This window comes from Solanum verrucosum, unplaced genomic scaffold (assembly GCF_900185275.1).
Source record: "Solanum verrucosum unplaced genomic scaffold, falcon-dt-bn FXZP01000047.1, whole genome shotgun sequence".
Taxonomy (NCBI): Eukaryota; Viridiplantae; Streptophyta; class Magnoliopsida; order Solanales; family Solanaceae; genus Solanum; species Solanum verrucosum.
Window position 1 is genome coordinate 1,450,887 of NW_026020155.1, and position 123,403 is coordinate 1,574,289.

The 123,403-nt window shown below is 31.3% G+C and overlaps 6 protein-coding genes across 7 annotated transcripts; 3 read left to right on the plus strand and 3 right to left on the minus strand.

The window, feature by feature from the left end:
* The first annotated feature begins 10,073 nt into the window (after nucleotides 1–10,073).
* Nucleotides 10,074–11,212, plus strand: LOC125828274 (uncharacterized). The gene is made up of 3 exons (XM_049507588.1): nucleotides 10,074–10,395; nucleotides 10,630–10,680; nucleotides 10,776–11,212. Exons 1-3 carry the CDS (start codon nucleotides 10,074–10,076, stop codon nucleotides 11,210–11,212), a joined length of 810 nt encoding a protein of 269 aa, XP_049363545.1.
* Nucleotides 11,213–15,124: 3,912 nt separating this feature from the next.
* Nucleotides 15,125–18,546, plus strand: LOC125828292 (UMP-CMP kinase). 2 transcript variants are annotated; one of them, XM_049507603.1, is made up of 9 exons: nucleotides 15,125–15,377; nucleotides 15,458–15,520; nucleotides 15,644–15,698; nucleotides 16,780–16,897; nucleotides 16,978–17,134; nucleotides 17,313–17,393; nucleotides 17,495–17,602; nucleotides 17,806–17,870; nucleotides 18,049–18,311. In XM_049507603.1, the coding sequence occupies exons 1-9, from the start codon at nucleotides 15,327–15,329 to the stop codon at nucleotides 18,062–18,064; spliced, it is 714 nt and encodes a 237-aa protein (XP_049363560.1). In that variant the 5' UTR covers nucleotides 15,125–15,326; the 3' UTR covers nucleotides 18,065–18,311. The 2 variants fall into 2 exon arrangements, with proteins under 2 accessions (XP_049363560.1, XP_049363561.1); XM_049507604.1 differs by having other exon boundaries at nucleotides 15,141–15,377; nucleotides 18,052–18,546.
* An 18,240-nt stretch (nucleotides 18,547–36,786) lies between these two features.
* On the minus strand, nucleotides 36,787–40,878 carry LOC125828275 (uroporphyrinogen-III synthase, chloroplastic-like). Its single transcript, XM_049507589.1, has 9 exons — nucleotides 40,866–40,878; nucleotides 40,276–40,362; nucleotides 39,983–40,076; nucleotides 39,543–39,600; nucleotides 39,225–39,310; nucleotides 38,843–38,974; nucleotides 36,986–37,037; nucleotides 36,883–36,892; nucleotides 36,787–36,836 (listed from the first exon to the last, which is right to left on the minus strand). Exons 1-9 carry the CDS (start codon nucleotides 40,876–40,878, stop codon nucleotides 36,787–36,789), a joined length of 582 nt encoding a protein of 193 aa, XP_049363546.1.
* Nucleotides 40,879–69,631: 28,753 nt separating this feature from the next.
* Nucleotides 69,632–70,532, plus strand: LOC125828302 (21 kDa protein-like). Its single transcript, XM_049507614.1, has one exon. The coding sequence runs from the start codon at nucleotides 69,673–69,675 to the stop codon at nucleotides 70,261–70,263; it is 591 nt and encodes a 196-aa protein (XP_049363571.1). The 5' UTR covers nucleotides 69,632–69,672; the 3' UTR covers nucleotides 70,264–70,532.
* Nucleotides 70,533–79,504: 8,972 nt separating this feature from the next.
* LOC125828276 (7-deoxyloganetic acid glucosyltransferase-like) lies at nucleotides 79,505–82,324 on the minus strand. The gene is made up of 2 exons (XM_049507590.1): nucleotides 81,826–82,324; nucleotides 79,505–80,618 (listed from the first exon to the last, which is right to left on the minus strand). Exons 1-2 carry the CDS (start codon nucleotides 82,322–82,324, stop codon nucleotides 79,657–79,659), a joined length of 1,461 nt encoding a protein of 486 aa, XP_049363547.1. The 3' UTR covers nucleotides 79,505–79,656.
* Nucleotides 82,325–88,616: 6,292 nt separating this feature from the next.
* LOC125828277 (pectinesterase inhibitor 4-like) lies at nucleotides 88,617–89,198 on the minus strand. The gene has a single exon (XM_049507592.1). The coding sequence runs from the start codon at nucleotides 89,196–89,198 to the stop codon at nucleotides 88,617–88,619; it is 582 nt and encodes a 193-aa protein (XP_049363549.1).
* Between the last annotated feature and the right edge of the window lie 34,205 nt (nucleotides 89,199–123,403).

Consider the following 123,403-nt stretch of genomic DNA (forward strand, 5'->3'; position numbering starts at 1 on the left):
TTTTTTTCTATAGCCAATTGTGGAGTTTGAATATTTATTAACGTGTCGACCGCTAATGAAACAATTTTTTGTGGTATTATGCAAATAATGACTCCTACAAGGATTGCTTTTACGATCGTTCAAGAGGAGTTGAAACAAGCAAATAATTGAAATGATGATGCACATGTACAAGCTCAAGTTTGGGACTGTGAAGAAGCATAAGCTAAATGATTGGAACCAAGACCAATAAGGACAAGTAATTAACAATTGGGATCAAAATCAATGGAGACAAGTTAACAATTGGGATCAAACAAGCTAAGAATTGGAATGATGACAACACTTTTGCCACAATGAAGAGAAACATAGTCTTCAGCTAGCTTAAATGCACTACAGTACTCCCGTCCCTGTTATGGATGAAATGGAATTATAATTTATTAAGCTTTTGGAGGTTGCATTGAACCACAAAACTCACAGAAAAATTTCTGCACTGGCATGTTATTCATGAATTTTGTGGTTCAACACAACCTTCAAAAAATTTACCCCCTAGCATAACTTTAAGGTTCATTCACTGAAATTGAAAGACAATCAAGATTCATTACTCAAAATTAGACGGTCATTATTTCCTAACATTAAAAGCTAATCAAAACAATTACTCCACATAATAGCTATTTCTATCTTAAAATCTTTACTACCCATACATTGTCATCTATATATATATATATATATTACAAGTTGCACATTTCTGGATGAACACCTTCTAAATTGATCACTTTATTCACTGATAGACTATGAAGGTAGGAATCACTTTCAAGACAACGATTTATCACAATAATATTATTTGTTAGTCATAAGGTTTTACTATTATAATTTCTTTTTAGTATCAATATTGTATTCTTTCTTGACAATTACTCTCTAGACTTTTAACAGATCCACAAATAATTAACATATTTTGTAGCTCTAAAAAGCTAACTTTATTTCTTCACCTGGACAACGTGAAAAATAAATAATGTAAGAGTATGAAAAACAAAACGCTTTATTTTTCACCCTTTCCTAGAAATTTTTCTTTTTGCACAAACTAATACGCTTTTTAAATTTTTTACAAAAGTAGTATAAACGTACTTCATGGTAACATTTTAGGTTATTTTTATTTTAAAAATTCAACTGACAAAAACTGACGGAACTGACGACGTTAAATGAATAAACGTTACTGTAAGTAACGTTTTAGGTGTAAAACGTTACTCCCAATAACGTTTATTGAGAATCCAATCACGTCAACCCTGCAAATGCAGAATCAAATCCTGCAAATGTAAAACGTTACTATGAGTAACGTTTTACACCTAAAACGTTACTATGAGTAACGTTTACTAAGAATCCAATCACGAGTCTTCAACTCCTGCAAAATTAGAATAAGTCAAGTTTATCATATTATGTTAAGTTCTTACTATAGCTTTAAAATTATTTTTCTAATTTATTAATATTATTTTAAAAAATCTCTTAATAATATGATACACTTGACTTATTACCTAATAAAGTTTTGTGAATATTATTTTAACAATGGGCAACACAAGTAAAAGTTTTGTTGAATATTGTTGGAATATGCAAAACATTCCTTAGAGCAACATTTATTTTACAATCACATGTGGTCAGTTTAAAAAATGAAGGAAGACTTTAACAGAGTGTCGTAACTGACAGTCACGTTTTTGAGGTAAAACGTTACTATGAGTAACGTTTTATAGCTAAATTTGCAGGAGTCAAAGGATTCTTACACCTAAAACGTTACTCACAGTAACGTTTTAAATTTGCAGGATTTGATTCTGCATTTGCAGGGTTTACACGTAAAACGTTACTCACAGTAACGTTTATTCATTTAACGTCGTCAGTTCCGTCAGTTTTTGTCCGTTGAATTTTTAAAATAAAAATAACCTAAAACGTTACCATGAAGTACGTTTATACTACTTTTGTAAAAAATTTAAAAAGCGTATTAGTTTGGTGAATTGGTTTTTTAAATAGCTTATTTTGGTCAAAACTTCCCATTAGTAATTCAAACTCATAATCAAATAAAATAAAATAAAATACTTATAATTTGAAACCTTTTATTAGTTTCATTTAATCAGCAAAGCAATTACTAGATTTTTTTTCTTCTTTTGGGCCAAATGGTATAAGAGAGGGGACTTTTGAATAAGATAAGAGGTGGCGAGCTATTGAAATGACTTAACTTGCATGCAATAGATATTGTCCACGTAAAAATATTACCAACTGACAAAACATATCATAATTAGCACGTGAAAGTGTCGAGTCAGTACATCTAAAGGGCAATAAATGAAAAATTTAGAATAAGGTTGAGTATCGATTGATTCGGGCCAATTTTAATTTAAAAAAGTTATCGAATTGATTTATTGATTATCATTTTTAGACCTATTAAATTGTTAAGATATTAATTAATTAATTATTAGTTATTATTGATTTAACCAGTGTTCTAAAAGACTCTGTTGGGACTTGCCTTGGGGCGGAGCTCTAGCAAAACCTCCCGAGACTCAAGTGTGGGGCATAGTTCTATAAGACTTACGCTCCAAGCGTCCGACTGTACGTCCAACGCTCGGGGCTCACCTAACAGATCTTACACAAATTATGTATTAAATTCTTTAGTTAACATTGTTGACTCTCATAATTCTTGAATAAATGAATGTAACTTAATAATTTTTTAATCTATAAAGATAAGAAGATTGATAGTAACACAAATAACAAGTTGTAGTATCACATTTTTACTATTTCGTAACACTGTGAAGGTGATTATATATTACAAAACATTTCTCATAATAATACATAGCGAAATTTATTTTTGCACTTATGATTGATCTTCATGATTTTGTCCTATGACTCAGAATTATCATATTTTATTAAGCTATTTGAAAGTAATTTTATATATATTCATGATGTAGTGATGTTTTTATTATATTACTAGTAAGTTTTTTGATTATTTTCTTTTATGGGGGTAAATTGTATAGTATGATAGAAATATTTTTTTAGAAAAAATTATTCTTTTATTATTAGAAAGTTAAGATGTTAGATTATTTATACTTGTATAATCATGTTAGTTAGAAGTTTCATTTTGGGATAAAGGTCTAAAAAATACCTCAACTTTGGTCGAATTTGTTGTTGCGATACTAAACTTTCATGAGGACCTATTACCTCCCTAGACTATTTAGTACCGTATTTTAAACATATATATTTGTCCACGTGGACATAAAAAATAATGCAAAATTATAAATAGTAATGTGTCCACATGGGCACATATATACCTTTAAAATACACTATTAAATAGTTCATAGGGGTAAAAAATATGATATTAAATAGTCTAGGGAGGTAATAGGTCCTCATGAAAGTTTAGTGTCGCAACAACAAATTCGACCAAAGTTGGGGTATTTTTCAGACCCTTATCCCTTTCATTTTCTATGAGTTTCTTTAATCATGTTTGTAATTGTTTCAAACTAATGATGTATTTTTATAATTTTGTCTTATTATATTAATATACTATATTGTAAATTAAAAATTTTAAGATCCATAATACTTACGCACCACGTCTCAAGGCTTACGCCTCGCCCTATACTAAGTAAAGCACCCTGCCTCATGTCCCCACCTTTTAAAACACTGAATTTAACTATTAAGATTAAACATAAAAAAAAAAAAATCTCTACTGAAAATCATTTATAGATGATTTTAAACGGAATCTAATATATAGAGTGTCAAAAACTATAAAGTAATTTGAACTTGGAAATCAAAATTTCATTAAATTGAATATCATCTACCAATGAGTTAATTTCTCAAAAGGTCATTCAACTTTGAAAAATTATGTACTAAATTCGCTAAATTTTATTTTGTATCAATAAAATCATTCAACTTAGGTTTTTATATCAATAAAATCATCCAACTAAATTTATTATTAAAATAAATTTGACATGGCAAAAATATTTTTTATATCATACTAATTTCACTTTTAAATTTGTCTTTTAAAGATAAAAAATAATAATTAAAAATAAATTAAGCCCTTGCTTTTACTTTATAAAACGTAAAATCAGAGTCGTAATCCAACTTATTGTTACGGACTCTAATTACAACAAATCCATCCAACAAAAATGGATTATTACAGAAAGTCCGCACATTGATGAATTATTTTTTAGTAATTTAACTACTCCTAATTTTTCCTTCTTAAAAATCATAACAAATTACAGTATTTGATTTACATAGATAATAGGATTTTTTTTTTACATAAATAAAATTATTTAGATTAATTATTATTCTTTTTGGGTACTTTTTTAAATTAATTATAATGAAGTATTAATTTTGAAACATTTGTTTATTATTATTTTAATAATGAATATGACATAAAACTATTAATAATAAATTTAGTTGAGTGATTTTATTGATACTAAGTTCTAAGTTGAGTGATTTTATTAATATAAAACAAAGTTTAATGACTTTGCTAAATAATTTCTCAAAGTTGAGTAACCTTTTGAGATATTAACTCTCTGCTAATTTAGGGAAAATGCATAAGTACCCCCAGCCTATGCCCGAAATTCCAGAGACACACCTAACCTTTACTAAGGTCCTATTACCCCCCGGACTTAATTTATCTATAATATTCTACCCCTTTTCGGCCTACGTGGCACTATCCTTGAAAAAAATGTCACATGCATTGGGCCCACAAGATAGTGCCACGTAGGCCAAAAAGGGGTAGAATATTACATATAAAATAAGTTCGAGGGGGTAATAGGACCTTAGTAAAGGTTAGGTGTGTCTCTGGGATTTCGGGTATAGATTGGGGGGCACTTATGCATTTTCCCGCTAATTTAGAATAAGTATTAACAACACTGTGCACACGATATTATGACGGATTAATTGCAAGTAGAAAATAACTAGCAGAACATTTGATACAAGGGGAATTAATTGATTTTGTATTAATTGCACAACCCAAAGTAGTAAAATAAAATGGACGAACCAGATTTATCCTTAGCTATTATTGAATTATCGATTAATTCGTAAAGAGAAAATCTAAATCTTTACGAAACCTATAAATCAATAAAAAAATTATAATCTTTATCAAATCATTAAACTAATTAATAGTATTTTTTTCAATTTGAATTATCAAATTCGATTTGAATTTGAACAACCCTAATCTAGAACGAAAATGGAAAACAAAGGTGCTCATTTACGTAAAGTATGATTTATCAAGTAGTTACGTAAAGTGTGATTTAGGGGTGTTTTTGTTTTGTTCTTAGAGAGGGTATAAATTTTACTATATTATAGAAGAGTCTAGGAATGACTACCAATGTTCCAATAAGATCATTATTAATGTCCAATATATTTATAAAATATATAAGTGGGCCCCATCACCTTCCACTTAAATACTACATATTATATATTATTAATTATTATACTATAAATCACTACTAATATCCAATATATTTATCAAGCTATATAAGTGGGCCCCACCACCTTCCACTTAAATACTAGTACATATTATATATTAATTACTATACTATAAATGACTTAAATACTCCATATTATCTATTACAATAATTAACAATTATTTGACACTTTAAATTCTATCAATGCCATATAAATTAGGATAAAAAACCTAACATATAATATTTAGATATATTTAAAAATAATATAAGTAATACTATACATTAAACAACTTAATTATTTAAAACTTATATAAAAAATTTAATTGACTCTCTAAATTCTATTGGTACCACATAAAATGGATTATATAATAAACATATATTGTTTGAAATTGACGAAAAAGAAACAATAAATTACAATAATTAATAAAAAAATAGTCCACTCCAAAAAATCTATCAATTAACAACATATATTGTTTGAAATTGACGAAAAAGAAACAATAAATTACAATAATTAATAAAAAAATAGTCCACTCCAAAAAATCTATCAATTAACAACATATATTGTTTGAAATTGACGAAAAAGAAACTATAAATTACAATAATTAACAAAATAAATCTCTCGACTCCAACAAATCTATCAATTAATGCCACATAAATTGGGATATGGCAAATAACATATATTATTAAAAAATTAGGTTCAAAATGTACCAAAAAATACAATAATTAACAACTTAATATATTAAAGAGACATATAAAAAAGGGTTAATATTTGAAATTCTGCATTTGCCACATAAATTAGAACAAAGAGAGTAATAAATATTATTTTCAAAATTATGTTAAAAAAAAGTACTACAAATCACAATAGCTAACAATCTAAAATATTTTTAAAATCATATAAAAATTTCAATAACTTCTCAAATTCCATAATATGACATAAATTTAAAAAAAAAGTGTTATAAAGCATAATAAATAGTACAATATTTAAACTACTTTAAAAGTATTATAAATTGTAATAAATAATACAACAATTTAAATTACTTAAAATTTAACGACTTAATTTTTTTTTAAATGTATTAAAATTTTGGTTAATTGTCAAAACTTTACATGTGTCACATAAATTGGGACATGGACAGTCACACATATTTTTTTTAAAAAAATTACATTAAAAGTATTCTATCAATTAACAACATATATTGTTTGAAATTGACGAAAAAGAAACTATAAATTACAATAATTAACAAAATAAATCTCTCGACTCCAACAAATCTATCAATTAATGCCACATAAATTGGGACATGGCAAATAACATATATTATTAAAAAATTAGGTTCAAAATGTACTATAAAATACAATAATTAACAACTTAGTATATTAAAGAGACATATAAAAAATGGTTAATATTTGAAATTCTGCGTGTGCCACATAAATTAGAACAAACAGAGTAATAAATATTATTTTCAAAATTATGTAAAAAAAAAGTACTACAAATCACAATAGCTAACAATTTAAAATATTTTTAAAATCATATAAAAATTTCAATAACTTCTCAAATTCCATAATATAACACTTAAATACTACATATTATATATTAATTACTATACTATAAATGACTTAAATACTCCATATTATCTATTACAATAATTAACAATTATTTGACACTTTAAATTCTATCAATGCCATATAAATTAGGATAAAAAACCTAACATATAATATTTAAATATATTTAAAAATAATATAAGTAATACTATACATTACAATAATTAACAGCTTAATTATTTAAAACTTATATAAAAAATTTAATTGACTCTCTAAATTCTATTGGTATCACATAAAATGGATTATATGATAAACATATATTGTTTGAAATTGACAAAAAAGAAACAATAAATTACAATAATTAATAAAAAAAATAGTCGACGAAATTGACGAAAAACAAATTATAAATTACAATAATTAACAAAATAAATCTCTTGACTCCAACAAATCTATCAATTAATGCCACATAAATTGGGACATGGCAAATAACATATATTATTTAAAAATTAGGTTCAAAATGTACTATAAAATACAATAATTAACAACTTAATATATTAAAGAGACATATAAAAAATGGTTAATATTTGAAATTCTGCGTGTGCCACATAAATTAGAACAAACAGAGTATTAAATATTATTTTCAAAATTATGTTAAAAAAAAGTACTACAAATCACAATAACTAAAAATTTAAAATATTTTTAAAATCATATAAAAATTTCAATAACTTCTCAAATTCCATAATATGACATAAATTAAAATAAAAAATTAATATATATTGGGCCCCGTGCTGGCACGGGGTCCTATATCTAGTATACCATACAAGGTTTGGTCGGAATTTTAGGAAATTTAACTTTCACAATAAAAATTAGCATAAATTAACATATGGTTTTGCTCTTTTTAAAGAAAAAATATTAATAATTCATAAATAAATTACACGAAAAGAATAATCTTGAATTAAACATAGCTCGATACCAACTTAAAACTTTGAAATAGAGAAATCTTGAAATAAGTATATTGGAGTATTTATTTATTAAATAGAGATTTTTTTAATCCAAAAAGATCTAATTTTTTCCAAATGCAATTTATATCATACACAATTTCAATTAAAAATATTGTTCAAACACTAATTAACCGATTAGTCCATCTTCTATATTCATATTAGAAATAATATTTGCAAAATTTTTAGAGATAAGTGTTAAAAACACACATAAACTATTTCTTTTTTTTGAGTTTCATACCTAAATTATTGAGAGTGTGAGTTTTACATCTAAACTATCACTTATTAGTTTGAGAAACACATCTCTCTTTTATAACACTCTAATCAAGGTGAGTGTAATACACTCTCTTTTTTATTTTAAACAAATTATCACATCACACTCCATATGGACAAAATATTCCACCTTGAGAAAAAAATTAAATATTTAATTAGTATTAGTTAAAATTAAAGATGAAAAAATTATTATCCCAAAAAAATATTTTTTTTATAAAATAAAATGTAAAATTGTTTCTTACCCCACTCCATCATTTCCTCTCACCGTACACCTACCCACCCCAATTTTAATTTTTTTTTTTGTTTAAATTTTATAAAAGTATTTAATTTTTTACTTCATCTCCCCTTCCCCTTCAAATACAAATTTAGATATTATTTTATTTTTTTTGAAAAATAATTCTACTCACTCCACCTAACCCTCCGCTTCCAATTCTTTTTCTCGTTTTGTGTTAGATATATACATATCGAAAATATTTTTTACTTGCCGCCGCAATACTTTTTTTAAAATAATTTTTTTTATTTATGTTATATTCGATACACAAGTAGAAAAAATATATGTACATATCTAACACAAAACGGGAATTCTTTTTTTTTAAAATAATATATATATATATATATATATATATTTTTTTTTTTTTTTTTTTTTTTTTTTTTTGGGGAGGGGGGGGGGGGGGGGCAGGAATGAGTGGGTGGTTTGGGGGGGGGGGGTGAAGTATGAGTTTTATAAAAATATTTTATAAATGAATTTTTTTTTTTAAAAAGTACGGGGGATTTTCGGGGGAGGGGTGGGGGAGTTACGGAGTGGAGGTGGTGGAGTGTTGGGTAAGAAAAATAATTAATTTTTTTTAAAGCTATTTTTTGGGGGGTAGTAAAAATTTAATCTTTAATGTTTAATTGATATTAATATTTTATTACTTAATTTTTGTCAAGTGAAATATTTTATTCATGTGGAATGCCACGTGTCAAGGTTTTTTTCAAATAAAAGAGAGAGTGTAATACACACCACTGAGGTGTATTTCTTAAACTAATAAGTGATAGTTTAGATATGAAATTCACACTCTCAGGGGTCGTTTGGTAGAGTGTATTAGGAAAAATAACGCATGCATTAGGTGTGTGTATTAGTAATACCTTGTTTGGTACACTTTTTTACGTCATGTATAACTAATGCAAGCATTAGTTATACACTATATTGTGTATTAAGTTGTGTATTACTAATACCAAGAAATTCTAGGTATTAGTAATACATAGCATTTTAACACTTGCATTATATTATATAATTACAAAAGTACCCTCAAAGCCTTTTAAAAAAACATTTTCCATAGTACTTGCTTCAGAAACCTTTCATCTCTCTGTACTTTGTCAATGGAAATTCAAGATTAGGTTTCTTCTTCCCTTTGCTCAATCGAACATTGTTTGCTCATCTTTACAAGGTTAGTACTCTTATCTTTCATTAAAATCTCTATTTTTCAACATCTCTTTCACAATTTAAGATGAAATTTAGGTTTAGCTTGTTTTTTTAATATGCTTTGAGCTCATCTATTCCACTCTCTATATGGTCGAAAATTAGGAATTTATGCACATAGATACTTATTTAAAAGCTTTATATGTATTCATTCTTATTTTTATGGCAAATATAGGTGTTATTATGGATCTTCAACCATTATCAGGTATTGAATATATTATTCTTGTGGAGATATTGTTTCAGCAAGTTCTTGTTCTCCTTATTTGTCTTTTCATGGCTAGTCATGGTCATTCTCTAAGAAGACGATGTCGAAACAGACGTGAGGTTAGGTATTGTATGACTGTTCGAGTTCCGAAAATCATTTCTCACTTACACTATATCATAAATGATAATGGTAGTGTATGTATCGATAAGTTAAGAATGGATAGAAATGCCTTTCACACTTTAGTTCTCTTAACTAAGGATATTGGAGGTTTGACCGATAGTAAAAGTATGTCAAGCAGCGAAAAATTAGCAATGTTTTTAAATATCTTGGCTCACCATGAGAAAAATAGATCAATCAAGGTTGATTATATTAGATCGGGATGGAGCGTAAGTCAGGTTTTCAATGAATGCTTGAGTGCTATTCTCAAACTAACTCCATTGCTACTTATTAATCCTAAACCAGTACTTGAGGATGAGATTGAAGATCGATGGAAATGGTTTGAGGTAGGTGAAACTGTCGTTTATCATCTTTTAACTTGTATACAAAATATGCAGTTTTAACAGTTTTAGAAAAATATTATATATTTTGAGATAACACTATAATGTATCTTAAAGGGTTGTTTAGGTGCACTAGACGGTACTTACATTCCCATTAGAGTTCCAATCCAACACAAACCAAGATATAGAACAAGAAAATGAGAGATAGCAACTAATGTTTTGGGAGTTTGTGATAGAAATCTCAATTTTACTTATGTGTTACCTGGATGGGAAGGTTCAGCTGCCGATGCTCGTGTATTACGAGATGCTATAGTACGAAGGAATGGTTTGAAAATTCATGAGGGTAGGCCTTATATATGCTTTCAAGTTACATCATAGAAAGAATGGTACTAGTAACTAAATTATATGTTTATATTATAGGTAACTATTATTTGTGTGATGGAGGATATACGAATGGAAAAGGATTTCTTTCACCTTATCGAGGTTATAGATATTGGTTAAAGGATTGGCGAGGCGATAATCCATCGCCTCAATGTAAAGAAGAGCTTTTCAACATGAGGCATGCTAGAGCTCGTAATGTAATTGAAAGGGCATTTGGTTTGTTGAAAGGACGTTGGGGAATTCTTAGAAGTTCTTCATGGTACTCGGTTAAGGTTCATAACAGGATCATTAGTGCTTGCTGCTTGATTCATAATTTCATTCGTAGAGAAATGGAAGTGGATCCCTTAGACATTGATATAGAAGAACATATGAAGTATCAACACGAGAATATTGATGTTATTGAATCGTCGGAGGAGTGGACCACTTGGAGGGATGAGCTGGCTCAATCAATGTGGAATGCAAGATATAACAATTGACATATTGCTACTTGTTAGCTATAGAACCTTTTTGGACTTCATTTGCTCTTTAGAACTGGCCTAGTATAAATTGTTTAACTGCCAAAAACTTCTGTTTTTTTGTGACCTTAATTGCACACCCTTATGTACTCTTCACATTTCTTTTGTTGTATGCTTTAGTTTATAGTGAATCTTATGATATTTGGTTCTTCCTGATTTTTTTGATAATCTGTCGCACAAGTTCTTACAGGCGAAATGAATAGTCAAACATCATCAAATAAGAAATCAAAAAAATCAAGCAACACAACACCTTCAACACGAAGGACATGGATTCCAGAAGAAGAACAAACTCTTTTAGACGGGCTTAAAGAGTTGTGTGCTAATGGTTGGAGAGGTGATAATGGAACCTTTAGACCAGGACACTTGATGGAGTTAGAACGTTATATACACAAATATCATCCTACAAGTGGATTGAAAGGTGAACCACACATCAAAAATAAAATGAGATATTGGAAAAGATGCTATGGAAGTATAGCTTTGTTGAAGACTCGAAGTGGTTTGGGATTTCAATATAGTGATGGAACTATAATAGTTGACGATCCAAAACATTGGATTGACTTTATAAAGGTAATTAATATATTTTTGTTATTTCATATGGTACTTTCCTTATTAGTTCCTTTAATTATTCATAGTTGATGTGCCTTTAAACTAGCGATCAAGTAAATTGTTATCATCACATATATAGTAGCATCTAGCCTCTCTTTAGATCCTTTTACAGTTAATTAATATCATATTGTTCTATTTTATTTTTTAATTTTCTAGATTGATCCACAAGCCAAGAAAATGAATACTAAGAAATGGCCACTATTTGAGGATTGGGAAGAAATATTTGGTAAGGATAGAGCAACAGGAGAGTTCGCTGAAGGGCCGCTAGATGCTACTGAAGAAATTCAAAAGAGTCAAGCTCCACAACATTCTAATGACATGAGTTTGGGATTTCCTATTGATGTTGATCTTGATGATGATGAAGAAGAAGAAGAAAATGCTTACCATAACTCTAAAGTTGGTACTGAAGAAGCTGAAAATGCCACTGGACAAGGTGGATTTGCTACAGCTGAAGATTTCACCGAACCTAGTTCATTTACTAGAGCTGAAAATGTCACTGGACCTAGCGTATTTAATGAAGGAGAAAATGTTGCTGGTTCTGAAAATGAACATGATGGATCCCGAAAAAGTCATAAACAAGGTGAGTATTCTAAAAGATCATCTTCTAATGTTAACGAGAAAGAGAAAAGCAAGAAAAGGAAAAAAATAGTAGAGGATGATAGTGAGACATTTCTTAAGGGTATGATGGAAGTTATGAAAAGCTTTACTGAAAGTCAAGACAAAAGAATTGGTTCCTTGATTGAAAAGATGGGGGATCGTGATCGAGCTGATGTTCGTGGTCAAGTTTATTCTATCCTTGAATCCCCTGTATTTGAGTTGTACACCAAAGAGCAACGTATAAAAGCTGCAATGATTCTCTGTAAAGACGACAAAAAGATGGAATTATTTTTACGTATGGGTGAACATGATTGTCAGACAATGATGTGGATGGCTGTCCATGATAAACTTTGAAGTACGGTGAACTTGTGATATAAGTGGCTACACTAGTTTAGTAATTTTTGCTTGAAATCACTTCGAAGTGTGACAACAATGGCATATTTTGACATCTCCGATTATTAATGTGCGCATGAGCATGTTAAATCTTTTTGTGTAACTAAGTTTTATCAAAATATCTCAACTCTTGTGTCAATGCTAAGTGTAGATGTAATTATATAGTTGTCGTTACAGCTCTTCAAATTCTCGTGTAGCCATTTAATTTTGAGATTCTGAAATGCAATTATATAGCTGCTATGACAGTTCTTTAATCTGTCCTATATTTCTCTGTCTTGTTTCTGTTTTCCTTTGTTAATTTCTCTATGAGTTGATGGTTCATAGCTGCTGTGATGCTCACTGGTATTGAGATCCAGCTAATCATTGATTGGTTGATCCTCTTTTGTTTTTTTCTGTTTTGGGGGAAGGGAGTTACGAGCTCTCTTTTCTTGCCACCTCCTTTCTAAATTTAAGAAAAAAAAGTAAATGATTCTGGCAGTAGCAGCTGGAACATTGCATCAGTGGGACAATTAATATGGTAGATTGTAATGAATAAGGAAACCTTGTGGGTAAAAATGGGTACATGGAATTTATCTTAGAGAGGAAACCTCGATATGGAGTCACAGGGCACCTATTGATAGTAGTTGGTATTGGAGGAAGCTTAATGCAATAAAGGAACAGATACATGGCTGGTATTGCAAGGGAACAAGTTCCTCTACAGGCAACTGCAGAATCATCAACTGGAAGCAGAGGAGTAGTTGCTGGTGCTGGAATGGGGAAGCAGTGTATTTGTTCACCAACAATCCATCCAGGCTCGTTTAGGTGCAGGCATCATCATGCTGATTATAAATGGGTTGTTCCACAAGGAAATAAGCAGAATCACTTTGGTGCTTCTGTCGCCAAGGCTTTATGACAATTCTGCTGTACAAATTCGAATTGTCATTTGTAATTTTTCGTTTTTTAATAAGATGTAGATGATCTTGTTCGTACGTCTCAAATATTTACTATGTCCCAATTTATGTGAAACTATTACGAGTGTTTAGTTACAAAAAGAGATTTGCAATTATTATTTTTGTGATATGTGAATTTAAATGGATAAAAGATGTATGGCAGGGGATAACACAGTGGACAGGCATAACAATGACAAACAATGGGATTAAACAAGTTTTGGAGAGAACAAAAAGGAAGCATTGGAAACAGTTTCAGAAAGAGACATTTGCAGCTATATGTGGGGCATGTACATACAGAGGAGGCAGTAGCTCAGATAAAAAAAGAGATTATAGAGAGAGTACAGTTCTTCAGTAGTTCAAGGAAAGCACAAAAATGTAAACGGTTTATTCGATTACTTAGTAGTTAGTTTTCTTGTTTGTTGGAGGCCTAGTTTCTGATATCAGAAATGGGTACTCTTTATTTGTATTGGTATTTTGTGGTAATGGAAATATTTTACATTTCTAGAGTGTACATGATGGATAAGGAGAGTATCAAGCAATAAAAGTGTAGCTAGGCGTAGTTTGATCTCTTGCAACTGCTTGCGCAGCAAGTTGATGTATTTATGGAATTGAGGTCTTGATAATAATGTGGACTATGATCCTTGGTTATATATTAACAGATAATTGGTTGTTTTTTTGTTTTGATGAAGAGCAGATACTTGGTTATCCATTAGCAGATACTGAATTTTTTCCACGTTTTGTTACCAAAAAAAAAAATTGACCTCATTGATGAAATTCATTTTGGAAATCTACTAATAATGGAGCTGGCATCTTCTTCTTCTTCTTCTTTTTTTAATCTTATTTCAATATAGTAACAACTATTTAATTTTATATTTGAAAAAAAAAAAGAATAGGAGTAAATAATGTTTTAGCAAAAGAACCTTGTTGCAAAGGAAGTGTACAAAGAAATAAAGTGTGAAGGGTATTTTTGTAAACATACATTTTTTTAATAGACATTATGCAAGATTTGTTATTTCTAATACATCAAACCAAACAGTGTATAAGAAATAATGCAGACATAACTAATGCAAGCATTACTAATGCAAGCACTACTAATGCAAGCATTACTAATACACCCTATTTTGCATTATTTGTATACACTCTACCAGACGACCCCTCAATGATTTAGGTATGAAACTCAAAAAAATGAGATAATTTAAGTGTGTTTTAGACATTTATCTCAAAATTTTAAGTATTCTTCAATTTTAAAGTTCTCATTTTATCCTTAATAATATCAAATTATATAAGTTGAAACTATATCATATAAAATGAGACGGAACAGGGGCTAGCCTAAACTCAAATATCTAACTGAAGAAGGGGCAAGTGGAAAGACCCAAACCCGATCTATAAGGAACTAATCGGCCCGGAAAGTGTTGCAGCGTTTATGCGAGTGAACGTGCAGACAGGTATTGTTTATGGGACTCACGCTTTTACACTCACTCGACGTGCTCTAATACAAACGCTCTTTCGCCATTGAAACCCAAATCCAGAAAACGGAACACCGATCAAAGATGTGGAGGCGTTTCACTTCACTCCCTCTATTCTTTTCGCATCTTCAACAGGTAATTTTACTTCACAAATTGATCAAATCTCTTTGGTTTTGCTGCTGCAAATCTCTCAATATTGTTCTCAATTACTCTAGGTGAGAAGAGCTGATGAGCTGAAGATTTGTCAAGCATTTTGTACTGAAATTGTCAAACCGCCGGTTATTCATTCTCTCTCTCTCTCTCTCTCAATATCTTCTATTTGTTTTTTTATCATCACTGAAATGTTTTTTTTTCTACAAAATATTATTGACTACTGTTTTTCTCCCTTTGAATGCATGTAGGTAGAAGGTGAAAGTAATTCCAGAAGAAATAACCCTTTTGTCGCTTTTGTATTGGGTAATTAATTTCACATTTTAGTCCATTAATAACTGTGCACTATTCGGACACTAAAACCTAATCTCCTTTATCTCTTTGAAAATTTGATTAATCTATCTCTCATGTGATCTCAGTTAAATCTATCCTGATTGTAGCTCATCTGAGATAGATATCACTCCAACCTCTTAAGTAGACTGTGCTACTCTTTTGTTGTTGTTTGTTGAAATATTTTATTTTTCTGCTGTTTTTCCGGGGGGGTTTTGGTCCGGGGCAGGGTGAGAGGGGATGTAAAAATACAAGTTTTTTTTTTTTTTTGATAATTTTGACACTGGTTTTCATTTTTGATAATCGTGGTGTTCGGGTCATTGTTGTGCACCTCAACTAATTCCATGTAATTTGCTTTTGTGCACCTCTACTAATTCCCATGGAATTCCTGCCACCTCCTAGCACAAAAGGTACCAGAGTAGGTACCAAGTAATTCTGTCCACCAAGGCTAGGACAGATGACAAGAAATCATCTAGTGTTTTTTGTCTTTGCAGAATTTGACTTTGAGACCTCATGATTCTCAACTAATTCTTATTTAATTATGTATAACATTAAGCAAAAGATAATGAGGTACAAAAGATTTCCTTATGGCGAGGTGGACTTCTTCATGATATTGATTAGGTCACTCTTGTTGGAATGAAGAGAATATGTCTAGAAGTAACATGTCATATTGCTTATTATGTCTGTTGTTGAGCTACCTATGCTCATATCACTTTTTTTGTTTAAACCAGTTTTTAATCCTTAATGTTGCGACATTTTGTCAATCTTGCACATGCTTGTGTGATCAGAAAATTGTCAAGTTTGCTAAAGAGTCTGCCTTCATCTCATTCTTTGCTAGTTTGTAGTGGAAAGTGAATAAACATAGGTTCCTTTGCAGACAACCTATAATATCAGTTTGTTTAATAACTATGAGGGAATTAGTTGATTCTTTCCTTCTTAATGAACAGTTTTCATCTAAAATCACATGATTATACATGAGAATAGACAAAATGACTAGTTATACTAGATTATTTGGGTAAAATATAGAATTACTGAGCAGTTTTTGCTGTCCTTTTAGGAGGTCCTGGTAGTGGTAAAGGCACTCAATGCCTGAAGATTGCTGAAACTTTTGGGTTCGATCACATAGGTGCAGGAGATCTATTGAGGAAAGAGATGCATTCTGACTCTGAGAATGGGTATGAACTCCATGTTTCTCATTGTGGATTTTTAGTTCATTTCCCGAAAAAATTTGTAATATCGTTCAGCCTAAATTCAGTGCCATGATTCAAAAGTTAATGAAGGAAGGAAGTATTGCTCCATCAGAGGTGACTGTCAAGCTGATTAAGAAGGCAATTGAATCAGCTGAAAATCGTAAGTTTCTAATAGATGGTTTCCCAAGAAGTGAAGAGAATAGAGTGGCGTATGAGAGGATTGTAAGTTTCTTTAATTAGATGCTTCTCTTTTCTTATTGTAATGAGCATTATCTATTAAGTTATTCTCTAGGAATGTTTAGTTGTTTAAAAGGAACTTTTGCTAGTTTACCCACTGCACTGTGAATGCAGTGATCCTGTGGTTGATTGTTAAGATTTTGAAGTTCAGATGTGAATGCAGATTGGTGCTGAACCAAACTTTGTGCTTTTCTTTGATTGTCCTGAAGAAGTAATGGTCAAACGAGTATTGAACCGGAATGAGGTGATGTTAATACTTATTAAAAGAAAAAATGAATGCCATATGCTTTTATGTTTTAGTTTCGTTCTGAAGAGGAAAAAGATAACATAACATTTTGTTTTCAGGGGCGAGTTGATGATAATGAACATACAGTCAAGGAGCGCCTAAAAGTATATAAAGCTATAACTCTTCCAGTAGCAAACCACTATGCCAAGAAAGGAAAGCTTTACAAGGTACTCTCTCCGAAGGGTGACAAGTAGTTCAAAACTGTCCAATTTCTGCTCAACGGGCCTTTTTTATTCTCCCCTCGTTTCCCTTTCATATTAAAAAAAAGGTGCAATGAATTTGTCAGTGGTTTTTGTTGACTTATCCTGCTCAGCTGGAACCAAGCTACTTATTGGTGTAGCAGTTTTTATTCATCAACAAATTCTTGCAGGTCGATGGTACTGGAACTCAGGAAGAGATATTTGAACGAGTCCGTCCAATTTTCGCTTCATTGAGGTATATTTTGTGTTCTCCTGCTGCTATGTTGCCAAGTATATATTTGCATCAAGATCATGATTTTTCTGAATTGATCTATTCCTTCTTGCAACTGTGTTTTCTTCCTAATTAGGATATTGCTCTAGCTTGATATCTTCTCTCTTGTAGACATGTTTATGGCTCCATTTTTTCAATTTAGCAGGTTGTCGACATAAATTGATTCCTACAGAAGCAAGTGATAGTAATTAAAGAAGTTGAATTTGCTGTAGAAAAGCACACTAGAATGTAGATCAATTCATGGAAGATAAAGTGAAAAGGCTAATTGCTAGTCCAAGTTTTGCTATTTGTTCCTGCTTTTCTGGTGAAAAATCTAGAGTCAAACTGCCAATCGTGAAGATAAAATCCGCCTCCTCTGTTGCCAATCTTTAGGCAAACCAAACCTACCAACTAATATAGATGATACCTCTCATCCAGCAAGTTTACTGTTTGTCCTTTTCTTTTCCTTTTTGTTGTAATTGTTACACATTACGTTTACTTCTTTCATGCTATAACCAGTATTGCATACACACACGCGACATGCATAAGAATAACAGTGTTCAAATACATTATTTCTGCAGTTGAGAGTCCTGCAAATTGTGATAATTTCATGGAAGACGTTGTAAAATAAAATTACAGGCAATTTTAATGATCTCTGTCCAATCCGGGGCCCATATGTAATGCATTTGAATAAATTGGGGTGGAGGGGGTGGTTCCTGCAACTTGCTTTTTGAAGAATGAACATTTAAGGTAGTCTATGTATGGTATTATGCTGTTATTGGATTTCTAATGTTTAAGCACATTAGACAGTGCTTCACGAGGTAGTGGTAAGGTTTGCATACCATCCCCGTATTTCACTGGAATGTTGTTGTTGTAAGCACATTGGACAGTAAATAACTGTGATCTGATTATGAGAGAAAGTCAGAAATGGCCAATTATATCTGCAGTTCCTTATACGCCATTAGATTATTTAACTGACTTATGATTTGTTCCATCTCATTTCTAAGTGAGTATGTGGAATACCTTAATATCATTATGGAAATGTAACCTTTCACCACCAATTAAATTTGTATAGCATTTCAAGATTATGAAATTTTAGCTGCTATGGGATCAGATAACAAATCTTTATGTATTCTGTATTATATTATCAGCCCAATATAGGAGCTTATAAGTTAAAATACATACAGAAGGATATGTAACAGAGTGTATATGTAGTGTATGACCAAGCAAGATCCACAACAACACCATTGTTGTAGCCCTTATAATCCATAGCTTCGTTTTAGACAGCGGGAAAAGTATACAACTCTTCAGTTTCTCCACACAACTATCCCCATTACAACCAATCCTCACCTCCTTTCCCTCTCTTCTATTCCTCGCGCTATTCTTCACATCCCTCCAATACACTCTAATTGCAATTTATATTTCTCTCTATCTCAACACCAATTATCAGATTATACAAAAGAAAAAAGCCTATGTCTTTCAGATAGTTTAGGATCCAGAAACTCCCCAGCTCAGCAAGCTTACTCAACTGTATAACACACTGTCCGACATAAAATAGTCCATTTTTAATCAGACATTTATTCAGACTCATACCAACAAAATCTGAATCAAACTTGGAACCAACAAACTATTCGATTCACGTCCAATACACCTTTGCCATAACCAAAAAACGAAAAAATTGAATGCTCACCTCTACTAAAAGGTAGCAAAGCATTGATTCAACATCCTAATCTGCAATATGTATAATCATATTATATTTCAATAAATTTCTGTTTATGCTGAAATGTAGTATATATCACGGAGGTTATGGATCTCTATTCCCTTAACAAAGAAACGGATTTTGTAATTGTTACAATGGATAGTTTGGAAGAAGTAAGTTGCATATATGACGTAAAACACTTTTTGAGCTATTTCATAGCATGTAGCAGTGGTAGGATTTCTACAATTTTGGATCGTTAGTAATACTCATTAGTTTACCCCCATCTATTTGAATGATCGGTCTCAACTCAGGAACTCCAACTAATCTCGTCTAGCAGCAACATGGACCACAGTCCGCCTCTCCATGATCAGTCGAAGAAATATCATCAAAGTGCAAAGGCCAAAAGCTAGCCAAGGTTGCCGGCCAGTCCCAAACTCTTTGGCAAGAAAAACAGTCATGTCACAGAGTCCATGGAGTATATCCCAAAATCAGTAGCCAGCGGCCTAACCATCATGAGTACACAGAAATAACTCGCAGTAGACATTAAGACGAACAAAGGTACATCAACATGAGGGTTGTTTTTCTGCAGGATCGAGAGTGGGTGTGTGAAGATGAAGAAGGCCACCATCCCTGGAATATCAAGATCATCAGCATCAGTGGGAGGGCCAATGTTCAGTACCGGAAGAAAACCATGGACTACAAACAGTCCGCCCAGTAGTATAGCGACAACTGTGCAAACAAGCCACGCTGTGTGGCCAAGAGCAGCTATACCCACAGTCAAGAAAAACACTGCGGATACAGCCCAAATCTTCTTCTCAAGATCCATTTTCTTTTCTGAAATGCGTTTGAATTTGGAAACAAGAAAGACAATCAGAACAAGAACTCATATGATGAAAACATGGATTATGATATTGAAATTCAGCTAATAACTACAACAACAATAACAGACCAGTGGAGTCAGACCTTACCCCTACCTTTGTGGGGTAGAGAGGTGGTCAAAGATACACCCTCGACTCAAGAAACTCGTTTTTCAGAACAAGTTTGAAAAACTGCAAAGCTGTGATGAAAATATTGAAGAAATGAAGTACTACCTACAAAATAGTGAGGATAACCAAAGTAAAAGTGGAGCTAATTACTACTCCTACCAGTTTACACTTGAAACCAAAAAAAAACTACAGAAAGCTAAAATTTCAAACCATGGGAAGACTAAACTCTATCTAGCAGAAGATTCTTTATACCATGGGCATTAATTCAATACTCTTTTCATTCCAGTTCATGTTACATTATTTTCTTTCTAGCCACCAAAATGCCTCTTTAATAAGGTGATGGCAACACAAATGTTAGATATATAGTAACTTGTTCAATGAATCCACCTCTATCCTTGAATTCAAGCAAACCACGGTGTTATTAATACATGAATAAGCATGGTTAAACACAAAACTGCCCTGAATACACCAAACCGAACACCGGATAAAAAATAGTCCCAATCATAATATTACTAATCCCAATATGGCTAATGCATGCTATTCTATATACTATTATTATACTTATACAGTATACCAAAAGAGCCGTGCCCTGATTATTTCAAGCCTTCCGAAATTCTGTGTGACTTAACAGAGACTCATGTAAAAGGATGGAGATAAATCAATTTACAACAAGAGTACTGCACCACAATAATGGCCAAAAATTTCATCGGGGAAGAGAAACCAAACAGTTGGGTTTGGCTACAGCAGAATGGGGTTTAAGGGTTTTAGAATTTTGGTATATTTTTTTTTCTACATCAAAACAAGCTAAGAAGTAAGAACAACAAAAATCAAAACTAATATAGAATTATAGATACATACTACTTCTAAACTAACAAAATGGTATCCGACTAAGTGAATTCCGTAAAGAAGGAAAAGCTAAAATCGAGGAAGGTGAACAAGAAAAGTATTAACATATCTCATTCCCAAGAAAATTAGCATGAAGTTGACTAAAGTTTAAAGCAAAAAATATACATAAAAGGCAGAGAAAATGGACCTTCAAGAACTCTTCTTCTTCTTCTCTGTTCGAGCAATTTTCAGGGGAAACTGTTTTAGTGAGCAGAGAAAAGAGGGATTTTGCAGAGGTTTATAGTACGTAAAACGGCCCAACAGAAATAGCTCGTCTCTTTTTTTCTTTTTTTCTTTCCGTGTTTCTGCTTTCCATTTTATGATTCTATTTCTTATCCATTTTTTTCTGCCAATGTTTTAGGTAGGGGTGGACGTAATTTTTTAAAACTTTGGTTCCATTGATTCATTGATTGATTTTCGATTTTAAAAAAGAATCAAATTCGTTCGATTCGATTTTATAAAAATGATTTTTCAAATGAAATAAATTATGATACATAGAGAATTAAAGAGTATAATTAGAGTGAAATCACGATATTTCAAATAATAATCAATCAAGTATTCAAATTATAGTTGACTAATATAATTGTGTACTCTCTTTGGTTCATTTTATTTATCATGTTTTATTTTTCATACTCCTAAACAAAGCACTAACTATAAGGTAATTTGACTAATTTATCGCTCCGATCAATTTGATACTTCCCTTGTTGGTATTACATTCATATCTCTTCATATTTATGAGCAAAGATAAATATAGAAACAATTAATTATACCTCAACTTTTTTAAATGACAATTATTTTACTATATCATATGTATTTTTTATAAGGACAAGTACAATCATGGGGAATACTAATTAATTTCAACACTCACAAGACAGTGTTGAAGAATGAACATTTAAGGTAGTCTACCTATGGTATCATGCTGTTATTGGATTTCTAACATTTAAGCACTTTGGACAGTGCTTCAAGAGATAGTGGTAAGGTCCGTGTAACCATCCCTATATCTCACTTGTGGTATTTCACTGGTATGTTGTTGTTGTAAGCACATTGGACAGTAAATAACTCTGATATTCTTATGAGAGTTGGTCGCAAACTAATTCAGTTCGATGTTTGATACACCCTTTGCTATAACCAAAAACCAAAAACCTGAATGCCCACCCCTACTAAAAAGTAGCAAAGCATTGATTCGACATCCTATGTAAGTAAAACTGTGTTATATTTCAATAATTTTCTGTTCATGCTGAAATGTTAGATATCACAGAAGTTATGGATCTGTAGTCCCTTAACAAAGAAAGAGAACTGGGAATTGATTTTCTAATTGCTACAATGGATAAGTTGGAAGAAGTAAGTTGCATATATAAATGATGTAAAAACACTTTTTGAAGCTATTTCATAGCATGTAGAAGTGGTAGGATTTCTCCAATTTTGTATCGTTAGTAAGTCATAATTCTAATTCATACTCCTACTAATCTCGTCTAGCCCGCATTTCCATGACCACTCGAAGAATTATCATCAAAGCGCTAAGGCCGGAAGCTAGCCAATATGGCCATTGAGTCCCAAACTCTTCATTGGCAAGAAAAACAGTCATGTAAAAGAGTCCATGGAGTAGCCCAAAATCAGTCGCCAGCGGCCTAACCATCATCAGCACACAGAAATAACTCGCAGTAGACATTAAGAGGAACAAAGTTACATGAACGTGAGGGTTGTTTTTCTGCAGGATCAAGAGCGGGGGTGTGAAGATAAAGAAGGTCACCATTCCTGGAAAATCAATAGCACCAGCATCAGGGGGAAGGCCAATGTTCAGTAGCCGAAGAAAACCATGGACTACAAACAGTACACCCAGTAGTATTGCGATAACTGCGCAAACAAGCCACGCTGTGTGGCCAAGAGCAGCTATACCCACATGCAGTCAAGAAAAGCACCGCGAATGCAGCCCAAATCTTCTTCTCAAGATCCATTTTCTTTTCTGAAATGCGTTCAAATTTGGAAACAAGAAAGACAATCAGAACAAGAACTCATATGATGAAAACATGGAATTATAATATTAAAGATAGATCCCAACACAAGAAAATCGTTTTTCAAAACAAGTTTGGAAAAAATGCAATATTGAAGAAATGAAGTACCAACAACAAAATAGTGAAGATAACCAAAGCAAAAGTTACTATATTCTCAAAATATAGTAAATTGTTCAATGAATCCACCTCTAACCTTGAATTCTAGCAAACCACGGTATTATAATACATGAATAAGCATGGTTACAGACAAACCGGACACCATAGTCCCAACATAACTAATCATAATATTACTAATCCCAATATCACTAATACATGCTATTCTATATATTATTCTTATACACAAAACCAAAAGAGCCATGCCCGAAACACATTACAAAAAATATAATCTGATTATTTTAAACCTTTTTAAATTCAATGTGACTTAACAGAGACTAGGATGATTGTACATTAAAAGCAAACGATTTAAGCAAATCAATTTACAACAACAGTATAAGCACCACAATAATGGCCAAAAAGTATATCGGGTAAGAGAAACCAAGCATTTGGGTTTGGCTACAGCAGAATGGGGTTTCAGGGTTTTAGAATTTTGGGGTTTTCCTTTCTTCTGTTTCCTCTTTGATATGTATATTTTTTTTCTACATAAAAACAACAACTACAAAAATCAAAACTAATATATATGCATGCATACATACAACTTCTAAACTAACAAATTGAAATCCAACCAAGTGAATTCCGTAAGGAAGGAAAAACAAAAATCGATGAAGGTGAACAAGAAACGTATTAACATATCCCATTCCCAAGAAAATGAGCATGAAATTGACTAAAGTTTAAAGCAAAAAATATATAAAAGGCAGAGAAAATGGACCTTCGAGAACTTCTCTTCTTCTTCTCTGTTCGAGCAATTTTCAGGGGAAAATGTGTTAGTGAGCAGAGAAAATAGGGGTTTTGCAGAGGTTTTATAGTACGTAAAAGGGCTAATGGAATTACATGCTCTCTCTCTTCTTCTCTTTTTTCCGTGCTTCTGTATTTTTATGATACTATTTCTGTTTTATCCAAAAAAAATAAAAATCTGCCAACGTTTTAGGCAGGGGTCGACGTTCGATTTTTTAGAACTTTGGTTCGATTGATTGATTTTCGATTATGAAAAATTGTTCCCTCGATTCAATTTTCCAAAAATAGTTTCTATAATTGTTCAAATCAAGAAAATTATGATATATAAAGAATTAAAGATTATAATTGAGTAAAATCATGATATTTCAAATAATACACCAATGGTACCTTTTTCACCTCTTTCAATTAATCAAGTATTCAAACTAGAGAGAAATCTTACTAGCGCAATTCATTGGCTATTTGAGCTACTATCTTGTTGGTGAGAGTTCGATTCCCTGCATTGTAATTTCCATCTCATTTCCCTTCTCCTATCCCCAATTTTATTTTATTTTATAAAAAGTATTCAAACTATAGTTGACTATAATGTAATCTTGTACTCTCTTGAGTCTATTTTATTTGACATGTTTTCTTTTGCATACTTCTTAAGAAAAATATTAACCAGAAGATTATTTGACTAATTTATTACTCCGTTCAATTTAATACTTCTTTTGTTTGCATTACATTATCTCTTCATATTTATGATCAAAGTTAAATATATAAACAAACAACTAATTATACCTTGATTTCTTACAATGATAATTATTTTGTATTATCTGTTTTTAGTAAAAACGACAAGTAAAATGATCATATTACAGAATGAGCTCATCTTGGTCACTTGCTTAGCACAACTATGGCCTTGCAGTTGATCAAGTGACCAACATTTTTCACAAGTTCAAGTCGCAGAATCCATCGAAAACAATCGCTAATGGCAATGGTAAATGAATGACGAACCAATTACTTCTCTTATTCTTCTTTCCTTTGTTATTTTCCTCTTCCATTTCTGTTTTTTCTTTGCGTTATGTGTTTCTTTCTGCTAATCAGTTCATATCCTTAGCATTTTCTAACATCTCTATAGCTTGTTTGTAACGTGTTATGTATCTTCTATTACTACTTTCTATTGGTGAATTAATAATTCTTTGGAAGCAAAAAAATTAAAAATAATTTTAAAACTATATATAGATATTGAATTCGAGCAATAAGCTTTAGGTACGTGGCTAATATTCCATATTAATGAGGTTGGTGCATACCAAAAGAATGAAATAGTACTTCTAAAGCTTGTAGGGTATTATAAATATATTAGATATAACTCCCGTCTCTTCGTCCATATATATCTTTATTAATCTTCATATCCATAACTCGTAAGTCGTAGCTAAGTAACAACTCCTTACTCCCCCATGTGCAAATCATGTAACACCGTACCCAAATGATTAATTTGTAGCATCTACATATAGCTCGAAATTAGTACTTGTCTATTTTTGTTATTGTGACTATGATGGTTGATGACCAATAGTTTATAGAGGTCACATGCTAATGTGTCACCAATTTAAGTAGAACTAGGGAAAATGAAGAGAAGGAAAATAGAGAGAAATCGGATCAAAAGTTTAATACTTTTAAATGGATTTATATCTTGTCTCACTTTTCTCTACCAATCTCTTGCTTTTGTAAGAATTTCCTTTAATTTAACAGCATAGTTTTTTTTAATAGTAATAATTAATTTTATCAACCAAATGAAAATATGTACAAAAATCAGGAGACTTGATAACAACTATAAGCGAAAACAATAAGAAGAAGAAGAGAACAACTATAAGCGCCCGGCTCAACCAGTGGCTACATGGATTACCCTGCTAAACATGATAGGTATTTCTTCGTTATTAATCTGAGGTTTCATATCAGGTATGAGTTATCCTGGATACGAAGTTGTGTTTGTTAAGGATCGATTTACCTCAATGTAGAACTTTTCGATGCAAATTCAAATTTAGTCGAGGTCTAATATGGATATCAGACAGAGACAGAGAATGAAAAAAATAAAACTCTCAAGCTGTGTTTGATATGAAGCAAAATATTTCATAGAAAAATAAGTGAATTTCTAATTTATTTTCTTGTATTCGGTATGTACATAAATTTTTTTATCCTAATGTGGATTTTGGAGGTGGGATGAAGATGAGATGTGTTGAATGCAGTGACAATTTAGAAATTTCACCGAAGAAGTGTTGGAAAAATGATTCTAGTATCTCAAAATGAAGTATTCATATTATTGTCTAGTTTCATCTCTTATTTAATAGCATTGAGGGGCTATTAATTCTCCTTTAAATCTAACGTTTATTTCTGACAAATTGAATCATAATCTTTATTGTCATTAACCCTAATTATTAGCCCTTTATTGGCATTTCTCTAAGTCAATTATCCACTAGTCTTGGAGACTATTGCTCTTCAATTTTGAGACGTTTGGTTCTTTAGTTGAACGTTAGAGCTATTTGGTTTGGTCCATTTGGTTGCCTATATAAGCCTCTTTTGATTTACTCTCATGAAATAGAAAAAAGAAGATAATACTTTTACTGTTGTAAATATGTGGATGTCATGAGACCACCACCCTTTTACTGTAGCAACATCACTTTTCCAAGTAATATTTTCCCAATAAAAGAATATGCAATGCAAGATATCAAAGTGGAGTGAAAATAAATATTTACTTCTTCTTTCTACTTTACTTATTCCTTCTCTTTTTCCTCTTGCAATATAAGTTAAACATTTTCTTTATTTATAACACGTCATCAATACGAGACTCTAATTTTCTCCGAATAAGTTTCTATCTCTGGTATAAGACATATGCCTTATATATCTTTAATTATATGTTAGTACTTATTTATCTATTTAATTTTTAGTTAATTAGTTTGATAATCTTTATTTAATATATTTTACTCTATTGTTATTTACGGGGTTATATTAACTCCAGTATATATACAATTTCTTTTAGTTATTCTTATATTAAAGTAATATATATATAAATAAATTGCCACCATAATTTTCGGTTGGATTTTGAGTATATATTACAATAACAAATACACTAAGAAATCAAGAAACTGAAGATTGAACATATTTTTCTTTCTTTTATATTTTAAGGATATTATTAGTTCGTTAAAAAAGGGGAAATTATAGACAAAGCAGAGAGGGACAACTATACTTGAAAAATACCACATTCACTTAAATGAAAAAAAAATAATTAAAATAATGTCCAAAAGTCTAGTCATGAAATATGACGCTGCATAAACTTTTATTTATATATTATTATAACTAATGTTATATACTTGCAATAGAATTATTATTTAATTATTTAATGCATTTTCTTATTGCAGATTTTATTTTTGAAAAGTAATAGACTTAAAATAGATAAAATATTATTATACAATTAAAGGAAAACTAAATAGCTACATACGATGAATTAATCCCTGGTAATTTCTCATCAAATTTTAAGTATTATGTACTATCATTATTTCTATGGTTACATTAATTAAAAATCAACTTACTTTTATATGAACATATTGTCAGGATCTATTTATATTTATTTGCTTTAGAATTTTAGTCTTAGTTAAACTTTGTTATTTCTAATTCATCTTCTTTTTAGTTTTCATCATGTCAAATCTATCAAAGCTTGAGTTTGTGGCACTTGACATTACCGGAAAAAATTATTTGTCATGGGTCCTTGATGCTGAAATCCACCTTGACGCTAAAGGTCTCGGTGATACTATTAAACAAGAAAATAAAGCATCAAGTCAGAATAAAGCGAAGACCATGATTTTTCTCCGACATCATCTTCATGAGGGATTAAGAATTGAATATTTAACTGTGAAAGACCCCCTTGAATTATGGATTAATTTGAAGGATCGGTATCACCACCTAAAACTTACGGTGTTACCAAAAGCTCAATATGAGTGGATACACCTTTGATTTCAAGATTTTAAAACTGTAACTGAGTATAATTCTGCTATTCATAAAGTAAGTTCCATATTAAAATTATGTGGAGATACTATCATTGATGATGACTTACTTGAGAAAACTTTTTCCAAATTTCACGCTTCAATTGTGTTGTTACAACAACAATACCGTGAAAAGGGGTTTAAGAAATATTTTGAATTAATTACATGCCTACTTGTGGCTGAGCAGAATAATACTTTGTTGATGAAAAATCATGAAGCCCGTCCCACTGGGTCTGCTCCATTCCCTGAAGCGAATGTTGTAGCAACACATAATCAATCTGAATCAAGAGAAGATAATTCTCGTGGACGTGGCCATGGTCGTGGACGAGGACGTGGACGTGGTAGAGGACGAAATAATTATCGTCATTATGGTGGAAATAAACATGAGAGTAACAAAAATTCTCAAAATAATCCTTCTCGAGGTAGAATCAATATTTGTCACTGATGTGGTATGAAAGGTCATTGGGCTCGTGAATGTCATACACCTGATCATTTTGTGAAACTTTATCAAGCCTCTCTCAAAAGAAAAGATGATAATGTGGAGGCACACTTGACATTACGGAATGATGATAATGAAGCAGCTCCCTCAAATAAATATGATGATATTGAGGCAAATCTTGCTTATAAAGATGATGATTTTGAAGGCCTCCCAAATATTACTCATTTGGAAGCTGAAGACTTTTATGAGAATATTGATTGAAGAACTGATCATCTAACTGGGGATAAAATTATGAAAAAGAATAATTGCTATTTTCTATTACATGTACTACTATGTTGTTCTTCTTAAATGTTTTGCTTAAGGTATTATGTCTTACTAATTGCTACGTTCTTAGTGTAATTTCTTAAAGTTTTTTTTGTTGTTGTTAGTTTTTCACGTTCTTATAATATCTTTTATTTTTATGAAGAATATGGAAATTCCCCTATCATCAGTTGGATCCAAAATCAATTATGATGATATATGTCTTATAGACAGTGCTACAACACATACTATCTTAAGAGATAAGAAATATTTCTCTTATTTAGTTATGAAAGAAGCTAATGTGAATACAATATATGGTAGTACAAAATTAATAGAAGGCTCTGGAAAAGCTAACTCAGTACTTATCGGAGGAACGAATTTGATAATCAATGAAGCATTATATTGTAGTAAGTCTCAAAGAAACTTATTAAGTTTCAAAGACATTCGTCAAAATAACTATTATATTGAGACTACAAGTGATGAAAAGAATGAATATCTTTATATTACTACAATGATGTCGGGTAAGAAGTTTGTACTTGAAAAGTTACCCGCTCTTTCATCCGGCTTATACTACACAAGTATTAGCATGGTTGAAACTAAGGCTGACAATTGGACAGGACCGGATCAACAGAAATCGGTACCGGAACTGGGACATGTTACCAGTTTTATTTACCGAAACCGAATCTTATCGGAACCGATTTTACCGGAAATTCCCAAAGGTTCCCCCGGTCACTTAGTTACCGGATAGGAACCGATTTGGACCAGATCTTATCGGAACCGATTTTCCCGTGCATGATTGAAATATAAATCAAAATCATTATTAGTAGATGATTCAAGCTCAAGATAATCATCCATCCAATCATTTGTATCATCACTTCTAGGCCTACAAGATGGAGGTTCAACTATTGGAATATTTTTTTCCATAGATTTATATGTATTATATAACTCTCTAGCTTTTATATATATGCTACTTTTACAATCTTCAACACTAGGAGTTTCACATCTTTAATTTCTAAATTTGCATAAATCTTTTCAACCATTCTTTCAACACCTTTTAATTTGTAATTTGGGTTGAAAGTAGTAGCAGTCAAATAGATTTGAGAAATAGGGAAAAATATTTTTTGAATTTTTCAATCATAAAAGCAAGGGAATCTTCAAATCGATCTTTTCTTTTATATTTTGCAAATTCAGATGAAATAGCACAAATATTTACTAAAACAGAAGAAATAGTTGGATAATATTGATCAGAAGCAGCATTTGTTGCTTTATAAAAAACACTTAAAAATTCAATAAGTTCTTTTGTATTTTCCCAATCTTCATAGCCGATTCTCAAATTCGGGTCCGCATTATGAGCATTAAAAACTAATTGTACCGGCTCTTGATAAATATAAGCAACTTGAAGCATTTCAAATAAAGAATTCCATCTTGTGCATACTTCGTTTGGAACTTTTCTATATTCAAGTCCACATTCTTTACAACGATTTTTAAATTCTGTAATTCTAGCTTTTATTTTAGCTTTAAAAATCCAATTACAAGCAAGTCTAATTTTTTCACAAGAAATTCCAAATTGAGAAATACTATCTTTTACTATCAAATTATACATCTGTGCGGCACACTTAATATGAAAAGAATCATTATCAATTGGACAAAGTCTACATTTTAAATAATCAATTGCTTTTAAATTATTAGAAACATTATCTAAAGTGACACTCATTATTTTATCACATATTCCATAAAATTATAAAATAGAGCTTATTTTTGTTGCTATATAAGAACCGGTTTTAGTTTCTTCAACATATTTATATCCTAATATTCGTTTTTGCAAGTTCCATTCATGGTCAATCCAATGGACAGTAATTGTAAAATAATCATTACCATTAGGACTACGTCCAATATTAGAAGTAATAGATAATCTACCATCATAATAAGCAAATAAACAACGAAGAAAATGACAATATTCTTTTTGATATTTAAAAAAATCACTTTTAATTGTACTTCTTGGAATACCTTCATAATCTGGCTTATACAATTACCGAATATACTGAATAAAACCAGGATGTGAAGGAAATGAAAAAGGCAAACCACAAACAACAACCATTTTAGCTAATTCTCTACGATCTTTTTCTTTACTATATGTGTGGTGTGTGCTTCGACTAGCCGGATTAGTCATATTTAATACACTTTGAACCATATTAGAACCTCCAACTCCCATACAATTTTCAGGTATGGGTATTCCACTTCTATTAGCCCTTTCTATATCATCTAGGCGAGCAAATTCTTTATTACACTTTATCAAATGCGTTCTTAATCGTCCCGTTCCCCCTTGTGTACCCGTAGTCATATGTTTCATGGTCAATTTACATTTCGTGCAAGTAACAATAGTTTTTTTCTCATTTTGTACCAAAAATTTTCATACTAAAGATATTTTAACATGTACATCGGCCTTTGAAAAAGTAGGTAAAGAGGGGACTTCATCTTGTTCCGGTAATTTGATAGCCGGACTAGTAGGAGTAGGGGTCTCATCATCTTCGTCATTTATTTCTACTTCCTCATCTAATTCTTCCTCAAAATTAGTAAAACATCTATTTAAAGTCTCATGATCTACTATATTTTCGAAATTAAATTCAATAGGTCGTGAGTCTCGTGTGAAAGAAGTTTCATCAACATGAGTATAATCATTAGTATTAATTCTAAATCTAGGTGCCAAATTTTTAGAACTAGAACTACTTCCTCCTCCTCCCCTATTATTTTTTCTTTCCGACATTGGTCTTTTACCACTATTTCTTTCCAAATTCATGTTCAAGTTTAAAATAATTAAATATTATGAAAAACAAGCAAGATAATATAACAAAATAAAATAAAATAACTTAATTAATAAACAAATAAAAAATTAAATTTGGAACGAATGTACCGAACGTCTACGTAAAAATAGACGTATAACCAAAGCTGGAATTGAGAGATGCCAATTGAAGCTTCCGGTTTACTTCAAATAAATCTCCAAAATCCGAACTCCAAGTCAATATCACAAAATAATAATTATGAATTTATGAGAGATTGAAAATTAAGAGATTTTATAAGATGTTAATGAAATAGTTTATGAATTTGTGATTTAAATGAAAAAAATATGGGTATATTTATAGTGTTAAGGGGTTAGAGAGGGGTAGGGCAGTTTTGAGCCGTTTTAGGCCCCAGCCAACGACTATATAACGTTCAACTTTAAAAAAAATAAAATTGGAACTGACCGTTGAACCGGATCAACCGGACAGGAACCAGTTCTTACCGCACCGGATCAACCGGATAAAAAACCGGGTTCCATTTCGGTACCGGTTCCGATACCTATAAGATTGATTGTTTTATTTAAAAAGATATTTTAAGACTGGTTTAGAGTCGTCACTTAGTTTTTAAGGTGAAATTAAGAAAATTGATTTTTTCAATAGATTAAAACAGAAATCAATTGTAAATATACAAAGGGTTCGAGGTTCTTATTAGCATTTCGGGAAGGGTTCTAAAGCACCCGAAATGCCAACTAATACGCGATTATCCGGCGATTAATTATTTGGCTAAAAATAATCTTAACTTAGCTTGAATTGCAAAATTGAACTGTTTTGTAATTATGACCATTTTAAGGGGAAAATGTTGAAATATATCTAAGCGAAATATTTTGTAAACCTATTTATTTATTGTTTATTTATTTTTTAAGTCAAGTGAAAGATGAGTAATTTAGTTAAGTAATTAATTCAAAATGGGTGTCTTTCGGGGATTTGAATTTTTAAAACCTTAAGGTTAAACAACAAATATTAACAAGTAAATAAACATAATCAAAATGAAGAGGGAAAGAGATTTGGGCTCAAATCTGGTTTTTCTGTCCATTTGGGCCAGTATTTGAGCCCATTTGAGTCACCTGCACCTGTCCTACACTAACGTAAAAGAAATATATTTCTTATATTTTGGGCCTTAGGCCCAATTCTTTCAACCGTCCTAAACTTCTAACAAAAATAATAATAATGACTAAATGAGCTTAGGCCCAATAAATAACAAAATATCGTTTTTGAAATAAAGAGTGGGCCTTTAGCCAATTTTTTGACTCTCCAATCTGTTGCATATTCTTTCAAGCTCCAGGACCTGTTCGTCATTTTTCTGAAGGATCTGACTCGATAAAAATTTTTGGGGCCTTCGTGGCCCATTTCGAAATGTGAAAGGATGGAGGACTTGGGTTCAATTTGGACTTCATACGAAATCACATGATACAAAAAGGAGGACAAATTAGCCGAATGAAAGAGATACGGAATAAACAATAATTTAATGAAATAAAATAAAAGTGAAAGAAAAGAGGCCACTACATTAATCAATCTTGACAGGGAGGACACATATGGTTTACACAAGATAGTTTTGATCAAATCGAGACTGCTTTAACAATGGAATGAAGGCGAATAAAATAATCTAGGCTATAATACTCGATCGATCACAGACTTCTGTTAATTTTGAAAGACCATGCAGAACACTAATGAAGTCACTTTAGTTTGTCAAAATACCACGTAACGGTAATAACCTTAAGCTCAAACTTAATGAATGGAGGAACTAAGCGTTATTTTAAAAAAAAATCAACAATTACCCCGTGCTTATCCAAATATTGGGATCATTGGGGGGTCCACTTACAATATTTTAAAGCATGAGATGAGACACAAAAAATGTAACAAAAGGCAAAGTCACGTGTATCATATAAAAAAAGGAATGTGTAGGATCAGTACATTACAACTTACTATACTAATTTGAAATAAAAGAAGAGGACTTCACAATAACTACCATATAAAAAAAACTGAAACAGCGGGACCCACAGATGAAAAATCTTGCACAAATCTAAAACATGGAAATATGAATTTGATTACTTTTTATTGAGAGAAAAGGGATGACTATATGTATGTTGAGCAATTTTTCAGAATGACATGAAAAACAGTGAAGACCAAAGTTTAAACAAAATCAACATTGATATTTGAACAACACATCAACCACCGAACTTTTGTAATTAAGCAATAAGTCAACAACAAGTAAGAAAAATTTCTACCAATGATAATCAATAGGGAGCCGATAATTTGAGAACGAGCTTTTCGAAGGTAGAATCGATACCACTAAACTCCAATTAGAACATATGCGAGAAAAAAAGAAGCTGGGTCTCGAGATCTTAGGCTAAGATAAACAGCTACTAATTTGGCATAATACGAGGCGACATATATAACAAACCTTTCTTCCAACAACAAACTCCAAATAATAAGGAAAGATGCATACCATACTCTCCTATGACTAAACAAGACAGTAGACAACATGTGTAATATTAAAAAGAACCTAAACGTTTTAACATACGCTAATCCTCACAACAATATTTAAGAGGTAAGTCATGGGAATCATATGACTCCCTACAAGAACAAAAGAGGGATTTTAACACCTATCGAAAAATGAAAAATGCGAATAAGAAGGATAGGCATGCTTATTTCAAATAACACATATGGCAATTGTAACAATCCACGAGACAACAGTTTCCCGACTTAACAAACTAAGGACGAAATCAAAGAATAGAGATGACCAAGATATTATATCCGGAAGGCAATAAAACAAAATCATTACTATTAAGTTGATTATCTTCCCGGGTTCCTATTCTTATCCGAGAGCAACACTAATACTAACATACCAAACGAAGCCCAACGCTTTAAGGTGGTGTAAACAAGCGAAAACAGACATTCAAAAAGAGAAATCGAAAGGACAAATAACAAAAAAACAAAGGCTTGAACAGAGGAGTAGAACTTCCACCATACTAAAAACAACAGAAACTTTGACTCGACACTAAGATTAAATAACAGAAATCGCTTAAAAACGCACATGGTATATCAAGATACCAAGAACTTAGTGACAAGCCACAACAAAACAGACTTTAAGAAGCTAGAACATCATTTTAGAGTGTAAGAGATGAAAGAATGTCGTAAAGGAGAAGGAATTACCTTATTTCAGGCAGCGAATTGGAACGGACGAGTTCGAGACAGCCGACTTCCACCACCACACGAGACTTTTCCCCAAAAAGCTTGGATGAGCTTCAAGAGAAAAACTTTTAAAAATGACTTGCCCTCCCCACTTTTTTACTGTTTAATCGATTTATAAAGGAATATATTTTCTCTGTTTTTCTTATATCTCTGGTATTTTTCCTCCAAATCTTTTTCAACTCTCTGCCTTAGTTCAAAAGAAAAATTTAACTCCCAAAAAAATCCCTTTTTCACAGTGAACAACAAGCAAATATATAGAAGGGAAATAGGGTTCGCTTAAGGGGGCACTACAACAAATGTGATATTTAGCTACGAAATTATTAGTTACGATATAAAATTCGTCACTAATTATTCACCTTTTATGACAGAAAATACATTTCGTATTTAAATGTATGTGCAACATACTTTTAGTGACGAAATGTACAATTTCGTAGCAAAGTTTTGTCCAGTAAAGTTTCCCACCAAAAATAATTTGGCGCCATTTATTAAGTACAACTAGTGACAAATTTTAATTCATCAATGACACATTATTTTGTCGCTAATAATGTATCCAATTTGTGACAAAATGTTATTTGTCATAAAATTAGTTACAATTTTGGACACGAAAAAATTTCATCACAAAATATAAGTTGTTGCAATAGCGACAAAATAGAGTTCGTAGTTGAATGTTGTAAGCTTTTAGCCACAAAGTTATATATTTAATAGTGACCTTAGTTTTCGTCTCTAATAATATAAGCAATTAGTGACGATTATTTTATTGTCTCTAATTAACCTGCAACTTAGTGACAACATAATTTTGTCACAAAATATACAATGGTTAAATAGTGACAATTTAAATTTTGTAGTTGAATAATTTAACCATTTATCACGATTTTTTAAAATTTAAATATAAAAATAACATTTGGCTACGCTCGAGTGCAGATCTATAGGGTAGTGAGAGAGTTCACCAGCAGGGCCGGACCCACATGGGTTCCAAGGGGTTCACCTGAACCCCCTCGGTAAAAAATTACACGGTATATATAAGGTAAATTTTCTGTATTTATGTAGACATGTATAACAATTTTTTGTGTTCATTGCAGACATGTATAACAATTTTTTGACAAAAATAAAATCAATGTCAGCCACTTGACAAAAGAGATGCATGCTATTAAAGACATCTCATAATGAATATTTAAAATAGATTAACAACACTAATAAATAAGGAACAAAAATATTTTCTGGGTAAATAATATTAACAAAAAATAATATGAATGAAAAGCCTCTACTACTTGAGCAAATATGTTTTCCAGGTCTTCTATAACCTCTAACATAGAAGAAATCGTTAATTATTGTAGTGACTACACCATTCTCGAGATATGACAAGTAGACATCAGATTTGTACTAGAACGAACAACACTAAAATTTTAGTAAACCTTTACTAAAACCGCAACAGAGCACCAACAATGCATCAAAATAGCTCCAAAAGCTCATCAAAATAACATTAGAATTGCACCTAAATAGTATTGACAATGAACCAAAATAGCTGGACGAAATTCACACTAATACAACACTATGGTTGCACCAACATAGCAGCAAAAGATCGAAAATTACACCAGAAAAGTATCAAAATGACATTTGAATTACACCAAAACAACAGCATCACAATAGCCTCTAAATCAGCATTAAACTTGCATCAACACCACCACCAGAAAGCACTAGAACTGCACCAAAAACAACAACAGAAAATCACCGTAACAACAGCAAAACAGCTCCAAAACTGCACGACAAAAGCTCCAAAAACAGACTCCAAAATTGCACCAAAAAAACCGCACCATATTCACACTAAAACAACACAAAAATTGCACCAAACCTTTTGGACTTGCTCATTAACTTCTAACGCTTCCAGAACTCTGCTTACCCACCTGCATCATGTGACCTCATAGCATCAAGTAGATCAAATTTAAGCGTAACTGACAAATACATAACGGAAAGTGGAAACCAATATATAGTCCCTGCCTCCTAGATATCTCACTACATCCCTAAAAGAGTTAGCATGAGAGGTAATACTCCCATGGGTCAATGAGCATATCAGCATATGGTCTTTGCCCCAATTGAGAACCGGGTTCTATCACAAGTACTCATATTAGCAGTTAGGAAATAGCCAAGAACCTGACACTTAAAATCTGGTGCTTGACAATAAAGATTATCCACCACATTCTGCATGATCATTCACCAAGCCACTCAACCCTAGCTCCTAAATGCTTAAGCTTTCTCAATGGAATAACTTACAGTACTAACATTTGACTTAAATTTAGTCTGATTTTTATTTGATATAGTTGTAGAAAGATGAAACACAAATATTCAAATTAAACTTGTACTTGCCAAGTCACAACATCACCCAATTTACTCAGCATATAACCTTCTAGTCAGATGGGAGTTTCGATTGCCAAGACAAGGGGCATAAGAAAAAGAGGATAGATAGCAGTAGCGCCTTGCCCTTTATCAGACAAGAATGTGATAAAAAGATACATGGAAAAAGAATTGAGAATGCATTGCTTGATCATTCTCCTGAGCAATTGAGTGTTTATACAGACATCTAGTCAAAATTAGGAAAGACATAACTACAAATAAATAATATCTATGTAATTGATTCTATCTAATATACACAATATTTTCAAAGAGAGTCAAGCAAGGAGAATAATAGTCTCTTGTAAAGCTACTTAATACAATGTTATCCTTCACTAAAAGCTACTTACTAAAATATTACCTTAAAAAATAGTAGCAGTAGTAGTAGTAATTACCAACAACATACCGAGTGTATTCCCACAAGTGGGGTCTGGGAGGGTGGTGTGCACGCAGCCTTACCACTACCTTGTGAAGGTAGAGAGACTGCTCCCAATAGACCCTTTACTCAAATAAAGCATATCAAAACCAATGATGAAAGGAAATGCCATAGTGAAGTAACCATATCGGTAGCAACAACAAACAGTACAATAACCGAAGCAAAAAAACAAACATGTAATGATAAAATCGAAGCATCAGAAGTAGTAATTACCAATTCAATAAAGTACTATGGAAAATTATGAGCCACTATTAAGACACAAGAAAAATGTGGTAAATAGGTAAGAATAGAAAAGGATGGGTGTCTTAGAACTTCTGTAGAGTTTTAATTTGAAGATGAGCTTTTGAAAGAAGTGTCTCATTTAACATTGAGCTCCATAATATTGAAAAGGTTAAACAAATAATATTGTGAATGGTTACAGGAAGGTTAAAATTTCTAAGAGATAACCCTATGCAGCAGAGAGCTAAGTCTTATGAATGGTATTTGGGATGATTCTCACTGGTTTATTTTATAATTTAGGTAGAAAACTACATAGGTTAGAAGGGACAAACAAAGAATATATGATCCCTATTCCCTATATATGACTTCTGAAGAAAGAAAATATAAAGACAAGGACCAGAATGAAGTATAGTTTCCCATTTGATGCTTTATACTCTTCTCACAGCCAACTCTTTCCATATGACAGTGAATAGTTACTTCACAGCAAAAGAGATCATACCAACTACATGAGGCAAACATAGATGCTAAAATAGCAGTTTATGTATTGGAAGTAGCACTCTTCTTCTTGCAGAACAGAGTCAAAGTAACTTATAATATTTGGGACAACCAGAAAGGAAGAAAAGTCAATCAAAAAAACAGAATAAGAGACTTAGATCAACAAGTTACCCTTCAAGACCAGGACTTGTTGGATAGTATATATTTCTGAACCCAAGTTTTTTAGCTGCAGAAGTTGTTGTCTCCCCAATACATTCAACAGCATTGTCCCACTGTCTCGATGCAGTAAGATTAGCCCATACCCTGTCAAATAACCCAGCAGAAGGAAAAAGGAATGAGAAAGGAAAAAGAGAATAAAGCCTCTAAATGAACCATACCCTGTTCCCTGGCTCAATGAACTATGTCCGAAAACATCTGTCTAATATTTTCTAGCATGTTGGTGGAATTACAGTTATCCGCTATAGAATTAGTGCACTTGCTTATGACAATAATAGATATCAACGTGTCATCTGTCTACTTTTGGTATAAAAATGAATATTTTGGAACATTGTACCTGAGGGCAGAAGGAGATGCTACAGCAACAACGGGAGCAGAGAGTGCTAGTTCAAGAAGATATTGATCAACGTGATTGACTGGTGCCTGCAAGAAATGGAAAGGTTATACGCAGTAGAATGAAAACTAATTAGTTCCATCTCAAGAGAAGGATCCAAGATGTGGTGCTTTATCTGAACTTTGACCATATGTCAGGAAAAGATGACAAGTGGCCCTCTTTTTCAGGGCAAGTGCGTGTTACCAAATTTGCAAGCACACTGGTCTCATGTGAGTAAAAATGAATTTTCTTCTCCAATTGGGCAATGGAGAAATATCATACCGTTGTGTAAGTGTTCAGCCGAGTAACCTCGAATCCCCGCCCAAAATGTCCTTCCTCTGAAATAAAGGAGCCATATGTCAGTTTAAAACTACTCAAAGTACTTCTGTATTCCGAGGAAAATTTGCATACTAAACATAAACTATCAAGCTGAGACAGTTGCAAAATATCGGATGAATGAGACTCTTGTACAGATTATGGCCATGAGGAAAGGGAATGGGCTGTGATTTTTGGGGTTAATATGTTTCTTTTGTTCTTCCTTTTTAATTTTTTTCTTGAATGACGGTTTACAATAGAAAAAGGCACCTTTGCAGAAACTATAGATCCCTACAGAACCAGAAAAATCAGAACGAGAATGCATGGAAAAAGAGATTTCTGTATGAAATCAGGTTGATGGGAGAATTAGGCGAGACAGAAACATAAAGAGATGGAGCAATATATCGATGTCAGTGCTGGCTTTTGCTGAAGCAGGATAGAGAACAGTGCACTTGTCATTCCCATTCTTCGGAAGCTCTAAAGCTAAAACCTTGCCAGTTGCTGAAAATGCAAATATAATGAAATTTTCAGTCAGCCAGGCAAAAACATAACATCAGTCAATTTTTTACTGCAGAACAGTTTGCAAGGAAAAAAATGTATTTAAATGAATGACAAATGCAAGTGTCATCCCTGATGCACATGTGTGTGCCTTATGCTATTTCTAAATGTCAAAAGAGCAAGTGGGAAGTTTACTCAATACCCTTTGATGGTGCAAATGCCACATCAAGATACTGCTTTGAAGACTGAACAACTTCATCAAATATGCTGGCTGTACCAGATCCAACAACTCACATAACTGTGAGGAGAACTTTAAGATTTGGAGACCAACTTCAAAAATAAATTTCCATCAATAAGAAAGGTTTTTGATGTTGATGAGAAATCGAGTAACAATAAAAAGAGCAGGGGAGCGATTCCAAATTAACACTGTTGTTGGATTCAAGAAATTATTTCTCAGGTTATTTCTGGTGCAATTCGAGTGACTCCAACAACTGGAGAGGAAATAGCACACTTTAATCTAGCTATGCTCAAAGAATCAAGTCATTCCACCGTGCCAATATCCAGTTCTAGAGATGGCAATAGTAATAATGTTTACAGTCCTAGATCACCTCAGAGTCATAAGGATGCTAAGCAGCAAAATTTACAACACTTGCAGGCAGGTATGAATTAAGAAATAAATTCTCAAAAGCCCACAAATTGTAATGTTGATCCTGAAGTCCAGGAATGAGCTGATTTCTCTAATTGAAAGTTGTAAACATGACATGAGGGTCATTCAAGTTAACTGGTTTAAACCTCTTCCATCCATTGTTAAATTAAATACTCATGGGAGCGCTTTGAAGAACCCAGGAAAGATTGGGACTGGTGGTATTCTTATAGATCACAAATGTGACTTGATTTATGTAGATAGAGGAACATCCTCCATAGGACAATCCAATGCAATCCAAATTAAGTTAATGTATTAAATAAGAAAACACTTAATGAAAGCAAACAATCCAGACCAGACCCAAAATTTAAAAAATAGAGAAAACTCCAATAGAAGTCTAATGAAACAGAGGAAACAGTCAAACGAGTGCGAGCAAAAGTTTGAAATTATTTTTTTAGCCAGACTCTAGCGAGGAAGAAAAAGAAGGAGATGATGAGGAACAAGAATAATAGAATACATACCTGGAAGAAGAAGGAGAGACGCACTAGTCGTAGTCAATGAAAGGTAAGCCCCTACAACTATGAAGTTACATCAAAAAATCAATGTCATCTTCATCATCTGTGTCACCATCTTCATCTTTATCAATACTTGTAGTGCCTTCAGTTCTATCAAGATCACTTATGTACTCAATTATACTGTCGTCCTCTAGGTCAGAATCTTCGGTATTGTAACCAAATTCATGTTCTGTTTGAACCTTAAATTCATATGCACTTGAATCCAAGGTAATTGAATCAACATCATCTCTATGTAATTGGATCGGCATATCCTCAATAGAAACATCTATCATGTTACTTTCCATTGACACATCTTGATACACTTCATCAGTAGTGTGTAATTCATCACTTTCCACCTTTGAATTTTGCATCTCTAGCACATCATATATATGTCTATCTTGAAATTTTTGCACAATTCGCCAATTTTTTCCTAATTTCGGATCACAAATATAAAATACTTGCTTTGCTTGAGTAGCTAGTACAAAAGAATCATGTTCATACCAAAATCTATTTACATTTATACTGGTAAAATTTTTATCTTTCTGCATCCCAGTTTTTTTACGAAGATCAAACCACTTGCATTTAAATAGAACAACTCGATTGCCTTCTATATACTCTAACTCATTAATGTCAACTATAATACCATAAAAGTCAATCACTTCATTTTCATGATAGCCTTCAACAACTGTGCCACTATTTTGACTTTTACGTAATTCATCACGACTTTGAATATGGTACCTAACACCATTAACAATACAACCAGGATATCTCCTTCCTCGAATATTAGGTCCCATTGCCAAAGGATATAACTTCTTGATAGACATTGAATTCTCCTTATTAGACAAATGCATAATCTATGATGAAAAATTATTGCATTCAATTAGTAAAGAAGAAAAAGTTAAACTTAAACACAACACGATTGTCATTTTTAAAATCACTTACTTTCCCTTTGAACCATAAAGAAAAATGTTCTCTATGTTTCTCTTCTATATTCACAACATCTTGGTTTAACAACTCATTTTTGTGTTCCCTACATAGGAAAAATGAATTTATGAGTAATTTAAAATAACAGAAAACCAATATAGATAAATAGGAAAACTTACTGTAGAAAAGGCTTTGCTTCTTCACAATTATTTAACACATACCACTGAGCCATATCAAAATCTTTCTTCGGTATTGCATCATATTCTCCTTTAAATGGTCTAACACTTTTAGAAAATATGGTCTAACAACATATTAAATGACTTGTTGCTCCACTGATTGTACACTTTCAAGTGGAGCAATTTCACAACAAATGAAAGCTTCGAAAATTTTTTGCATCCCGGGTACAATTCACATTCAGCTTCTTTCAACAATTTCTCAAACTTCTTTGCTTCGCTCTCGCTCAAATTATCACATCCATTGTTACTGGATGTTGTCTCCTGATTGGCTTGTGATTTTCCACCGATTTCTTCTAACATGTCATGTATTTCATTATGGCTGACATTTTCTTCATTTATCCATTCCTCATTTTCATCTTCATTGTCAATTGCTTCATCATTATCTCTCATTTGTGATTGTTCTCCATGGTATATCCATTGCACGTAATCTTTCATAATTCCTTTCAACAACAAGTCATCATATACTACATCTTGTGTTTGAAAATTTATATTTAAACAATCTTGGCAGGGGCATCGAATTTTAGTATTTCGATCAAAGTGAGTTCGGATAAGTTTCATAAAAGATGGACACCCTCTACATATCTTTTAAAGAACTTTGGTTCATGCATCCATCCCTTATCCATGATAAACTGCACAAACATATAACCAAATAATAATTAAATACTATAAAAAAACTGACTTCACAAGGTAAAATTAATTTTAAGCTCTTCGCAGGTCTTTCGAAAACACAATAGATGCCACAACAATCAAACTGTTGTTAAGCCTAGCAACTGCTGATGCTTGAGCTATATGACCAAGTAGTATAAAACCTACTTGACTACCTAAAACTCACGCCCAATCAACTCCTAATATCACTCGGTAAATCAGACTTCACTAGTGAACAAAATCGCCTCTCAGACAATCTGTCGAACATGTTGCAGGCATCCTAATATAAGCTTTGTTTTGGCAGCAATGAACGGGTGTTCAACCCTTCTGAAAAGTTTAGAACTTTAGTTTATATTTCAGAATAACATTCACAATAATCCCTATTCATAGGGACTCATAAACTGCGTCACTAATAAAGCACATAATTCATGTAACTTTGCATAAATATGGGCTTGAAGCCTGAAGGGGATATGGGATGGTTCTGATAGCAAACAAGAGAGAGAAGAAACATAGAACCTTACCTGAATATATACTAGCGAGGTGGAGGTATGAGCAAAAAGATCGGTGACAAGTCCCACAACTACTGAATAGGAGAATCGTGAGAGCTAAACAGATGGGAAAGATGGGTATCTTTTGTTTTGGATGAGAAATAATGAGAGTAGATGTTGGGTTGTTTTGAAATCAGAGTGCAAAAAACTTATCAACTTTAGCTCATTTATCAATAAAAAGTAATGAATCATTTATATATTTGACTCATCTAATGACTTTTCTTTTTGTTCCCCTAAATTTTATTTCTTATCAACTTTATTCACTTGACTATATATTTTATATATATATAGAAAATTATATTTTTGTCTGATCTGTTATTCTTTTTCAGTCCGAGTTGAGTTCGAGTTCAGAATCCATCGATTTAAAGATCCAACTCCTGCACCCCGTTTACTGCCGTGAAACAGATGATCTTCGTCCCTTTACGTTTATTTCTATTATTGTCTCTATGAAAGAGTTATGTCTATTGTAAGAATAAATCATGTAATTAGTGGAGTTGTAAGCATAAGTTTTCTTCCAAATATTTAGTAATTGTCGCGTAAGATTGTCAAGTGGTCGTGGTTTGATCTCATTCTTATCATGAAAATACTTCTTTGTAGTTGAATATGAGGAATTTGAAGTTTAGCTTGTGCCAAAATTAAAATACATGTATTATGATTTAGTTAATTTTAGTTGGTTCAAAAGTCTTAATCGCTAAATGAGTATTTTGTTTGATAGATTTAATTGAGAGTGGATTGAAGTTGATCGCAAGTCTCAATAACAAATATAGTAGTGAAAGTACATTCAATAAGTCACTCCTAGCGTGTTTCTACCACAAAAAGTTAGTGTAACACTCCAATTATTGACATTTATCTTAGGGAGTATACATATCATTGGACAAAATTCTCTTTTTCAAAACTCGACCCGACTTCAGCTATTCATGCCCAAAATGGCCCCTTGCGCCCATATCGTGTGAAAATACCTCCTCTCACAAAATATATTTTTAATTGTACACCTTTTGTCTTACGTGGAACTCTCCCTGACTCCACTTAGTAGAGGCACATGGGTGGTGATTGGAGGCCACATAGGCTAAAAAGGCGTACAAAATTACAAAATGGATTCGAGGGGGGTAATAGGACCTTAATTTAGTTAAGGTGTGTCTCTGATATTTCGGTCATATAGTGTAGGAGGTACTTGTGCCTTATCCCACAATACTAACATCAAAGAACAAGTTTTTAGACGTTAATGATACAATACAAAAAGACAGTTTTTTTAACAGCTTGAATTGCTAATTGAAAATTCCCCAAACCAAACATTATGGAATTATAGTACCGAAAAAGAATAGAGGAACATTGTACCATACCATTTTAATTTGGTATGATATTGCTATAGGATTTTAATTTGGATCAATGTGGCATGTAAATATTACAATATGTTATTTTAAACTTCTATAAAGTAATTCTTTATAAAGAATTGTTTTTATTATAATGGCAAGATAGTTAAATTTATTTTTAAAATGTTAATATATTTTTTTTTATAAAAAAAACACGTGGAATGTCAAATATCGTACTAATTGGAATATATTTTAAGATATTCCAATCACGCCAATAATGACGGGATGATCACACACTGAAATTCCACAGATTTCAACTATAAAATTATTTTACATCTTATAGCGTACAGATTTACAACCTTGTAATTGCTTCTAAATTTATCTTTAAACATAAGGAGTGAGAATTTATTTTTTTTCTTTTCTTTTTTCTCCTCTTTTTTTTTATATATATATATATATATATATATATATATATATATATTCCAAATAAGCTTTTAAGATAAATAGCTTAACTTCCTTCAGAAGAAAACATAACTTAACACTCCTACCACTTCTCAACCTTTCCACTTCCCAAGTTTTTGGGATTACCGCCCCAACTCTTAAAATTTCTTTTTTGATTCCACCAAAACAGAACCATCGATCTTTGGGATAAAAAATGCAAAAAAGAACTGCGTTTTGGCGCTTAATTTCTGAAATTTTTGGCTCCAAAATTGATTTTAGAAGAATGTATATATATACATATGTGACAAATGAAAAGCGAACTCCTGACTGAAGTTACATTTCCGAGCTTGAAGAAACGTACCAGGTATGAATGATTCCTTTGAAAAAACAGAGAACAAGAAGACTGAAATTCGTTCTTCCCTTTGATTTTTCAGCACTATATTTCTTTGTAACGATTTAAGCTCAATGAAATCAGTTGATGTGCTGTAAGATTTTGTATTTTGTTATGTCAATTAGTTGTTAAATTCTATGTTGCTCACGTTTCTTTGTGCATCTAAGCAATCACTAGTTTGGTTCTACATGATCACTTCTTAGTTTTTTTATTTCAGATTTTAGAGGTCTGCACTAAACTTGATTCGATGTAGTTATTCTTTTGTAGAGTATAAGATTTTAATTTTACAAAGAAATCTTTGGACAATCTTCAAAGTCATTACATATAGAGTAGCTCTTGAGAAAAGTTGAATGATCAGTTCTCTCCATCCTTTTGTTTCTCCATCTCCATTGATCTGCCTCATGAATTTCTCAGGCAATATCTCATATATTTCCATTAGATTCTCGTCGTAACAAAGCACCTATGCCATGATATTTTGCAGGCATGGCATAGGCGCTTTGTTACGACGAGAATCTAATGGAAATATATGAGATATTGGCTGAGAAATTCAATCGAGACAGTGGGATTGAAGGGTAACTTGTTGATCTAAGTCTCTTATTCTGTTTTTTTGATTGACTTTTCTTCCTTTTTGGTTGTCCCTAATATTATAAGTTACTTTGACTCTGTTCTGCAAGAAGAAGAGTGCTACTTCCAATACATAAACTGCTATTTTAGCATCTATGTTTGCCTCATGTAGTTGGTATGATCTCTTTTGTTGTGAAGTAACTATTCACTGTCATATGAAAGGAATTGGCTGTGAGAAGAGTATAAAGCATCAAATGGGAAACTATACTTCATTCTGGTCCTTGTCTTTATATTTTCTTTCTTCAGAAGTCATATATAGGGAATAGGGATCATATATTCTTTGTTTGTCCCTTCTAACCTATGTAGTTTTCTATCTAAATTATACAATAAACTAGTGAGAATCATCCCAGATACCATTCATAAGACTTAGCTCTCTGCTGCATAGGGTTATCTCAGAGTGTTTGTTTGTTCCGATGAAGGAGACACTAAACTCACCAACACAATCACTTTGTTTGGAATGAGAGTTGGTAATTTGTGTTATTATAAGAATTACCATGAGCAGGATCCTCATAAAAACTGTGATTGACCAGAACAGTGGTATTATTAATGTTGTAGAAATTTCTCATATCTTCATGTTGCAGACACTTCTCACAACTGCCTGTAAATCCCAGTTGAATGTAAAATCTCCAGCCCTGTGTAATAGAGAGACATATCAAAACACAAAATGTTCATAATTATCATTTGTTGTGCATATGCCATGATATTTTGCAGGGATATAAGAAACGTCATAGCTCCAGGAGGACGTGTCTATAAGCAAAAAACACTTACTGGACAAACTGTTTCATCTGCTCAATCTGCCGATGAGTCAAATAAATGTACTCCTGCTACTGCGACAGGTAATACAAATTCTTGTATAAATCAACACATAGCTATTAGTTACTTTTCAGGTTTGAAGCCAAAACTTAAATAGCTAAAGCTTTTAGTTATGTAAAACTTTAATCATAATATTCTTAATTGAATCTAGAAATACTAAAATGTATACACAAGTATATTACAATTAAGATATTATTTCAAACTAACCTTTTCTTAATCAGATGATACGGCAAGATTTAAGAGGGGTCGAGGAAAAACAAGGGGAAAAGGTCTTGAAAAAATGGAGAGGGCTTTAGGGAAAAAGATGGTGATAGAGATCCCAACTGGAAAAGGAAGACCTGTTAAGGCGGTTCAATCAGCAAAACTCTCAAATGAATTGGGGATAATTGCACGAAATTTTCTTGCGCTTCCAAATAAGTGGAAGGAACTCACTGTAGAGGAAAAAGATGCTGCGCTTATTAGATGTCATGTAAGATTTCTATTTTTGTTATTTTTCTTAAATTGTAATAAGTAAGTGTTTCATCTTCTTATATGTTATAAGGATTTTGATTTTATGTGTGTTTTGTTTAAAACCTCTTTTTAGGAGAAGTTTGAAATTAACTTAGACGAGCATTACGTCAAAGATAGTTGTGAGGATATTCTCAAAAATAGAAGTCGGCAGTGGCGCTATAAATTGAAAAAGATGTTTGAAAGTGCACTCTCCGAAGAAGTTGCTCGTAAAATTGAAGTGCCAGAACTAACCCCGGAAAATTGGAATAGGCTTTGTGATATGTGGTCGAATCCAGAGCATAAGGTGATCTATATTCAAATATATATATATATATATATACACTTTATTTGTTTAAGTGTTATTTGATCTACTTATATTTCTATTTTCATGGTAGAAACGATGTCAAGTAAACAAGGTCAATCGATCTAAACTTAAATATAGCCATTTTATGGGGTCAAAAGCATTTGTAGCTGCTCGTGCTGAAATGGTAAGTTAAACAATATTTTTTTTACTAATGCTTCAACTTCTCCTTTTTTTTTGGCAAGTAAAGTATTTTATTTACCAAATGCAATTTACAACTCAAAAAAGAACCAATACAAAAATAAAAACCAAACTTAGGACCTGCATTGAGTGGTATCACTCCATGTCAAATGCATCCCTCATATTCCGCTATCCCTCTTAACATCTATTTAACAAATCCAAATCATCACACTGGGTAGTAATCCAGTTTTCTCATTTAATTTACTAACACAGGTAACCTACTAGCTCTTTGGAACACTTCCTGTATGATTTGTTTGATGATAACATGCTGTGATCGCATATTGATTAGTTGTTTTCGTTTATGATTTACCCTCTCAGTCACCCCCTTAAACTCCTTAATATTTAATTTCTGAATCAGCACCTTTACCTTCTTCAAGTTCTGCCATACACCTCTCATTGTAGGATATGTCATACCCCTCCATCCCTTCCTCACAACACCAATGAAATCAGGGTGCTCAACTATGTGATTAAAAAATTTGAAAGATTTTTGCCCACTATTCTGTCGATCCCCTAAGGGAAAGCTCACAGCACAATGATCTGAAAATAGTGGCTCCATGATGAGTCCTTGAATGTGCTCCCATTTATGTACCGAAGTAGCATTTGTTAGGATCCAATCTATTTTTCTATGAATGTGCCCATTAGTCCAAGTATATCTCCTACCAAACACTTCATTCCAATCATGCTAGCTGTCTCCATAAACTTTTTGAAGTCCTGCACCTCCCCATCCATCACAGCATTGCCACCAAATCTGTCATCCCCATGTAGAATAGAATTGAAATCACCCATGATTACTAGAGGCTTTGTAACTGCATTTGTAACTTGTGTCAAGCCAGTCCATAAATGTTTCCTATCAGCAATGGTATGCATACCATACACTCCTGTTAGATAGAACCTTGAGCTTTGAGTCGTGACATACCCATGGATGAATTGCTTGTGAACTACATCCACTCTAAACTTCACTTTATTTGGATCCCATAGAATCCATATCCTTCCTCTAGGATCAGTATTATAATTATCCACTCATTCCCACTTTCCAACCATTTTCTGAATTATCTTTCCTGCCTTTCCCTCCTTTATTTTATGCTCCAGCACTACCAGAATAGCTGCTTTATTCCTTCTGCAAAAATTCCTAAACTCAACCTACTTGTGCACTTTATTCAACCCCTTCACATTCCATGCAACGCACTTCATGTAGGATGGTTATATGTTATGCCCTCAACCAGTCTGTTGAGTTCATCCTCTTGACCTGCCTTATTCCTCCCCACTTGGCCATAATATTCTAGTGTTTCAGAACCATTAGAAGTACCCATTTCCTACAGATTCTGTTGAGCCACTTTCCTAGCAGATTTCCCTACAGGTTTAGACCACTGTTGATCTTCCTGCATTTTTTCCTTTCCTTTCTCTCCCTCCCCCACTAATTGAGTTTTATATCTTCTTTTATCATCAATCAATGGATTAGTGTTGGGGTCCAACAACATCCTTGTCCAAGCACCAATAAAATTTTTGAATTCCTTCCTCTTAAGTCTTTCTTTAGCAACTTCATGATGTTCTGCATCCTCAGCTGCATCGACCATCTCAGCATGCTCATGCTCATTCATGAACATCTCTCATTGTTGTTTGTACTCCCATGCTTACTATAAAATAAGTTTTTAAATTTATTTTGTAGGGTGACACAACATCTGAAGGGGTCGAACCTGATAGAATTGAGTTCTACAAAAATACACATTACTCAAATGAAAAAGGCTGGGCATCTGAAGAAGCTGAGACTAACTATGTGAGAAGCAAATATTCCAGTCGCATTCAAAATGAATTATTTGTTATTATAATAAGTTTAAATAATTTGAATTATATGTTTTCTAGAACAACATGATTGATTTGAAAGCTCTATATACTTCGGGAGAGTCTTCCATGACTATTGATGAAATTGTGGATGCTATACTCGGCAAAAAGTCGGGGTACATAAAAGGTCTCGGTTATGGTCCAAAACCTAATACTAATCGAGCAACACAAAGGAGAACAACAGAGTTAGAAGACTCCCTTCGAAAGACGAAGGAGGAAGCTGCTAGTGTCCAACTTGGTTTGCAGAAACGATTGGATGCAACTGAAGTTGTTGTAGAAAATCAGCACTCTCAGATAGAAACATTAACTTCACAATTAGATACTCTATCGGCATGTCAAGATGATATTATGAAACAGCTGCAACATTTCATGAGCTTATCCCGATCAAGGTTAGAATTTAGTTTTGTCGTATCTTGGTCTTATTCTTGGCATTTTCCTTTTGTCGAACTGGAATACACCTTTAACTTCATTAAAATATGTGAAAGGACTGGTAGCAGATGTTTTATCCATGAAATGAATCCTATTTATAGATTTCTAGCACCTAACTTTGTTTCCTTTCCATGAGTTAGTGACGATCATTGATTCTTATCAAGTTATCCATTAAGGTACATTTAATAACCTCATAACTTTATAGTTTGTCCGTATCATGATATCATCAAGTATGAAATAACATCTTAGATTTTCTTTCTCTATTTTACATAGGTTGTGGAAGGTGGAAATCAAGATTAGGTGCGAGAGAAGTGCTTTTGCAATGATATCTCTTGAAGCTGCCTCTATATTTTTATCTTTGTTTTGTTAATGTTTAGCATATCTTAGTTATACTTTAAAGTTGGATAAACGTTACATAATATTAGTTTTTCTTCTAGGAGTATGTAGTGAATATCATTTCGATCTCATTTTCTATTTGTTCTTCATTAGTACTATATAACAGTGTGCAGCTTATTATTATTATTATTATTATTATTATTATTATTATCTTTCTTTCTTTAGTATGTTTTTTATTTTTAAAATTGTATATTTATTATTATGGAACAAACTAGGTTATGAATTTTAAGATATTAATGTATTATTTAAAAAATATAAATTTTCTTTAAATTATCAAATTTACAAAACCTAGTTAAATACAAATGGAAAATAGTATTAGTACGAATGACTAATGACAAAACATTTTGTCCTTAAAAGTATAACTTTTAGCGACGACTCTATAATATTTTTTAAGACGGTCATGTTTTCATCATAAAAGTGTAACATTTGGTGACAAGAATATTTTTTGTCCCAAAATAGCCTACTTATGACCTACGAATTGACTTTGTATTTTATGACAATTATGATCGTCTCTAGTTATGACATTCTATAGTGACAATTTTGTTTTGTGAGTAAAAGAAATATTTTTAGTGACGACCTAATTATTTTCAACTACAAAATTATAAAAAAATTAAAGTTGTCACTAATTTATACATTTAGGGACAAAAAGAGAATTTGACTGTAAAGGGCAGTTTTTTGTGACGGAATAATGTTTGTTCAACGACGAAATACATTTAAATTTAGAGACAAATGACGTCGTCACTAATTATATAATACAATAAGTGACGCATTAGTTTCGTCGGCATTAATGACCTTTTTAGTGACGAAAAGCTACCATTGTCTAAAAAAAAAAAAAAATTCAATGATGAACAAGTTTGTCATAGATACTATACATTTGGGGACGAAAAATATTTTCATAGTAAATAGAACTATAATTAGTGACGAATCACTAAAGTTGTGCCTGTATACATTTGGTGACATACGATTTAGGGACGAATGCTTGACGATTTCTTTTTCATCACGGAAGTTTTTTGGTGACGAAATATGTGCTTTAGGTGACAAAATTATTTGTAACTGAAAATCAAATTTGTTGTAGTGGGGGAAAGGTGAGAAAAACGACTAGAATATAGCCCAATTCGAATTCAAACTTTCAAAAAAAAATTCACCATTTTAGGAGAGGCGACCTTTTTTGAGCTTTTCAGCCCCATTCCGGAAGAGGAAACGGGAGATGAACGAGCCCGATCGATCAAGCGTACCTGATGCTCGACGTAGCTCAATCTTGCAGCCCTAAGAACGAAATCACGCTGCCCTTGCTGCTGCCACTGTACGACGTACTGTGTTTCTTGTCATCGAGTTGCTGGAGTTGATGCACTGCCTGGAGTCACGTATTTCGACGCTGCATCTTCTGGGTTTCGCATCCGGAGTTTGGAGGGTACACGTTCTTCGCAACAAAGAAGAAGACGCTATAGGGGTCTGGTGGTAATGTGTTGCTGATGTACGTAATGTATGTTGGGCTCTTTTTTGGCAAAGTAATTGGAATTTGGTGGGTCGAAGCTAAAGAAACTGGGTCGACTGAATTAATAGAAGTTGGGATTGGGTCGGTTGGTAATTGGGAAAAGAAAGGGTTGGTTGAGGGAATTAAATTGGGCCCGTCTGGATTGTTATGGGCTGCTGAAAGGGGTTGAATTTGGCCCAAAATTGATCTTTTAATATGGTTAAGTGGATTACTAATTCGGCCAAATTGAATTGTAATTGGCCAAATTGGTTGAATTTTAAATAAGACGAATTAATATACTTTAATTAATGAGTTTCTTAATGTTAACAAAATAAAAATAATTAACTTAATTATAAACTAAATAAGTTAAATATAAACTATTAGATAACTACACTAATTAGCCAAATATTTAACAAAATTTTTTGAGGTGGTTTTCGAATATTCATAAACTACACTAATTATATACAAAATTATATAAGACATATATATTATTTAAAAATTATAAAAAGTGACAAAACTACTTGGAATAATTTGAAAAATGTTTTGAATGTTAGAGAGTCAATTATTTCAACTCGTTTGGATTTAAGAAACTCAAAAATTAACGATTATCGGGGAGGGTCAAAATTGGGTGTCAACATCGATTCCTTACCGATTCAACCAGTACCGGACTTACAGGTACGAAAACCGGACCGGACCGGAAAAAATCCTGTCCAATTGCCAGCCTTAGTTGAAACACATGCCATAGTAGAAAAAATGTTTACTAAATCAAATGATTTTACTATTTGGCATGATCGGTTGGGCCATCCCGATTTTAATATGATGCGCAAAATAATTGAGAGTTCACATGGACACTCTTTGAAGAACCATAAAATTGTTCAACTTAAGGAATTCTCTTGTACTGCATGTTCTCAAGGCAAATTAATTACTAGACCATCAGTAATCAAAGTGAGAAAGGAATCTCCAGCATTTCTGGAACGTATACATGGTGATATATGTGGGCCCATTCACCCATCATGTGGACCATTTAAATATTATATGATTTTAATATATGCATCTACAAGATGGTCACATGTGTGCTTATTATCAACGTGCAATGTGGCGTTTGCGAGATTACTCGCTCAAATAATAAAGTTAAAAGCACAATTTCCAGATTATACAATTAAGAAAATTCGTCTTGATAATGCTGGTGAATTTACATCCCAGGCTTTTAATGATTATTGCATATCAACTGGGATAACAGTTGAGCATTTGATTGCTCATGTTCATACTCAAAATGGTCTAGCAGAATCATTGATTAAACGTCTTCAATTAATTGCTAGACCAATGCTTATGAGAACAAAGCTTCCCATTTCATTATGAGGTCATGCTATTTTACATGCAACAAGTCTTGTGCGGATCAGACCGACAAGTTGTCATAAAGTATCCCCATTACAATTGACTTTTGGTCAGGAGCCTAACATTTCCCATCTAAGAATATTTGGATGTGCGGTATATGTTCCAATTGCTCCACCACGATGTACAAAGATGGGTCCCCAAAGAAGGTTGGGGATATATGTTAGGTATGAATCTCCTTCTATTATAAAATATTTGGAACCTATGACTGGAGATTTATTTATGGCAAGATTTGCTGATTGTTATTTTGATGAATCAGTATACCTAACATTAGGGGGAGAAAATAAGCAGCTGAAAAAGGAAATAGATTGGAATGCATTATCACTATCTCATTTAGATCCTCGTACAAATAAATGTGAACATGAGGTTCAAAAGATAATCCATTTGCAAAATATTGCAAATCAACTGCCAAATGCATTCACTTACCTATAAAGAGTTACTATATCTCATATTCCAGCAGCTAATGCTCCAATTCGAATTGACGTCCCGATAGAACAATTAATTAATACAAATTAGTCTAAACCACGCTTGAAACGTGGTAGACCAATCGGTTCCAAAGATAAAAATCTTCGAAAAAGGAAAAGAGCTAATGATCAAGATGGTCATAATATGAAAGAACCTGCTCAAGAAGAGCAAGGAGACATAATAATTGATGAAACCTTGGAAGAGGTTCAGGCGCCTAAAAATAATGAAGAAATCTCAATAAACTATGTCTCATCAAGAAAAATATGAAACTGAAATGATATAATTGTCGACAATATTTTTGCTTGTAATGTTGCTATAGAAATAATGCAACAAAATAAGGATCTTGAACCAAAATCTGTCGAGGAATGTAGACAGAGAAATGATTGGCCAAAATGGAAAGATGCAATTCAAGTTGAATTAGCTTCGCTTGAAAAACGTGAAGTTTTCGGATCGATAGTCCGAACACTTGAAGTTATAAATTCAGTGGGGGTACAAATGGGTCTTTGTGTGAAAACGAAATGAGAAAAATGCAGTCGTAAGATATAAAGCATGACTTGTGGCACAAGGATTTTCGCAAAGACCTGATATTGATTATATTGAGACATATTTTCCTGTGGTGGACACAATCACATTCAGGGATCTTATAAATCTGGTAGTTCATGAAAAACTTGGCATGCATCTGATGGATGTCGTTACAGCCTATTTATATGGCTCACTAGACAACGACATTTTTATGAAAATTCCTGAAGGGTAAAAATGCCTGAAGTATATAAAGATTTCCGGGAAAGTTGTTCAATAAAACTTCAAAAATCTTTATACGAATTGAAACAATCAGGGCGCATGTGGTATAATCGCCTTAGCGAATATCTATTAAAAAAAGGGTGTAAGAATGACCCAATTTGTCCTTGTGTATTTATTAAAATGTCTGGATCTGAATTTGTCATTATAGCTGTATATGTTGATGACTTGAATATCATTGTAACTCGCGAAGAGCTTTCAAAGGCAGTAGAATGTTTGAAAAGGGAATTTGAAATGAAAGACCTTGGAAAGACAAAATTTTGTCTTGGTCTACAAATTGAATATTTTACAAATACAATATTTATTCATCAATCAACATATACTAAGAATATTTTAAAGAGATTTTATATGGATAAAGCACATCCATTAAGCACCCCATTGATTGTGAGATCACTTCACCTCATGAAAATGACGAAGAACTTGTTGATTTTGAAATAGCATATCTTAGTGCAATTGGTGCATTGATGTATCTTGCTAGTAATTCTCGACCAGATATATCTTTTTCTGTAAATTTATTAGCTAGATTTAGTTCTTCCCCAACATGAAGACACTGGAATGGTATTAAACATATATTTAGATATCTTCAAGGGACCATTGATTTAGGACTATTTTATTCAAAAGAATTCGATTCACAATTAATTAGCTATGAAGATGCAGGATATTTATCTGACCCACATAAAGGTCGATCTCAGACAAGTTATTTATTTACATGTGGAGGTACAGCTATATCATGGCGTTCAACAAAACAAACTATGGTTTCTACTTCTTCAATCATGTAGAAATAATAGCCATCCATGAAGCAAGTCGAGAATGCATGTGGTTGAGATCAGTAACTCAACATATCCAAGAAGCATGTGGTCTTCCCTTAAAAGAAGACATCCCAACCACATTATATGAAGACAATGTTGCGTGTATAGCTCAACTAAGAGGAGGATACATCAAAGGAGATAGAACAAAACATATTTCACCAAAATTCTTTTTTACTCATGATCTACAAAAGAAGGGTGAAATAGATGTTTGACAAGTTCGTTCCAGTGATAATTTAGCATATATATTCACCAAGGCATTACCAACGTCAACCTTTGAGAAGCTGAGATACAAGATTGGAATGCGTTATCTTCTAGATATTAAGTAACATCATTATTAGGGGGAGTAAATACGCGCTGCACTCTTTTTACCTTAACCAAGGTTTTATCCCATTGGGTTTTTTTGATAAGGTTTTTAATGAGGCAGCAACAATGCGTATTATAAATAATTATATGTATTTTCTTTTTTTTACATGAACATCCAAGGGGGAGTGTTGTAAATATGTGGATGTCATGAGGCCACCACCCTTTTACTGTAGCAACATCACTTCTCCAAGTAATATTTTCCCTATAAAAGAATATGCAATGCAAGATATCAAAGTGGAGTGAAAACAAATATTTACTTCTTCTTTCTACTTTACTTATTCCTTCTCTCTTTCCTCTTGCAATATAAGTTAAACATTTTCTTTATTTATAACATTTACATGTATTCTAGTGCTGGGTTTTTTCGTTGATTTAATCTTTGTTAGTTTCTGCCTCCTAGTTTTATATTAGAAGAGCTTGTTGAATCCTGGGGATACACCTATATCGGGTGAAATATCCTTAAAGACAGTGTCTTTCGACACGCCTCAAGCTATAAGAATTTTAAGAGTTCATGGTGAAGTACAAGCTTTGGTGAATCCCGTACAAGTATTCGTGATGAAGGTATTTTCTGTAAAATTTACAACAATCTTAAGGATATTTCTTCTACTTTGTTCTTATGGAAAATACTCAATAGTGAAGAAAGAAATTATAATTCTGGTGGGTAATTGAATGGGTTACTGTAATGGCTTTGGCTTGGCACTATACTGAGAAGTATCGAAATGCTTCTTGGAAGGGACTTTCTCGTATACAGATCACATGAATTAGAAAAAGAAAAAGAATTAATTTAGAGGTTCAACGTGAGGAGAAGCTCTGCAAATGTTAAAGAAAATAATTTTTGAAGCCATTATTGCAGAGGTAACTATATTCTTGGGTTCATGCTAACAAGGTATGTTGACATGCTATAATTTGCATTAGGTTATTTGTTTTACTTTCAATGGAGGTAACAATTATTTTGTATGGTGCATTGTAATCTAATACCCCTATATGTTTGAGAAGATTCGGAGAAATGGTAATCCCGCTAAATAAAAATAAATGTGATTAAGGGAAGATGTAAACTGTTGTGGTCATTTCTCAAGCGAATCTTGTGGCTAATATGTGAAAGTAAGAAATTGGATGTTAGATTTTTTGTGTTGTTGAGTATATTTGTATTAATTAAAATTATTGTGTCCTACACCCAAATTGGAGAAGAAGAAGAAAAAATATATGTTGGTAATTCTAGAACTAATTGAAGTTCTTAGAATGAAAAATTCTTCTTAAATATTCACATCTATATATTGGCATTATTTGAGATGGTACATGATTTTAATATTTGTGCTAGATTGATGCTTATGAGTTTATGAGAGAAAAAATTTTTTGAATGAAGTTTTATTTGAGTTTGACAATGTGTTTACAAATGTTGTTAGGACAATAAATATTTTATACTAGACTGATTGAGATAATTCTTGATGTGTTAGACTTCTAATCTATTTAGTTTAATATTGTATATGAGTTTTTGTATGATAATTATTCAATAGAATTAATTTTACATTACATTGTGAAATTCTGTAACAGACCTTTGAATAGTGATTCAAATTTGATTGTTACTATTGTCTTAAGTGGTATTGAATGACTCCTACATAGTTTTAATAATTGAGATTTATCACATTAATTATCAAAACGTTAAAAATAAAATGTTCTGATAAATATTGATTAAGAAGCTCATCCAATTTGTTGAATCTTTGCTTGTGTATATTCTCAAACTGTTTTACTTCTTGAGTAAATGAGATGTAAATTCTTTTTGTTTATTTTAATTTTGTTATGTTTTGGTGTATAGATTTGTATGTTACATACTAATTTAAATTTTTTATGGATGTTGAAAAAGTTAATATACACCATAAGAAGTGGTTACAAATGGAGATGTGGGGATGGAACAAAGTGGCCGTGGTGGAGACTGGAGAGGTGTCTGGAGCAAACTTAATATCCCAAAACACAGCTTCATAAGTTGGATTGTGATGCATGGAAGATTGTTGACAAGGGAGAGATTGAGTAAAATGAAAATGTTACAAGAAACAAGATGTATATTGTGCGGAGAAGATCAGGAAAATACGGAACATCTATTTTTTGATTGCAATTATTCGCAAAGATGTTTGGAAGAAATACTAAACTGGTTGGGATTAAAATTCTGCAGAACAGATGTGAAGAGCATGTGGAAGATAAGGGCAAAAGGCAAAATTAGCAGGGCTTTCTTATGGTCAATACTAGCAGCATTAATATATGGAATCTGAAAAGCACGGAATGATGCATTGTGGAATAACAAGGTTCCCAGGCCTCAAGTGATCAGGAAACAAGTGCAAGAAGAATGTAAATATACAGTTCTTGATGACCTAAATAGGAAAATGAATTGTAAAGATAGGAAGTGGATAGAGAAGGTATATGATAGAATGGAAATGCATTGATAGAATGGTTTTAAGTGGTCGAAGGAGACTAGAGTTAGGTTCTGTTTTTTTGCTCTGGTTGTTTTTATTGAGAAACAACAAGTGTTGTAGATGAAAATTTTGGTTATTTTTCGAAAATAAAAGTTGTTCGTTCGAATAAAAAAGAAAAAGTTAATCCTCTATTATGAAATATTTAAAAGTGTAGGGGTATCTTGTTAAGGTTGTGTTACATGATCCTAAGAAAAGAAAAATAAGATCTAAGTTTTTAATTGTATGCTAATAAATGTTGTATATACATATTTGTAGTAATCAATTGTGATTTGATTGAATGAAATGTTAGAGTTGAGAAATAAGTTTTTAAAAGTGAAAATACTTTCAATGTTCTTGTTGTTGAAAATGATATTGATTCTTGATACATTATCTTGAAAAGAGTCTTTGCTAATACATGAGAGGTACAATAAGTACAATACTAAATAAATTGAATATCTTGTTGTACAAAGAGGGTACAATATATGATGAAAAAGGTAAAAAGAAGTTGGTACATTTTTGTGAATGCCATAACATAAAAACAATTAATTAGAATTAGTTGTTGTGGAGTTGATTGGTGATGAGACTAAGTGGTTAAGACAACTCTTAGTGTGTATTCCAATTGGAATAAAACCAATTTTTATGTGACTAAATTAGATACATGTGTTTGAGACACAATGTGAAGAAGCAGCTGCAGTGAGATGAATTATTTACGTAAATAAATAATGTGTAGTTGAAGGTGAATCTGATCAATTCACTAACTAATGAAACATCGAGGGGAGTAAGACCTTTAGTAATTTGAGAAGATCAACAATGATGGTAACCCAACCTATGTGATTGGAGATCCCATGAATTAGGTTCATATATATGGGTAATAACAAGTCATTAGTTGATCAACTAAACACCATAAAATTATGCCCCTCCTATGATGTGTGAATATAGCTAGGTTAATAATCTGCAAAGCAAAGTGAGGCACATCGAGTTAGAGCTCTTAATCCAAGTCATATCCTTTATAGGTGGTGTATTGCTTTGTAGAATACACTTGATGATTGGACCTATATGAGTGTGAAGTGGTGCCGCTTCTATGAAATTGTGACAAATTTTTAGAGCACTCATGAATACCAGGACACGCGCATGGCTCTTAACCGCGACAACGACAAAGATTGTGCGAGTATAATGTGATAGAATAAGACGCTAGACTTACACAAGAATTATTAGTTCATAGAAGTTCTAAATTTCATCAATTTTTTTGTATGTTTAATCTTGTTTTATCTAAGTCTGGTTCATAGTCTACGGAACTAAAGCCAAACTTTATAAAGAGACCCTATTTTTTAGTTGACAAATATAAATTGAATAATTATACCATAATCAGTGTAATCCTACATATGAGGTCTAGAGAGGCAAGATATATGCGGACATTATGAAATAAGAATGCATTTAATGTAATTTTTTAAAAATATGATGATATTAAAATAGTGTTTTGATGACTTTGATAAGTAGATATAATAATATTAAAATAGTGTTGATTAGTTTTGGTACTTGAAATTTGAATAAGACACCAAAAACAAATTTGATCTTTTTATAAACACACAACAATAGATTTTACATAATGTAAAAGGTTTGAACGTTTGAGAGACTTTAGAATATTCAATAATGAAAGAATAAAAATAGTAAAAGGAGAATAAAGAAAAGTAAGTATAAGAACACAATGCGGTTGGTTCATGATAATCGTCATATATAAATGAGCTAGTCAACAAAATAGATAGCCACATGCAAAACTAGAAAGATACTATAATTGACTAGCCACATAAGAATCTAAAAAAGATACTACAATCAACTAAACAATATTCAATTTCTCAATTATATTTTCTATACAAAAAAATCTTTTCAAATTTATCAATACATGAAATTTTTTTAACAATATATATATATATATCTTTGGGAGAAAATGGGGGCCCCAAAAAATTTGGGGCTTCAAGCGATTGTTTTAGTGGCCTTATGGTCGAGACGGCCCTGCGAAGGACATCCTCTTAATAACTCCAACTTAAATGTTGTTGAGAGACAAATAATTTTTCAAGAATTTTTTTTATGCATGCATGTGTAACAAATGCAACTTGTATTTCTCAATTTTGCATGCTTAATGTGTGTGTGTATCACATATCACGTCTAATTGGGGTCTCAATGGGAATATGATCGAGTGGTTGAGGCATGAATTAAAGTTATAATGATCAAAAACTTTAAATTTGAATTCCATCTACAACACTTGTACAAACTAGCCCATTCAAATTTTGATAGATAAAATTAACTTAACAACCTTGCCTCAGTATTTATTTATGGAAAAATTAGTAAACTAGTCAAAAACAATAACATAATTAGTAAAAATATCCATACTTTATAAATATTAGTAAAAATGTCAAAAATGTCATTATTTTAAAAAACTTTATGTATCCCAATTTTCTTCCTACTTTATCTCCCATTGACAATTACACGTTTTCAATTAATTATCTCTCCTTTTTTTTAAAAAAAACTTCTCTCTCACATATTTATCTTTTCAGATTCTTAATTCTCTCTCGTATTTAAAAAAAAAATTCCCTCTCTCATCTTTATCTTTTCAGATTATCCTCCAACATTCAAGTTGCCCATATATCTCTTCCGTAAATTTTGGTTATTTTTTTCAGAAATTAAATCAACAACAATCCCTTTGATTAAGGTATTAATCTTTATCCTATTTTTAGATTTCTTTTCTGATTTTATTTTTGTTTAAATCTTTAAAGATTGTTGTTTGTAGTTGAAATTTCGGTTAGGGTTCACTCTCCATTGGCTGAATCCAAGAGGCTTACTAGAGGTATCCAACTTAATCAACAAATTGCTAGCTATTTTCCATCCTTTAATCTATTTATTACTTAAGAAATAGCGGATAATGTAGAATCCGCTACTAAAATGAGGGAAGAGAGACGATCAGAACATTTACAGGATCCAATCGGTGTGCAAAACCTTCCTCAAATTCAGAACGAAAATGTAGAATCTTCGTCTACTCGTGGGGATCTTGAAAAAGACAACGAAGAACGAATAGTTGTTGAAGAGGATGGAAAGGAAGAGGTATTTAATTATTTTTGCATGTTCAGTTTTTTGCATGCTGAGTTGATGTTGTTAAAGAACAATTTTTTTCAATAATTTTATTTTAGACTGCAGTTTTATCTATATTTTTTTTTGTATTCAAAATCCATTTAGTATGTGTATTGATATTGATTAGATTTGCAAATGTTTATGGACAATGTGCACATTTGTTAGTATGTATTTTGGGGATATTTTTGTTTGCTTTGTTAATAGCAAAAGCTAAAAGCAAAGCAGCATGAAGAATATCACATTGTTTTTTACTGTCATTATATAAAGCAGGTGGCATGAATTAAATTTCAACAGAGGTTTTATAAAGTAAATCCTTAAGAATACTATTAAACAATTAGTTTATATCCAATCAAGTAAGATACATATTAACTTGTTAATTTGTATTCCTTTTAAACAATTAGTGATGCTAGTTCAGATTGTATTCATTCCTTATTATTTGATTGTTTTGTATTCATTAGTTTTAGCTGTGTTGTGTGCTCTATAAGTTACTTTTTTACATGTCTTTGTATTTATTATGCTTTGTGTATCATTTTATAGTTATGGACATTGTGGGAGTCTTGTTTGTATCCAGTAAAGTAAAGATACATATAAACTTTATACATTGTTTTGTTTTTTAACAAATAGTAATGCCATTTGATTTTTTTCTAAGTTAAAGTAAAGATACATATTAAATGTATTCATTGTATTCATGCACTTTTATTTCATTGTTTTGTATTCATTACTCCATATTTGGTGTATTCATCAAATCATAATAATTATTGTATATGTCAGGTTTGATTTATAAGTTACATTATTGTATAAATTTGTTTTTATGTGATGTAGTTTATAAGTTACATTATGGCATAATTTATATATTTATATGCTTGCCAAGGTAAATATTTTTTCTTACAAATCTAATTTACTCAGGAAAATGCTTTTGCCTGCAAAAATCTACCCAAGGATGCACCCCACATTCACTGCTTTGTTAACCATGACATTAAAATTCAGTTGACTAAGCATCTTACTGAGCAACAATATAATTTGTTTTGTGAGAAAATATGTTTCGATCATTATATGAGAATGAGATTATGTGTTGGTCAAGGTCAAATTCTTAGGTGTTATATGGCACTAGAACTTGAATGTAGTACTTGGCAGGCTCTTGTTATCCGAGTTAATGAAACTATCTTGAAGTTTACACTTAGAACGTTTGCACAAATTACTGGATTAAATTGTGTTGGTGTCATAGATGATTTCAAGTTCAACACTAAAGAACCTAATAGGTTGATTGTTCAGTACTTAGGTGGTAATAAACTTATCCGTAAATCAGACTTAATGAGCAGATTCACAAAAAAAGTTTGGACAGACAATGAAGACGATGCTCTTAAGTTCGAGATATTGTATTTCATTCATACATATGTGTATTCCGGCAAAAGGACATCAAAGAGAATTCATAGAATTCACTTTGATTTGGTTGAGAGTGATCGGTACAGGCAATGAAAGTTGATATAATTGTTGAAGATCAGAGCAATGAAAAACAACTTTATGGCATGTTGCATTTGTATCTAAACTATCAAATTGTATTCTTCTATTTTTATTGTCTGTTGCATTTTGTATTCATTACAAAATCCATGCGGTATCTTGCTAAAATTTGAGTTTTTTAGGTGTAACTTGTATTTATTTTGTAGGTGGTATTCATTTCAAACTATGTATATGTTTAATTTTGTATTATATTTTAGGACAATAGATAAATAGTTTTACAGAATTTTGTATGCTATTCTAAATTAGGCTTCATACAATTTATATTTTTTAATTATTTTGTATTCATTCTAACTATATGCCAACAAGTTTTGTATTTTTTTTGTGCTCACTTTGTATTTCAATATCATTTTGTATTTTAATCTCACTTTGTACACAAAGCATAATGAATACAAAGACATGTAAAAAAGTAACTTATAGAGCACACAACACAGCTAAAAACTAATGAATACAAAACAATCAAATAATATAGAATGAATACAATATGAACTAGTATCACTAATTGTTTAAAAGGAATACACATTAAAACTCAGCTGACTAAGCATCTTACTGAGCAACAATATAATTTGTTTTGTGAGAAAACATGTTTCGGTCACTATATGAGAATGAGAATATGTGTTGGTCAAGGTCAAATTCTTAGGTGTTGTATGGCACTAGAACTTGAATGTAGTATTTGGCACGCTCTTGTTATCCGAGTTAATGGCAAAAGCATTTTCCTGAGTAAATTAGATTTGTAAGAAAAAATATTTAACTTGGCAAGCGTATAAATATATAAATTATGCCATAATGTAACTTATAAACTACATCACATAAAAACAAATTTATACAATAATGTAACTTATAAATCAAACCTGACATATACAATAATTATTATGATTTAATGAATACACCAAATATGGAGTAATGAATACAAAATAATGAAACAAAAGTGCATGAATACAATGAATACATTTAATATGTATCTTTACTTTAACTTAGAAAAAAATCAAATGGCATTACTATTTGTTAAAAAACAAATACTCCCCATATTTTCTTTGTATTCAAACTAAAAAAAAAAATTAAATACCCAAGTCATTAACAAATACAGAATTATAGATGTTAACAGTTTTTTGTATCCAAGTTAAAAATGTATATATTTACAATAGTCCTTGCATCAAGTAAAAAACAAATATTGAAACATTAAAAACAAATTTGAACAAACTATATTATGCATATTTCAATGAAATCTGCCAACATATATGTATACAAAACAAATATTGAACCATTAAAAACAAGCGGCCGTTCAAAAAATCTTCAAACAATCCATTAACATTTTTCGTAATCAACAACCACAAAAAAGTAAACAAATCCACCAAAACTAATTTTTCTTACGTTGTTCATAGTATATACAATTTACAATGAAAACAAATCAAGTTTACAATTATTTACAAACTTTCATATCAAAATTTTATAATCACTTAGAAAAAGATTAAGGATGAAGCAATTAACTAATACCTTGTCCAATTTGTATTCAACCAATTTGATCGAACTCCCAGTAAAAAAATCCTTCTCCACAGTTGTTTGTCAATGATTTTATTGTACTGTTTCTTTAAAATAATTCTCAACAAACAGAAAAAAAAAATTCAATCAAAATAAATTGAAAATCGATAATGATAAAACTCATCAGCTATGGAGAAGACCGATTAGTATTTAATTTTGAAATTTTGTAACTGCTGAGACTTTTAAGCAATTGTTCCTTTTTAAAAAATGTTTTTCCCCTAAATTTCTCCTTTTTATTATTTAACAACTGTATTCTTTCAATTAAAACAAATAATAAAAACTTAAATAAGATACATAATAAATTAAAATTGACATTTTTACTAAATATTGAAAGTGTTGACATTGGATCCTATTAAATGTCAAAATATTGACATTTTAAAAAAATTCACTTTATTTATTTCCTCTTAGCATTCTCTAGCCTAGTCTGGCTAGTAGGCATTCCAATAACATTTGATTGAAATTTATAAATGAAAAATATTCCAAATTGAAGTTGAAATATAAACTTACAATTTAATGGTTGAGTCGATTTCATCATTATAACTTATAAGTTCATTATATTAGGGGTGAGTATGGTATGATACGGTACGGTATTTAAATTTTTGATGTATACCGTAATTTTGGTATTTGATTTTTAAAACATTATATCATTATCATATCAATTTAATTTGGTATGGTTAGTTTATTGAAGTTCGATGTTGGTATTCTATGGTATGGTAAATTGGTAACCATAATTTGTTCAACTTCGACTAATATATTCGTATAATAGAGTATTGTGACTTCGAGAATTAAGAAAAGGCTCAATTGTATCATACTAACATATTACACATGTAGAAATATTTATGCAAAATAAAGTACTACAAACAACTCCTTTTGTTAATCAATTACAAATTCAAATACATTTCAATCAAAATAGAGTAAGCAAAGTTTTAACTTCTAAATATTTAGTTTATACTAATACTAGGTTGCATATAATTTGTTAGTATTTTAATAATATATTTATGTAACTATATATATACTTCGGTGTGATATTCCATATTTCGGTATGTTATTTCTAAATATCAAATACCGTACCAAATATTCAAAAAAATTAAAATTTATGCCATATACCACACTAAATACCATAATACCAAAACTACAATATTAAAAATTTCAATATAACATGATATTTCGATATATATCATACCATCCACCCCTACCTTACATACTGTATTCGAAGTTAAATTTAAGTCTTCTTGATCCCGTACTACTCAGAGGGTCATATATTTACTAAAAAATGAGCCTTGTTGATCACCGTAAGACTGATATTTTATTCTTCATAATAAATGAGATACTTTTTTTTTCTTTGTACTTTTTATCAAATGTATTAACTTTTAGTCCTCTTTATGTCTAGTCCTCTTTTATTATTTTGGGGTGGAACCATCGACGTAACTTGAAAGTTAAGGACAGGAAAAGGTTTTATTCCCATTTAATTTAAAGCAAAAGACTAAAACAAGTAAACAAAAAGAAAAACGAATCTAAGGATATATTTATAGAGAGAATGGTTTCATATACCTCTTAATTTTATAATTTAGAGTTGACATATACTGTTGTTGTAAGCAGATTTGCCTTCTTTAAAATAAAATAAAATGATGGAGTCTCATTTTTTAAAAAGAAAAAATAATTTTCCCTTTTACATACTTAATATTTATATACTTTGAACGATACTACATAGTACATAGTAATATATTGTGGTATCAAATTTTAGAATAATTAATCAAATTTAACATTTTTAATTTAATATTGAGTAAATTTCTACTAATTACCCCTCTTTCCAAAACAAAAATCAGGAATAAGAGAATTACAAATGCGAAATTGAACCCTTTTCAATAAAATAAATTTTTAATAAATAATAATTAATTGAACTCTTAAAATTCTTGGAATATCAGATCACGGAGATATTGGTAAAAATGCTAATTTGAAGTTTTTGCAAACAATATGAAAAGGACAAATCAATAGTGACAAGTCCCACATGTGAAATCAATTATTTTTTAGGGGGAAAAGATGCAGTGTGAAATGCGTAATTGGATGTAACTTTTCTTTTAAGTAAAGAAAGAGTATTTTGTTCTCACTGCTTTCAACATAATGTTTTCACATTGACTTGACTCCTTTAATTGCCGGTCGTCAAACAAAAAATAATATAATAAGGTAAGAATATAGCACATCTTGATCGTCGTCATCAGCAATTTTTCCCAAGTTACACACACATGGGAGTTGGTTAGGGTTAGTATATTGTTTGAATATTACTCTACTTTGGTAGTTGATTCGGAGATGAATAATATAGATACTAAATTCTGCATATGTAGTATCATAGGATGTAAGTTATATATATATAAAATTAATATAATATTTGATTTGTAATTTAGAAATTCGTAATGTATAAGTTCTGATAGTAATTGTGTATAAATGATGGAATAAGTAATACACAAATAACTAAACTCCTCATAACTATTTCTTCATAACATAATACATAAATTTCCTCACAACTAATCCATATATTATTAAAAAACTCAAATAACTCTAATCAACTATCAAAACAACCATATGGTAGATAGTAAAATGCAATTCAAAATTATTGTATTTTTCTTAGAGCTTGTGTGGCGAAACTTAAAATATTTGTTTACTATATTGAAGCTGTAATAATTTGCGTTTTTTATCTACAATTTGAGAGCCATTTTTATTAGTATTAAAAAACAATTTATGTTTTGACCAATTTTTTAGAAAAGTGATTTAATTTTAAACTTTAAATAATTACAAAAACGACATTTACAGTTTTTACTTTACTATTACTAATAATATTCTATCAGAATCATTTTGTTATTTTTAGGACAACAAAGTCATTCAATTATAGCCTTTTAAATCAAAAATTACAAAACACATATTTAACTTACCAATAACATATTCAGACCTCATTTACTAATAATTTAAAAAAAAAAATGAGAAGCGAAAGTGTATCTATAACTAAGACTGATCATTATGAATATGTGCTATTACGTCTTATCAAAAAAGTTATAATCGATTTAATATGAGAAAAAAATATGTTATTCAAATTGTATCTTTTGATAATCTGTTATTATTTAAAGAAAATATCTATTTATTTCTTATTCACACTTTTTTAGAAAATACAACAAATATGATAGGACATATGAAATATGCGTCTTGTATTTTCTGAATTAAAAAATAATAATTGAGTGATTTATTGTTCTTAAAAAATGAAAAATAGCTTTAATAAACTATCTCTAAATTAAGTGACTTTGTTATCCCCATAAAAATAGAAATAAATTTTAATAGAATGTTCACATAAGTTGAGTGAGAATTTAACTCTCTTTGATGTGGGATTTCATTCATCATTATCACTAATTTTTGTCTTGATATATGTAACGCAAGATTACGATAGGTTGATGTATATATTCATAGTTAATGAGACGTGATTCTATCTATAATATGTGACTTGTTGAATTTCACTTATTAATAGTCATCAAAAATTTCACGTTATATATTCTTTTAATAATAATTAATTTTAACATTGATCTAATATTCTTTCAAGTTATATATTTTTTTAATAATAATTTATTTTAACATTGATCTAATATTATGTGTGTATCGATGTCATTATCATGACTTGTGATAATCCATAATGTCAATAGATCACATTAACACATAATTCTACTCCCTTCAAAACCATACCCTTAAATTAATGCTTGATTATTGCATTTCTCATCACTGTATATATATAGGCTTCATGTCAGAGGTGGACCCATGTTGACCAGGGGTGCATTAATTTCAGGAAAAAAAAAATATAAATTACAATATTATTAAACTGTACGTTGAGGTTTTTTCTTTTTTCTAATACGTGTGACTCGGAATCAAACTTCAAATGTAATTTTAAATGTAGAAAATATATATGGCCTAAATATATTTACAATCAGAAATTGTAAAAATACATTTTTTTAATAGACGAATGAATGTAGTAAAAAATTAAAATTAAATTATGTTATATTAATAATTAATTTTTTTTATGAATGAATGTACTCAAAATTTAAAATCAAACTGTATAATATTTAATTTTAATGTTCATGTTTAATTTAATATGAAGTTAACAAACATAGGAAAAAATAAGAGAAAGAGAGGAGAAAATTTAACTTAGAATAAAATTACTTTTAAGCTTCAAGCTTCCACTTAGCTCTGGAGAAGACAATAATAATAACGAGACATGAAAAAATTATATATGAAGAATTTTCGCTTTATAAAATCTTTTAGATTTACTTATTAATTTTAAATTAACTGCTACATATTTAAAGACTTAAAAATTGGAAGGGATGGGGTGCTTATAGCTTATAGCTGCTTGTGAGACTCAAACATAGGAGCACTTTCAAAGCTTGCTCGTTCAAGAGCACCTGAAATCACTTCACTATATTAAGATAATAAGTTCTTTCGACATTTTTAAATTCTTCTAAAATTTTATTGTATAAAACTAAGATGAATATATTATTATTTTTATTCACGTCTTGAAATCTTGGGCAGTCTCTACTTCCTGCCCTACATATTAATGCAAACACGCCAAATCCTCAAATACCGACATAATTTTATATCGACAAGCGTTTGAACAAATACTTGGTAGATAAATAAACACTAACGTGTGAATACATTATTTTAATTTTTTATTAGAAAATCTATGGACAAACGTGTCAGAAATATTATGGGGAAATTGGGACCGATTAGTGGGACCCTAACCCAATCAATGGGGTCTATATAGACAGTAGGAAGAGTACCCATTCCTCTTCAGCACTACTCTAACAAACAAAAAAAAATCATTCAAAAATGGCCGCAGCGAAACTGTTATTTCTCGCAGCACTTTTCCTCTCTCTGTCCTACCTTTCCGGTGCGGCGGGCAACGCCGCAGCCTCCACCAGTTTCATAAAAAGCTCTTGTAAATCCACTACTTATCCCGATGTATGCGTCGCTTCCCTTTCCGGTTACGCACAAGCCATTAAAAACAGCCAATTGCAGCTGGTGAAGACGGCTTTGTCCGTGAGCCTAAATAAAGCTGAATCGACAAAAGGATTCGTTAGCAAGCTGTTGAAATTCAAGGGATTGAAACCGAGAGAGTATGCAGCTATCAAGGATTGCGTGGAGGAAACGAATGATAGTGTAGATCGGCTTAGCAGATCTGTGAATGAGCTGAAAGGTTTGGATCGTAGCCATGGGAAAGCCGATTTCCAGTGGCATATGAGTAACGTAGAGACATGGGTAAGTGCTGCTATTACAGATGAGAATACTTGCACTGATGGATTTGCCGGCCGAGCTTTGAATGGTAAAATTAAGGCTTCTATTAGAAGTCACATAGCTAATCTAGCTCAGGTTACTAGCAATGCACTGGCCTTAATCAACCAATATGCTGCAAATCATTGATTAATTAATTAGCTACGTTAATTATGTTTAGAGTTTTTGAGCTTAATTATGGTTTTTTGCCTTTTTTTTTTTTTTTTCTTCTTGGCTTGTTTGGTACTCTATAAATTGTGAATGCTACGGGATGTTTCTTTCTTGTCCTTTACGGGGATGTATGTAGTATGTTGTACACAACTTATGAATATTAGTTAAGCATAATTCATTATGCGCTAATTTTGTTTTATTGAATAAATATTTACTAGTTGTATATATTACTTCTCCCACTTAATTTATGTAATTTTGTTTGATTCGATAATATTATGTTTGGAATTTTATGGTATAAAATAAGTTATATTTTTTTGTCTTAATTTATATGACACAATTTAAATTTTGAGAATTAAACTTCTTCATTTTGAATATGTATTAAAACATACAATTACATATTCAGAAGTTACCTAAAGAGTTCTATAATTCACAAAAATCAACTATTTACACTTGTGAATAAACCGGTCAAAGACTTACTCTCAAAATTAGATCTATCTCATATGGAAATAAAGGGAGGATCATAAATTATCTAATTATGAATAAAATAAAATAAAGTTATTTTAAAATAGTGAGATCTTATTCAAAAGAACTACTATTAAAAAAATGTCCGGCTCAAATCTGTTATAATTTTGAAAATAATTGTCTCAAATGGTTGTTATTTAAAAAATCTGAATAAAATTAATTATTCTTTTTCCATTTGATCCTTATCTTTTAAGATTATAAATATTATGGCATAAATAAAAATGTAAAAGAAAAACTCCTCATATATTTGAGACAAAATGAATATAACTGAAAAAGGTATTTTTCCTTTACTATATGAGGTTATTTTTGTCATTTGCACAAAATAAAATACTACTCTATTACTTTTTTTTTTAGTTTATATATATATACTATAATTCTTGTATAACTTACATAAGTTAGGTGGAAAGAAGATTATCAAAACATTCTTAAACTTTATGTGGAGATTATTGTTTTCAATCAATGATAGAAAATCATGAAATCAAGCGTCACTTCACTAGATTACTTGATTGCTTTAAGCATTAACTAATTAATTAAACAAAGATTTGGTCAAACAGGAGGCAGGCCGAAAAGGGCTATTACTATTTTAACTCCCACAATCCATTTTTCTTCATTCATTATTATATGAAAAATAGATTTTTATTTTTATTTATTCAACTTAAATAATTGAAAAATAGTTTATCATTTTTTATTTATCTTATCCTTTTCCTAATTCCTATTATTTCCCAGCATTTAAATATTTTATAATTAATAGAGATGATATACTACTATTATTATTATTATTATTTATAAAATATGTCAAATCAAATATAAATAAGTAAAAAAAAATTGAGGAAATACTGGAGGCAAAATTCTTTGAATAGATCCAAGGAAAGCCAGGTTATCGTTTTTGTCTATGACAAAGACGTGTTATAACTAATTATTGGAAGAAATATAATGGTAATAGTACCTTTCAACCACCTCGCTCATATATAATGAATGAAAAATGAAATGTGTCTTTCAAGTTCCTTTGTTTATGCATAACATTGAGTTAAGATTAATAAATTATAAATAGAAAATTTGCTGGTTTTTGGAACTAAGTGAGTTTAATTTTTTTAATTCATCATTAGTCTGAGGGCCATAGGAGAGATAGTATTTGTATTATGTGTGGTTTTTTTTTTTGTTTTTTTTTATACCCTCCTTAGGAGCTTTCACCCCTTTTGCTCTTTTGGTGACTCGAACTCGCAATTTTTGGGTTGAAAGTGAGGGGTGCTTACCATCCAAACAACTCCCTCTCGTCATGTGTGGTTTTCTAATTATTCGTAGTTTGAATAATTTATAAAATTCCATACATATTAAAATTACAGTTTATATTCTTTATTTATAAATGTAGATGATTTATTCAATTTTACTATTGTTTACTGTCTTTTCGGTTTTAAAAGTAGATGATTATTTTTTTTTTAAATTGAAAATTGACATTTTGTGAGTGATCAATTTATTAAGATAGACAATTATTTATCCTCAAATAATTCAAGTGAAAAATAGTAAACATGACAAAAAAAATTTGATCTTCTCTTAGCTAGTTACAAAGCCATAAAAAATAATATTGTCCGGTAATCATCTACCTTGACCCAATTACATAATAATTCAAGGGTATAATTGGAAAGAAGTTTTTTATAGAGTTTTAATTCAAACACAAGATGAGGTGAAAACAATGAACCAAACACTTGATAAAAATAAACTTTGTATTACTAAATCATACACTACTAATCTCTGCACTACTAATTTGTACCAAACGACCTCCTATTGTGTACGCTTGCCTTTAAAGTTAACCCTTTTATTTATTTTGAGAATAGGAAAGGTGATCGATAGCATATATGGTAGATGAAAAAAATAATTCGCTTGCTGAATATATACTTATTTCACTTTCAAAAAGGACATACCTTGAGATTTGCCTAATTAACGTGATTCCGCCTTCACGATATTGACATTGTGGATTTTTAAATCTAACAACTTCATTACAAGAGGCTGCTAATGGGAGAGTGTACCCAGTGGGTCTATTACATTAAAAATATTGGTCTTCAATTGTTGGTATTTTTTTTTTAAAAAGTTGTAATATACCGATCTCAGGATGTTAGTATATGTTTATATATATATATATATATATAAGTTACCCGAGTTAGGTGGAAAGAAGAACATCAAAACATTCTTAAGCTTTATGTGGAGATTATTGCTTTCAATCAATGATACAAAATCATGAAATCAAGCGTCACCTCACTGTATTACTTGATAGTTTTAAGCATTAACTAATTAATTAAACAAAGGTATGGTCAAACAGGAGTCAGGCCGAAAGGAATATTACTATTTTAATTCCCTCAATCCATTTTTCCTCGTTTAGTATATGAAAAATAAATATTTATTTGTATTTATTCAATTAAAAGATAATTTATTAATTTATATTTATTTTACCCTTTTATCATTTTCCAATATTTAAATATTTTATAATTAATAGAAATGATATAAAATAATAATTATTATTATTTGTGAAATATATTAAATCGAACATAGATAAATAAAAATAGAAGGAGGAAATAATGGAGGTAAAATTCTTTTAATAGATCCAAGGAAAGCGACGTAATCGTTTTTGTCTATGACAAAGACGTGCAACTAATTATAGGAAGAAATATAATGGGAATACTACCTTTCAACCACCTCGCTCATATATAATGAATGAAATGAAATGTGTCTACCAAGTTCCTTTGTTTATGCATGACATTGAGTTAAAGATTTAATAAAATTATTAGTAAATTTCATGGTTTTTGGATGTAAGGATTAGTTTAATCTTTTGTTAACAAATCCCACATTGACATAGGAATGAGAAATTGGTCTTTTTATATGGATTTGCCGGGCTGTGTTAAGCTCATGTACCATATTTTTATATGCTATATATCAGAGTCAGGTTCATTTGTCAATTTGTTGTCCCATTTCTGTAGCGGGATGATAAATTAGTCTTCTTATCCCATGAGGTAACTTTTAGAATTGAATTAGACTCATATATCATATCTTTACATTTTTTTATTCATCATTAGTCATAGGCTATAGACGTAAGCTTGCCTTAAAAGTTAACCCTTTTATTTATTTTGAGAATGAGAATGGGACAGCTGCTCGATAGCATTATATGGTAGATACAAAAAATTAATTCGCTTACTGAATGTATTACTTATTTCACTTTCAAAAGGACATGATTTGAGATTTGCCTAACTTGATTCCGCCTTCACGATATTGACATTATATTGTGGGTTTTTAAATCTAAGAAATTCATCACAGGCTGCTTATGGGAGAGCGTACCCAGTGGGTCTACTACATTGAAAATATAGATCTTCAAAAGTCGGTATTCCTTTTTTTTTTTTTAAAGTTATGATATACCAATCTTAGGATGTTAGTATATTTTTAATATATATATATATATATATATATATATATATATATATATATATATACACTTCCAGTGGGTCTACTACATTGAAAATATAGATCTTCAAAAGTCGGTATTCCTTTTTTTTTTTTAAAGTTATGATATACCGATCTTAGGATGTTAGTATATTTTTAATGTATATATATATATATATATATATATATATATATATATATATCCAGTGGGTCTACTACATTGAAAATATAGATCTTCAAAAGTCGGTATTTTTTTTTTTTTTAAAGTTATGATATACCGATCTTAGGATGTTAGTATATTTTTAATGTATATATATATACACATATCAGTCTATCTTTACTTATCCACTATACTATTTTGGGATGTCTAATAATACTTGTTCAGTTTATAAAATCAATAAATAATTTATCATATTGTGTCTACTTTACCCTTGTTAGATACTATTCATTTTTAATGTTTAGAAGACTTGTTTTTTTATAAGGGCACTTCCGACTTCGAGAAAATTACCCATATCATTTACTACTTAATTATTGTGCCAATTCGAGAGGTAGTATTTGCTTATACCGACCTTAGGATGTTGTAATACAGTGATCTCATAAAAAAATTGTTTAAATGATGCACACAATTTCTTCATCTTTTTTTTTCTTTTGAAAAAAACAGAGATTTTAGATATGGCTTATTCAAACATGTTTTTGAACTTCTCTGCTTACATTTTGCAAAAACAATTGTCGTAAAAGTTGTCACGAAGGACATCAATTATCAATGTCGATCGACGTTTTGAAGGTATATTGCTTAAAACAAATACGTTTTGGATATTATTGTTCTTCTTTCTAAAGGTGCTCTATTCCATACGTTTTGTATTCAACTTAACAAGGTATGCACACAATATTCAAGATGATGATTTATAGAGATGGAGTCCTATTGGTTCTATTAACATGACTCTGTTCGATGTTTTATTTCAAAACAGAAAAAATAACTTTCTTGATACGTCCTATTATTGAAAAATGTCACGATAGGTGAAATTGTACTGAACTTATATCAAATTTATTTTGTAGTGTTTTCATATGAATATTGTGTTTGTTTGTAAATATCTAACCACAAGTGCAATTAAATTTAAAATTACATAACTCAATGGAGTTAGTCGAGCAGCTTTAGAGCTAACTAAATTCTTCTATTACACTTGTAACTTATAATAGGTACTATTTTATCATTTAACCAAAAAAAAAAGTACTATTTTCTCAGGATTTTTTTTTAGTTTTATTAATAAGAATAATATGTGTAATAGGATACGGGTAAGTACCATCAACTTATTGAATCTGCAATTTTAGAAAACTCTTGATCTATTACAAACTATTGAGCATTCGAGTCAATTTTTTTTATTAAAAAAATACAACTATCACATACGTGATATTCTACCATGGTAGATATTAAAGGGTTTTTTCACCGTTTGAATATGTGATCAATAAATCAGATAAAGATAATTTTAATCGTTGTTTTAAGACTCCTCTCACAAAATTTAATATGATTAACTAGATAAAATTTTAAAAAAGAAAAATTCTCTGACATTGTACGTGTATTGCGCAAAAACGTATATATTGGCTTCTACATCTTTGTTAGAAGAGTAATTTGCATTGCAATTTGCGATGTATCAATTTGTCAAATAGCAAAGTTGTTAAAGAATCATTATTTTTTTATTGGTTATAATTGTGGCTTCTTTTGCTATAAATAGGAATATTGGCTGAGAAATTGATGTGAGAGTATTATTATAGTGAATTGTGTAAAGTAAAAGAAACGTTACATTTTTAAAAGTCTAGTAATTTTTTGAAACTATCAAATTTGAATTGCAATTTGCAATGTATCAAATTTGAATTGCAATTCGCTATGTATCAATTAGATATAAATATTACTTCTTTTGCTATAAAGAGGAGTATTGGCGGAGAAAATAATATTATATTGAATTGAGTAAAATAAAAGAATGTTATTGCTTTTAGAGATGTATAATTTATCAAATTTGCAACTCGGAAAAAGGTTGATAAAATTACAACTATCTGAAATAGATCACTTATACTCTTCGTTATATTTTGAGATAAAAATATTTTTGTTGTTATCTCAGAAGACCACAAATACTCTCAAGAGTTAATAACATTGATTTGACAAAATCACATGACACTAATTTCACCACCTAAAGGTGCCTAGGATACCCACTAAAATAAGGGTCTTTAATTTCGGTCCAATTTATAACTCAATTCTAACCCATATTTGCTAGATCCCGATCCACTAAAATTAATAGACAAATGTCATCTTTTCACCGCATTTTCACCGTTCAATTCAAATGGATTCTCAATTTAGAAAAACTCCACCTATTCTTCTCAAAAACACAGATGCTACTAAAGTGCAAAAACCAAGTTGGTCGGGTCCACTGAATTGAATGCTGAAATGAGGTGAAAAGGTGATGTTCGCCTCTTAATTTTATTGGGTCGGGTCTAGCAAAAATGGATTAGGATTGAATTATAAATTGGATCAAAATTAATGATTCATATATAAGTGGGTATCCTAGTTCGCAAGCTTAGGTGGTGGGATTAATGTTATGTGACTTGTCACATCATTGTTGTTAACTTTTGAGGGTATTTCAGGTCGTTTGGAATAAGATAATGATGAGGTATTTTTTATCTTAAAATTTATCGAAGGATATAAATGATCTATTTCGCATAATTTAGGAATCACTATGAGCAATTATTTTTGATTGGTTACAATTATGACTTCTTTCGCTATAAATAGGATTGTTGGTTGAGAAAATAATGTGAAAGTAATATTGTAATAAGTTGTGTGAAATAAAGGTGTGTTACTCTCTTGTTTTTTTTTCCTACTTAGCTAAAGTATTATTTCTAGGTGGGATTATTGAATAAAAGTGTTTTAGCTTCGATCACAAAAATAGAGCAAGGATGGCATTGAGTGGTCAACTAGAATTTGAGGTGGAAATTAAGACTCCAGGAAACATTTTCCTTGAATTATATGGAAGCAACAAAGAATATCTCCCTAAAATCTACTCACAATTTTTCCAAAAAATTGACTTTGCTTGAAGGAGAGTGGGGACAAGTTGGATGCATTATCATGGCATATTATTTCATTGGTAAATCAACTAATCTCTAGTACTCAACTACTCTTTAATATGTTTATTAATTAGAAAAACAAGTCAGTTATATATAAAATTTGATGCATTGATTTTTACTACTCTCACTACAACAAAAACAATTTTTAACAACAATAAATATACACATTAATAAAGAGTGCTAAAGTTTTTACCTGCATTAGTAATTAAATTGTCACTAGATCCAATGTCGTCGTTATAGGCTTTAGGATATATACAAAGAGTGTTAATTGCCACTAAAAATACATATATAACAACAGTTAAACTATTACCATTAATTAATTGTCGTTAAAAATTATTTTTGATATAGTGTATTGAGAATGATTTAAATGTTTTGATGAAGATGGTAAGGCAACAAGTTCAAAGGAATTGGTGGAAGCAGTAGATGAGAAAAACAAGTGAATTACATATAGTCTGGTTGGAGGAGATATAATAATGAAGCTGTACAAGACCCTTAGGATTACTATCCAAATTCTATCAAATGATGAGAAGCAGAATGAGGATGTTACATATCCCTATATGTTGAAGGCATTTGTTACTGCAGTCACCAAAGCCGTTGACGCACATTATTCTCATCTTTAAAATCCAGGGTCGGCTTAATCATAACGCCACTAAAGCAATTCTTAGGACCCATACTATTTCTAAAAATATTATATATATGAATAAATAAACTTCATGTATTGATAGATTTTAAAATAATTTATTGGGTAAAAAATATTAATTTCTTTTTATCTTAGTTAATATGTAATAATTAAGAAATTAAATATTATTTAAGTTGATTGTAGCATCCTTTATATTCTGATGATTATCAAGAACCCATATTAGTTTTCTTATATTTACCTTTTTATCTCCTTTTCTATATATTCATTTTCTCGTTATTAAATATTCTAAAGTCTTTCAAATAGTTAAGTCTTTTTCGTTATGCAAAATTTATTATTGTGTATTTAATTTCAAATCTCAATGCTTACAAGTGGGCACATGGTTGCTCCAATTGAGTTGTGAACACTAGCGGCAGTAGGATTTTCACTAAAATAATTTAAATATAATGGAGTAAATACACGAAGAAATCAAATGAAGTTCAACATCTACTATATATATATATATATATATATATATATAAATAGTTTTAAACATGTATAAATAATATAATTCTTCATTGAAGGAAGTTTGAATGAATCCCCTCGATCTTACTTGATTTTCCCCGCATATTACTCCCTCCGTCCCAATTTATGTAACACTTATTTGATCACACGGAGAGTTTAGGAAATAAGAGAAGTTTTTGTTACATTTCAAATAGTCCTTATTAAAGTTACTTTATTGTTTACTTTTTATAGACTTTTTCAAAATAAAATGTTAAGTGAGACCTATAATATTATATAAAAAATAAATTGGGAAATACTCCTCTATTTCATATTAATTGAATATATGAGACAACACTTACCCATTAAGAAAAGGGATAAGGGTTTGAAAAATACCCCAATTTTGATCGAATTTGCTGTTGCGATACTAAACTTTCATGAGGACCTATTACCTCTCTAGATTATTTAATACCGTATTTTAAACATATATATTTGTCCACGTGGACATAAAAAATAATGCAAAATTATAAATAGTAATGTGTCCACGTGGGCACATATATACCGTTAAAATACACTATTAAATAGTTCAGGGGGTAAAAAATACAATATTAAATAGTCTAGGAAGGTAATAGGTCCTCATGAAAATTTAGTATCACAACAACAAATTTGACCAAAGTTGGGGTCTTTTTCAGACCCTTATACCTTAAGAAAAACATTCAAAGACATAATATAAACCACATTTTTCATTATTACCCTTTTGTTTAATGTATTCCCAAGTTATTCTTAAAAATAGTGTAACTTATCTCTTAAAAATGTAACTATAAACAAAAATTCAACATTTATCTCTTAAAAATGTAAACTTTATTAAAGAAACGAATACCTATAAAAAAAAATTCAACATTTATCTTAAATTTTGAACAATTTACCTAGTAAAACAAAAAATTTCAAATCTGATGCTTACAAGTGGGCTTGTGGCTGCTGCATAGTAAAATGCACCATTCAATATTTTTTTAAAGCGTTGGCTTCAACATGAACAAACCTTAATATTTCACAAACTTTATTTTGAGGCTTCACATCCAATGTTTATTAAATTTTGAGAGAAGGTTACAAACCAATTTTTCATTAATAAAATGTGAAGGAAACGAAGTAGTAAGTTGAAGAAGAAAACAAAAACAACACAAATACATTTCTTTTCTCTAGTAGCTTGTGACGTTGTTATGCATTTTCCCATTCTCTACAGTTCTAGTTAACCCTTTGATGTCGTTGATGAGACAGTCGAGGTTACTATACGATAAACCTCCTTCTTCAACACTTAGTTTTGCCAGTTTTGATAATTTCTCAACCGATTTCTTGTACTCATCCTTTTTTGTTTCCATAAGATCTTTTACCATTTTCTCTACGACGAATCTATCACAAATGTCTTTCATGTCTAACCCAATCTTCCAAAATTCATTTACTAGTCTACTTGTAACTCTTTGATCCACATATTGAGGCCAACATATCATGGGCTTTCCTTCAATGATGCTTTCCAGTGTCGAGTTCCATCCACTATGGGTTAAAAACCCACCAACCGATGGGTGGGCTAGTACCATCTTTTGTGGAGCCCAACTCACTATGTAACCAATTCCTTTGCAACCCTCAACAAGTTCCTTCATAAATTGATCATATGATACATCTCCCTTCAACATGTTAGGCCTTATCACCCACAAAAATTTAACCTTACTATTCATTAGTCCATGCCAAAATTCCATCATCTCATCTCTTGAAACAACAACAAGGCTTCCGAAACTTACATAAATTACGGATCCATTGGATTGCTCGTCGAGCCATTTTATAGAAGTATGGTCTTCTTCCCACAAGCTATTTGAGGATGACAATAGTGGAGCAGCAAGTCTACTCTTCAAGTTCAAGGGCAATGGTCCAATTGCATATGTTTTAGGAAAGTAAGAACGAACACTAGAAAGAAAAGGCCCATCTAAATCATCAAACGAGTTTAATATGAGCCCATGGGCTTTTGGGAGTCGCTCAATCTCCTTAAAAGCGGCCTGATAATTTTGATCGGTCTTATAATCTAAAAGACAAAAGTGTGGAAGATCTCGTCGTCTAAGAAGACCTTCCATGGCTGGTAAATGTGTTACCAATGCATCCAAGTCGTTTCCTAATTAAAGAAATAAATATGAAGTTAAATTTACAATCCTAGTGTTCCAAATTTCTACTATTTTCTTTTAATTGTCATTTTGCATAAATTTTAAGAATAAAATAATTAAAAATATAATCTGATTAATATATTTTTATCCACTTATATCCTCTTAATTCAAAAATTATTATTGCTAAAAATAAAAGTTTAAAAAATACAATAACTTTCTCGACAAGTAAAAAGGAGCATGGAGTATTTCTGATTTTTTCCTTTCTTTAAAAGTGGAGCAAATAATATTTTAAAGTTAATTGTCGTTTAATGCCTACTTGGGAACAGTGACCAAGGCAGCAGAAGACAATGGTGCATGCCTAACTGGGGAAGGTGAAAGCTAAAATAATAAAGAAATCATCATTATTCCCTCTTTATTAATTTGATCAATGAATATGAATTAGTTACTCCTTTCGTTTTTAAAAAAATGATCTAGTTTGATTTGAAATGGAGTTTAAAAAAAGATTTTTTAATTTTATGGTTTTAAATCAAAGTTATGTCAAATATACCAAAATATCTTTTAATCTTATGATCTTAAACATGCAAAGTGAAAAATTAAACTTAAAGTGTTGCCAAAAAAAGAAAGAAGTCATTCTTTTTGAATCAAACTAAAAAAAAAATTGGATCATTCTTTTTGAAAGAGGAAGGAGTACTAAATTTCCTAGGTTAATTAAATAAATATTTTTTATGTTAATAATTCTTAAGAAAAATAATGTTATTTATACCTCTTATTTAAAAAGCATATATTTTTTAAGGGAAAAAAGACAAATATACTCCGAACTATCTTAAATGGTGCAGATACCCTCATACTTTTGAGACATTGATGTTCCTGCCGTCCAAAAACTAGAGCATATATATTCTTTATACTAACGGACATACACGTGTCATATTCTTATCCACTGACCCGATATTTATTAAATATCGGATCGACGGATAAGATAGTGTCACGTGTCCCTATTTAGTCTTCTGTTAGAGTGAATGACATATATATGCTCTAGTTTTTGAATGGCAAGGACACCAATGTCTCAAAAGTATGACGAAAAGTATCTGCATATCATTTACGATAGTTCGTGAATATATTTACCATTTTCCCCTAATTTTAATAAGTAAAACATGTAAATAGAAACGGAGAAAATAAACAGAGGAGATACATATAATTGTCAATAGGGAGACAAAATACCTTTGAAGGGAAGAACTCCAGCCTCAATTAGTTTGGGCAGAGAAAGATAAATCCAAAAGCAGGAAGGACTAATAGTGTCAAATGTAATAACTGGAACTCCCATCTCATTTCCAATATCCACACCATAATAAAACAGGCCATCTAATATCACACATGTGACTGGCTCCTTAACAAGGGCGCTAAGCATTTGTTTGAGTAAAGGCTCAGCCATGGCCTGCAAGGAGCTGATAATGTCTCCGAATTGTTCGGCCGAACGCGGGTGGTCATCGGGGAGGCCATCGGATAATGTAAGGAATCGGAATCCAGGATATTGTTTGAAACGAGATTCGACATTGGAGTTACCAATGAGACGTTGTTGATTGTGATTTGTGTTGAGAAAAGTGACTCTAAGGCCAGCAAGACATAAGAGCTCAGCTAATTGTAGATTGGAGTTTATTGTGCTTTGTAAAGGAAGAGGGAAGATGAGAACGTGAGGAGTAATGGATGTTTGATGGTCCATGCCTATTGTAAGAGTAGGTGAAATTAGTTAAGCTTTTTATAGGTGGAGTTGGTGCAACATTTTCCCTTTGCCACTTTTCTTTCTCCTCATTATATATATATTTTGGTAAGTAACTTTCTTCCCTGACTCTTTTTACTTATTCATTATATTATTTTGAGATATCCAATAATATTTGTACAGTTTATAAAATTAATAAATATTTTTTCATGTAGTGTCTATTTTATTCTTGATATTAAGTACTATTCATTTTTTAATGTTTAAATGACTTATACTCCCTCCATTTCAAATTAATTGAATTATTCAGAAATTTTTCATTTTTCAAATCAACTTAATTGTTCAATTCTCAAAACTATTTTTAGAATGTTCTTCCAATTTGACCCTTAATTAGTTAGTATTGGAATCAGTTATTTATTAATGCTTAGTTATTTTAATCATAAATTTAATAATACTCTCTCCGTCCCATTTTATATGTCACATTTTTACTATGGACTTGCATTAAGAAATGATGTAAATTTACTCTTCTACCCTTATTTAATGTTTTCTTAAGTCAACTTTATTAATAAATGACAAGATTAATTAACTATTCTATCAAGGGTATAATAGGCAAAATATGGTAATTTATGCATAAAATTTATAAAATGACAAGTATTGTGGTCTAACTATTTATAGAAAGGGATGACATGTAAAATGGGACGGAAGGAGTAATTAATAAGGGTAAAAAATCAAAAGATATGCCTAATTTATGTCTTAATTTTCTTTTCTTAAAAAATGTGAAACACCTCAACAATTCAATTCATTTGAAATGGAGAGAGTATTTAATAAGGGTGATTTGGTAAAGTTATCCCTATAATTTACTGTTTCTTAGTTTTTGTGTCAATTCAATAATCAACAACTAATATTAGACAGAGAGTAAAAAATCATTTTAAAATATTAATATATTACTTGTCTATTATTTTAAAATCAAATTATTATTTTTACTTGTCACTTCCAACATATCAAACAAAGATTAAAAAAAAATCTTCATATTTTACCCTTAACATTAATTACTTATTCCCCAAATCGATTTTCAATATAAAAAACTAAACATCAATTAATAGGGATAGTTTGATAAAATAGTCATGCCAATTATTGTTTTATTAATGAACGTGTCAAGTTCAAATATGACAAGGAAAAGTGAACAGATAAAGTAATAATAAAATTTTAAAATATCTATTTTACTTTTAATGAAATTTTTTATAGTTAACATATATCTATAACTTATTTTAGACTAATTTTGTTATAAAAATCTTTTCTAATCAAACTTCAAATCAAGTTAAATATCATCACATAAATCGATACAAATAGAATATAGTACTCCCTCTGTTTTTTTTATAAAGAATTACCTATTTTCATTTTTTGATATGTTTTTTTAAACAACCCATTTCCTTTTTTTTGGCAGTACTTTCATTTCAACTTTTCACAACATATTTAAGGTCATAAGATTAAAAGGATATTTTGATACATTTGATATAACTATCATTTGAGACCACAAAACTAAAAGTTTTACTTTATTTTTCAAACTTCGTATGAAGTCAACTAACTTATTTTCTTTTAAATGAAGAGAGTAATATATATATATATATATATATATGTCGTTTAACACATGCGAAGAGGGTCATGGATATATTTCTTAAGTGAAGAAACCTTATTTAATTTCAAGTGGAGCTCATTCCAGCCTGTGTGAACAAATAAAAAAAATCTATTCATATCGAGATTTGATCCATTTCAGCAATTTTTTAAGTTAGCATTTCGACAAATTAGAGCCATTTATGTTAGGTACGTATCTCAAATCTATTATGTTGAGAGTAAATAAATTTTAAATTTTTAAATTAAAATATACTTTATGTTTTGTATTTATTTTAGGGATAAGGGCTGAAAAATACTCCAACTTTGGTCGGATTTACTATTGCGTTACTAAACTTTCATGAGGACCTATTACCTCCCTAGACTATTTAATACCGTATTTTAAACATATATATTTGCCCATGTGGACATAAAAAATAATGCAAAATTGTAAATAGTAATGTGTCCACGTGGGCACATATATACCTTTAAAATACACTATTAAATAGTTCAGGGGGTAAAAAATACGATATTAAATAGTCTAGGGAGGTAATAGGTCCTTATGAAAGTTTAGTATCGCAACAACAAATCCGACCAAAGTTGGGGTATTTTTCAGATCCTTATCCCTTTATTTTACCTTGTTATTAATGTTTTAATTATTTCTAATGCATCTCCAACATCAATGACTTATAATAACTAAGATGAACTAGAGAAGGGAGTATATAAAACTCTATGCCAGTTGGCCTATTATTTTCTAGGGTCATTTCATTTTATTTATTTTTGTATAACTTACATAAATCTCATAGTGTAAAGGGTAAATTACATCATATTCTTACTCTTTTTTTAATTACAATAATCCCTTAAAATTTGTACTTTTCGGATACATAAGTCAACATCCGGATACATTAATTCTGATACAAGATAAATCTTTTTGTTGCGCTAAAAAGGGAATAAAATCTGAAAATCTAATTAAATCCCATAAATTACGTTACGTTTCTTTTTACTCTCAATCATACAGAAGCAAATCCTAACAGAACGAATAAATTCAAAATTTTAAATTGCTCCCCTCCTGTTAAGAGAAGAAACCTTTCAGATTTGATTTAAAAACTTTTGTCGAAATTTTGGGTAAGCGAGGTGAGTTATGAAGGATAAAAAAGTGATGGAATTGTTGTTGAACAAACGATTCCTTTTGAATCTTCAAGTTCATCGAAGATCCTTTCAATTTGATTCAAGATTGTCAAAAATTTTGAGATTCAAGATTCTTCTTCCAGTTCGTTGAAGATCCTTTCAATTTTGATTCAAAATTGTTGAAAATTTTGAGATTCAAAATTCTTCTCATAGTTCATTGAAGATCCTTTCAATTTTGATTCAAAATTATCAAAAATTTTGAGAAGATACATCATGAATATCTTTGCTAGTCTTGTTACTATCATTGTCAGGGGTTTGAAGAAGTTCTTGAGCTTCTTTGAGGGCTCTTAGCATCTCCTTTCGTGCGGCCGCCTCTGTGACTCTTTCTTCCTCTATCGATATTGACTATATCGTGATACATTAGTATTTATGTATCTTGTATAAATTGATAAGTATTGTATTCCTATTAATTAGATACATTAACTAAGTAAATTTTACACGTAAAGTGTTTGCTTAGAGTTCGACACATTATTGTGTGATAGTTATTATATATCAAATACAGATAGTATATATTAATTTAAATTATTGTATCATGATGAAATATTTAGCATGATACATTACTATTTTTGTATCTTGTTGTGTTTGTGAAATACTATACTTTATAGATGATACATTATACATTTAAAAGGACAAATATACCCTCGAACTATCGTAAATAGTATGTAGATACCCTCCGTCATACTTTTGGGATATTGGTGCCCCTGCCGTTAAAAAACTAGTGCATACTTGCCTTTCACTCTAACGAAAGAGACTAAATAGGGACATATAGGGACACGTGGTGCAATCTTATCCGTCGATTCGATATTTCATAAATGTCGGGTCGATGGATAAAATTATGACACGTGTATGTCCGTTAGTATAAAGGGTATATATCCTCTAGTTTTTTGACGGTAGGGGCACCAAGGTCCAAAAAGTATGACGTAGGGTATATGCATACCATTTACGATAGTTCGAGGGTATATTTATCCCTTTTCCCTTTTGTAAAAGCATCAAAATGTTCAAGAATGAGAGTATGTATCAGATTATATTTATATTTTGTATCTGATATTAAGTATAAGTTAGCTGTCTGATTGTTTGTGATTGATACATAGAAATAATTGTTTTATGAAATGTATCACCAATTTCTTTAATGTTAACATGTTGTTGCATCATATGAGTATCTTTATTATGTCTATGATTCTGGAAGAAGATACATTATGTATTATTTTGTAGTTGATAATAATGTATTTGATACATGAATAAGGTTGTGAAAGAAGGGTGTATGTAAGCTGAAATAAAGTGTATCTATAAATGTATCGCAATAAATAAGAATTAAGTTTTCAATTAAATACATGAACAAACACAATTCATTAAAGAAATTTGATTACGAAAAACACTAGAAAACAAAGGAAAAAATTAGACTGTATGAAACTTTGGTGAAATTGAAACTAATATTATTATGAGACAATGGAAAGATTAAATAATAATACAAAAGTTCTAATCAGTTTCAATAAATGATTAGTTGTTAGAGTCCATGACCAACTCAAATTATTGAAAATTTACAAATATTATACTAATTATTACTAAATAATAACTATTACTATTACTTTTTTTTCTAATTTACGTTGTAGTGTTTAAATTTGGAAGTTCACCTATTTTATTTTATTATAAATTTTGTAGTATTTTTAAAAATAGGTAAGACTCATAAATATCTTCTTCTTTTTTAAACCTTTTTGTCTAAAAATATCCTAACCTACGGAAAACTAATTTTGAATTTTAAATGTGAATGAGAAAATAACTGCTAAGATTGTGTGACTTATAATAGGTAGAGATTTGTGGAGTGAAATAAGAAATGGATAAACATTGGTTTTGGGAGTTATGATTTATGTATTCAGTGTTTGGGAGTAAATAAGGGATTTTTGGAAAAATTTAGAACTGGTAAGGAATAATGGGAAAAAAAAGTGTGTATATAGATAATTTATCCTTTATTTATTTTTTCATACTTGGTATTAGATATTCGTATTAGAGCTCCATGTAGGGTCCCATTTGGGGAAAACACTACTTACCAAAATATGTTCATATCCAGAACTCAAATTTAAAATTATTAAATCGGAAAGAAAGTCTCATATACTACACCACACTTAACTTGTTGGTGATCCTAGGGTCCTTCTTCACCTTCTGTCTTATTTAAGGTTTTGGCACACAAACAAAGAAAACTTTTTAATCACAAAAGTTATTCCTTAGGATCCTTTCCACTTACAAACATTTTCGATGTTTACAAAATGCAAATAAATCAATAAATACTTAGAATTAAGTAAATTTGATGAGATTATAAGATTAAAAATTCGCAAGCCTGGTATGGCTTTTTAGAAAATTGTACAGATCATATATGTATATATCGTTTAACACATGTGAAGCGGATCATATATATATATATTAAATAAAGAAACCTTATTTAATTTCAAGTGGAGCTTATTTCCAGCCTGTGTGAGCAGATAAAAGTATCCATTTATAATGGAGATTGATCCATTTCAGCAAGGCTTGAAGTTAGTTTTCGATAAATTAATCCATTTAATGGATCTCAAATCAGGATATATATACTTATTTATACACTACATAGAAGCTGTGGACGTTTAAATTTTATCAAATTAGTCCATAAACTTATTTGGATGCATTTTAATTAAAATAATGGGCAACAAATGATAAGCTCGATTCTAAGATGTCATCTTATTCCAAAGGCCTAAATGGTGCTAGCCAAATAATGACATGACGTAGAACACCAAGTCAAGTGAAAGAGTCAATATGATCATGTTACGTGTAGTGACATATCATACCTAATCAAATCAAATACTAATGAAAATGTGTCTTCCAACATGTTTCGATCAATCAAATACCATCATGTTATTTAAATTTTATATATGGGCTGAAAAGTGTACTTGTCATTATCAAAACTCTTTCATCCTATATACTACGATAAATAGAGTTTTTCATAATTCAGAAAATGACCAAAATTCTAACAAGAAGTCAGGGAGAACTTATGGATCAAACGCCATAAATTTCTCTACAAGCATTCAAGTATATTTGTTTACAAGTTTCAGAAATCAAGACAAAGACTCAAGATCAAGCATCAAACCCTTGAATTCAAACCCAAATTAAATAAAAATTCATTAAATTTAAGATCAAGCTACAAGATCCATAAATTCATATTAATTTCAATCTTAATTATTATTTTCTGTGAATTTTATAGTTTCAGGAAGCATGAGATAATTAAGATTCCCGTTTGATATGTCTGGTGGGCATTCAGAGGTCAATTTGGTTATTTTCATTAAAATGGAGCAATATATATAATCGAACAAAAATATAATCTTACTGTGACTGAGGTATACAATACTACCTTTGATTAGATCATACTCCATCATCACACAATTTCCCACACAATAGCTTAACTTAGGCATCATTTTTTTTAAATTAAAATTTAGACGTCTGAATGATCTGAATACACAATTGAATAATTAAAATGTCTCTAAAAAAGATGGTTAATGAGCGCCAAGGCATTGCTGGCAAGTTTGGTAATATTTGCCATGCTACTATTTATCATTTTCTTCACAGTTGGATTTACCTTCCGGCCAGAAAACCCATCGGTACACGAATCCGCGTCTGTTATTACAGAACTCGCGTACGTTTTAGCATTAGCTAACTGAAATTCCTTATCTTTATCACCTAAATGTCCCATTGCATCAACAGCCTGCTTCAGTTCGTACACTGCATCCTTCACATCTTCTATGCAGTCTTTAATTATGGATGCTTCAATTCGGGTTATTCCCTTTTGTTTTTTCAGTGTTGAGACAGTGGTAGAGGCGTTTTTTGCGCCTTTTATGGTTACATCAAGGGCTGCTTTGCATAACTTTGTGGAGTTGGTTTTCACTGAAGAAGCATAAGGAATTAGTGTTTTTTGGCAAAGGGAAATGTATGTGGTGACGTTGCATTTAGTTTTGATGAAGTTTGTGTAGGCTTCATTAGCAGCTGTGGCTGTTTGTGGTAGTGAGATGAATAAAACAATTGTTAAAAGGGGCAGTATAAAGCTTTTGCAAATAGACACCTCCATTATTTGATCTCGTACGTGTTATATTGTTGGGAAATATAATTTGAATGTGTTGGAAATAGAGAAAAAGACGTGAATATATAGAGAGAGATGAATTTGGCAATGTGGGAGATTTTGCTTAACTGTGATCGATCAATATTATTTGATCGTGAGAATAAAATTGCTGTAAGATACACAAAAATGAGTTGTGAATGTGCAGTATCAAATTATCTCGCCGTCACAGACGGTAGCAGCTACAATTAAAGTCACATGCAAAATCAATTTATCCTAGCTATGTCTTCTAATTTACGTGTGTCTATATGCATTTAACACACATATCCAAATCCAATACATTCTACACCTTGAACTATCGCAAACAAGGGTGGCTAAAAAAAATCGATGGTCTAAAGTGAACTTTAATTAATAGGAAGTTTTATGTTTTTGCTCAATAATTTTTAAAAGAAAAATTGAACTATAATTTATTATAAGTAAAATTTGTTGGGTCTCGTCTTTTCTTAATTAGAAGTTTTGTATTCGAGCTTTGTAATGATAAAATTTTTATTAGAGATTGTTTTTCTTTTTAATTAACTTCGCGCTTGTCTCAAAAATCGAATCATCAGAAAATTCAATATAATTATTAAACATCGAATCAAATAACAAAGCTCCCAAAAGTTTGGAACCTATATGGCTCAACCTTGTGGCTGGTCTGAGTGCACACCACATGGTATCAGACTTGAAGATAATTATGCTGACCAATTCATATTTATTCTCTAGACTAGAAGAGCATTATCTCGACCATAGGAGTTGATGAACGTAACGTGGCCAGAAAATGAAAAATAAAAATGATAGCACGTAACGCTGCGGAAGTGGAGGAAATATATTTATATATCCACCCATGTGTCTAAGATACGGAAGCCTAACCACCTCAATTCACCATTATGATTTATGAACTTTAATAATATTTGTGCTTTACGCAAGAGAAGTTCACGTTTTCATGAGATTAGTTTGCGTGGGTTTCTGATTATCATAGTGTTTCAAAATGCATGCACGTTGTAGGTACTTCTTTCTTTGGAGGCGGTTATAGCAAAAATTTGGAGTCACTCAATTTATTAGATACATTTCATTTTTCGAGAGTCAAACAGTTTAAGTTTGATTGGAAATTACGCATGAAATCTTCAATTTTTTTTGAAATAAAATTTATATATTTGTAAACTACGTAAAAAGTACTATAAGTCACCAATTAGGGGTGTAAAAAATGAGTCCAAATATAGGTAATCCGCCCAACCCACCCAGAATTTTAAGGGTTGTGCTTAAGATAATTTGAAGTGAGTTCTATCTCAACCTATTTAAACCCAAACTCATACAAGGGAATCATCAATTGAGCCCAATTTAATCTTCAATTCCAAGCCGTTTTAAGACTCTTTATTTGCATTGATGTAATGCATGATTCTATATTAAATGTATGAATTACTATCTATTTTATATGTTTTAGGATTTATTTGCCACTTATACCTATTTTAAAAAAATATTCTTGTGTTGAAATTCAAATTGTGGTTATAAAAGTTAAATAACAATATGCTAAAATTATTCAGATTAAGCAGGTCAAATTTGACGGGTCATGACCCAACCCGATTTTTAGCCCAACCCATTTGAGCCCAAACTAAACTTGGGCGAGTCAATACACTCAATTTCTATATCAACCTATTTTAATATCTTCAATTTCAACCCAATCCCGCCCATTTGACACCCCTTAGTCACATTAATAATTGAAAGTCCAAATATTTAAAAGATATATGAAAAATTTAGTGTAAAAAATAGACTTGCTTGAATCTCAAAATTCGAAATATGTCACATAAATTGAAACGAAGGGAGCAGTAAGGAAATTTATGTTGTACGTATCCACTATTTGTTCCTTTAAAGTGACGTTAGTTAAAAGATTTTAGGTATTATGAAACTCATACTTTCGTAGTTTATTATTAATCTTAGGTAGTTGGTAGTTATACGTAGATAATTATGATGGATGATAATAATAGTTAATAATAGTAATAACAAATTACGAGTGATACATGATCCTTACATAGTAAAAGTTGATGGTGAGGAACTGAGGATGATTGTCAATCATGTATTAGTGATTGGTAATTCTTTTATTATATAAGAGAGAGTTCACGCCTTCTTCAGCGTATTTCGAAAAAAAGAAAATTAAAATTAATTTCTTTTTTTCTACTTTAATTTAATTAGTGTATAATATTTTTGAAATTATGGGATCCGTTTTAGCTATGACTTTTAGTTTTAAATTCATATTCTTTAGTTATAGCTTTATTATTTTTAATGTCGGTAATATTTGGTTATATTTTGTAACTACTTTGAGTAAAAAATCAAGGGAAAAAGGACAAATATACCCCGAACTATCGTAAATGGTATGCAGATATCCTTCGTCATACTTTTGGGACATTGGTGCCCCTGCTGTCCAAAAACTAGAGCATATATACCTTTATACTAACGGACATATACGTGTCATAATCTTATCCACCGATCCGACATTTACTAAATATCGGATTGACGGATAAGATTGCACCACGTGTCCCTATTTAGTCTTCCGTTAGAGTGAAGGGCATATATGCTCTAGTTTTTGAATGGCAAGGGCACCAATGCCCCAAAAGTATGACAAAGGGTATCTGCATACCATTTACGATAGTTCGGGGGTATATTTGTCCTTTTTCCCAAAAATTAATGATCGATGACAAAATATACTTTAATTATGGACATCTTAATGGACCTCTTCACATTAAATTTCCGCAAACAAACAAACAGTAATTAACAACTTAAAAAATCTATTTAATTAGCTTTCTAAATTCTATCTGTATCACAATAATAAAAATAAAAATATAATAGATATTGGACCCGTACTAGCACGGACACATGCGTCTAGAAATAATTATAAATAATGGCTAGTGATAATTAATGATAGTTGACTGTACCGATGATAGTTATGGGTGCACTGATGGTATAATTGATCATATAATGATGGAGTAGTGATAAAATATCATTCTAAATTCTTAGATGAATAACATCTTAATGATATTAAGACTTTGGTATAAGAAAATAAACACTTAACTCCAGCTAGCTAGGCACATACACATAAAAGTGTTTTTTTTCTTTCCATTTGTTTATATTGTAAAAAGCATTTCTTATTTTTCTTTGACAACTGCGAATAATAATTTAGGTGCTGATTTGGCACACCTTATGTCCGTTCACTGCTTTTACATGTCCTTATCAAACAAAACAACAAAGGAAGTTTCTTTGTTTCACATACTTCACACATTTCTCATCCCTTCAGACCTCTAGTCCTAACCAGTGGGAGCTAACAAAAAAGATGAAGAGTGTTGCTAAGGTTGTGCTTGTACTTTCTATCATCATATGAATACTCTTGACACCTACCGTTGCGTGGCGTCGTCGTGGAACTAGGGGGTATGGATCCATCCCATCAGATCGTGCTCATGATCATGCCAGGACAAACAGCAACAAAAATAGCTCATCATCCACCACCACCTCCGTTGGCTGGTACTCCATGGCAATGGCTTTGTTTTCTTACCTTAATTTTCCTTACTTTTGAACTATAGTATATTTAATTTGTGCAATTCATGTAAATATGTATTGTCACTGTTCGACTTGTACTTGAGTTTGGGTACAAGGCATTGAGTTCCCAAGGTTTATTTGCTTCCCATTAATGTATCGAGTATTGATTGTTTTATCTTTAAAAATATGCTAGGATCTTGAATACGTGAGTTCTATGTGTATGTTGAGTCATGTAATACGTACACGATTATTTAATTAAAAAGTGAAGTTAGTATTAATATAAAATAAAATAAAATATAACTTTAAATAAATAATTATACATGTATTTGAAAATCATCACAAATTGAAGTAGCTTATCTGCTTTGATATTTATGAAAGTCACAGAAAGAAAATAGTGGTACAACACGGATTTTATTAATTTTTTTCTTGATTCGATGTATAGATGTTCTATCTTTGGTCACCTTTGTGATTATTTTAGATGAATAACACTTCTAATGTTCGAAACTCATTTAACAATTGTGATCCCGCAAAAAAAGAAAAGGCTTAAGTCATCAGCGGCCCCTTAAAGTTGTCCGCATAATTCACTTAGACATCTCAACTAAGACTAATACCTATTGAACACTTTTACCTATTCAAAAATTGTTTCTATTAGGCATTTTTTGATAATTAGCAAAATATATGAAGAGTGTGTGATACACTTGCGGTGACGTGGCAAAACAGCAAATTAAAAAATAACATGTGTCACTGGGTCCCGAAAATTATTAAAAAATAATTTTGTTTAAAATTATTTCAAACACTTTTTATATCTAATTTTTTTAAAAAGAAAAAGAAAAAAATGAAAATGTCAACCTATTCTACCCAACCCCACCCCTACCCAACCCCCTTTCATCTTCATCTTCTTCCCAAAACACATTCTTTCTCAAATCACAAAACCTAATTCTTTTCAAATAACTTGAAGATTAACTTTTAAAAAATATATATATACATTTTCATACTAAGAGTGAAGAAGAAAGAAAATTTTACCGGCGGTTATTCATTTCTACATCGTTGACAAAATGAAATTGATAGCTCAAAAATTAATTCTTTCAATTTTTTGAATATCATTTTTGATAAATTTAATGGGTTTATATATGAATTTGAGTAAAAATCTTTGTTCGAAAATTTTGATAAACAAATATCGGCTAACTTTTTTTATACATAAAAATCATTTATCTTCTTTCTTCTTCTTCATATTTGTTCCTTGTTTTTATGAGATTTGAAATAAATCATACAAATCTTCATAGTTGATTTTCATTTCTCTTCATATTTGAAAGAAATAATATTCTTTTATTTATAAAAAAGAAAGAAAAACAATGTTGGAGCTAAAATGAAGAATATATTAATGTTTTGTAAACTAAAATATGAAGAAGATGATAGGTAGGGAGTGAGCTCCTTTTCTTTTTTGAAAAAAGTGTAAACGAAAGAAGAAAAATATTTTTTAAGTTAATTATAATGCCAAGTGTCAATAAAAGAAGAAAAAAAAATAATAAAACACTATTTTGAATTTTTTCACACGCTTCAGGGAAGTGCAAAACACATTTTTTGCCATATCAACGTTTTGTGTTTAATAGGTACATGCTTTGAACAATTTAGGTGTTCAATAGGTACAAGTCTTAGTTGAGGTGTCTAAGTGAATTATGCAAACAACTTTAAGGGGCGGTCGATGACTTAAGCCAAAAGAAAAATATTTATCAAAAGAAGGAGACTATCACATTCTGTGTCGGTACCGACAATTTTAAAATCTACAAAAATAATACACATAATTGAGTCGGATATACACACAATTGAGTATGTGCCTAACTTGAGCAATATGGATAAGGAAGATGTGGTGCACAAAAAGCCAAACATTTAAAAAATCAACTTGACCAATAATGCCGTGCACAAAATTTCTCGAAATGGCCGTGTCACTATTTATTACTCACTACATTCTAATTTGTTTAATCTACTTTCTCTCTTCTTCTTTTTAAAAAAAATAGTGACTCTTTTTCTAGAGATTTTTAATTTTAAATTTTCATATGATATGCTTAAGATTACAAAATTAAAAGACAATTAAGCTACAAGATTTCAAATATTTCCTATTTTCTTAAACTCCCTGTTAAATCAAAATAAGCCAAATGAACGAAAGAAAGTATACATTTTGCCATTGGTTTAGCTGAGTTTAAGCTAGAAGAGGTGTAGGGTTCAATTCTATTTAAACAACAAACTCTTTTGTCTTGTACAATAAGTAAAAAAACTCTTATCAAATATTTGCCAAAAATCGAATCAAAGTTGAGTTTGAAGATCGTACCTCAATGACCAACAATAGGCCCATAATCAGAAGGCTAGGAATCACTCTTTAGTTAGTAGTGACATTTCCTTATATTTATTTATTTTAGCATTAACATTATTAAAATCTTAAGAACACCAATCAATGACTACAATTCAAATAACTTCCAATATCTATAATTAAGTGTAAATAAATTAGGTCACTCACCACTGACTAAACTTCACTCAACTCTTGGCACAGACACATCAGATAAGCTTCTCTTTTTTTCTTTCCATTTGTTCATGTAGTCAAATGCACTTCTTTCTTTTTCTTTGCCAATTCCAAGTACTACTTTGGGTGTTGATTTGCCAACGTTATCAAATGGTTAAGGTCAGCCACTAAAGGGGAGAAAATATAATCTTGAAGTAAGGTTATTATACTTTACTTTGCAGGAAGGATTAACTAAGGCAACACCGATTATTTTTTTTTAGCTGTAAACTTCTTTGGTAATAAAATGCTTACTTATCAAAAGAAAATTTCTTTGTTTCACATTATTAACACATTAAAATTTAATTTTTGATAATGTGATTTGACTTTTGACTTGTTCATTAGCCCTCATTCTCATACCTTCATACATCTAGTCATGGCTTGTTCGATTTTTACTTTTTCATTAACTCAAATTTACAATTTTAAAATTGAAGGTGAGAAATATTTACCATCCAAACCAACTCCCCTCTTATCGACAAGGCCCAATTATTTGAGTTGATACACTTTTTTAACGATCTTCCCACAAAAATTCATTTTCGGACTACCCACATGACAAAATAATTCAAAGTTCCAACCAATATTTGTTGAACGCCAGGTCAAAAACACTATTTTACTAAAATATTAATTAGAATTTGACAAAGTTTGGATGTAGGTCACACAACAATTTGTTGGACGAGTTTTCAAACAATGGTACTCCTCCATTTTAGTTTGTTTGGTTTGATTTGAAATACGAAGAGTCAAATTAATGTACTATTTAGTGCAATTTTGGATATAATTTTTTCAATATAAAATTCATATATTTAAAAATCACATAAAATATACTATAAATTACGATAGTTATAATTTAAGATATTTTAAAAATATAATAAAAAAATACTATTTAACCATTCAAATATTAATTGAGAAAAACAAATTAAAATGAAAAATATATTTTATTCGTCACCACTCAAATTTGTAATAATATATATAGTATATTAGTTGTAGAAGATCATTCCCATTAAATACTTCCACTTTGAGTCTTGTAGCACATGTAATGACAGAAAATTAAGGATATAAAATTGTATGAAATCATCATATAATTACTAATTCCAGTTGACTTCTCTACTTCTCAAGTTGGCAAATCTTTCAAACCGTGTTGAAGAGAGTTCCTACTCCAATTATTGACTTCCCTTCTTCTTTATAACAAAATATGCATAATCATGCTTGTTTGCTTCAGGATATATATCTCAAATTTTTTTCTTACACACAAAGAGAGACAATAACAAGCTCAAACAACGTCAAGAACAACGAGAATCTTTATAGTATTGACTATTGAGAAGTTTTCTTTTTTAATCTTTTCATATCTTTTACACTGTCAATGTATATAATAAAAAGGTGCGGGAGTAGTGAAAAAAATGAAGAGCGTTATGAAGGTTGTGATTGTGCTTTCTGTCATCATGTGCGTACTCCTGACACCTACCGTTGCGAAGGGCGGTAGTAGTGGCCGAAGTGGCGGATCTGGTGGTAGTGGAACCAAGGCAAGAGGTGGGTCTGGTAGCAGTGGAACCAAGTCTAGTAGTAGTGGGTCAAGTGGAAGTGGAACTGCAACCACCACATGGATCCCATCAGCTCGTGCTCGCCCGACGACGGTCGGCAGCAACAGCAACAGACACAGCAATAGCTCATCATCCACCTCCTTTGTCTGGTCTTTCATGGCGATGACTTTGTTTGCTTACCTTACTAATTTTGTTTACTTTTGAACTAGTTTTTATTTTTTATTTTGATGTTCCGTCTGATGTTTGGTATCTAATTTGGAGCTCCAACTAAAGTCAGATCGCACACTTCAAGGCATCCATTTTGGAGGTGGTACTCTCAACGTAATTTTCTCTATTCTGATCAGAGCTCAAATTCAAAACCTCTGATTAAAGGTGAAACAGTCTCACTGCATCACAACCCCTGTTAATCTTTTGAAATAGTTCATATAATCACCCTAAATATAATTTAATTTTTGTATAATTTTATCGGATATCCCCGAAGGGACTAATTATTGTGTAATTGATGTCGATGGATCTATATTGTCACCGTCCGACTTGTTCATGAGTTTGGGATTGGGTACGAGGCGTTGAGTTCCTAATTTAGGTTTTACTTCCCATCCCCTTAATGTATTGAGTATTTTAAGAAAAAATATATACTCCCTAGCTAAGGCTTGCCTGTTGCCACATACTTTAATATGTGTATGTTGAGTCATATACATAATATCTACACGATTTTACAAAGTAATATTTTAATACTTTAATAAATTATAATTTTGAATAAATAAAGTATGAATTTTCGTGAATGATCAATATGTTAGGACCGAAATAATCTGGTGTAATGCGGAAGCTAGTAAAGCAAACTTCGAAAGACCACGAGTAATAAGACAAATGAGAAATAGACCAAAAGACACAAAGATTTAACGTGGTTCGATCAGTCGACTTACGTCCACAAAGGAGATGAGCAATCCACCATATAAATATGAGAGTACAAAATATAGAGAGAAACAACCTCAACCAATTCACTGGGAATACATGGGAGGCTCATACAAGTGATAACGTATCAAGCTTGTGTCCTACAAATTCTCCCCATAACCAAAACTCTCAAAGCCCTTAAGACTACATTGTGAATGCTGATTAAGTTAGAAGGAACATGCATCTATTTATAGAGTCCTAAACATTTTCCTACCATAAAAGGACTAGTCAATCCAAGACTTTTTCCTAAAAGGAAAACCTATTTATGGTAAGAAATCAGGGCAAATAAAACCCAACAAATCTCCCCCTTCGCCTGAATTTCTGACAAAATAAATTTGCCCACCTTCTTCACATAATCTTCAACATGTTGCTTCTTCTCTCCATAATCTCCTCCATCAAATCTATGTCTCAACACAGAGAACCTCTCTAAAACAGTTTCTCCAACAAAAATCTGCATTACTGTCAAAAAGGTTGCGGCTAGAACAATACCCGTCAAGATGAACACCCATCTATTTCTAACCTGGCTCATTGAACCATGACGACTCTGATACCATTTGTTAGGACCGAAATAATCTAGTGTAATGCGGAAGCTAGCAAAGCAAACCTTGAAAGACCATGAGTAATAAGACAAACGAGAAATAAATCAAAAGACACAAAGATTTAACGTGGTTCGATCAGTCGACTTACGTCCACAAAGGAGATGAACAATCCACTATATAAATATGAGAGTACAAAATATAGAGAGAAACAACCCCAACCAATTCACTGGGAATACATGGGAGGCTCACACAAGTGATAACATATCAAGCTTGTGTCCTACAAATTCTCCCCATAACCAAAACTCTCAAAGCCCTTAAGACTACATTGTGAATGCTGATTAAGTTAGAAGGAACATGCATCTATTTATAGAGTCCTAAACATTTTCCTACCACAAAAGGACTAGTCAATCCAAAACTTTTTCCTAAAAGGAAAACCTATTTATGGTAAGAAATCAGGGCAAATAAAACCCAACACAATATGAATATCAGTACAACATCAAATTATAGTTGATATAATAATTACACATATATAATAGTAGAAAAATATTGATAATTGATAATTGCTTTGCAAACACTGGAACACCGTTAAACAATTTTTTGTTGTATGAAATATTAAATGGGTAAAGAAATTTTTTTATATATATATATATGAAAATTTCTTAGCCAAGTGAAACTTTGTTAGTTAGGCTTCTCTTCTTGTTGTAGTATTGATGGGCAATAAGTAGATTTTTGTGTTGTTAGCCTATTTTTTTGATGGATAGTTTCTATCCATGTGTTGTATTTAAAATTTTGTGATGATGTACAACACCTCCAGTGAATTTTTTTTTTTGAAAAAAATATTTTATACTACTTCCTAAAGATTAGGACAAACATAATGTATTTTATTTTAAGCTTAATTAGTTTAACTTTAACTTCTTGAACTCTTTTAAAGTGCTTATACCCATCAACTTCCTTAAATGTTGAAAAGGGAGAAACCTAAAAAAAAATTAGTAAACATATGTAATGACTCAGTTGGTCATTTTTGGAAATTTTCATAAAATTATAATTTTGTCCTTTCCAATATTGACCTCGAGTTATTTCTGATTGAGTTTTGAAAGTTTCTTTGGAACTTTGAGTATAAAGTTGTGAATTTTGTAAGATTTGAATTTGAAAGACTAAATTTGTTAAAAAGTGGTTTTTGGTATCTTTTGGAGTTTCGAGTGTCAGAATGGAATTTCGTTGATTCCATTAGTCCCGAAATGTGGAAATTGGTCGAATAAAGCTGTCAATTTCAGATTCGGAGTCTTTTTGAGGATTTGAGATCCTAAGTTGGAAATTTATGAAATTATAGCCTTTGAGTTGACTTTGGTCAACATTCGGGGTTCCGATGCTCCGATCGAAATTTTGAGAGTTCCATTGGATTCGGGAGATGAATTTAGGATTAACTGAGGTATTGGTTGAATTTTCAGAGGTTCCGAACTTGATTTGGCCTTTTTAGGCGTTATGTTTCTTTCTTGTGACTTTCAAGAGTTTCAGGTCAAAGAGACCTCTGATTCATGTTTTGATGGTTCCATTGTGTCTGGAACGTTGACTACAGTTAGTTTGCGTATTTGATTTGTGTTTACGGGGTTCCGAGGATTCTTTCGACATCTTGGGAGTTGGCTGATTTTTCTGATGCTGGTGTGCTTCGCTTTCACAAAAGATGCCTCGCGACTGTGAGGATCGCGAAAGTGAAGGGACTCTATTAGGCGGGGTTTCCTTAAGCGAATCATGGGTGTAATCCCAATGTTCGCGAACGCGAACCCTGGTGTCACGACCCGAGCCTACACCCTGGACGTGGCCGTCACTTGAGAACCATTGTTGGTCCCTAAGCGAACCCTCATCCTGGCTGACTACAAGCGGAAAACTGATTCAAGCATACAAAGCTTAAAACTGAATAAAATCAATAACTCAAATACAAAGCTTTAACTCAAACGAAAACTCTGAATAAAAATAATATATTCAACTCGCCATAAAATAGGCAACTTAAGTCTTTAAAACATTTAATAAAATAAATGAATAATGCAGTCTTCTCAACTATATTGACTATCTATGAAGCCTCTAACTGATAGAGATGGAAGTCGGGACAAGACCCATGACATCCTGACTAAACTGAAAAGTATATGAAATCCTCCGGAACAAAGAGGCTCACCATACCTGTGTCTGCATCATGAGAAGATACAGGCCAAATGGCTCAGTACGTGGAATGTACAAGCATGCAAGAGGAATTCTAAAACATAAACATAAGCTTGAAACTTGATAAAAAGGAAACATACTTACCTCTTCTCAAATTTACTAAACTCAGAAGTATTCAAGGATAAGATACTCAACTCAGAGATTAGATACTCAACTCAGAGATTAGATACTCAACTTTAAAGATATGATACTCGACTTCAAAGATATGATACTCAACTCAATTAAGCACCGATCAACTCAAGATACTCAACTTAAGGTACTCAACTCAAAATACTCAACTCATGATACTTTACTGAACTTATTTCAATATAAAACAGTTTAAAACAAGTGCAATATAAAGAAAAAGCTGTTTAAAAACATGATGTCAACTTTGTGTATATAACAAGGATACAACATAACTCTGAAATGTATATGAAAATACAATTAACTGATGTATATTAAAATACAATAACTTCTGTGGAAGTTTCTCTAACCGACAACCATCACATAAGAGCTATAGTGATGATACATCGATCTACCTCATGCTGCCAGCGCATCCTATACCCGGCCAAATGTATAGAACCTGAACTACTAAGTGGATCCACTAGTCTATTGTGAAAAAGGTTCATCTAAAAAGTATGACCTTTTTCTACCCATGATGGCTACATGGTTTTATGGAGACGTGAGTTATCTGAACTCATGCTTGCCCCCAATTCGATGCTCAATACTACTCCCAAAATATACTAGCTCTTATGTTTTTAAAGAAAACAAACTTCTTATGTTATTTGAGATTAGTGCTCAAAAACTTAGCTTAAAGGTTATCTTGGAAATCTCAGTTTCCTCTCTTGCTTTATTTAGAAAGCGATTTTTCTTTTCTGAAAACTAGCCCGAAAGCTCTTTGGAAATCTCAGTTTCCGTTCTTATTTAAATGTGAAAACACGTTAAATCTCCTTGGGAATACATAGTCCCCATATACTTTTTGAAGAAAAGAACTTCAACTTTACTCTTTACTGAACTCAAAACTTAAGTCTTAAAACAAAGTTAAAACATTTGTAGAAGACTTCTTAAAATATGGTTCATGTCGAATTATGGACGTGAACGACTCGATGCAAGGTTTTCAATAACCATAGATAGATCTCAATACTTAGAACTCAATAACTTCACTAATACTACTCATTTCAAGAATGTTCAACTCAGAGGGTTCATGCGGAATTATGAGCATGAACTACTCAACTCAAGGACTCAGATACTTCTCATCTCAAGACTGCTCGACTTATAAGGTTCATGTGGAATTATGGGTATGAACAATTCAACTCAAAGACTTCATGGGTAACATGTAATAGTCCCATGATTATAAATGAATCTCAAAGAGGGATTATGAACTCAACACTTAAAGGCTTAGAACTTGAAGATACCACTTTTCTGAGTAATGCTCAACTTACGAAGTTCATGCTGAATTATGGGCATGGAACAACTCGACTCGAAGGTCTACATAACTACATTGAACTCATGTATACGACTCTTCTCATTCTCTTACTTACTTCCTCAAAACTTAGTTCAAATCAATAGTTGATCTCAAAGGATTCTCAATTGAACTCAAAGGCTTTCTTGGACTCTACTCTTTAACTCTCTCTTGAATGTGAATTATGAATTCAAGAGTTTGGTTCATGACATGAAAGATCTAGGTGATAGTGTAGACTCATGAATACATTCTCCTAACTCTCATGCTCACTTACTTGAGTCTTGAAACAAATAATTAGAAATTGTAGAAGGCACCTCAAAAGGACTCAAGAAAACTTTCTCTAAATGATCGGAAGAACTCTCAAGACATTACTCTTAACTTTACCTTGAATTTTGAATTATGAATTCAAGGTTATGACCATATTATGAATGATTTCTAGGTGTTTGGAAGTAGTTTAGAGTGATTAGAATCAAAGGGAGTGAAGGTGCACTTAAAAGGGGCTCAAACGGGACAACCGACTGAAAAGAAGTGGGGGCAGGCGACCTTGGAGCGTTCCGGGCGCAGGGCGCCAGCCCCTAACTTCAGAGACTACATATGGGTGCACTGAAGGCGCACTGCCCCAGCCCCTTGGGCGCATATGGGGCGTGCCGCGCTAGCCTCTCCCCAGGCAAAGTTTCGACGAATTTCGCCTCTCGTTTTCTGACCCCAAATCGCTTTTAATCGATTTTTTCTTCTTCATATTCAATTACCCAACCTAAGTACACACTAATACACTCAAAACAACACTCCAAACAATCACTTTCAACTTAATAAATCATCAAGACCCCAACAAGACAAGATTTATAATGAACCTCAAGAACACCTATCAAGAACTTAAATCCTTCAACATTTTGAGACTGAAATTACGCTGAAAATAACATGTTGGCGTATGGGTGAACTAACCCAACACTATGGAAGCTTACATACCTCTTAGGGATTAAACCCATGGAGAAAATCCGCAACAAGACGCAAGAATATCGATGAACGCTTGATCCTCTCCTCTTTTCTCCTCATTTCTCTTCTTTTCTCTTCTTGAACTCTCAACTAAAACCCTAGGTGTAAACTAGGATTATAAAATTGAAACTAATCAGATTATACCCTTAAAATATTACAAAAAATGAATTAAATCTGATTGGGTGAGGAAAAGACCAAAATACCCCTTACTATTTTCGGCTAACTTTCCTTAACTGGACAGCCTAACTTCAAAAGGTCATATCTTACTCATCCGAGCTCGAAACTTAGCAAAATCGGCGGCGTTCGAAAGATAATTCAAAGGTCTTTCCTACGGTATCTGGTATCACACCTAACTCATCTTGATCTAGAAGGTATGGTCGTTTTAAGTCGACCCAAAATTCATACTTAAGCATAACTTGCAAAATTTCAGATTTTGCTATTTCCAATTTAATTATTTTTGGAACTCAAGGTGCTACATCTAGTGACCTTAACACTTTAAGAAATTTTTAATTCCTTACAAAAATCTTACTCACTACAAATAAGGGTTCGAGTGTTAGTTCAAAAAATTTCTGGAGTGTTACACCTGGTTTGCAAAAGCGTAAAGCTCAACTTTTGTGGGTTTGCTTAAGCGAACTCATGGTCACAAAAGCCATATCAGAGTGGGGTTTATGCTTGTAAATTTCGGTGTTTTAGCCCTATTTTAATTTTTGAGATTGGTAAAACCATTAGAGGCGATTTTGAAGAGATTTTTAGTGTTAAGTCTTTTGGGTAAGCTATAATTTTGTGATCCTGAAACTTCATTTCCCTTTTATCATTTATGAATTTTAACATCAAAACTTGAGATTTTGATTGACAAATAGCAAGAATTCAAGAGCTTGAGTGTCACGCCCCGAGCCTACACCCTGGGAGGGACTGGCACTCGAGAACTTTTGTTGGCCCCAAGCGAACCCTTGGCCTGACTTACTTACTCATCGGAAGACTTTAAGCATTAAGAAAAGAACTCAAATGCAAGATAATTCAACTGTCTCAAACTAAACTCATAATGTTTTAGAAATAAACGTTTAACTTAGCCAAAATGGCAACTCAAATCTGAACATAAGCCAATAACAAAGTAAAGACAAATGAACTAACTGACTGTCTATCTATGAAGCCTCTAATAACTGAGATGGATGTCGGGACAAGAACTACGACATCCTAATGAACTAAATACTGAAAAGCAATAAAAAGGGATCCTTCGAAAGAAATGAGGCTCACCAACAAACTCTAGAGCTAAACTAGAATCAACGATGCGCTGGATGCTGATCCGTGGTTACCTGTGTCTGAATCATTAAAAGATGCAGCCCAAATGGCATCAGTACATTGAATGTACGAGTATGTGAGGGTAAATCTAAAACAAGACATAAGCTTGAAATGATCTGAAAGAAACACTTACCTTGGCTTTACTCAACTCATGAACAACTTAACTCAATATAAAGCAATAAAACACATGCAATATATAAAAAGCCTTTAAAACAGTAGAAAACAACTTAGTTTGTTAAAGAAAATGCAATAACAAACGCAATTTTTCTCATATAATAAAGTAATATAGTTTCTGTGGGAGTTTCTCTTACCGACAACCACTATTATGAGCCTAAGTGGTGATACATCATCTTGCCCACGCTGCCAGAACTGTCCTATACTTTGCCGTCATATAGAACGTCTTAACTATGTGGATCCACTAGTCTATGCTAAAAAACACTTAGGGAGTCATCTAAAAAGTATGATAATTTACTACTCATGATGGCTATATGCAGTGGCGAAGGCAGCATATAATGAGGGGGTTCATCCAAACCCACTCGACGAAAAATATTATTATTTATACGTGGTTAAAATTATTTCTTAGGTATGTCTAATAGATGTCGAACCCCCTTCCACTAGTTCGTGTGTTTACTTCTCAGATTTTGAACCTCCTCATTAAAATTTCTGGCTCCCCCACTGGCTACATGGTTTATGGAGACGTGAGTTATCTGAACTCAAACTCGTCTCCATATCGGTGCTCAATACTACTCCCAAAATACTCAGCTTATTTGTTTTAAAACATAACTTATTTCTTTGATTTGAGATAATTACTCAAAACTTAGCTTAAAAGATCTCTTGAAATCGATGCTTCCTTTCTTGCTCAAATGTGAATACATTTACTCTTTAACTAAAAAGTAGCTCAAAGGTTCTTTTGGAAATCAAGGTTTCCTTTCTTCTTTAAATGTGAAAACATTTTACTCTTTAACTTGGAAATCAAGGTTTCCTTTCTTCTTTAAATGTGAAAACATTTTACTCTTTAACTAAAACTAGCTCAAAGGCTCTTTTGGAAATCAAGGTTTCATTTCTTCTTTAACTGTGAAAACATTTTACTCTTTGAGAATACATAGTCCCGATATACTCTTTTGAAGAAATGAACTTCAAACTTTACTCTTTACTCAACTCAAAACTCAAGTCTTAAAACAAAGTTAAAACATTTGTAAAAGACTTTTGGAAGACTCTCTTAACTTCTCTTGACTTGACTCTTAACTTCTCTTGACTTAACTCTTAATTTCTCTTGACTTGACTCTTAACTTTCCTTGACTTGACTCTTAACTTTCCTTGAATTGAATTATGGATTCAAGGATTGTGATTTGTGATAGGAAATATCTCATGATGTTTAGAAGTGTGTTTAGATAGTTAAACATGAGAAAAAGATCAAGAAATCATTGTCTGGAAGCAAGTCTGCAACGCGGAGATGCATTTAATTATTTGGTCGCGAAATAAATTTTGAGGCAGAACGGTCCGTGATCGCTCCACTCCACGAAGAAAACTTTTTCAATCATGATGAACAGGTCCACGACACGGACCTGGTACCCATATTTGCCCGACTTTTTCCTTCTTCGCTTTTTAGCTCCAATTCACCTAAACTCAGTTCTTTTTCTCAAATTCTCTTTAGATTCAGATACCCAACATATGTACACAAGAATCTAATCAAACACAACTCTAAAATCAACCTTAAACTCTCAAGAACTCCTCAATCTCATCCCAAATTCAAGAACGAAAGCAATTCAAGAATATAACTCAAGAACATCAAAGTCTCCATCTTTTAGGACCAAAATCATACTGAAATAAACATGTTTGGCGTGTGTCTGAACGAACCCAACGCTATGTGAACTCACATACCTCGTAGGGATCACCCCTTGACGAAATCCACAAGCGATTCTTGAAGATCTTAACAATTCTTGCTTCTTCTCCTCTTTTCTCCTCTTCTTTTTCTCTTCTCTAAAATCCTAACTCAATATGGTAAAAGCGTAAACTGAATCTTATCAGTTTAGACCCCAATTAACTACCAAAAAATGAAATTATGTCATGGGGTACGGAAAAGACCATAATGCCCTTCAAAAACCCGGATTAGACTTTCCTTAATTGAACAACCCAACTTCCAATGGGCATATGTCACTCATACAAACTCGGAATGGCAAAAACTTGGTGGTGTTGGAAAGATAATTCCAAGATATTTCCTACGGTATCTGGAAGAACCCTAAATCATCCTGAGCTAGGAGTTATGGTCATTTGAAGTTGACCAAAAACCCAAACTTAACATAACCTAACAAATTTCCAGATTTTTTATTCTTTCCAAAAACAACTCTTTCTAATTCTAGCACTTTCTAGTTCGTTCAAAAAGCGAGGTGTTACACTTGAGTTCTCAACTAAAATGGTGATTGTGAACTGATTTTAATTCCTCTTTCAAAATGGTTTTCACCAATGAGTTCCAATTGCCTTGGATAATATCTTTAAGTAAAGATTTTCAGATTCAAACCTCTTAGTCGGAATTTGATTTTGAGTTGAATGTCCCATTTTTCAAAGAGCATGATATGGATATTGTTATTTCTGGAATCTTATTGTGATTATTTGATTGAATTAAATTGTGAGATTTTGGATATTGTTTGGGAGCAGAAGACTCAATTCTTGAATTGACTATTTGATTGAATTGATGCAATTTCTCTCCTAAAAAATCTTGTAAATCTAGTAGAATCGTGTATTCCTTTTTCAGTGTGTGTGATGGTGAGTAATGTGAATGAGGTGATGGGTTCATTGTTCCACTTGATTAATCTTAATGAATAAAAAAGGATTAATGAAATGGCTACGTGTTGATCATCATGCTTTGTGAATTGCCTATTTGTGGCCCCTATTTGATTGATGGATGAAATGCTTTGATGATATGAGTGTGAACTTGAATTACTTTAATTGGTGTATCTTCTTTATGATGTGTGAAATTGCTTATGTGCATTGATTGTTGTACACCGTGATGAGACATATGATATAAAGCCGAAGGAAAATAGTTCCGACTAGTCATGTGATATAAAAGCGAAGGAAAATGGTTTTGGCTATTGATATTATGTCAAAGAAAAATGATTCCGGCAAGTCATATGATATAGTCGAACGAAAATGGTGGTTCCGGCTAGTGATGTGATATAAAACCGATGAGAAATGGTCCGACAAGTAATATAATGCCGATGAAAAATGGTTCAGGCAAGTGATATGATATAAAGCCGAAGGAAAATGGTTTCGGCTAGTGATGTGATATAAACCCAATGAAAAATGATTCCGGCTAGTGATATTGTGCCGAAGGAAAATGGTTCTAGCAAGAGTTGACTATTGTGATTTGATGCATTTTGATATTTGTGATTAATCTACTTGTTACTTGTAATTGTGATACATGTTGGTTGTTGAATTGTGACTATTGAACTGTGTGGTTAAACCTTGTGATCTATGTATTGCATTGTTTGGGTTGATTTCTATGCAGGTTGTAGTTTGGAGGAGGTTCAGTTGGAATGAAATGAGTGTTCGTTTTCTAGCTAGTTTTTCTTTGTCTATCAGGTTACTTGCTGAGTACTGTGTTGTTGGTACTCTCTCCTTGCTTCTCAACCGTGTAGGTTCCGAACCCGGTTCTGTTTGATCTCTCTTCTTCTTTTGTACTTGAGTCTTGTTGAAGGACTTTGAGAGGTAGTTGTTTGTCATTCTGGCGGGCCCTCTCCTTCCTTTATGCTAGGCTTTGTTCTATTTGAGAAACAAAGACATTAAAACTTGTACTTATTTTTATTTTCGTACTTTATGCATTAATGACTTGTACACTTGACGACCATGATTTGGGGTTATTGTAGAATGAATAAGTTTTCCGCTTTTATCTTCTTGCTTTAACTTTATGCTTTTCTTTTATTACGTTGGGTTGAAGCTGACTTGTCTGGTGGGAGTAGACAAGTGTCATCACGTCCATTTTTGGATCGTGACAACATAGCCATCAACTGATCTTCACTTCAATTAGGATCCATTGAGCCTTTTTTTTAATGTTTATTTTTTTATTCAATTCATCTTAATTCGTCTAATTAAGCCTATTTGAAAATTGAGTTTTTTTTTCTTAACTAAAAGCTGTCACCAATAGGTTGTGAGCCAACATGTGTGAGGAGTTTGGCTAGACCTCTACCATGTGATATATAAGTAGAAATACTTACAAAGATTAGAGGGGGACATGGACGTTGCCTCTAACGAGCAAAAGAAATTGACCAAACAATCTAAAAAAAAGGAAGTAGCCTATACGAGTTCCTTTCTAGGACTACAACAATTAATTAGTTAACCTAATTAAGCCTATTTGAAAATTAATTTATTTTTTTTTTAAAAAAAATTGACCTAGGAGAAATGTCTTGAAATATTTTTTATTTTTTTTATTTGATATGTTATACATAATCAATTAACCATATTGATTCAAATTCAATTCAATTCATTTATTTAGGGGTTGTTTGTACAAAAATTAATAACGCAAGAATTAGTAATGTGGGGATTAGTAATGTAGGGATTAGTAGTGCAGGGATTAGTAATGCAGAGTTTATTTTTATCAAGTGTTTGGTTCATTGTTTCCAACCTCATCTTGTGTTTGGATTTAAACTCTTTAAAAATCTTCTTTCCAATTATACCTTGAATTATTATGTACTTGGGTCAAAGTAGATGATTGCCGGACAATATTTTTTTTATGGCCTTCTAACTAGCTATGAGAAGAACAATTTTGTTGTCATGTTTCCTATTTTTTCACTTGAATTGTTTGAGGATAATAAATTGTCATCTTAATAAATTGATCACTCACAAAATGTCAATTTTCAATTTTAAAAAGATAAACCATCTACTTTTAAAATTGAAAAGACGGTGTGGTAAAATTGAATAAACCATCTACATTTACACATAAAAATTGCAAGTTATAGTTTTAATATGTATGTAATTTTTTAAATTATTCAAAATACAAATAATTAGAAAATCACACAAATATATATATATAAAAGATCACAAACGTCATGTAGTGATATATTTGCCTTTTAAATTACTAAATGTTAAATAACTCACATTTCAAATTTGTATTGGATTTATCTAGTAACAAACAACTCTCTCTAAATAATTTTTAAGCTAATTTATTTAAATAAATTTACTAGTACAAATATAAAACATAAAAACAAGAAAATAAACAAAATAGTTAAGATGATTTGAGGGATATTTTTGTCTTTACATAGACTTATCCCATGATATTATTTCTTATGTATTACTAATACCTCCAAATGGAAGGTATTAGTAATACATCCTATAATACCATGTAGGATGTATAACTAATCCATTGATTAGTTTTGTATATAGGCTCAGATTCCTATCAAGCATCGTACTAAATAATACCATACATAATACATGGACTATTTCTTTTAATGCTGCCTATCAAACGAACCTTTAATACCTTAATTAGTTGATAGGTATATAACGATATTTGCACTCGAATTGGGATTACCGACGGCGACGTGACAAAATAATTCAAAGTCGCAATTAATATATCCTGTCAATGTCTCATTTGGTGTCTCTCCCACTTGCAATGTAATGTAAGATTAGATAAACATCCCACTTTGACATTCAATATTAAACGCAGGCCGGCCAAAACTATTGTATTGTAGAAACACTTTTTTGTTTTTCAGATTAGTATCTCTTTTGCCCTATATATTTATTTAAAATTAGTCACCACTCAAATTTGTAACAACAGTGTAATTTTTTAATGATAGTACTGGTCCTCTTTGATCATTTCCGTCAAAAAGCTTCACGTTTGAGTCTTGCTGGGTATAGTATCAATCATTTTAATATTAATTATTATATTAAAGTGCCTCATTCTATAATGTCAAGATGTGCTGCTGCACGTTGGTGGCTTTTGTTGTGCATTATTTCTCACATTTAGGTTAGTGGTAGAATGTACGTGGCACACTGGCAATAGGTTTTTATGAAACTTTTATAATTTCTTAACTTTTTATTTGATTATTATTTTATTTATAATTTATAAAACTTTTAAGGCATTACTTTTTTAAAAAAATAAATATTTATCCATATTACTATCCCACCTTCATCTATTTAATATAAGAAAAAATATCTCATCTATAAATAGTGACAAGTCTTAGGAGTATTTTATATTAAGTATAGGAAAATACAGAGTGCTATTAAAAAGAGTTAATTTCTCATCTCCCTTTTTGACGGGATTTTCTTGACAAAACTTGATCTGCCTTCTTCATATGCTTGATAATTTTGTTCTTCACAAAATCTTTATGTATCACTACTGCTTATTATGATTTAAAATTTGATATGAGTTAAAAATTGAAGTTCTGTGTTACAAGTGATGAACATGGTTGAAAGTGGAGCTCATGAGTTAAAAGTAATATACATGAGTTGAAAGTGGAGTTCATGCATTAAAAGTGGAGCTCATGCGTTAAAAGTAAAGATACATTAGTTAAAAGTGGAGTCCGAGCATTAAAAATTTTGATGGGGTTGAAAGTTGATTTTGTTTTTAAGGATAGAGCAACATGATTGTTGAAAATATATTTGAAAAATTTCTCCACATGTAGCACAAAAATCTTCATTATCATCAAATTTGTTGCAAATTGATTTGAAATCATTTGAACATGTCTTCACTCTTGTTCAACCATTGGATAATTGAACCATGTGCTCTGATACCACTTGTTGGGTTCGAAAGTAATTAGAGCGTCATGCGGAAGCTTACAAATTGCATATCATATGGTTGATAAATCAGATAACAAAAACTTACACTAAAAATTAAAAATATTATTATATGATTTAGCCAATTGACCTACATATGAAAAACTAATAACAAGAAAATATTAAAACTATTGAGAGAAAATATCCCCATAAACAAAACTCTTTATTGACTACATTGTGAATGTTCTTGTATTTTTTATATGAGAAAGAGGGCTATTATATGATTCCAAACATTTCATCTAAGGAAGGAATAACATAAATATGGAAGAAAATTATATTTTTTTCTTTCAGAAAAAATAAAAACATTTATGGTAATGTTTTGTTTTTCTTTTAGCAAAGAATTAATTTCAAATAAGGTAAGAAAATCGGATTAAAATTCTAACAAATTTCTCAAAAGATCACTCAACTTTGAAATTTATTTAGCAAAGTCATTAAACTTTATTTTGTATCAAAAAATCACTTAACTTTGACTTTTGTATCAATAAAATCATTCAATTAAATTTTTACATTAAATGTCTAATATGACAAAATAAAATATTTGTTTTATGCCATATAAATGTAAACACCACCGATAAATAAATTTTTTTTTAAAAACTTATTAAGAAGTTTTAACGAACAATTGTTTTTATAAATTTTAATTCATATTATAAGAAATTAACGGACCGAAAATTGTTTTATATTTAAAATGAAAAATGTGTCTACCCTGTTCACATTAATGATTAAACTAAAGCAATTAAAATCTGCAAAAATTTCAACTGCTACTATCTATAATATGATTAATCACCGATCTACAGCAAATGGTCTCTAATTTTCTTTCAGAAAATCACCTATCAGGATATATATATAGTAAGTTTTAAATATATATTAATATTATAATATTTACTTTACTTATTAAGTTTTTTCGTAAAGATATCCTTAATAAGTTTTTTAGAATTTTAAGTATTTATTTATGGGGTCTATAGTTATATGGCATAAAAAGATATTTTATTATGCTATGTTAGATTATTTTTTAATGTAAATTTAGTTGTGTGATGTATTGATATAAAAACTTAAGTTAAGTGATTTTACTGATATAAAATAAAGTTTAATGACTTTTCTAAATAAATTATCAAAGTTGAGTGACCTTTTGAGATATTAACTCTATTAAAAAGGAGAGTTTTATTTAATTGAAGAAAAAAAAAAATTCGTAGAACTTTGGATTCAACTCTTTTCTTAAGTTTGTTGATCAATTACACAATGTTTGTTCGGCTATTGTATCATGAGGGAGACAAGTCAATAAGAATATTACTTTTGAACCCGTTCGAAGTGGACTTGTATCTCTTTAATAATATCGAGATATCCCCATCTCAACATAATTTTTTTTATCACAGTATTTCTCCAATATATATCACATGTATAACAGAAAATTAAGGATGTCAAATCTGATGAAACATCACACTATCAAATAAAAATCTATTTATTGTTTTCAGTTTTCACATGTCAAAATTTCCTTAAAAAATCTATTCAAATTCTTGTACGTTGACTAATTTGTCTACTTCTCAAGTTGGACATGTCAAAATTTCCTTTAAAAAATCTATTCCTAATCCTCTCTTGCTAAATTGCGTTTCTATGTAATGAGAAATGACCAGCTCCCTTGTTCCTTATAAATATACATGTGTTTGTTGCTTCTACATATCCAAATTAACTTATTCTCTTACACCCAACGTGAGACAATAACAAGACAAAATACTAAAAACGTCAAGGAAAAAGATAATCTTGATATTGTCTAGATGAAAAACGTTATGAAGATTGTGCTTGTGCTTTCTATCATCATGAGCATACTCCTGACACCTAGCGTTGCAAAAGGCGTGAGTGGTGGAACCAAGGCTAGTACTGGGTCTGGTCGCAGTGGAACTCCAACCACCACATGGACCCCATTACCTCGTCGTCCTAGAACCACCACCAACAGCAGCTCATCGTCCACGTCCTCCGTTGGCTGGTCCTCCATGGCTATGGCTGCCACTTCGTTTGCTTATCTTACATTAGTTTACATTTAAACTAGTGTATTTAATTTAATTGGCGTGAACATGATTTAATTTGTATTATTGATGTTGATTTATATACATTTTCACTATTCAAGTTGTACACAAGTTTGGGTACAGGGTGTTGAAGTCCTAGGGCTTTAATTACTTCCCTTCCCAAATTCAATGTAGAGTAATGGTATTTTTAAAATATATTTTTTTACCAATGGTCACAACAATTGCAGTAGAATGTAGGATAAGATGAATGTTACAACTCAAGTGCATTACGATACCGTGGTAATTAAGAAAGATAACGAGAAGATTATGGGCTTGATTTTCAAGGAAACACTATAATGACCTGCTCCTACTTTTGATTCTGATAATGATATTTTCTCGAGCATAGCATAGTTAGCTTTGTCTTTCAAACACATTTTAATCTTTAAAATTGCTACTTTAATTATATAAAAACAGATTATTGTAATGCTTATTGAATATCACTTCTTTTAATTAAGTATAATCTATAGGGATTTTGCATAAATATATAATAATATAAAAGAAAAATAGTAACACTTCTATATCTAATTATTTTATAAATATAAAATTAGAAATAATTTTGTATAAATTGCGACGGAATATAGCTACGAAAATTCTGAAGCTAACATTTCTTTGCGACGAAATCAACAACCAAATTAGTGACAAATTTTGTAAGAATTAGCTACGACAATGGTCGTCGCTAAAGGTAGCGGGCGGAATTATATGTCAATAAAGGTAGCGACAATCACCAAAATTTCATCACTAAAGGCTTAGCTACGAGCATTTTAGTGGCGGATGAAATTATGTCGCTAATTTGTCGCTAAAGATCTTTAGCGACGGATTTAGGTGGTTTAGCAACAAATTTCGTTCGTTGCTAAAATTTGTAGTGATAGTCATACATAAATACAATACACAAGACAACAAATGAATAGGGGTGTGCATCGATCAGTTTGATTTATTAGATTTTTGGTTTTTAAATACTCTAAGTCAATAACCAAATTAATAAGATATTTTTATCGGTTTTGGTACTTAATGGTTCGAATTTTGGTTTAACCAATAAGAAAATACCTATAAAATAAATATATGACTTCTCTAACAATTTGTTGCAACAAGACAATAATGTAACATTACAAATGTTCATAAAATAGAAACAATAATAATTAACGTGAAAAGAATTATACTACAAGTGTAACGCAAATTAAAGAGAAATTAAGAGGAATTGGGTTCTTACTTTAGGTTTTCACGTTTTGTATAATGTGAAGTTTTGAACTCAAAGTCAGTGTGAAATGTGAATTGAAGGCAAAAGGAAAAATGCACTAACTAGTAACGTATTGAGATTAATATTTAATATTTATGTATATGTAAAGTAGTAAATTATTATAGTCATAATGGGTTATCGATTTACCTAATAACCCAATATTAAAAACCAAAACCAAACCGATAACCTGATAATTTTTTTATAAAATCAATAAAAAAATTGTTAACTCAATAACCCAATAGCAATAAACCAATAGCACTTTTTGATTTGATTTGTCGATCCGTTCGGTTTTTGCACACTCCAATAGATGAATACAAATTCAATTTGTTACAAAATGCAACGTTGGTACAAATGTATTTGTTGATACAATTGTATTCGTTGATACAAATTATATTTGGATACAATCCGGTTCTTTTAAGAGTCACTATATTACTTGAGCGACCACGTACACTTGCGTGTGCAATTTGAAGCAACATTCTCGCTAAAGCAAGTGCTCATTTGCTTCTGCAAAGATCGCTTAAGTGACTGGCCTTCGCAAAAACGAGACCTACAAACACCAGCAAACACAACCAGCTTTCAAATCATCAAATGGATCCTCAGAATTCGTTTGGAATTCTATACACACAAACCATATATGCAATTTGACTATACCTAACGTTCCAAACTCAATAGAATTGTTGAAACACGAATGTCAGGTCTCCTTGTCCTGACATTCGTGAAAGTCACAAGAAACTAACATAAAGCCTAAAAAAGCTCGAGACCTCTAAGAAATTCAACCAAGACCTCTTCTAGGCCTCATCCCTCGAATTCAACGAAACTCTCAGAATTCTGATCCAAGCATCCAGATCCCGAATGTTGACCAAAGTCAACTCAAAGGCTAAAATCTTAAAAATTACCAACGTAAGACCTCAAATCCTAAAAAAAATCGAATCTGAAATTGACGACTCGGTTAGACCTATTTCCACATTTCGGGATTGATGGAATCAACAAAATTCCATTCCGACACTTGAAACTTCAAAAGACACCGGAAACCACTTTTTAACAACTTTTGCCTTTCAAATTTTCAAAATTCATAACATTTAACTCAAAAGTCGAAACCAATTTCAAAACTCATTCAAAAATGACTCGAGGCCAATATCGAGAGGGTTAAAATGATAATTTTATGAAAAAATCTAAAACTGACCGGTCGGGTCATTAAACTTGCTCCTAGATCTCGTTCGCCTCTTTTCTTCTTCTAATAGTTAGTTTCGGATACAAATCAATTATATCAATTGTATTCGTGAATCGTGATACAATCATCGATCAAATATACAAATCAATTGTATGTCGTCCGCCTCTCTCCTCCTTCTAACATGTAGCTACAAATCGTAATTAATCAAACTATAACTATGGATCTCTAATTAAGCTCAAACTATAGTCATTTTTGAAAGCGTCGTATTTTTTTAATCACTCCGGACTTTCTTTTTTTATGTTTATTTACCGACTCAATTCAATTTAACTTGTTTAATTAAGTCTATTGAGTTGATATGGAATTTGAATGACCAATGAGATATCTTTTGAAATATTTTTGAAATTTTATATATCATATATAATCAATTAACGATATTAGCTCAAATTCAATCCAACTTACTCATTTATACCTTGCTCCATTAGTTGATATATTATAACGATATTTGCAAGAATAGTTGAATTGGGATTATCGACGGCGAGGTGACAAAATAATTCAAAGTCCCAACTAATATCTTGTCAATGTCTCATTTGGTGTCTCTCCCACTTGTAATGTAATGTAATGTAAGATTAGATAAACATCCCACTTTGACATTCAATATTAAACACACGCCAACTAAAATTATTGTATTGTAGAAAAAACAATAAGAAAGTGGGTCGACAACACTTTTTTGTTCTGAATATTAGATGATTTTTCAAACTAGTATCTTTTTTGCCCTATATATTTATTTAAAATTATAGTCACCACTCACCACCCAAATTTGTAACAATATACTATGTTTTTTTAATGATACTAGTCCTCTTAGTCTCTTAGGGCTCGTTTGGTGTGAGGTATAATAACAAATAGTCCCGGGATTAAATTATAGTACCGCTTATTTTGTTGTTTGGTTGGCAAGTTCGGGATAACTTATCCCGGGATTAATAATTAGTACCGGGATAAGTTATCCCTCTCCTTGGGTGGTATAGTAATCCCGGGATAACTTATCCCGGGATAAAATAGGTAAATGACAAAAATGTCTCTTTCAACCCTTTTGTTATATCACTTTTTACATTAATGAAGGGCATTTTTGTAAACAAATAAATTGTTCTTAAAATTTATTATTTTGAATACAACAAACCAAACACTCAATAAAAAATAATCCCAACACAACTTATCCCATCATAACTAATCCCAACATAACTTATCCCAACATAACTTATCCCATCATAACTCATTTTCAAACCAAACGACCCCTTAGATTATTCCCGTCAAAAAAGTTTCACGATTGAGTCTTGTAATTCACATGTTGGGTATTAAACATTTTAATATCAATTATTATGTTAAAGTGCATCATTTTACAATGTCAAAATGTGCTGCTGCGCGTTGGTGGCTTTTGTTGTGCATTATTTCTCACATTTTTTTTAAGTTAGTGGTAGAATGTACGTGGTAATAGGTTTTTATGAAACTTTTATAATTTCTTTAACTTTTCATTTGATTATTATTTTATCTCATTATGTTTATAATCTATATAACTTTCAAGGCATTACTTTTTTTTTATTTATTTACCCACATTATTATCCCACCTTCATCTATTTAATATAAGAAAAAATTATCTCATCTATAAATCGTGAAAAGTCTTAGGAGTATAATATATAAAAAAATATTTCGTAGGGCTTTGGATTCAAATTCTTTTCCTAAGTGTGTTGGTCAATTACACATGTTTGTTTGTACCCTGAAGAAGATAAATCATTAAGAATATTACTTTTGGACATATAAGGATTTCTCGAAGTGGACTTGTATCTCTTTAGAAACACCAAGATATCTACATCTGAACATAATTTTTTTTTATTTTCTTCAGTTTCTTAATTATGATTGTATTTTCGCCAATATATATCACATGTATAACAGAAAATTAATGATGCCAAATCTGATGAAAACATCACTATCAAGTAAAAATCTATATATTGTTTTCAGTTTTCACATGTCAAAATTTTCTTTAAAAAATCTATTCAAATTCTTGTACGTTGACTAATTTGTCTACTTCTCAAGTTGGACATTAGGCCAATTTTAAGACCGTGTCAAATAAAGTTTCTAGTCCTCTCTTGCTAAATTGCCTTTCTATGCTTCGATCCGTTGTTCCTTATAAATATACATGTGTTTGTTGCTTCTACATATCAAAACTTATTCTCTTACACCCAAAGTGAGGCAATAAAAAGACAAAATACTAAGAACGTCAAGGAAAAAGATAATCTTTAATTTATAGTGTCTAGATTTTCTATCTTTTACACGATCAATACATAAAAAGTTAAATACAATTCAATCATATATTAGCAGAAGCTGAGAAAAAAAGATGAAAAATGTTATGAAGATTGTGCTTGTGCTTTCTATCATCATGAGCATACTACTGACACCTTGCATTGCAAAGGGTGTGAGAGGTGGAACCAAGGCTAGTACTGGGTCTGGTCGTAGTGGAACTCCAACCACCACATGGACCCCATTACCTCGTCGTCCTAGAACCACCACCAACAGCAGCTCATCCGCCACGTCCTCCGTTGGCTGGTCCTCTATGGCTATGGCTGGCGCTTCGTTTGCTTACCTTACATTAGTTTACATTTAAACTAGTGTATTAATTTAATTGGCGTGAAAATGATTTAATTTGTATTATTGATGTTGATTTATATACATTCTCACTATTCAACTTGTACACAAGTTTGGGTACAGGGTGTTGAAGTCCTAGGGGTGCTTTACTTCCCCTCCCAAATTCAATGTAGAGTACTGGTATTTTTCAAATATATTTTTTTATATATATTATGTTATTATTTATTTTTTTAAAGAAAGATTACATAGTAAATCAAGCATGTGATATATATTTACTATACATAACTATAGTTTAAAAATAGGGAAAAAGGATAAATATACCCCCTGAAAGATCGTAAATAGTATCTAAACACCATCTATTATACTTTTAGAACTCTGATGCCCTTGCCGTCTAACTTTTAGAGCGTGTATGTCCTTTGAGCTAACGAAAGGAAACGTGTCACGATCTTAACAACCTATTCAAAATTTATTTAATTCTTATCCACATTTAAAAAATCGACCGGATAATTAAAAATCCACCCGAATAGCTTAAACCGCACCTGAATTACAACCCAAAACCTCAATAGACTATCTTCTCAGATCTTTTCCTTTCTTACCGAGAATCGATTAGAGATTTTCTTTTGTTTTTTGAGTTAAATCTCATATTGCACACTCTAATTTAAGATGATTCTCATCAACACAATTTTTAGTAAGATCAACTAACTTTTTAAAAACAGAATTAAGGACACAGACAGAGTTGGAAATTCATTCAATGTATGGGTAGAACTTTAAGGGTTTTCAGTTGAATGGAATTGATATAAGTTTTTTCTTGTGTTGAGACAATTTTTCGTCGTTTTTCTTCTTGATTGCCTATAATTCCTTTTTGTGGTACATTATGGAATGTGAGAACTTTCTCGTGCCACATATTAGCTCTGAGTTATAGAGTGTCTTCTTGACCGTCATTGTTGAAGCTATGTAAAGAGAGCTAGAGGTATATTTGTTTCCTTTCCCCAACGTTTTCCTTGTCTGATTTATGATCGATTTTATTTTATATTTCTCATTGTAGTGTGATTGTTGAATGTATTGTTGATTTTCAATTTTCACAGATCTATTTTCTTGGCTTTCAACCATGTGATCTTCATTTCTCAGTGTTTCAGCCATTTAAAAAAGTTATAAGTTTTGCAATTATAATTCCATTCAAAGGTTGTTGGGTCGGTTCGTCAGAGCTGTTGGAGCAACGGTGAGGGATAGATGGGTGTGTGGTGGTTAAGCTCGTGGTGGACGAAAGGTCGTTACCTCACTGATTTTGCCGGAGCGAGGGAGGTTGGGTTCGATAGAGTTAGATGTGGTTTTGTGTGTGGAGCCTGGAGAAGATATGGAGTCGTAGCGGTGTGGTGTAACGGGTTCTTGGGGGTGTTTGGTTGCTGGAAGTAGAGAAAAAAAAAGGAATTTATTTGGGTGTGGGACTTAAAATTATTTGGGTGAGTTTTTACTTATCTGGGTTGATTTTTTTAAATTATGGAAAAATTAAATAAATTTTAGATAGATCGTAAGATCGTGACATGAGTCCCTTCGTTAGTCCAAAGTATATATATACACACTCCAAAAATTAGATGGTAAGGGTAGAGGCGTATTCAGGATTTTGAGATGATGGGTGCACTGTTATAAAAAGGTTGATCTATAATATAAATTTGTTTGGTTCGACATTTAGAATTTTACTACTGAAAACCGTTAAAATTTTAAAATTATAGGTCTAAAATTAATTCTTATATATATATATAGACACACACACACCAATTACCACTTAGAGAAGTGTTATCTAATTTTAGAAAGAAAAATAAATAAAATTCAAATTTCTAACCTCGCAGAGAGAGGTGCACCCAGTCATAATCGCATTATGTGATACTTCAAGAGTGGGTTCACACATCTATATTTCAATATTTTAAAAAATATATATAATACTACTGTATATAATCTCGGGAGGGGACCATGGGTTCACGTGAACCCGGTGACCCCCCTTAGATACGCCTCTGGGTAAGAGCATCGAAGCTCTAAAGGTATAACGAAAGGAATTTAAATATCATTTATGATAATTTGGGGCTGTATTTATATTTTTTCCTTAAAAGTATTACGATTCGTAGCTATAGTTATGATTTTATAGCAAATTTCTCTCTCCTATATGCCTATATCCCTCCTTCCCTAGCATCTCTCCTTTCTCTGCCCTCTACATAACCTTTCTCCTCTCTCTGCCCTCTCTCGCTTATCTCTCTCCTCTCTCTGCCCTTTCTCGCTCACCTCCTTCTGTCTCTCAGCAATACAAACATAAATATAAAATGCATATGGTCATACATAAATACAATACACAAGGCAACAAATGAATATAGATAAAATTTGTTATAAAATACAACATTGATGCAAATGTATTTGTTGATACAAATTATATTTGGATACAAGTATTCATTAATACACTTGATAAAATTGATTTGCATCAACGAATACCATGTCGTTGATAAAATTATAGTCATTTATGCAAATAAATTGTATTCGTAATTATCGATTAGATATAAAAAATCAATTGTATCTCTCTCCTCTCTCTACTAGATCTTGTTCTCCTCTCTCCTTCATATAATAGCTAGTTTCTGATTCAAAACAATTATACGATCGTTTCTTTATGTATTCCTATCCCAAACTCTTGTATTCGTGATTATACAATCAACAATCAGATATACAAATCAATTGCATCGCTCTCACATCTCTTCTCTCTCCCAAGTCTCGCTCACCTCTCTCCTCCTTCTAACATGTAGATACAGATCGTAATTAAACAAATTAAAATATAGCTATATATCTCTAATTAAACCCAAAGTATAGTCATTTTTGAAAGCTTCACATTTTTTTTACCACTCCAACCTTTATTTTTTATGTTTATTTATTGATTTAATTCATATTAACTTATCTAATTAATTCTATTTGAAAATTGAGTTGATATGAAATTTAAATTGACCAATATTGAAAAAAAATAAAAGATATTTAAATATAATTTTTATTTGATGTGTCATATATAACCTGATTAATCATAATAAGTCATCAGCTCATATCAGCTCAAATTAAAATCAACTCACAAAGTTGGTAAGTATATAACGTTGTAAGGCTCAAGCCAGATCCCTCACACCTTAGATGACTTAATTTTTTATCACAATCTAATAGTGATGACTTAATTTATTTGTTTTAAAAAAGAAGGTATATAACGATAGAAATACTTGAATTGGGATTACCAACGGCGACGTGACAAAATAATTCAAAGTCCCAATTAATATCCTGTCAATGTCTCATCTGGTGTCTCTCCCACTTGTAATGTAAGATTAGATAAACATCCCACTTTGATATTCAATATTAAACGCACGCCGACAAAATTATTTTGTGTGGAAACAACACTTTTTTGTTCTAAATATTAGATGATTTTTCAAACTAGTATCTTTTTTGCCCTATATATTTACTTAAAACTAGTCACCACTCAAATTTGTAACAATATACTATTTTTTTATTAATGATACTAGTCCTCTTAGATTATTCCCGTCAAAAAGTTTCACGCTTGAGTCTTGTAATTCACATGTTGGGTATTAAGCATTTTAATATCAAATATTTTGTTAAAGTGCATCATTCTACAATGTCAAAATGTGCTGCTGCACGTTGGTGGCTTTTGCTATGCATTATTTATCACATTTAAGTTAGTGGGAGAATGTACGTGGCAATAGGTTTTTATGAAACTTTTATAATTTTTTAACTTTTTATTTGATTATTATTTTATCTCATTATGCTTATAATTTATATAACTTTTAAAGCATTACTTTTTTTATTTACTTACACACATTACTATTTCGCCCTATCTATTTAATATATATAAAAAATTCCTCATCGATAAATAGTGACAAGTCTTAGGACTAGGAGTATATTATATTAGGTATAAGAAAAATACAAAGTGCATGAAAATTGGAAAGTATTATTTAATTGAAGAATGGTATTATTTTCTTTGAACTTTCACAAATAGACACTATAATAAACTTAATTATGCTCAATATCTATAGTTTGCATATTTGCGGGTTGTAGCTACAATTTAAGTTGATTCCTTTGTATAATTCGCAGATTTGTATAATTCGCGAGTACATTTGTATAAATCATTTATTTTTGTATAAACTCGAAATAACGAATTTATACAATTACAAACATCAGAAGTGTAAATAGTTATACAAATTCTGAATTATACAAAAGTTATACAAATTATATTATACAAATTCTGAATTATACAAACGTGCAAATTATACAAAACTAAAGAGCTGAGCCGCGCAATTATAGTTACAAGTAGGTCGCGAATTGTAATTAAGGTAAACTATAGCTATGCTAACTCATTAACTAGTATATGTTTGCTTATACGCGTAATTTTCCCTATTTTTTTTAGCTTTGGACTCAACTCTTTTTCTAAGTTTGTTGATTAATTTCACACGTTTGTTCGGCTATTATATCATGAAGGAGAGATGTCAATAAGAATATTACTTTTGGACTTGTAATTTTATTTTTGAAGTGGAAAACACAGATATTCGCATCTCAACGTAAATATTTTTTGCTTTCTTCATTTTCTAGTTGTTATTGTATTTTCACCAATATATATCACACGTATAACAAGAAAATTAAGGATGCCAAATCTGATGAAAACATCAGTATCAAATAAAAATCTACGTATTGTTTTCACATGTCAAAATTTCCTTAAATCTATTCTTGTACGTTGACTAATTAATTGTCTACTTCTCAAGTTGGACACTAGACCAATTTTAAGAGAGTCAAATAAAGTTCCTAATCCTCTCTTGCCAAATTGCGTTTCTATGTAATGAGAAATGACCAACTCCCTTGTTCCTTATAAATATACATGTGTTTGTTGCTTCTACATATCCAAATTAACTTATTCTCTTACACCCAACGTGAGACAATAACAAGACAAAATACTAAGAACGTCAAGGAAATATATAATCTTGATAGTGTCTAGATTTTCTATCTTTTACACGATCAATACATAAAAAGTTAAATACAATTCGATCATCTATTAGCAGAAGCTGAGAAAAAAAGATGAAAAATGCTATGAAGATTGTGCTTGTGCTTTCTATCATCATGAGCATACTACTGACACCTTGCATTGCAAAGGGTGTGAGAGGTGGAACCAAGGCTAGTACTGGGTCTGGTCGTAGTGGAACTCCAACCACCACATGGACCCCATTACCTCGTCGTCCTAGAACCACCACCA

Bases quoted from the DNA above. Each gene is read 5' to 3' on its own strand.
- LOC125828274 (XM_049507588.1), top strand. From the start codon at position 10,074: ATGGATAGAAATGCCTTTCACACTTTAGTTCTCTTAACTAAGGATATT. The intron at 10,396-10,629 runs GTATACAAAATA...CTGGATGGGAAG, and splicing joins CGTTTATCATCTTTTAACTT to GTTCAGCTGCCGATGCTCGT. The intron at 10,681-10,775 runs GTTTGAAAATTC...TTTATATTATAG, and splicing joins TGCTATAGTACGAAGGAATG to GTAACTATTATTTGTGTGAT.
- LOC125828292 (XM_049507603.1), top strand. From the start codon at position 15,327: ATGTGGAGGCGTTTCACTTCACTCCCTCTATTCTTTTCGCATCTTCAA. The intron at 17,135-17,312 runs GTAAGTTTCTTT...ATGTGAATGCAG, and splicing joins GAGTGGCGTATGAGAGGATT to ATTGGTGCTGAACCAAACTT. The intron at 17,394-17,494 runs GTGATGTTAATA...TTTTGTTTTCAG, and splicing joins GAGTATTGAACCGGAATGAG to GGGCGAGTTGATGATAATGA.
- LOC125828275 (XM_049507589.1), bottom strand. The intron at 38,975-39,224 runs GTACAATGTTCC...GTTATTTGACAG, and splicing joins GCATCTCCTTCTGCCCTCAG to GGTATGGGCTAATCTTACTG. The intron at 37,038-38,842 runs GTAACTTGTTGA...CACATGATGCAG, and splicing joins ACAAGTCCTGGTCTTGAAGG to GTGGGTAAGCAGAGTTCTGG.
- LOC125828302 (XM_049507614.1), top strand. From the start codon at position 69,673: ATGGCCGCAGCGAAACTGTTATTTCTCGCAGCACTTTTCCTCTCTCTG.
- LOC125828276 (XM_049507590.1), bottom strand. From the start codon at position 82,324: ATGGACCATCAAACATCCATTACTCCTCACGTTCTCATCTTCCCTCTT. The intron at 80,619-81,825 runs GTATTTTGTCTC...TTCTTTAATTAG, and splicing joins TGGAGTTCTTCCCTTCAAAG to GAAACGACTTGGATGCATTG.
- LOC125828277 (XM_049507592.1), bottom strand. From the start codon at position 89,198: ATGGAGGTGTCTATTTGCAAAAGCTTTATACTGCCCCTTTTAACAATT.